This window comes from Leopardus geoffroyi, chromosome E1 (genome assembly GCF_018350155.1).
Source record: "Leopardus geoffroyi isolate Oge1 chromosome E1, O.geoffroyi_Oge1_pat1.0, whole genome shotgun sequence".
Taxonomy (NCBI): Eukaryota; Metazoa; Chordata; class Mammalia; order Carnivora; family Felidae; genus Leopardus; species Leopardus geoffroyi.
In genome coordinates this window covers 44,883,161-44,997,274 of record NC_059330.1, presented here as the reverse complement: position 1 = coordinate 44,997,274, position 114,114 = coordinate 44,883,161, and the positions used below count along the sequence as shown (strand labels likewise).

The 114,114-nt window shown below is 49.9% G+C and overlaps 3 protein-coding genes and 2 long non-coding RNA genes across 16 annotated transcripts; 3 read left to right on the top strand and 2 right to left on the bottom strand.

The window, feature by feature from the left end:
• Positions 1–741: 741 nt before the first annotated feature.
• LOC123603891 (RAD52 motif-containing protein 1-like) lies at positions 742–10,107 on the bottom strand. Its single transcript, XM_045489332.1, is given in 7 exon segments — positions 742–1,316; positions 3,388–3,486; positions 4,444–4,474; positions 4,477–4,617; positions 5,448–5,570; positions 9,120–9,299; positions 9,658–10,107. Coding segments are annotated over 7 exon segments (771 nt in total). The 5' UTR covers positions 9,754–10,107; the 3' UTR covers positions 742–1,215.
• A 1,617-nt stretch (positions 10,108–11,724) lies between these two features.
• On the bottom strand, positions 11,725–81,957 carry GOSR2 (golgi SNAP receptor complex member 2). 11 transcript variants are annotated; one of them, XR_006715096.1, is made up of 7 exons: positions 81,827–81,957; positions 75,250–75,314; positions 73,380–73,488; positions 72,429–72,561; positions 69,887–70,027; positions 66,234–66,445; positions 57,419–58,138 (listed from the first exon to the last, which is right to left on the bottom strand). XR_006715096.1 is itself a non-coding variant. In XM_045489333.1 (6 exons), exons 2-6 carry the CDS (start codon positions 72,539–72,541, stop codon positions 11,996–11,998), a joined length of 648 nt encoding a protein of 215 aa, XP_045345289.1. In that variant the 5' UTR covers positions 72,542–72,561; positions 73,380–73,485; the 3' UTR covers positions 11,725–11,995. The 11 variants fall into 11 exon arrangements, 10 of the variants coding, with proteins under 10 accessions (XP_045345289.1, XP_045345299.1, XP_045345292.1 ...); XM_045489333.1 differs by lacking the exons at positions 57,419–58,138; positions 66,234–66,445; positions 69,887–70,027; positions 75,250–75,314; positions 81,827–81,957 and adding exons at positions 11,725–12,065; positions 13,277–13,355; positions 14,249–14,407; positions 15,347–15,573 and having other exon boundaries at positions 73,380–73,485; XM_045489334.1 differs by lacking the exon at positions 57,419–58,138 and having other exon boundaries at positions 62,884–66,445.
• LOC123603895 lies at positions 19,983–20,487 on the top strand. Its single transcript, XR_006715100.1, has 2 exons — positions 19,983–20,060; positions 20,268–20,487. It is a non-coding gene; the product is annotated as an uncharacterized LOC123603895 (long non-coding RNA).
• On the top strand, positions 39,404–39,987 carry RPRML (reprimo like). Its single transcript, XM_045489344.1, is given in 2 exon segments — positions 39,404–39,731; positions 39,734–39,987. Coding segments are annotated over 2 exon segments (360 nt in total). The 5' UTR covers positions 39,404–39,613; the 3' UTR covers positions 39,976–39,987.
• On the top strand, positions 40,162–48,236 carry LOC123603894. 2 transcript variants are annotated; one of them, XR_006715098.1, is made up of 3 exons: positions 40,162–40,428; positions 41,929–42,394; positions 47,579–48,236. It is a non-coding gene; the product is annotated as an uncharacterized LOC123603894 (long non-coding RNA). The 2 variants fall into 2 exon arrangements; XR_006715099.1 differs by having other exon boundaries at positions 40,162–40,439.
• Positions 81,958–114,114: the final 32,157 nt, after the last annotated feature.

Below are 114,114 nucleotides of genomic sequence, written 5' to 3'. Positions count from 1 at the left end.
ACACTCAGATATCACCTCACGCCAGTCAGAGTGGCCAAAATGAACAAATCAGGAGACCACAGATGCTGGAGAGGATGTGGAGAAACGGGAACCCTCTTGCACTGTTGGTGGGAATGCAAATTGGTGCAGCCGCTCTGGAAAGCAGTGTGGAGGTTCCTCAGAAAATTAAAAATAGACCTACCCTATGACCCAGCAATAGCACTGCTAGGAATTTATCCAAGGGATACAGGAGTACTGATGCATAGGGGCACTTGTACCCCAATGTTTATAGCAGCACTCTCAACAATAGCCAAATTATGGAAAGAGCCTAAATGTCCATCAACTGATGAATGGATAAAGAAATTGTGGTTTATATACACAATGGAATACTACGTGTCGATGAGAAAAAATGAAATATGGCCATTTGTAGCAATGTGGATGGAACTGGAGAGTGTGATGCTAAGTGAAATAAGCCATACAGAGAAAGACAGATACCATATGGTTTCACTCTTATATGGATCCTGAGAAACTTAACAGAAACCCATGGGGGAGGGGAAGGAAAAAAAAAAAAAAAGAGGTTAGAGTGGGAGAGAGCAAAGCATAAGAGACTGTTAAAAACTGAGAACAAACTGAGGGTTGATGGGGGGTGGGAGGGAGGGGAGGGTGGGTGATGGGTATTGAGGAGGGCACCTTTTGGGATGAGCACTGGGTGTTGTATGGAAACCAATTTGACAATAAATTTCATATATTAAAAAAAAAAAAAGAAATTATTTTGGCAACTTAATCCCTAATTCAGGACATCCATGTGAGTGATTTACAGAAAAGTTCTTCAGCAAGATATTCATGCAAGATATATATGAGATGCCGACATCTGGGTGATACATCCTATCTGAATGGCATAATGGTTTCAAACGCTGTAGTATCATCACATTTAAGGCCATAGTTACTCTGTTCCCAAATCCTTGAGATTCTGTTTGAGGGGAGCTCTAAAAGGCTTGTGTCCTCTCCTATGTCCACAACTGTGGGAGTGCTCTGATGAAATTTGCTCTCCAAATTTCAAATAAGGGGTCAGAGCCGAGGGTCAGGACTTCAGGAAAAGCCCCAGAAATCCCCTGCAGTCAAAAGCAGTTTCTGAGTTTCACATTTCCCAAAGGATGATAGAGCTAATGCCAAAGTCTTCCAAATTCTGCTGGTTGCTTTACATTGTGGCTACAGTGGCTATGTCACCCCTGAACTTTAATCTCCACATACTTGAATGAAATCCTGTAGCTCGTCTTCAGTACTGGCATCTGGGATCTCTTCACAGGGTCTGTATTCCACAGCTATTTTACCACTTTCTGAAATAAAGTGAATAAGGATTGGAAAAAAAAAAAAGAGGGCGCCTGGATGGCTCAGTCAGTTAAGCGTCTGACTTCAGCTTAGGTCCATGATCTCATGGTTCATGAGTTCAAGCCCCATACCGGGGTCTCTGCTGTAAGCACCAGAGCACACTTCAGATCCTCTGTCCCCCTCTCTCTGCCTCTCCCCTGCTTACTCTCTCAAAAATAAACATTTAAAAAATATATAAAGTTAACAAGATCAATTCAGAATTTTCCTTGTTCTAAAACTAGCTGTATACAACGATAGCACCCAATAACTAGACATTCTTTTTATTTATAAAAGCAGAAAATAAAAGCATTTTCCTAGAAGTTTTCTCATCTCACACTTCAGTTTTTAATCATAACTATGTGTGAAAAAATACATGAAGTTAACAACTGTGTGGTTCAAAAACGCTATCATCTTAAGAGATAGGAACTAAGGAATAATGACACAGGAAGTCAAAACTATGGAAACAACAATGTTCAAAATCAGATGACTAGACAGTAAGGCATTAGGTAGAGGTCAGTGTGAGTTCTGGAATAGAGACCATGGACTATAGCTGATACTTCATATTAGAAACAAGGCCAGTGTCTACTCCCCGGAAACAAAATCCCACCAGATACAATGAACAATGCTTTGGAGAGAGGGGGAGGGGGAGGGGGAGGGAGAGAATGCGCTTGGACAGTTTATTGGCAGAAACTGGCCCATGTCCCTTATAGACAATACAATTCCCCTTAAGGCAAAGTACAGCTACAACATTTTGATCGTGTACAAGGGATACCATAGCATGTTAGGGAGAGGTCAGCAACCCAAAGGTTTAGTTTGGTTCTTAAAGGTTGTTACTCAGAATTGACAGCTAATGGAGATTCTACCTGATGACCAGGGAAGTCAACTTTCACTGCAAGAGCTGTCCAGGCTGGAAGCCTGAGACCAATCCAGGGTCAACTCTTATGGGCAAATAAGGCCTCTGAAACTTAGCTAGGCTTTCTTAGTCTCTAAGCCTGCAAGACTGTGAAGCGGCGAGGGCGGGGTGGGGGGGGCGATTGTTTGGGGACTCATTACTAATTATAAAATTCCCTTGGAGCACAGCCTGTAACATTCACACCATTGTAGAACTCAATAGAGAACACAATCGATGCTATTCAATAGCCTGACCACTTTCAAGGTTCACAAAAATATAGCTGACCCTAATATAAGAATCATATTCACCCAATAGGTCAGTGCCAAAAACAAAAACTGAAGCTGAATTGATTCCAAAAACATAATCTAATAAATTCTCCAACAGGAAGACGATGATAACAAGTTAACATATTTTCTCTGCTTCCATGTTTCAGGGATAGTTTTAAACTTTTCCATCATCTCATTTGCTCTTACAATTCATCCCCCATGAGGTAAGTTGAATTATTACCTTTACTTGGCAGATAGAGAAATTGCAGCTTAGAGAGATTAAATACTTCAAATCTGACTATAAAACCTAAAATTGCATAAGAAATCTAGGAGACAGAGCTAAGATTCAACACCAGACGTCCAAGGCTTCAAAGTTTTTTTTTTTATTATTTATTTTGAGAGAGAGAGCACATGGCATGTGAGAGTCAGGAAGAGGCAGAGAGAGAGGTAGGGAAAGAATCCCAAGCAAGCTCCACGCTGTCAGCACAGAGCCCGACATGGGGCTCAATCTCACAAATCGGGAGATCACGACCTGAGCTGAAATCAACAATTGGACGCTTAACTGATTGAGCCACACAGGTGCCCCCAAAGCTTATACTCACAATAGTATTCTGTGTTATGAGCAAACAATCAAGAAAGAAGACTGGGTCAAACACTTTCTGTGTGGACAGAGGTAAATCACTGTATATCTATATACTGGGGACAAAAATATTTGTGGTCATTTTTCTCACAAATGCCACAAAGAACAAATTTGAGACTACTGCTTTGAAAGCATTTGGTGAATAAAAGAATATGAAGTGTTTTCATCCAATTAACTTTTCAAAATGAGTTTATTTGCTCGTTGAAACTGATATACTGCAAGGACCATCAACTAAGTCTTACCTAAAATCACAATCAACAGTTTCTGGAATGCATCTGACACAGCCTTCTGAACAGCAAGCTTCTGGATTGTCCGCCTTTTCATAAGAAATGATAATGGCCCTGCATCCAACCAAAACAAATGGATTTAACATGCCTATCTGAATGATAACTGATTTGGGGGTTATATGTGTAAAAGTGAAAATACATCCATGATTCGTAGTTCATTATCTTAGCAAGTAAGGGCAGGCACAACACAAGGCTGAATGACTCTGCTGTAGGTATATCCTGGCAGGGCACATTTTTACTGCCCTGATCTACTCCAGAAGTTTTGGAAGTACCAAAAGGGAGACTCAAGCCAAGAAAGTGGCACAGATCTCACATCGCTCGTAGATTTCAAATGGACAAGCTGAAACTATAGTTTCAGACCCTACTGCAGACCCTACTCTCCTGTGCATCAAGGGCTGGAGTCACATGGGGAGAAAGGTTCGGTGGTAGTGCACATGACCGCCTGGTCTCTTCCTGGGCATCACCCAAGGGAGCCTTACTCCCTTAGCCTTGCTAACAGCCCTGCCCCTCCCTGAAAACCCTAAGCCTAAGTGCTGTAGGCACTGGGAAAAAACACAGTACCAATGGGAATACCTTTTCTAGGCATCTGTATTTGACTCTTTACACTCCAGCCCTTTTATAGGAGGCAAAGGACTCAACATTTACACAAGAGTTTATTTAAATCTTTAGATGATTACTTTGCTGGGATAACTGCAGGCTGCAAGAGATATGTATTTGAAAGACTATTTTAGCACAAGGCGAATTCTTAACCAAAAATGGGAAAAACATTACTTCCCTCCTCCTAAACTTCTTGGCAGAAAGTCAGCTTTAGAATTTTAAAGTTAAAGGTTCTTTCAGGTATTGCCTGAGATAAAAGCCTGTACCGTAGGCCAGAAAAACTCTGCCTAGGGCTTTAGGAGCTTAGCAAGGGGGAGGGCTGGATGATGTATCTGAAAAGATGAGTTTTTAGAGAGAAAGAGGGATTCTTCTGCCTCCCCTCCACCCCCACCCCCACCTCCACTGTAAACAGACCTTCCTCCAGGTTATCCAAAGGCTCCTCTCCTCGGCCATGCCAGCTCCGGGACTCCCGCACTCATAGGATGGCAACACCACCTCTAAAGCACAGAAGAATTTCAGGCTCTGCTTCTGAAGTGGTGGCACAGTATCTTCATTTGCCCTTTCTTCAAGGTCAGAAAGATCCCGAAGCTGTTAGGATTTTATTATTATTTTTTTTATGTTTATTTATTTTTGACACAGAGAGAGAGAGAGAGCGAGAGAGAGCGAGCATGAGCAGGGGAGGGGCAGAGAGAGAGGGAGACACAGAATCCGAAACAGGCTCCAGGCTCTGAGCAGCCGGCACAGAGCCCCACGCGGGGCTCGAACTCACAGACCGTGAGATCACGACCCTCGCCGAAGTCGGACGCTTAACCGACTGAGCCACCCAGGCGCCCCGAGCTGTTAGGACTTTAAATGGAAGGTCCTTCCTTGGATCTGAATGTAAGCTTCAAGATGTTTTGTTATTAAAAACAAAACCAGCGGCGCCTGGGTGGCTCAGTTGGTTAAATTTCCGACTTCGGCTCATGTCGTGATCTCACCGTTCATGGGTTTGGGACCCGCGTCGAGCTCTGTGCTGACAGCTCAGAGTTTGGAGCCTGCTTCCGATTCTGTCTCTCCTTCTCTTCCTGCCCCTCCCCCCACTTGCAATCTGCCTCTCTTTCTAAAAAAAAAAAAAAAAAAAAAAAATGCAAACTAAACTCCAGCAATCCCAGCCCACAATGGAGGTATCCTATAGCTTCAAAATCAAGTAAGACTTAAAAATGGATAAAGACAATTGGTTTTTATTATACACCATACAAATTACTGGAGAGGATTATGGACACCACCACCCAAGTTACTGAGATTATTATGAATTCTTGGTGGCAGGCTCAGGTACTTCCAGTTAGAGGCCTCTCACAACCCAGTTTTCTCCTCTCTGAAGTCCAGAATTTCAGTGTTGAAATGATTCTAATTAGTCAGAGAAAATCTATAAAGTTTACCTTGATGATCCTTTTTGACCATCCATTGAAACCAAAGTAATAATTTGCCAGTTCTTGGCACTGGGAGCTGTTTAGGGCAAGGGCCTGATGTTGAACCGCCTTATGTTTGGTGCCAAGACAAACCTAAAGACATAAGAAATAGACCTGAAAATATCATAACCTGACACAGAGGCTTCCTTTGGATACACCTGAAATTTATCAATACCTATTTCATAGAGAGGTTGTGAAGATCAAACTGGAAACATTTTAAGAAATCAGCTCCTAATAAGCCCTAAAAAAATGCTATGTACTATTTTTACGCTATAGACTTTTCTGCATCATTTCCAGGGCCCTTGATTAATCGGCTTTCGTGATCTCTGATATTGAAAGTGATGATGAAAGCAACTAAGGAAGCCCTCTGGAAGCAAATTATAGGGCTGTAGGTAAGCAAGGGAAGTAAATTTTTTGCTGTCTCATCCCATAGCTCCTGTTTGAGAATATGACCTCAAGAGCAGATAACATGGACCTGAGTAGGACCTGAATCAGCAGCACCCACCCCCCGCAAGTTACTAACCCCTGTTAGAAGAAGGAATATACATACTTCTGTAAATTTTATAAGCAAATAAAACAATAAGAGGTTCATTTGCCTTAATAAGCTTGAGAATGCAAATACCTCCAGTGTTAACTCTCTAAGTAACTTACACACTACAGTGTATTTCTTACATCCTCTAGTTCTTTTTTTAAATGTCTATTTCGAGGCGCCTGGGTGGCTCAGTCGGTTAAGCGGCCGACTTCGGCTCAGGTCACGATCTTGCCATCCGTGAGTTCGAGCCCCTAGTTGGGCTCTGGGCTGATGGCTCAGAGCCTGGAGCCTGCTTCCAATTCTGTGTCTCCCTCTCTCTCTGCCCCTCCCCCGTTCATGCTCTCTCTGTCTCAAAAATAAATAAAAAACGTTAAAGGAAAAAATAAATAAATAAATAAATAAATAAATAAATAAATGTCTATTTCAAGTGGGGTGTAGTATATTAGTATATTCATAAAAATTCAAATAATTCAAATAAAGTCAAAGTATTATTGACTCTTTATTGATTTGTTTGTGCAACTTCCTCTATCACTAGTTTACCAGTTCCTTAAGTGCTTGAAGGAACCATATTTTATTCTTTTCTCATTCCTAGAATCAAGCACAGGTCTATGGATTAAGTGAATGGATGAGGTAGATAAAAAAGTGAAATTACTTTCTCCAACTGAAGCTGCCTGCTAGGAAGGAGAAATGAAGATGAACTTTTAAATGTTGAGTGCTACAGCACAGGCTAATGGTAAGGCAGAGTGGAGCTGTTCTGGACAACCAGGAAGCTTCAGAAGGGCCTTGAGCCCCTGAGTGGTAGAGACAGTTGTCACCTTAGATAACCTTGCCACAGTTCTTGCTGGTAACCGTTTTCCTTCATGCTACTGAAAAAAAGCTCTCAGATGCCTTAGGCCTTTCCTTGATTTTACTGTAAGATGTTATTCTTGGGGCGTCTGGGTGGCTCAGTCTGTTGGGCATCCGACTGCAGCTCAGGTCATGATTCTCACAGTTTGTGAGTTCGAGCCCCGTGTCAGGCTCTGTGCTGACAGCTCACAGCCTGGAGTCTGCTTCCGATTAGGTGTCTCCCTCTCTCTCTGCCCCTCACCCGCTCATGCTCTGACTCTGTCTCTCAAAAATAAACATTAGGGCACCTGGGTGGCTTGGTCGGTTAAGCGTCCGACTTCGGCTCAGGTCATGATCTCACGGCCTGTGAGTTTGAGCCCCGCGTCGGGCTCTGTGCTGACAGCTCAGGGCCTGGAGCCTGTTTCAGATTCTGTGTCTCCCTCTCTCTCTGCCCCTCCCCTGTTCATGCTCTGTCTCTGTCTCAAAAATAAATAAACGTTAAAAAAAAATTTTTTTTTAAATAAACATTAAAAAAAATTTTTTAATATGTTCTTTTTAAATATGTATTTATAAAAGGTAAACAAACAAACAAAAAAACAACCAGAAACTATGTGTACTTGCCAAAGTATAAAGGAACACATAAGTAAATTGGGCAACAATTTCAGTAAGCAGCTGGGGGGGGGGGGGGAGGGTGGTAACCCAAGGCTCTGTGTTAAATAAATAAAGAAATTTAATATGAATGCTCTCTCCTGTCAACTATATATTGACTTTGGGCTTTATGCTGTGAAATCTCAAAATCCATTTGTGAAATGGTCTTAATGTCCAATGAGAGAAAAACACCTCATTACTCACAACTGATACAAAGTAATTATTTCATAATCTGTAATAGCTGAGTGGCTGGGTGACATTTTCACAGGCTAGAAGCTTGCAAACTAAGGAATGCCTGACAGGTGATCATTTCAATCATAGGGAGTGGAGCCAGGATTGAAGACAGTGTTGAACAAGTGGAGATAGTATACTCAGAGTCACATTTGAGAAGGATTCTTAGATTCGATCCAGATTAAATCAGTAAGGAAGGGCATATGGGTAAGAATAGGCAGTCAAATCCATAGAAGTAGCTAGATTAAGAAGCCAGTTAGAGAAAGCTGATGAAAACACACAATTATAAAGTGAAAGGTTTGGCAGTCTAAGCCTCACTCAACGTATTCAAAGGAGTTGACATGGCCCTTGATAAGGAAATGGTGATTGAATTGAGGCTCATAATGAAATATAATTTTGGGGCTCTGGGAAAGCAAAATGGACAGCATGTTGGTATGGAATAAAGTTTCTGTGGTGTATTAAAGAATGTTTTAACCATTTTCCCAGGAGTTGAAGGGAGTTCTGAATAGGCAGTTTGGGAGTGATGATGATGATAATGACGATGAAGCATCCTTTATAATACAACTGATGAAAGAGTTTGTCATTTTATATCCACATAATAGAGGGGGGCCTGGGTTGCTCAGTCGGTTAAGCGTCCGACTTCAGCTCAGGTCATGATCTCAGGATTCATGAGTTCGAGCCCCACATCGGCTTCTGAGCTGACAGCTCAAAGCCTAGAAGTTTGCTTTCTGGTTCTGTGTCTCCCTCTTTCTCTTCCCCTTCCCTGCTCATGCCCTGTTTCTCAAAACTGAATAAAAACGCTATTAAAAAAATTTTTTAATCCCCATAATGTAAATAGAAACAAGACTTCTTGTGAAGCTTTGTTAAATTAAGGGGCATCAAAAAATGACACGGGGTCGGGGCAACTGGGTGGCGCAGTCGGTTAAACGTCCGACTTCAGCCAGGTCACGATCTCGCGGTCCGTGAGTTGGAGCCCCGCGTCAGGCTCTGGGCTGAGGGCTCAGAGCCTGGAGCCTGTTTCCGATTCTGTGTCTCCCTCTCTCTCTGCCCTTCCCCCGTTCATGCTCTGTCTCTCTCTGTCCCAAAAATAAATAAACGTTGAAAAAAAAAATTAAAAAAAAAAATGACACGGGGTTGAACATCAGTAAGTTTGGGTCTGACCTCTACCTTCCAGTTACTGTCATGAACCTTAAGTAAGTCACTTAACTATCCTGAGTTCGAGTTTCTTCACCTGAAAACAAAACAAACATAACAAAACAACCAAAAACCCAGGGAAACCGGAGGATCAGTGTAGCAATGCATCTAAAAGCATTCTGTAAACCACAGTGGTATACCAACCCTGGTCTATTATTGCTGAATTCAACACTTAGTCCCAGTGGAGTTAGGAATTTCCTACTTGGACCCACCTTCACTGGAGAATTCTGAAAAAGCTGCTTCTGGTCGCATGCCTTTTGGGCTCTGTGAGCATCCCTTGCTGAGTGAAACTTGATGATGGCGTAGAAACCAGGACGGGCCACTGCAGCGTTTGGGAAGACTCGGACCGAATACAGAAGGCCAAACTGGGAGAATACTGCGAACAGAGAATGCTGTGGGGTGGTCCCACACCAAGTAAGGGCATGAAATTTCACGCCCAGGAAACAAAACTGCCTTCTATTCCCTAAGCCCTCCTGCACACGCAACCCAAAGCACTTCTCATTTCGTTGAAAAGATTTCCCTCTGAAATCCTAGGATTCGAGAAGCATTAGAAGGCAACATGTGCTGGCTGTTGAGAGTTACCTCTCAAAAATCTGTCGGGGCTGAGACTGCAAAGGTCCCTTCTAGAACTAAGATTCCTCTCGGCGGAGACTACAAGGCGCGCGAGGCGCTCAAAGCCAGACTCTGAGACTCCCAGTCACGGGGAGGTGGGGGTGTCTCCCTCCCTCCCTCCATCCCGGCCCGGCTCACATGCAAGGCCTCGGCCGTGGGTCCAGAACTCAGCTCCCACACCAGCAAGGTTTTGTCACTCTCCGTGGGAACCGTAAAAGAGACCAATTCCGCCATCCTACCACCAAAGCGCAGGCACGACTAAGGTTTAAGTGGCACCGCGCCTGCGCAAGGCGCGCCCGCGCGTTTTAAAAAGGGGCTCGTACGAGGGGCGGGGCCAGCTCGCCGCGGGGTGGGGCGGGGGCTGTCCCCCGGACCTCTCCTTCGCCCCTCCCGCTCTGGGGCGGGTCTCTGCCTCTACTTCCCCTCCCGCAGCTCCATTGTCTCAATGTCGTAGAATTTAGTGCTTCTAGTCAAGTGTATTTAAAAAAAAATTTTTTTTAATATTTATTTATTTTTGAGAGACAGAGTGCAAGCAGCGGAGAATCAGAGAGAGACACACACACACACACACACACACACACAATCCGAAGCAGGCTCCAGGCTGTCAGCACAGAGCCCCAAGCAGGGCTCAAAGTCACAAACTGTGAGATCACGACCTGGGCTGGAGTCGGACGCTTAACCGACTGAGCCACCCAGGCACCATTAGTCAAGTGTATATTTACAGTAGGGTCTAAAGGGTGAGCTTACAGGATCCCTGGGTGTGGACAATTTTATGGCAGCCTTCTTCCTCTTCACTCCGGGAGAAGATTTGGACTACTAGCAGTAAGTTACCTACTGAACTTAAAAAATTTGGATTTCTCTACGTTGTGTGGGAAATGACCACTAAAGATGCAATCCTTTGGCTTAAGAATGTTTTCATGAATGTTAAATATACAAATCAAACTATAACTCATTAAGCCATTAATGAAATCCTTAAAAAGCATTCCCCGATTTCCCTACGTGATTTTGATGAATTGGCGTACGTGGGTGCTTGTTGGGGTGAGATGATGTGGGAGTTTGGCAAGCAGGGTAAGAAGGAGAGATAAATTTGAAAAAATCAAAGAGTGAGGCCAGGTAGGGCACCAATATTGGAGCTCATGGTGCTTGTGCAGAAGGGCCGTTCTCGGCATCCAAATAGCTATTTTGAGGACTGACACACTGAGAGGGAAAGTAGGTCCTAATGATCCTTATTTTAATCCTAGAATGTCTGAGCCAGAAGGGGCCTTACAAAACAAGTCTCCTGAGGTTTCTAAACAGTGGCCTTCAGACTGCTGCTGGTCTGTGGTGAAGGGTTCACCAGTCCTTGCCAAAGCAAGAAAAGGTAATACAATCAGGGTTAAAAAAATATTTTCATAAAACAAAATCTATTCCATTATCCTATAAATCTGACCCTCATTTAAAAAATTATTTTAATATTATTTATTTTTGAGAGAGAGAGAGCATGCATGTGCGAATGGGGGAGGGGCAGAGAGAGAGAGGGAGACACGGACTCCGAAGCGGCCTCCAGGCTCGGAGCTGTCGGCACAGAGCCCCTCGCCGGCGCTCAAACCCACAAACCGCAAGATCATGACCTGAGCCGAAGTCCGACAGTCAACCAGCTGAGCCACCCGGGCACCCTGACCTTCATTTTTCATGCTAAAAACTGCTTTATGAGGAGATGCTGATAGAGGATAGTTGTTGTGATTAATACTCTTTCTTGGGCATTAAAATAAAAAGTTGGAAATTTTAACATGGCCTTAACTTTTTTGATGTTTTACTGGTCTGTGAAATCCAAAAGTCTGGGAACCACTCAAATGTCAAATCTCTCACTTCAGAGCTGAAGTAGTTAAGGCTCAGAAGTAGGGACAGCAGTGGCCCAGGTGGGACAGTTTATTCAGGCAGTTCCGATTGTAGCCATGGGTAGAACATTCCTCCAACTGCCCCTTTTCTGTCTTTGCATTGTCATTTTGCAGGTTCAACTCCACATCAGCACCATGTATTCATTGTATGTATCCACTCATTCGCTGTAGCCAGTATTCGTGTGTGTCTCTGCTTCTCCAGGCAGATGGTGAACACCTCAAGAACAATAGTTAGGATTTACCTTCCTTCTTCTAGTACCTACCACCCTCCTGCCATACTAGGTACTCGAAGATATCTGGAATTAAAAATGAATAAATCAACACATTCTTTGCACAAGGAATGCTTTCACAATTCCCCAAATATAACAACTTCTTCACTGTGGTCCTCTCTTGGTTTGCGAATGACAGTCAGGAACCAGGGGCCTGGGCCTGGATGGGTACAAGGAGAAAGCCCTAGAAAACCATTTATTCCTGGGGCTCCGGTCAGTCCTTTTTGAACACGGGAAGGAAAGAAAATAACGTGAAGTGGAGGCAAGAGGAAGAAGGCATGAAGAATCCCCAGGCAAGAAGAGGAACGCTGGAATGACTCCACGCCTGTCTCATTCCTTGTGACAGCCCGTCATCCAGTAGGAGAGTGGCCGGCCCGCACAGTGCAACCTCCATGCCACCCTGTGGAGAGAAGAAGGCTGGGTTCTTGCTTCCTACTTAGTAGCTCCTTCTCCACATCCATGACCCAGCACTTAGTGAACGCACAGCACAGCACAGCACGGCAATGCACAGAACCCCCTTCATTGCTTGCTCTCTGGTCTGTCCCCCTGTGGCCCCTCTGAGCCTTCCTTTAAATTTCTCTTATCTGTGGTGTTTGGCTCCTCCCCCCGTCCAGTATGCTCCCACGTTTTCAAATCCTCCTCTGGCCCCGAAGGGGGAGCGCACCATTTTACAAGGCTGAGAGTCACTAAACACACAGAAAGATAGATAAATAAATAAATAAATAAATAAATAACCAATCCGTCAATCTCAGGGGCAACTATCGACTCTCCCTCCAGAGCAGGTCATCCCTAATAGCCGTCAGCGTCTCTTCCGCATGGTGTTCTTAGAGTAGACAAGGCACTTAACCCCCTCCATCCTCACAGGCACCTGTAGAGGCAACTTATCTATCTATCTATCTATCATCTATCTCCAATCTGAAGCTCAGAAAAGTGAAGCAACCATTGCACTGTCTACCATTGGGAAGCTGACAGCTGCGAATTATGGAGAGGGCCAGCCCCACCCCCCACCCGTGGCCAGCATGATGGTACTGCTTAACTGCTCCCACACCTACAGCTCATTGAACCACGCGGGGATGATGGGTCCAAGCTGAGCCGATCAGATTCTCTATCCCAGCCCCTTGGACTCTGGGGCTGAGACTAGCCAGTCTCCGTGACTGCTCAGAACATTAGCCCGTTAGCTTGGGGGCAGCCACGATCTGTCCTCTGGAATGTGGAGCAGAATATACTGCTCTACAAAGAAAGTAGTGAAGGAAATGCACGAGGAGGCAGAAACTTGTCAGGAAAGCCACACTGACAGTTCCCAGCTCCGCCTCCGTTCTCTTCCCAAGAAGAGACCCCTTGGGTAAGCTCGGTGAGACACCTCGTCCCCTCTGAAGCCATCTCCCTCAGCTAACTCAAGTTGCTTTGCTACTGTGTCCAAAACGGTTTTAATACAACATCAGAGAAAGACCCCGATCCCAAGTCTTGTAAGTCCCAGTTCCGAGCCCCGCCGCTCTCCCACGTTTTTCTAGACGGTTAGAAGGGGTCGAGTCCTTGCCTCCTGTCCCCTCCTGTCACTACATCCTTCTTGGGGCTCTGCCTGCTAACTTAGTCCCACAGTGACCTCCTCACCAGTTCTTCATTCCCCCTGCTCCAGACACAATCTTTTTCACACAGTTGATGGTTGAGAGAAGATCGGGGCTGAGCAGTTCTGAAGGGGAGACGGAGAATACCCGTGAGAACACAGAGGACAGTCCCAGAGACTGAGGCAGACACTGGCTCTCCCTGCCCCCCAGGGGCTGAGTCCTTCCAGATTAGGCAAGGGCTCCCTCCCAGAGGCCCATTGAGATATCCCTACAATGGCTGCTAGAGGTCAAGGGTGGCTAGGGGTGGGGGCAGGAGGGGCAGGAGTAAATGTATGTTTACTACCACACATCCTAGCTAGGGTACATGCTGGTTCACGCCACGTTTGAGGGTTTCTAGGGAAAGGAAATGTCAAAACAGGCAGCACAGAGGCCAAGGTAAACCTTGCCTAATGAGAGAGGCTCTTCAGGTGAAGAGTGCAGGGATGTTGATCAGAGTACGAAAGAGGGAGTAAGGGGCAAAGTCATGGACCTGTGGAGCCTCCAGGAGTGGCTCTGAGGTGGGGAGTTTGCCCTTGGCCTCGAATCAACCAGGCCATTAACCAAACAAAGTCAGTACTTGATGGTTAGAGCTGAGCCTTCAGGGCCACCAGTCTGGCATTCGGCACTGGTTCTATGAGCCTCAGTTTGCTCGTCTGTAAAGCGGGGATCATAATAGTTTCCACCGCATGAGAAGCTGGCATGTGAAGTGCTTAGTATATAACACACTCTCGATAAATGTTGGCCGCTGCTGTCCTCTGCTACTGGGTGTGCAGAGCCTTTCTGGAGCCTGCACCCCGGAGAATCTCCTAACCGGAGGGGCATCGTAGCCACTAGTCAAATCCTCTGCTCAGCAAAGGCATTCCTGGACTCCTCCGGCCATCCCTCTGGGTGCATTCCCAGGCTTGGAGTGGGACGAGAAGTCCTGTGAGTAGACCCCACTCATCCTCTCACCTCTCCCACCCTGAGACCCCGGCCAGACCTTTGCAGTCCTCGTGGCAAATGTTTTCCGAGTGACTCTTGTAATCATTGCACCAGTAGTGGCTGTTGATCTGGAAGATGCCATAGTCGAAGCTGCCGTCTGCATTTTCATTTACCTTTGATAGGTTGAAGTTGCTCTCCACAAAAGCCAGGCACAGCCCTTAGAACAGGGAGAAGAAGGTTTTTAGAGGGCTCTGAACTGAGGGACAAAGGATACGGAGGAGAAAGGGAGATGGGCAAGCAGAAGAAAGGAACAAGGCCTAAGGGACTAGATGGGGCAAGCTGGCTGGAAACACCCATTAGCTTCTCCCCTCGCCCTTCGGTCCATCCACCTGCCCCTCAGTACAACCGTTCATCATCCCGCTGTCCATCCGCGTCTCCTGCACTTGATGATCGCCTACTGTGTGCCGTGACCCGTGCAAAACCCAGTGAGGGACATTTAGCTGGGTCAAAGGCAGCTGGTGCCTTCAGAGGGCCTATAGTACAAGAATGAAGACGCACATCTTAAAGGACCCTAAGACAAGATAAAACGAGAAGGACAGCACAAGACAGGTGTGTGCAAAATCTGGGCAGAAGGAAGCTGGCCCCACCATGGAGGACGAAGCCTTTGCACTGCCTGCTCCCTCTGCCTGGAATGCTCTTCCCCAGACATTTGGGTGACCCGGTCCTTTACCTCATTCAGTGCTGCTCAATGTCACCTCCTCAGAGAGGTATTCCTTGACTTCCCCTTCAAGGACAAGGTTACCTCTCACTCCCCTGGCTTTATTCTGCTGCATAACATTTATCACCACCAGGAAGTGCTTCATATGTTTGTGTGTGTGTTTGGGACTCGCCTCTCCCCCTAGAATGCGAACACTGTGAAGGAAGGGGCTTTGTTGATGTCTCTGTCCCCAGCCCCTAAAATAGTTCCCGGTACATAGTAAGTGCTCAGTTAAGAATTGTGGCAGGAATATAGAATGTTGGGAGGGGCTTCTCGGGGAGGGCTGCTTTTTGAACTTGGCTTCGAAAGATGAATGATGGAAAGATGGCCACAGAGGGGGTGACCAGGAGCAGAAGAGGAATGGGGGGAGGGGCGGGAGTGTGAGAAAGCGGCACTCACAGTCACTCAGGGAGTAGCCCTCAAACCCGTCCAGATCCTCCTTGTGCAGCACTCTGGCCAAGTCACAGCGATTGATGAGCTCGGCCTCATTTATGGCAACGAGGCAGCTGGCCAAGGACATGAGTAGCGTCCTCATCATCTTCGGAGGGGAGAAGGTGCAGCTGAGGGCCTGTGGTCCCGAGGATCTCCCAGACGTGCTGCTGGTCTCCTCTGAGCACCTGAGGAATCTGGAGAGAGCAGCCAAATGTCCTGGCTCACTCATGGCTCCCCGCCTGGCTATTTCTCTTTCCTCTCACCATTTTATACTTTTTTTTTTTACTACAGAAACTTTCAAACATTTACAAAATAAGAGAGAATAATATCATGAATCTCCATGTAGCCATTGCCCGGTGTCAACAGTGAAAAACTGAGGCTGATCTCCTTTCATCTATAGGTTTTCTCCTCTTTTAGCCATTCTCACTCTTGTAAAGGACACCTGGCTATGGGCAGCATTTGGGTACAGGGGTGGGGAGTGAGGCTGGCAAAGATTGATGAGAACTGGACTTTACTGGTACTTGTGTGTGTGGATTTGAACATGTGCTCTCGTAGGAAGGGCCAGGCCACTGGGTGTTGATCTGCCCTCAACCCCACGCTCCCAGATGCACGATATGTGACTTTTCCCAAGGGTATACCCTGCCTTGTGCAATTCCTGACAGGCTGTCTTATAAGCTCTACACCTTTGTTTCCACTCAAAACTGGTATCACTCAAGTAAAAGTGACCTTGCTGAAGAAATAAACTTCACTTTCACACTCTGTGTGTGTGTGTGTGTGTGTGTGTGTGTGTGTGTGTGTAGGGGGAGGTGCAAGGGGCGGGGACTCTGGATTCACATCGCCTGCTTTCAAAGGTTGGGCTGCTGTGTGACCTTGGGCAATATACTTTACCTCTCTGGGCCTCATTTGTAAAATGAAGATATGCCAATACCAACTTACTAGGGTTGTCGTGATGATTAAAGGAAATGATAAATGCCTAAATCTTGGTTTTGCATTCCCCCCAAAATAGGAAGCAAGACTTCTGGGACAAAGGTTGATTCCTAGGCTGGAGTAGGAAAGGGTATAAAATAAGTCTGAATTATCTTGTGCTAGAAAGTAAGAAAGTGCTCAAAATATGGATTGGGGCACGTCAAATAGACATGAGAGCCAGCTCAGAGGGGCACCCACTGGCCAAATCTGGAACACTTTCTTGGTAACAGCTTTATTGAGATAAAATTCCCAGTACATAATTCACATACCACACAATCACTTAATCTAAAGCATACAGCTCAATAGTGTGTTTGCAGAGCTGTGCGACTATGACCGCGGTCAATTTTAAAACATTTTCATCAACCCAACAGGAAACCCCATACCCATTAGCTGTCACTAATCCACCCCTCCTCCAACCCCTGCCCACCACAAGCCTACTTTCCATTTCTCTAGATTCACCTAACCTGGACACTGCACACAAATAGTCACACCATAGGTGGCCTTTGAGCCCAGCTTCTTTCGCTTAACAATGTTTTCAAGATTTATTCATGTTGTGGCAGCCACTGGGATCTCATTCCTTGTGATGAATCCTTCTTTTGTCTCTCTATTGATCGTTTTATAGACTTTTGGGCTACTTTGGGGCTATTATGAATGATGGTGCTGTGAACATTCACGCACAAGTGTTCGTGTGGACAAATGTTTTCATTCCTTCGGGCATATACGCCAAGGAATGGAACTGCTGAGCCATAGAGTAACTTCAAGTTTCAACTTTGGAGCAACTGCCTGACTTCAAAGTGGCTGTACCATTTTACATTGCCATCGGCTTTTCCACATCCTTACCAACACTGGTTACTTAAAAAAAAAAATTATAAAGTTTATTTAGTTATTTTGAGAGAGAGAGAGAGAGAGAGAGGGTGCACAAAAGCTAGGGAGGGGCAGAGAGAGAGGGAGAGAGGGAGAATCCCAAGCAGCCTCCTCACTGTCAACGCAGAGCCCAATGCGGGGCTTGAGCCCACAGACTGTGAGATCATGACCTGAGCTGATACCAAGAGGCTCAACTGACTGAGTCACCCAGGTGCCCCAACGCTTGTTTGTTTTTTTAATTCAATTTACTCTTTTTTTTTTTAAAGTAGGTTCTGCCCATGACCCTGATGTTGAGAGTCGCCATGCTCTATACCAACGGAGCCCACCGCCCCCCCCCCCCCACTAACACTTGTTATTAACTGTCTTTCTGATCAAAGCTCTCCTAATGGGTGCCAAGTCGTACACATGATGGTTTGGATCTGCATTTTCCTGGTGGCTAATGACGCTGAGCATCTTTCCATGTGCTCTTTGGCCATTTGCATATCTTTGGGGAAATTCAGTATTCAGATCTTTTGCCCATTTTCTAGTTGGGTTATTTGTCCTTCTTTATTGAGTTGTAAAAATTCTTTATCAGATGGGAATGCAAGCTGGTGCAGCCACTCTGGAAAACAGGATGGAGGTTCCTCAAAAAATTAAAAATAGAACTACCCTACGACCCAGCAATTGCACTACTCGGCATTTATCCACGGGATACAGGTGTGCTGTCTTGAAGGGACACATGCACCCCCATGTTTATAGCAGCACTATCAACGATAGCCGAAGTATGGAAAGAGCCCAAATGCCCATCAATGGATGAATGGCTAAAGAAGGGGTGGTATATATATACAATGAGGTATTACTCGGCAATCAAGAAGAATGAAATCTTGCCATTTGCAACTACATGGGTGGAACTGGAGGGTATTATGCTAAGTGAAATTAGTCAGAGAAAGACAAACATCATATGACTTCACTCATATGAGGACTTTAAGAGACAAAACAGATGAACATAAGGGAAGGGAAACAAAAATAATATAAAAACAGGGAGGGGGACAAAACAGAAGAGACTCATAAATATAGAGAGAAAACAGGGTTACTGGAGGGGGTGTGGGAGGGGGGATGGGCTAAATGGGTAAGGGGCACTAAGGAATCTACTCCTGAAATCATTGTTGCACTAGATGCTAACTAATTTGGATGTAACTCTTAACAAATAAAAAATAAAATTAAAAACAATAAATTAAAAAAATAAAAAATAAAAAAGTCTTTATCAGATACATGGCTTGCAAATATTTTCTCACATTCTGTGGGTTGCCTTTCACTTTCTTGATGGTATTCTTAGAAACAAAAGAATTCAATGATGATGAAGACTGTTTTCACTACCTTTTCTTTTGTTGCTTACGCTTTTGGTGTCATAGCTACAGAATTAATACAGAATGGTTTCTAAGGTAGTCTGGGACAGTTTGGCCATCAACACAAATAAAGATAGTGACAGGGGAGCTTGGCCGGCTCAGTTGGTGTAGCAAGCGACTCTTGATTTCAGGGTCATGAGTTAGCACCCCACCTTGGGCCTAGAGCGTCTTTGAAAAAAATTATGATAGTGACAGATTACAATCTAGTGAAAGAGATAGGAATCCCTGAGTCCTTAATAGTAATAAATAGACAAACAGATACATAACAGGGATGGGGTTGGAGCTCTTCCTGACAATAAGATGGTGAGTGATAAATGTGGAGGTGGTCATGAGGTTGGAAAATCATCACTCTGCAGCCATCATAGATTAGTTTGGGCAAGAATCATCAATGGATATTAAATCTAAGGTGGTGGGAAGCTTGGTGAAGAACTGGATGGGGCACCTGGGCTGGCTCAGTCGGTTAAGCATCGAACTTCGGCTCAGGTCATGATCTCGTGGTTCATGGGTTCAGGCCCAGCATCGGGCTCTGTGCTGACAGCTCGGAGACTGGAGCCTGCTTTGGGTTCTGTGTCTCCCTCTCTCTCTCTCCCCCTCTGCCGCTCACGCTCTGTCTCTCTCTCTCTCTCTCTCTCAAAAATAAATAAACATTGGGAAAAAAAAACTATCAACACCATGAAAACACAGAATGGGGCTATTTCTGTCACTGTGTGCGTGTGTATCTTTCCCCTGAAAGTAGGTGTATGTTCCTGAGAGCAAAGGCCTAGGTTCCTCCACCCACAGGCTGCAGAGTCAGGAAGCTTCTGCTTGGGCAAGATGGCTGCCCTAATGGCCTTGTTTCCTCACAGATGTCTTCTAAGCTCACTCCGTACCAGCCTGAGCTTGTGAACATTCTTTTGCTTCTCTCCCTCCCCCTGGTGTTGCCAGATTTAGTAAAGAAAATTTTACAGGATGCCCAACTACATTAGAATTTCAGACAAACAACAAATAATTTTTTAGTATGAGTGTGTCCCATGCAACCCTGCTCCACCCTGACTCAGGAGGTTCCTTCCGAGACTTGCCAGGGGTCACTGAGCCTTGGGAAGCAGGTGAGCTCTCTCTCTGCCCATGAAGTACCCCCTTGGGGTCTCCATGGGGAATACGGTGCCTCTGGTAGATGCATTCTCACCTCCCCTTCCGAAGCTTACCTCTCTCCTACCCCTCTCTGACCCCAGGTCCCAGACAGCCAGGGCTTTCCTCAAAAATCAGCACAACGAAGAGTCTCTTCCTCATGAACTATACTCTAGTCCCGCCTAGGTCGCAGCTCCCCATGTTCTAAGGAAGGTGGGAGCGCTGGGCCACCCTGCCTTCTGGAACCGCAGTTCTGTGACGTCATCATTCTCCTGGACATACTTGGGTCCAAACCATGCAAACGGAGGCCCAGGCAAGCTTCCCGCAGAAAGTACAGATGGGTCTGGAAGCACTGACTGGTGATCGCTGTCATGAAGGCCCCTGGGTGGGGCAGCACAGAGGGTCCTGGTTGTTCTGCCTCCTCACCTCCCTTCCCTTTGGTGGGTGGTACCACCTTTGGGGGAACTCCTTCCCCCATGGGGTTGTAGTGGAGAGTGCCAGTCACAGGACACTGTGCTCCGGGTGACAGGGTGTGCCTATGGCCCCCACCACTATATTTTGAATAGAAATTAAGTGGAACAGCTCAGCTTTACAGGGGAAGCCTTCAGGAGTGAGGCCAGAGGCCGACAGTTTGGAATCATGTGGACACAGCCCATCTGAGAGCATAAGCTTCCTTGAAGAGGGAGCAGAGTCCAGACAGGATTCCAATCCTAGAGTCCACCCAAACACAGTCTTGCCCTTACTGCAATCCTGCAATTCAATAAATGTCCCTTCCTGCGCCAATAAGTTCGAGGTGAGTTTCTGTCAATTGCAACCAAGAGAGGCCTGCATAGGAGGGAGCGTGGGGTTAACCACCTGTGAAGCGGTGACCCGACAATCTGTCACCTCCCCGTGAAGCTCACACATCCTAGTGTCATTAGTCACCCAAGAAGTCCGAAACATACTTCCACCTGCTGTAGCAGAAAGGAGGCAAAGGAAAGTTTTATTACCGGTGGCTACACTACCCTCTGAAACAGGATGGGAGGGGCTGGCGGAAAGAAGGTAGCAGGAAGAGCCTTTAAGTGGGCAGTGCTGCCCTGTACCTTCTGCCTCCAGACTTTTCTTCCCAAGGACGTTGCAGCTTGGGCTGACGATGTTGGGATGAGTAAGAAACGTATACCTCATTCATAAATGATGATGAATATCCCATGGAATTTTTCTTCTCTTCCTTTCAGCAAAATCGCTAATCATGTTATTTTTTTTAAGTTTATTTATTTATTTAGAGAGAGAGAGAGACAGAGAGAGCGAGTGGGAGAAGGGCAGAGAGAGAAGGAGAGAGAAAGAATCCCAAGCAGGTTCTTCACTGTCAGCACAGAGCCTGATGCGGGGCTTGAACTCAAGAACTGTGAGGTCATGACACGAGGGGAAACCAAGAGTCAGATGCTTCAACAACTGAGCCACCCAGGCGCCCCTAATTATGTTATGATAATCAAGATCTTAGGGGTGCCTGGGTGGTTCAGTCGGTTGAGCACCCAATTCTTGATTTCAGCTCAGGTCATGATCCCAGGGTCCTGGGATGGAGTCCTGCTTGGGGCTCAGCACTGAGCCTGGAGGCTGCTTAAGATTCTCTCTCTCTCTCTCTCTCTCTCTCTGCCCCCCTCCCCTCACACACTTACTCTTAAAAAAAAAAAAAGATTTTAAAATTCACTTAAGGAGTAAAAACAATTATATTCAAAGAACAAAAATGTAAATATATTCATTTTTTATTAATTTTTTTGCGACAATTTTTTATGAAAAAATTTTCCAGTGTTTTTCCAAAAAGTTAGGGTTTTTTTTTAAACATTGAGAAGTATCTAATAATGCAGAAGGCAAAATAAAGATTAGAATTACTGAATATCAAATTTTTATATCAAATATACGTAAGTCCAAATACTGTGTATCATTATACTCTCTAAAATCTTAATTAAATTTTATTAAATAACTTAATTTTAAAGTTTAACTTAAATTGTATTTAAATTATACATTTAATTTAAAATTTGATTTATAAATAAGTAACTTTTTATTACTTATTTATTTATATATTTATTTTTAGTAAATTTAACCACAACATGGGGCTCGAACTCGTGACCCTGCGATCAAGAGTCACATGTTCTTTTTCTTCTAATTTTTAAAAAATGTTTATTTTTCAAATGTTTAATGTTTACCAATTGAGCCAGTCAGGCACCCCCCCCCCCAAATAAGTAAGTTTTTATTTTTTTTATTTATTTTTTAAATTTGTTTAATGTTTATTTATTTTTGAGAGAGAGTGAGAGAGACAGAGCTCGAGAGGGGAAGGGCCAGAGAGAGAGGGAGACACAGAATCTGAAACAGGCTCCAGGCTCTGAGCTGTCAGCACAGAGCCCGATGCGGGGCCTGAACCCACAAACTGCAAGATCATGACCTGAGCCGAAGTCGGACGCTTAACCGACTGAGCCACCCAGGCGCCCCGAGTTTTTAAATAAAAATGTTAAAATTCATAATTCTAGCATTCAGTGTCCATCTCGCTGCCTGTGTAAAGAATCAGTATCGTTATGTCTAAAGCCTAGATATACATGCAAATTTGAATAATGTGTAACATGGCTTATGTAATGTCGCAAAAATGTCCTCAATTTCCATTTACAACGGATGCAAATGCCATCCTAATTCATGTGTAGTACCCCCAGAACCACGAATAAGAAGATGCAAACAAGAAACTATAGTCAGCACGACTAGAAAATGCCCTTTCATTGTGTTTAATCTGTTGCATTCTGGAGGAGAGGAAAGATCTGGCAAGTTAATTTGTCTTTTTTCTTACCTAAGTACTTCTCTGCTGAAAATCTCTCTGCCCTCTGAGATAGTACCTAGCAGGGGCCCATCAAGCTTTCGTTAAACTTTTCGAAGCTGATGCATTTTTCTCCCCATCAATATAGGGTCAGATGTGAAGCATCTCCCTGGGGCCTGAACATTGTTGAAGAGCACGGATGTTTAGGGTTAGGTCCTGCTGTGCGAGTGCTGAGCGCCAGAGGCATTGTGCGGTCCTTAATAAATTTGATTATTTTGTTGGGGGGTACTCTATTTTCTAAATTTTTTTAAGGTTTATTCATTTTTGAGAGAGAGACAGAGCACGAGCAGGGGAGAGGCAGAGAGAGAGAGGGAGACACAGAATCCGAAGCAGGCTCCAGGCTCCGAGATGTCAGCACAGAGCCGGATGCGGGGCTTGAACCCACGACCCGCGAGATCACGACCTGAGCCCAAGTCGGAGGCTTCACCAACTGAGCCTCCCGGACTCCCCCCTTGTGGGGAACTCTGAAGCACAGGGCCCACTTGGGGACTTCTCTTGCCAGTTCTCAGGGCAATGCTGGAAGAGGATGCTTCTGGAAATAAATTGCTCTAGAAAACAGGACACTGTAAGGATATGTCTGCTTTGAGTTCTCCATAAAATATGAGAAAGATGGATACAGCTTGCCGAAACGCAGAATGCAAGGAACCCAAACCCAGTGCCGGGAATGAGATCTGCATTGAAGGCGCAAAGAGCAGAATCCACAGCACAGAAAAGTTCCTCGAGGCTGGAGCCACACACTTGAAAAGCTCTCCAAGTGCAGAGCGGAAAGGCATGTGGAAAACAATGAGACCAAAGAGAATGAGTACAGACCACAGAGCTTATAGACTCAAACAGGGACGGAGACACCAGAGATGGTCCACCACTGTCTTTGGAATATATTCAAACCATATATTTAGAAGACTGAATTTTTGGCTTTATTATCGGGCTTGTACTTTATCCCACAGAATACACACCTTCTGAAATACTTCATGAATATTTACACAATTTGACCTAAACTAGGCTACAAATAATACGTCCAGCTCTCCACAAAGGAGGAATTCTATAGGCTCCACACTCAGGCTACAGTGTAAAAGAAACCACCCAATTTCTTATGACTTTCAAAGAAACACGCACATACTTTCCCCCCCTGCATAATTATTAGGTCAAAGGCAAATTAAAATCTGGAATAACAGGTTTCTAAAACTATGAGAATGAAGGAACATAGGCCGTTTCTGAAACTTAATCAAAATGTATTTAGAAGCAAATGTGTAGTCTTAACTGCTTTCCTTCAAACAAAGCAAAACAAACAGACTGATCATGCAACGAGAAGTTAGAAAAAAATAGAAGGAAAACATTTCCAAGGCAAACAACAAGAAGCAAAGAATAAGAATGGAAGCATTAAGATATTTAAGGGACTTCGGGGGCAGTGGGGGGGGGGAACGTGTGGGTGGCATATTAAAAACAGAATCAAGAAACAAAGACTAGAGGGGGTCTGGGTGGCTCAGTCAGTTAAGCGTCCAACCCTTGATTTCGGCTCAGGTCATGATCTCACGAACCGCGAAATCGAGCCCCGCATTGGGCTCCACGCTGGATGTGGAGATTGCTTAAGATTCTCTCTCCTTCTCTCTCTCTCTGCTCCTCCCCTACTCACATGCATGGGTGCATACATGCGCTCTCGCTCCCTCTCTTTCAAAAGAAGAAGAAGAAGAAGAAGAAGAAGAAGAAGAAGAAGGAGGAGAAGGAGAAGGAGAAAAGAAAAAGAAAAAGAAACAAAGACTAGAGACCTCGCATATTATATGTCCCACCATACTTGCTATGGACTTTGATACTTCTCTGTAGCATTAGAGCTGGTTAAAGGAAATTCTTCAGTTTCTGGAATGGGTTCCTTGCAAGAACAAGCCAGTCTGAAGTCAAGGGTTACCACCAAACAACAGACTCCTTTAATAATAACATGGTGGATAGATTGTCCAAGAAGGTAAGTGTAACTGAAGGCTTTATTTTTAGAAGTTTCTTTTTTTTTAAGTTTATTTATTTTGAGAGAGACAGAGTGAGCAGAGGAGGAGGAGGAGAGAGAGAGAGAGAGAGAGAGAGAGAATCCCAAGCAGGCTCCATGCTGCCAGCACAGAGCCCAACTCGGGGCTTGAACTCACGAAACCATGAGATCATGATGTGAGCCAGATGCTTAATTGACTGAGCCACCCAGGCGCCTCTGTAGTAGAAGTGTCTAAAGTCTTGTTGCCTCAAAAGCACCACTAAACACTTTCTTCCATAAAAGTATATTCCGTCCTGAGACAGGCTCCCAGCAGGATAGAGATGTGCCAATGCCTGCTACTGGCCTTTAGAGCAGAGGGCAGGAAATAAGTCTTAAGTCTCGGTTCAGAAAAGTGCCAACAGAAAGCCCCCGTATTGCGCTCGGAAATGCAAGGTAAGTAAAATACAAACACACCTCTGAGAAATCAAATATGGACCTTAGCGTATGAGACTGGCCATGCCTCCCTGATGGTCAGACCTGTGAGAAATCTTCCCACGGAGCTGACATCTGCCTGTGTCCACCTCTCCTGTTCAGTCTCGGGCCCCACGCGTCAGGCCACACAGCATCGTCCCCTCCTGTGTGGAGGGGTCAACCGCTGGCCTTTGGAGCCAAATCAAAGCCTCCGGCAAAGAAGCGGGTCCATGTAACTGTATGTATAGGTGAAGTATCTGACTACATCATTGTATGTTCCGGGGCGATCATGTCTGAGCATTTACATGGGATTTACCTATTGTTTTATTTCTTTCTTTCAGTTCCTATTATATTTAGGGCAGTAGACTGATTTTTAAAAGTACCAACATTCTGAATGGACAAATGGCAGTACGTTCATACAATGGAAATACTACCTAGTAATAAAAAGGAATATACTACTGGTCCATGCAATGGATAAATTTCAAAGTGATTATGCTGAGGGAAAGAAGCCGGACCGAAAAAAGAAGAAGAAAGAGAAGGAGAGGGAGGGAGAGGAGAGAAGGAGGAGAAGGAGGAGGACGAGGAAGAGGAGGAGAAAGAAAAGGAGATACTGCACGGTTCCATTGATAAGAAACTCTAGAAAATGTCAACCAATCTATAATGACAGGAAGTAGACCAGTAGTTGCTTGGGGATGGGGGAGCAGAAAGGGGTGGAGGGAGGGGTTACTGAAGGGCACAAGAAAACTTTGGGGAGCGAAGAGATATTAACTATCTTGCTTGTGATGGCGGTTTCGTGGGTATATACGTATGTCAAAGATTATCAAATCGTATTTTTAGAAATACGTCGTTCAGTGTAGGCCAATACCTGAATAAGGTATACTATAGTTACACACAATACATTTTATGAGAAGGGAGTTACAGGTCTGTCATGGTTGAGAACCACCCCCTTCCCCGGGGGAGGCGGGGGAGGTACTTCTCCCACATCGTTGTCCTCAGGCCAACTCGCTGTGCAATCTATCCAGTGGCCACTAGGGGGAAGCAGCGGCCCACGTACAGGAAGCGTGAGCCGCCCGGCACCCACAATTAAGAAGTCCCTCCAGTGTGCTCCCCTCCTGGGGAGGTGGGCGGGTAGCCATAGCTCCACGTGAGTTATCTGCAGGGCTGATACGGAGTAGTTGGAGATGGCCCCAGCAAGTTGCGATTGTCAAGGTGCCTCTGGAAGACCTAGGCCTGGAGTAGCCTCTCTATTGGCTTTCCGCCTTGCCTGAAACCCCACCAACTATAAAACACGACAAGATTCCATCAGCCAACTAAGCTAAAGAATGAAGCACCAAAAAGATTTTTTATAAGGGCGAGGGAAAGGAGACAAGGTGGAATTGGGGGTGGGGAGGAGATGGGGAGCACCCATGGGAGGCCACCACGGAGGATTCCCAGTAAGAACTGTTGCTAACACAGGCTGAGCCTTCCCAGCGTGTGGGGCATGATGCCAAACACCGTAAGCAGTGAACAATTTCACCTTCACAGCACTCTTGTGAAATCCGCTGCAGAGAGGTTAAGTGACTCGCCCGAAGTCACAGAGCTAGTGGGAGGCAGAGCAAGGATTTGAAACCGGGTTTGATACTAACATGGCGGGTGTAGCTGTTACTGCTCATTTTTTTACCAGTTTTTAATTTTTTTTTTTTTTAATGTTACAACTCAGGCAACAATAGATGTTGGCGAGGATGCGGAGAAAGAGGATCTCTTTCGCATTGTTGGTGGGAGTGCAAGCTGGGGCAACCACTCTGGGAAACAGTATGGAGGGTCCTCAAAAAATTAAAAATAGAACTACCCTATGACCCAGCAAGTGAACTACTAGGTATTTATCCAAGGGATACAGGTGTGCTGTTTCGCAGGGACACATGCACCTCAATCTTTACAGCAGCACTATCAACGATAGCCAAAGTATGGAAAGAGCCCAAATGTCCATGGATGGATGCATGGATAATGAAGATGGGGTAGACAATGGAGTATTACTTGGGTAATACAATGGAGTATTACTCGGCAATCAAAAAGAATGAAATCTTGCCATTTGCAACTATGTGGATGGAACTGGAGGGTATTATGCTAAGTGAAATTAGTCAGAGAAAGACAAAAATCATACGACTTCACTCATATGAGGACTTGAAGAGACAAAACAGATGAACATAAGGGAAGGGAAACAAAAAGAATCTAAAAACAGGGAGGGGGACAAAACAGAAGAGACTCACAAATATGGAGAACAAACTGAGGGTTACTGGAGGGGTTGTGGGAGGGGGGATGGGCTAAATGGATAAAAGGAATTAAGGAATCTACTCCTGAAATCATTGTTGCACCATGCTAACTAACTTGGATGTAAATTAAACAATAAATACATTCAAAAAAAGAAAGAAAGAAATGGTCCGGGGCACCCGGGTGGCTCACTCACTTAAGCATCTGACTCTTGGTTTCAGATCAGGTCACGATCTCACAGTTCGTGGGATTGAGTCCTGTGTCAGGCTCTGATGCGGATCCTGCTTAGGATTCTCCCTCTCTCCCTCTCTCTTTCTGCCCCTCCCCTGCTCTCTCTCTTTCTCTCTCTCTCAAAAATAAATAAACATTATTTATTAACATTAAACAAATAAATTTAATGTTTATTTATTTTTGAGAGAGAGAGAGAGAGTAGGGGAGGAGCAGAGAGAGGGAGACACAGAATCTGAAGCAGACTCTAGGCTCTGAGCTGTCAACACAGAGCTCGATGCGGGGCTTGAACCTATGAACCACGAGATGGTGACCCAAGCCGAAGTTGGAGGCTCAACCAACTGAGCCACCCAGGTGCCTGCTCTTACTGCTCATTATAACAGAATTGTCTTTCTTTCTCTTTGGGGCTGGGGTATTATTTAATTATTAATGTGTGAAACTGGTTGGTGTTGGTAGCAGGCGATGAGTATTTCAGCTTATCCTCCTGGAGATAAAGTTCCTGATGCTTCCAGAGAATTTTAAGCGTCTCTGATGGTCCAGGAAGGAAATCTTCCCTATTTATTTGCTAAGCACTTGCACTGCGTGAGGTTCCGTGTTAAGACTGATCCGTTCATAGTGATGAAAGTATGGCCTTTAACAGAGGCCAGCACGAGGAATCGAGGGGCACGTGACCTGTAGCAATGCGGTGGCGTCGTTCATGTGTGTCCATAGGAGTGTGTTAGAGGCAGCGGTACCCCACCTCAGCTGGAGTCCTGAGCAGCTTGACCAGATCAGGATGCAGGCCAAGAGAACTCACCAGAACGCCCAGTTATCAGAACAAGGCCAAAGCATCCCAGTGAGCAGGTAACTCGTGCCCATGGTTCGTGAGTCAGTCAAGTTCATCCTTTCCCTCGGGACTGGACCAGCCCACCTGGGATCCTGCAGCTTGATCCTTCAAGCGAGTTGCCCCAGGGCGGTGGCCTCTTCTAGGTTCTGCAGGAGCCAGCGGTTCTGGCCTTCCGGCCTTCCTGCTGCTTTTACGCTGCTGTGGCCACAGGGTGGGGTTGATGCGGCACCGAGTAAAGGCTCCAGGGCTGCCCACGTGAAGACAAAGCAAAAGGAGGCCAACGTTAAACACTGGGTCCACCTGCTTCATTCCCTAGATGGGGAAACCGAGGGCTGGGGAGAGGAAGGGACTCGAGTGAGCTGATGGCCGAGCTGGGGGTAAGACTCCCGGCAGTCTCTTCTCCCCTACTCCCCCGCCCTGTTTCATAATAGGCCCCTGCTGCTGGCTGCGTCTCTGCGCTTCGTCAATCACTAGTATCTTTCTTGAAACAACAGTTCTTTAACATCGTCACATATTCAGTCAGTGTTCAAATCTCCAATGGTGTCCAGTCAAAAAACACTTCGAACAGTTTGATCCAATCAAGATTGGAATCAGATGCGCTCAGATGTGACTGGTTGCTGTCTCTTGAATCTCTTTTAATCCCCAGGTTCCTCCTCCAGCTTTCTCTTTTTGCTTGCGATTTATCACCGGAGAAGGCGTGTCGTGTATCCTGCAGATTGTCCGCAGTCTGGGTTTTTGTGATTGCAAACCCATGACGTGGCTTCACACATTGCTCTGTTTTCTGTATTTCCTGTAGTTGAATCTAGGGGTTTGATCAGATCAAGATTTGGGTGCTTTGTTTTGTTTTGTTTTTGCAAGACTACCATAGGAGGACAGACCTGCACAGAGTCTTAAACATCATCCAGTTCAGCCATGTCGTGTTCAGGTAAGCTGAGGACCAGGCAGGTGTAGTGACTCATACGGGCTTGCACACACGGCCAAGGCCATGGACATATTCTTAAAGGAAACCACTGAAAATGCTTGTGATCAGTTCCAGTGCCTTGGATGGCTGTGTCTGCTATTCTCACTCTACAGCCTGTGCTTGTACCCACCATGCTAGGCCTGCCTCTCGACCTCATCTCACTTACCGTTGTGATCCCAGGGCCTATGATAGACACTCATCTGCTGAATGAATAAATGAATGACCTTACCATTGTTTTTATGTCTCAGAAACTGGCTGCTCCTGGACTGTCCACGGGGGAAGGTATTATAGGCACTGGCCCTGCTGTAGTTTTCCAGAAAGCGGCCAGCCTGTTAGGCACAGGAAGGATCCAAGGGTAAAAGAATGAGAGGGAAGCAGGGCTTACCCCAGAAAAGCAACTGGAATGATGGGCTCTAGTCCACCCAGGCAAGAGGCAAGCCCAGCAACACAAAATCCTGCAGGCAGCACGGATGGGGTGCAGTTGGCAGGGTCCAGCCGCCGAGATGGGGTGGAGGCAGCACTCCAGTCCACGGGGGGAGCAAGCCAGGACCCTGCTCCTCACGCTGGGCAGGAACTCAGGCCAAAGATCAAGTCAGAAGCCCTGAGTATTACTTAGGATTAAGTTGAGTTGACAGGAATGGAAAAACCCCAAGTGTCATTGGCCCGAATAGGGTAGAAGCTCATTTCTCCCTCGTGTTAAATGCCCTGAGGGAGTCAGCCCACAGCCAACAGGGTGCTCCAGGGGGCAAAGATGACAGCGAGGACCCAGCCTCCCCTGTCTTGTCGCTCTCTTATCCTCGAGCATGATTTGTTCCACGGCACAATATGGCTGCTGGAACGCAGCCCTTCCAGGCCATATCCCAAGTAACAGGAAAGAACAGAGGGAAAAGAGCACTCTCCTCCTTAGGGCAATTTCCAGAATTGTGCAGACTACTCCACGTACATTCTCTTGGCCAGAACTGAGTCGTGTGACGACACCTCGCTGCAGATGATGATGAGAAGTAGAGCCTTCATCTCCGACATCCATGGGCCCGACGGGTCTGTACGTGAAGACCAGAGAGCATGTGTCCAGGGACTCATTAGGATACAAGGCAGACGTGAGCAGAGGGCTCCCAGCTTAGACGCAGGTGCTTATGTCCCTGCTGTAGCTGCTTATGTCTCTGCTGCCCTAAGTCCTGGGACTTGGGCAGCGTGGGGTCCTCTCAGTCCAACTGTGGGAGGGAGACGCTGTGGAGCCAGCCATGGGGCCTGACCGTTGAGTACCTGTCACTGCACAACAGCGGGCAATTTGTAGCTAAGCCCGGCACCGGCCCAGGGAGAAGCAGCAGCGGTAAGAAAGCAGGTGTGTTCATTGTCAAGGACAGGCACACACTCAAAGGCCAACAACTGCTCAATGCTGTGAAAAAGCATCTTCAAGACGTTGAGTCTGGGGCCACAGACTGTCTTTTCTCAGGAGGCAGCGAAGAATAACCTACACAGAGAAAAGTATACAAATCCTAAGCGTATACCTCCACAATTTTCACAGAAGTGGACACACCCAAGTATCCAACACACAGATCAAAAAGTATGAGGCTTAGCTTAAGGTTAAGGTTAAGGTTAGGGTCAGGGTTAGGGTTGGGGTTGGGATTAGGGTTAGAGTCTAGTATGGTTACAATCTAGTGCTGAACATCTTGTCTCTTATGAAGATTATAAAATCAAGCGGAGGGGGCGCCTGGGCGGCTCAGTAGGTTAAGCGGCCGACTTCGGCTCAGGTGAGGATCCCACGGTTCGTGGGTTCAAGCCCCACGTTGGTCGGTGCTGACAGCTCGGAGCCTGGAGCCTGCTTCGGATTCTGTGTCTCCCTCTCTCTCTGCCCCTCCCCTGCTTGTGCTCTGTCTCTCTCTCTCTCTCAAAAATAAATAAACATTAAAAAAAAAATGTAGAACGTTACTACAACCCCAGAAAAGGCCCCGAGCGTCCCCTTCCTGTTACTACCCCCCACCCTGCTCCCAGCATCTAGAAAATCTTTCCAGGCGAGTCTATAGTCAATGCTGAGAATCGCTGCCTTTATAACAACGGTTATCAAACTTGGCTGCCCATCAAGTGGGCGAGTGTCTGCGTTTTGAGGTGGAAGGACAGGGACAGCTAAGAAGGCAGTGTGGTGCAGGGGAGAAGCCTGGGGGTCAGACAGGCCTGCCACGTCCCAGCTGTGTGACCTTGAACGAGTTCCTTCACCTCTCTGAGCCTCACCTGTGACATGCGAATACTATCACACACCCTGCAGAGTTGAGGCTGGGGGGGGGGGGGGGGGGCAGGGCGGGTGGGATGTAAGTTCAGGCACATGTAGGGTCAGTATATGGCAGGCGCTACTGTCCTTTTTATTAAAGGGGTACAGCCCCAGGAAGACGGAGAGCCCTTCTTTATGCTGATGGGACCCAATCTGGGATAGTGGATGCAGGGCATATTGATAGGAAGGTCAACAGGTAGTGATGATGAGAAGCCAGAGTCTTTCCGGGCAGCACGGGAAATTTCCAGGGCAGCCAGAGCTGATGAGCGGCGGCTGCTGGCTAGCACAGCTGCACGGGCACCGGGGACCGGCAGCTATGGATCCACTTTGGGCAAAGCCAATCCTTTTCCTTCTGCAAGAACAACTAAGGTGACTGCAGGCTCTCACTGTGAGCTGCTTGCGGAGAGAGAAGCAAACGTGGTTGAGCACCTACCTCGTGCCGGAAATTGCACGTCCGTGCCTCTGATTCTGTGATGTGGGCACACTCACCCCAGGAAACACTGGAGGAGGCTTAACTCAGCCTGCCTAACTCACGGAGCCCCGGTGTCTCCATGAGCCTGCCTCCCTGCTGGGCTGCAGTGGCAGGCGTCACAGATGATCTGGGAGCACCTTCTTTGGATGAGGTGCTTGTTCCTGTATTTTATTTCAAAACAAAAAGTATACTTAAAAAAAGGTGTTTTTTTTTCATGGTTATTTATTTTTGAGAGAGAAAGGCAGAGCACAAGCAGGGGAGGGGCTGAGAGAGAGAGAGGGAGACCAAGAATCCGAAGCAGGCTCCAGGCTCTGAGCAGTCAGCACAGAGCCCGACGCGGGGCTCAAACTCATGGACCTCGAGATCGTGACCTGAGCTGAAGCTGGACGCTTAACCGACTGAGCCGCCCAGACGCCCCTTGATCACCTCGTTCTTGACTCCAGAACTTTGGCAAAGAGGCTTATAGAATGTATCAGGTGAAGAAGATAGAACTTTTTTGGTGTAAGTGACCAAAAGTCAGCTTGAGGTAGCTTAACTCACAAAGAGGGACTGAAAGGCTTACCAAGCTGTGTTACCAAACTGTGGGACAGCTCAGGGTTCCAAGTGCTGGGACTTTCTTTGTCTCATACCTGTCAAGCTGTTGTTCCCCATTCTCTTCTCCTGTCAGCCCCTCGCAACCATCGGTCTGCATTCTGCCTCTGTGGACTTAACCCATTCTGGATATTTCATATAAACGAAGTCGTACCACATGTGACCTTTTGGGTCTGGCTCCTTGCACTTTGCAGAACATTTTCAAGGTTCGTCCACGTTGTAGCACGTGTCAGTACTTTGTATGAATCATGTCCCACTGTCTGGATAGATCACATTTTGTTTGCCCATTCATCTGTTGATGGATATTTGGTGCTTTGAGTCTACTTTCTGGCTATTGTGAATAGCACTGCTATGAACATTCATGAACGTGCATTTGTGCCAGTTTTCAACCCTTTTGGGTATATACCTGTGAGTGGAATTGGTCATCAATGCCTTTCGCCTGGTCAACTGCAGCGCCCCCCCCGCCCCCAGACTGGTCTCCGCATGGTCGCAAGGGTGATCATTTTCTTTTCTTTTTCAAAAATATGATTTTTTTCTTCTAATAAATGAACGTGCTTCTTATAGAAGCTATACATGTTCACGGTCAAAATTTTGAAAAATGTAGAAAAGGGTGAGTGAGTGAGTGTGTGTGTGTGTGTTTCCTACAGGGGAATGTACCTGACATTTACGGCCGACTTTAATAAAGTCTCTGGTGTCCTGGTCTTGTGTCTGGTGTCCTGGCCTGTGCACTCGTTAGCCTTCTCCCCTGACAGTCTTCTGCATTACCGCCACACCCCTGGGTCCCTGCCACTACAGCCCGGGCTCCCGTGAGCTTCTGAGCCACCGCAGATGCTGTTTCTCTGGGATTGCCTTTCCTTGCCTGAATTCTCCTACTTGCCGTTTCTGACTCAGCTCTCCCTGTCACTGTTCCCCTAGCATGTCACGCATACCTAAACGTGGCCAGGATCGCTGTGCCCAGGACAGTGGGAAAGGGAAGCTGATCCACGCAGGATGGGGTTGGGTTCCTCTGCTTGACTCTAAAGTGACACTGATCCCACCTCTCCCCAATGTGCCTTTCAAATACGCCCCACCGCATCTGAGCTGAGCAGGGATCCCCAGACTCCCCCCCCCCCCCACACCCAAGCCTTGTCGTTAGGGGTTGGCATCTTGCTACATTCCCCTGTTGTGACAACCGGCGGTGAGGCCGGTGCACAAATGGACAATCCAGAGGGATCTTTCTCTTCCTTTTTCCTTCCTCTGGGCTTGTTCTTTCTACAGGGGAGGCCAGATGCTTTGCAGTTTAATTACATGCTGCAGTTGGAAGAAAAGAATGCCAGAGCTGGAAAGGAAGAAACTTATTAGAAATAATAGCTACGAGCATTTATTGAACATTTATTCTGTGCCAGGCCTGTTTCCAGGCACTACCCCGTTCAGCCTTCCTGACACTTTAGGGGGCAGGCGCTGTCATCATCCCTGTTTTACCAGGAAGGAAGAAAACGGAGACTCCAGGGAGATGACAGGGCATTTCCCAAACTGTGCTGAAAGGTACATAATGCAAAAAGTATTAGTTTGTGTTAGTTAAATACTGCATCCTGCATCCCCTCCCCCACCCCACCCCACCCCCACCCCGGGAAATTCACAATGCACACCAACATATTAAAGGCTCTGAGAAGTCCTGTATTAAACAGACCTCTTTTGGTCAGTGTCACCTCTAAGGGGCAGTTCACGGGATGCAGGTATTAATCATGCTCCTTATTTCACAGCTGGGGTAATGGGGGCCCAGGCAGCGCTCTAGGTGCAGACCAGGCACAGATCTTGGGCGCCGTGCTCTCTGAACCCCTCAGGAAATGTAGAGCCGAGGAAGGCAGACCATGGCCCGCCTGACCCACTACCTGTTTTTCTAAATGCAGTTTTACTGAAGATGGTCTGATCCAGGTCCCTTGATGTACAGATGAGCCAATCGAGGCCCAGGGAGAATGACTAACTTGCTCAAGGTCACACAGTCAATTAGGGGCAGAAGCAGAAATAGATCCTCGGTCTTCCATATCCAGGTATTCTCCAAAACACAAATCGGACAGGTGGGGGGAGGGGAGGTGGGGGGAGGGGGTGTGAAGCTCCACGATCCCCCATGATCCGTGTCTCAGCTGTCTGCCGTGCCACTTACACAGGCGCTGCCCCCTTTCTACCACTGCACAGAAACCCCTGCCGTGTCTCTCCCTCCTGCTGCTTTGGGGGGGGGGGGGCTCCTCTGCTTTCCACTTTGCATGGGGGACAAAGGCTGAACCTGACAATTGTGTTTATTTTAATTCTGTGAGAGGTGCAGTAAAACATTATTAACTTCCCGTCTGCCAGGGTGAAACATGAGATCATTTGGACAGGAACCTGGCAGGAGGCAACCTTTACCGGCTCGGGGAGAGTTTGCCAAACAAATGAATAGCACACACGCAGGATCCTAGGGGGTGGTTTGAGACCACTTCAGAAAATAAATTATGTCCAAAGGTTCTCAGACTCCCTGAAGTACGTTATACAACAGTCATGTATTTGCAGTTTTCAAGTGTTTCTGTGTGTAGTCTGAAGACGCAAATAAAATCATTCGTATCGTTAAAATGGCCCCAGGGCGCCTGGGTGGCTCAGTGGGTTAAGTGTCCGACTTGGGCTCAGGTCACGATCTCACGGTGCGTGGGTTCGAACCCTGCGTAGGGCTCTGTGCTGACAGGAATCCAGGGGACGGAGGCGTCGTACTGACCTCGGTTGGCCAAGGCATGCCGGAGAGCTAAAGGTTCATCTAGAAACAGCTGCGGGAACAGCGGGGCATAAACGGTGGCCTCAGGGTGGAGGCTCTCCCTGGGACAGCCAGCCTACCCAGATGGCCTTTCCAGAGCGGGGAGATGCAGACTTGTCACTGAGGTGGAGGGTAAAAATAGTCCTGTGTGGGTGGCAGCTGGGCCCAGAGGCACCAGCTTCCTTGTCTCTAGAGCAGAGAAGGAAGCCCAGTTGACAGACAACTTCTCAGGCTCCTGAGGCCTCCCGGAGGCTCTGGGGGCTGGGGGAGGGGCGTCTTTCCCTAACAACGAAGCCCACCCCACCCCTCTGGAGGCACACCAAGGGCTGGAAAGAGCTAGGGTTAGGTTTTAAGGTTGAGAAGGGCTTAAATCCTGGCCATATCAGCTACAGGCTCTGTGTCCTCAGGCAAAATTTCTCTCCTTCCAGAGGCTCCGTTTTCTCATCTGTCAAATGGGGCTAATGGTTTCTCTCTATTAGGTTGCCATGAAGCTTACATAACAATGATAGCTAACCCACTGCCCTCTACAAGCTCACTCTTCCACCCCTCCCACGCGTGGTCCACCGCCAAGCACGTTCTTCAAGAGGGGCTCTGTGGAAAGGTCTACCTGGGCAGAAACTGAGGCCTCAAGACAAGAGCTGTGTCAGGCAGCCATCTTGGAAGCCAACCCTTCACCCCCAGGCGAGCTTTCAAGTGACTGTGGCCCCCACCAACCCCTGGGCTACAACCTCACAAGAGACCCTGAGCTAGAACCACCCAGCTACGCCGCTTCTGGTTTCCTGGCCCTCAGAAAACTGTGAAATCATCAATATTTGGTAAATTTGGGGATGAGCTATGATGCGGCAATGATAACGAATATCATTTCCCTTTGGGGGCTATTATGAGAATTGAGACGGTGCACAGTAAATAGCAAGGAGACCTACTGGGACCAGGGGCTCCAGAAAGGGCAGGAGGGAGCCCGAGGCAGGGAGCCTCTGGCCAGCACCAGGCCAGGAAGGCCCCTCCTCCAGGACTCTGGGGAGGAGTCTGAGAGACCAGATACACAGACAAACAGGGGCCACACCATACAGAAAAACAGAACTCTGATCACTACCTGTAGCAACAGCCAAGGAGGGAAACCACTCTCTGCTGCCATTAGTCTGGGAAGCCAAAGCATACCCGTGTAGTAATAGCCCAGACGCAGCCAAGACTGGACCAACAGCTGACAGCTTCCCTCATTTTGCCCCTGCTTCCAACGTAGGACAAACTGGGAAAAGCCAAACATGCTCCCCGAATCCAATCACATAGGGCACCCCCCTTTCTAGCGAGCACATCCACAGGTTCCATGCCAACAGCCTCTGAGCAGAACCTGAAGCCTTCCCTCTCTCCCATTATAAAGATTTCCTATTCCTTGGCCGGCCTTCAATTCTCTTCCAAACTCAAGTGATGGGGGCTGACTCCCTTGTGGTAGCGAGCTCTGAAAACACAGCCTTTGCTTGCTCTCACGTGGGTGGTCTTTGCTTACTTCCACAAGCCCATGTTCTCTCTCTCCCTTCCTGACCACAGGTCAAAAAGACAGCACCTTCCTCTTCCCCGCAGGTAGCTACAGAAACCAGCGCAGGGAATGATGGAAGAGAGGGACGTGGGAATAATTAAGAACATAGCTTTGGAACAGGACAGGGCTGGGCTCAAATTCTGGCTCTGATGCTTAACTAGCTGTGTGATCTTCAGTAAGCCAATTAACCACTCTGAGCCTCTGTTCTCTCATGTCAAGAGGACAGTCCAGTGGAACCAAGGGCTGGTGTAACAGTGAGGTAATATATTTAATGCACTGAGCGTATAGTAGGTGCTTAATAAAGGGAAGGTCAGCCATCAGTCTCCTCACAGCCTCCTGCTGGAGTAGGCAGGCCCCTAGACCCCACCTTTACTCCTCCTGCCCCTGCTTTCTGTGCCACAGGCAGCCTGACCTCAGCCGGATGGAGTCAAGAATATGGGCTCCACGTCCAGAGTGTATTATTCAAGATCGGGGGTTGGTCTCAGGAGAACGATGGACAAAGGACATAACCAAGCATTTCTCTAAAGAAATCCATCTGGTCAAAAGCAGGGAACAAAATATCTCATCAGGAACCTGCTGTCTCTCTGTTCTATCCTGGCTCTGGGGGGTAGTCAGGGCAGGGAGACTCCTGCCCAGAAAATTGTGAGTGCCCTTGTCCCAAGCGGCTTTTCCAGGACGGAGGAAGGTGAGCCAGGTCTATCCGTCGGTCTCTCCTGGGTGTCTCTGTGTGTGTATTTACGTGTGTCAGTTTCTTCATCTTTAAATGTTTTTAAAGTTTATTTATTTGGAGAGAGGCAGAGACTGTGAGTGGGGGCAGAGGCAGAGAGAGAAGGAGAAGAGAGAGCATCCCAAGAAGGTTCTGCACTGCCAGCACAGAGCCGGACGTGGGGCTCAGACTCAGCAAACCGCGAGACCGTGACCCGAGCCCAAACCGAGAGTCTGATGCGTAACCGACTGAGCTACTCAGGCACCCTTCCTCATGTTTAAAATGAGAAACTTAATAGCTTCCCAGGAGATACACACACACACACACACACACACACACACGTATTAGTTCTAATGGCGGAGCGGTAGCTTTGAGATACTCCATGCTGGGGACATCCTGGGTACCCTCACGCCCACTTGCCAAGCCCTTTCCATCCTCAGGTCTTTCCCTCCGCCACCACCAGCGGAATCCAAGCCTCCCACAGCATCTTCTGCCTGGACTCTGGAAAAGACTCCTAGATGCTTTCCTTCCTTCTCCACAGCTCAAAGAATGCAAATTATACAAGGATGAGAAACCATCCCACATCCCATAAACACAGGCAAAGATTATGAAAATAATGACAATAACCAGGATCGGGGGCAATGCCCCCCGCCTTCCCCATAGGGCTGCAGTGTAAACTGGTTCATTTCTGCAGAGCAATTTGGTAGGATGTAATCTTTGGGTTCTGTGGGTCCATTGTTCAAAAAGTCAAGGAAAAAAAAAAGTTTTTGCATACACTTTGATACAGGCTCTTTATGGTAATATTGGTTCTGATGCAAAAAAGGGGGGCCAACTAAAATATCCAAAAATAAACTTCTTCCCTAAATAAATGGTAGTAGTCTCTACCCTTGAAACACCATTCCTTCACTAAAAATTGTATTACAGATCAGTAGTTCTCAAAGCAGGACCCGGAAGCAGCATGAACATCACCTGTGAGGGTATTAGTAATGCACATTCTGGGGCCCCCAACCCCGACATAATAAGTCCTCCAGAATATTCAGAACCACTGTTGGAGATGAATATTTATCACTACGAAAAGATACACAATTAAATGACAAAACAGTAGGTACTAACAATGCACCTCTATTTGAATAAATGTATGGAGACTCGCAAAGAAAAAAAGCCCAGATTTTGTACCAAGGTGGTAACGTCGACACTCTGGGGGGTAGGATTTTGAGGTTTCCGAGTTTTTTTCATTTTGCTAATCCATACTTTCTAGTTTGCAACGGTGCGTTTTTTGCCAAAAGGAACGCGGGGGAGGGGGGGAAGACCTCAGTAACTTCTTTTTGAATTAAAAACAAAAAATCGAATGGGGCAGGATGGGGGTGGGGTGGGAAGGACGAAGACAGCACGCCCCGCAGCCACTACTTTCAGCCTGGGGACAGCAGCGAGGAGCGGGTAGGGGAGTGGTGGGACTGCTCGGCACCCAGCGCCACCGCCCCAATGGAGAAGGGAGAGAGGAGAGGGCAGCCAACGCCGGGGGTGAGAGCTACTTCTCTGAGGTCCAGGAAGGTTTACTGGGAGCCAAAGAGCGGAGCAGAAATTTAGAGCCGACTTCAGGAGGAGCTGAACCGCCAGGAGCACCGATTCCCGGGGTGGGCGCCTCGGGGAGATTTCCCAGCCCGAAACCCTCCGCCACTGCCCCCGGGGCGGGGCTGCCCGCTTCTCGGACCCAGAGGACTGGGGGGCGGGGGGGGGGAGCAGGAAGGAGGCGCGAGGGGACGGGGCCGTTGCTAGGGGAGGGGCGGCGGGGCCGGCGAGCTGCGCAGCAGGCAACTGCTACCTGCGCTCGGCTCTCCGGCTGCAGCTCCGGCGCAGCCTGTTGCTCGTTCCTCCGGGCCGCCGCTTCCCGCCCGGTGCCCAGGGCCAGGCGGCCCGAGGGGTGCCGGTGCGCGGGCGGCCTCCCGCCTTCCCCTCTCCCCGCCCGCGGCTGGACCCCAGCATCTCCGGGAGCGCGGGCGCCGGCCAGCCTCCCCGCGCGCCCCGGCCGGCGCGCCGAGACCCCGGGCGCCGAGCCGCGATGAACGCGACCTTCCTGAACCACAGCGGCCTGGAGGCGGCGGGCGGCTTGGGCGGCGGCGGCGGGGCCACCCTGGGGAACCGCAGCCACGGGCTGGGCACGTGGCTGGGCTGCTGCCCCGGGGCGCGCCGCTGGCCGCCACCGACGGGGTCCCCGCGGGGCTGGCGCCCGACGAGCGCAGCCTGTGGGTGTCGCGCGTGGCGCAGATCGCTGTGTTCTGCGTGCTGTCGCTCACCGTGGTCTTCGGCGTGTTCTTCCTGGGCTGCAACCTGCTCATCAAGTCGGAGAGTATGATCAACTTTCTGGTGGAGGAGCGCCGGCCCTCCAAGGACGTGGGCGCCGCCATCCTGGGGCTGTACTGAGGCCGCCTCGCCCGTCCCCGCCAGCCAGGCCGCAAGCGGACGAGAAGGGAGACCGGGACCCTGTGCCCCTCCCGGGCTCTGCCGCCGCCGCCCGGCGGCCCGCGCGAAGAACAGCAACGGGCCTCGGGACGCCCCGGCCCAGGGACACCGTGAGACTCGAGGCGGTGGGGCGGGAAGGGACTTCCACACCGGGCTCGGTCCAGGGTGCGCCTCAGCGTGGCGGGGTGGGAGAGGTCGTGGGAGGCTGCGTGGGGCTGAGGTCACGTGTGGGGGAGTTTTGTGCGTACGTAGACGCGTCCGTGTGCGGGTGAGTTGCGGGGTGGGGCAAGTTGATGAATCCGAATCCCTGAGCTCGTGGGCCGGATTTTGCATTTGAAAAGAACCGTGGTAATAAACCTGCTGCCGTCGGGCTTCCGGCGGCTTCCCGTTCGCAACTCTTCACCGAGTGTGTGTGTAAGTGTAAGGTGTGTTGGCTGGGGCGGGGTGGGTGCGCTGTGTACCTCACAGGCGGGTTGGCCGCCTGACTGCGGAGCCGTGGGGGGTAGGTGGGGGGCTCTTGAGACCCCACTTGGAGGAGGCCAGGAGGCCGTAGTCCTGGAGGGGAACGGGCAGGTCCCCCTCCTGGGGGAGATTATTTAAATCTTTGGGAAATTGGAATCTATTCCGTGAGGGGGAAAAAAAAAAAAAAGAAAAATCAGTGACTTACCTGCAAAAGGGAAGAAAAGCAAAATTAATATATCAGAACAGTGAATAAAAATTTAATCGGGGGGTTGGTGGGGCGCTAGATCTAGTTAAATTACAAGGCCAAAGCCCCATCTAAGGGCTTGCTTGGACACCATCCTTGTAGTGTGGAGCAGGAGTAGTGGGAAGAAATGCCCTTGCTGCCGGGGGGGGGGGGGGGGGGGGGGGTGCAAGGGTGGGAGAGGGCTTTGTGGCGCGGAGGACCCAGGACATTTAAAATGCAGAAAATGACCTCCATATGCAGCTGTATTCAGGGAATTTTCAGTCCCCCATTATGAGATACCCCGTTGCCCAGAACCCAGGCACCTCTTGGAGATGCAGAATTAAAGTAAAGCGGTGTTAACGGGCTAGAAAGATGCCACTCATTGGCCAAGGGCGAGTGCGTGGCTCCACTGTCTGCAAGCGTCTGATCTGGGGAAGGGCTAAAACTGGGCATTATTCAATTTCGTCCTCATAACAATCTTTTGAGGCAGATATTAGCATTATCCCTACTTTACCTTTCACTGGTGGTGAATCTGAGGCCCAAGGAGGTTAGGCAAGGGGCTCAAGGTCACACCTGTACCTAAAGGGTGGGGGAGGTGACATGCCAGCCCAGAGAGAGAGAATCTTAAGTAGGCTCCATGCTCAGCGCAGAGCTCAACGCGGGGCTTGATCCCATGACCCTGGGATCATGACCCGAGTGGAAATCCAGAGTTGGATGTTCAACCAGACTGAGCCCCCCTGCCCCCGCCGGGTGTCCCAAGGGATGCAATTTCTGGGGTCGGGTGCTCTCACTAGCAAGATGGCCCCTGCAATGGAGGACAGGAGGGAGGCTGCAGTGTCGCAGGCACTGGGTTCACTGGGGTCGGGTGCTCTCACTAGCAAGATGGCCCCTGGAATGGAGGACAGCTACTCACTTTCCCACTTGTTTGTTGGAGCCCACTTGGCACAGCCATGCTCGGCTGGCTGCTGGGAGTCACCCTCCCTGAACTTCCCCAGACCCCAACTCAGCAGCAGACCAAGGGCAGCCTTGAGCATTAAGGGGAGTTTCAGAGGGAAAGAAGGAAGCGTGATGGTTGTGGGTACCCACAAAAATAGCCCACATCCAGCATTCCAATTTGGGGAAAAAGGTATGTGTGCACGTGCACACACACATTTTATACAAAGGACTTTAGAAGGATTTCTGAATAGCATCCCTTGAGTGCAGCTCATGATTCTCTCTTGTTACTCAAGGTCACGAGGGATATGCGGGATGTCCAGATCCCTGAACTCCAGAGGCCAGGCAAGCATCTAGGCCTCTGGCATGACCACTGGGGAAGTGCCCTGAGGAAGCACCTGCTTACTCTTGCCACCATATGCCTCCAAACTCGGAGGAATCTGTAACTCCAGTGCATAGAAATGGAGAGTTTAATCCATGGGGAACACTCTGGAATGTTGAGGAAAAAACAAATAAGCAAGAGTCAGGAAACCAGCTCCTATAAGACGATCGTCTGGCTTTACGTGTGTCCTACCATCTTGGAGGAGTCAAAGACCACATCACCGGGGACTGTTACCCCTGGAGCTATCCACACCTAGTCTGGCCCTGCCGGGCAGGCCAATGGGCAGCTTCTGACACAGACACACCCTCGGACACCAGAGCCTTGAATCTTCCTTTGCACCCAAAAGGGCACTGTATTCCACAAACCAGATTACAACGATGGTAACCTACTTTATTTATGTATTTATTTATGTATTTATTTATTTAGTATGCATGCTACTCAACTTTAAGGGCATTATCTAAATTCATCCTCATACCAACCCTTTGGGGCAGATACTAGCATTATTCCCACTTTACCTTTTACTGATGATGACCTCTATTTTGGGGGGCGGGTACCAGCAAATCTATTTAGACGAAATCGATTTGGGGGTACAGGGTTCTGATGGGAGCTTGCGGGCTGGCTGTGAACCTGCGTTTCTCCTGGGGCCTGTCTGGCAGGGGAAAGCTTGGGCAGAAAGCCCAGGACATGGGACCCGGATGTTGACGCCACAGCCACCCAGGCAGGGGACAGCCTCCATCACTGCGGGTCATGCTGTGCAGACTGCTGGTTTCCTGCTGAGCTGGGCCAGGCTGACAGACATGCGCTCCAAAGGTGAAGTTCAGCAAGGCTTCCAGGGATCTTACCTGCAACCCTCACCTTCTTGCTGGGGTTCCTTTCCTGTTCCAGGTCCTGTTACCGTAGCAACATTGAGGGTGATTATGGCTGGGCTTCGAAGAAAAAGCAGTTACCAGCCTCGAGGGGGCTTCCTCCCCTCCCCACGTGGACTCTGCTGTCTGGTTTCCACCACACCAGGCCCAGGCCTCCCTGGAAGGGCGACCTTTCCTCAAAACCGGGCCCTGGGCTCTACCCCTCTCCCTGCTTTCCAAAGCTTCACCCCTACCGTGGAACGGGAGAGGGAGGGAGAGAAATGCCATCACTCCCTCCTGCTGAAACCAGCCAGTCTCCCTGCCTTGCTCTGTGTGGGCCCCACAGAGGGGAAAATGAGGGTGGTGCTCTGGCCAGGATCAAGGAGGGAAATGGGATCAATTTGGGGGTCTTGAGGCCTTTCCAGGAGGGCAGCCAGATTGGTCCCTCATGGGGAAGGGGAAGTTTGGGCCATAAGAAGGCTCTGGGGACCTGGGAAGGGCAATGAGGAGGAAAGACTTGGGACAGGAAGAGGGACCCAGAGCAGTGGAGGGCTGAGGACCCAGCCGTGGAGGCCTCCACCATGGCCCCGCTCCCTGCTGCAGGAGAGGCCCAGTACCGAGCCATTGGAGCAGGTCTGGAGAGCCACAGCAAGGGCCAGGCGTCAGCAGCAATGCTTTTGGTGCAAGGCCTCCCCTTGGACCCATGATTTCCAACTTGACAGCTCGTGAGAATTACCCGGCTGAGCTTTCAAAGCCCTGCTGCTCATATCACACCCCCCAGACCAATTGCAGCAGAACATCTGCGGGTGGAAACAGGCTTCAGAATCAGGAGGCCCTTCCTTGTTCAGTGACCCGTCAGGTGGTGCTGATCCCAAGAGAGAAGCCCTTGGTGTTTCGGTCTTATGTAGTCCCTGCTTGCCACCTGTGTCCTGAAGACCCGTGTGACCATCCGTGCAGGGGCGCTGGTGTCGGGGAGCAGGCGAAGGGAAGGGAATGAGTTTAGACTTTACAGAACCAGCAGCAAGTTAATGAAGTGTTCTGAGTCACACTGTTCATCTGTCAAATTGGGATCATAAAGCCTGCTTCCTGTGTTTGTTGAGAAGATTCCAGGAGACAACGATGGCTGAGCTGGGCGCGGCGCTCTGCCCACGGGAGGTGTTGGGTAACTGGCTGTGAGTATCATGCTGATGCTGGTTGACCTCGCAAGGGCTGTCCTAAACCTCTGTGCCAGCCCCTTTCACGGCATTTCTCTCTCGGCTCCGGTGATCTGGCCCCCAAGTCTCCACTCTGAAAATGCCACAGAGTTCACACTCCGTGGCTCCCGGTGCTCTGCTTCCCTCAAATGCTTTTCTTCCCCTCTGTTGTCTCTTATAACTGCTCATTCTCCAAGGTCAAGCTCAAGTGCAGCCTCATCCATGAAACAGAATTTTGTTCTCTTCTATCACATATCTTCATATATCTACATAATAGTAACGTTTACTGAGCCCTTCTATGTGTTCTGTTCATATATTAACTGTCCTAAGAGGTGGCTTCTAGTACCATCCTCATTTTACATTTGAGGAAACTGAGGCCCAGCCTCAGGGTAAGAGACTAGTCTGAGGTTGTACCGCCAGTTAAGTGGAGCTGGGATCCCGAATTCAGGCAGACTGGTTTCTGAGCTCCCCCTCCTAACCACCAGGCACACTGCCAAGGTGGATGGCATGGGCCTCTGTCTGCCTTGCGTTATGGACTCTGGTGTTCACGTCTGTCTCCCTCACTGCATTATCCCTGAGGACCAGAGCTTTTTTCCCTGTGTATGTATTTTCTACAGCACTCACCATGGTGCCTTATTTAGTTTAGGAATATCACAAACCTTTGTTGAACTGAGGACACAGCCCCCTGCTTTCAAGGGGCCGCACTCATCATAGGAATCAAGGATATGTAATCAAATCAAACACGAGGAGAAGGGTGGGCGTTCTCCTTAGTCAGAGACAAATAAAATTTTCATGGGAATGATTCCCCTTTTAGGTGCTAATAAGCATACTTGCCATTTAGAGAAGATCTTTCACATGCCAGAAATGGTGTGAAGCAGTTTTCCTGTTTTACCTCATAATCCTTTCTGATTTTTCTATAGCCCACATCTAATAATCTCTGCAAGGCAGATATTGCTGTCATCTTTGAGAAAGCAAGGCTCAGATTGCTTAGATCACTCATTTAAGACCACAGCTAATCATTGGTAGAATCAGATTCAGGTCTATCTGAGCTCAAAAGGTATTTGGAAGGTGAATAGCTGGTACATTTCATAATTTTCATCGAGCTTTGGAAATGAGACCATGCCTTGATTTTTCTGTTTTGTTGTTTGGGATGTTGCAGGAATATTTTTGTGAGCACTTCTCCCTTTTCTCCGCTGCACATGTGAGGGCAACGCCCCGTGCATGAAAGGGACTATTACTGATGAAGAAGAAGATGAGGGCGAGAGAAACAACCCAGCACCATCATTTGACAGGCCATACAGCAAAAACTGTTATTATAAAAAATAAAGTAGAGAGAGCAGGAGAGGGTTAGGTCGAAATGGTAGACAGAATACTCCAGCCGGCTCTACATCATTACGAACATCAGGACTGACAGTAAAGAAAATCCATAGCATTGCTGGAAAATAGGAAGGGTGCCCTCAGTGGACTAGAAATGATGGCGATTTCCTAGACAGTAGTTGGCCCATTAGGTCGTATTGAAGAAGGTGCCCACAGTCCGCAGTTCAGGCATGCAATGTGGTCTGTCACAAAAGGCGGAAACAGGGATGCCCTCAACTGAGATGTAGGGCCAAAGCAAGCAGGAGGAGGCCTTCCTGGGTCCTGCAGAGGTTGCGGTCAGAAGGATCAGCCTCCTTCCTGTCCCAGGCCACTCTGAGGTTGTGTCATGGGCAGGACACCAGGGAGGATACGGAAAAGGAGAACTTTTTTATACCCAGGGTGAGCTTAAGGTGCGCTGATCTGGAAAGATGAGGAAAGGTTCGCAATGGTAGTGAGAAGGCTGAGAGGCCCCCAAAGACTGCTCTGGGTCTTTGATGCCACAGGCCCTGTCTACCCTGGATCCTGCCTTGTTATGTTCCTGATTGCAGCCTGGGATAATGAGATATTGCACTTCTAAAAATGTGATCGTATATTAATTTTTCTGCAATGTACATATGGGCAATCACATGTGGACTTACCAGACGGGTGAAAAAAGTGAATTGCCATGGAGATGAAACCTGGGATGAGGTTGCCGTGGTAACTAGATTGTTTCTAAAAGGCCACATCACCTTAGGGAAGTAGGAAGCTCCTGTCCAGGACTTGAAGTTAGAGGCCAAATCACAGGCCTTCCCATCAGGGCCGGGTGCTCTTTCAGTTTCTTTTTACTTCTTTTTTTCTTTTCATTCCTTGCCATCCCCAAAGACAAGAGATGTAGATTTTGGAGACCTTGATTCAAGCTCTGGCTGTGCCACTAGTAAGTCATGTGGGCCCTGAAGAGGTGTGAGATGGGCTACTGGGCCTCCTCTCTAGCTTCGTAGTGACTTGCCGTGTGATCTTGGACTAATCATTTCCTGGGTTTCCTCCCGTGTGAAGTGAGGGAGGTGGACTAGATTCTCTCCAAAATCATTCCAATGATTTTCTCTTTCTCTCCCTTGACACTTCCTCGTAGGGCAAAGAGCTTCCCAAGTAAATAGGCTGGTTGAGCTGTCTATGGTGCTGAACATTTGGCTGCTGAGGTCTTGGGCTCAAAAGAGCTGGCTGTTCTCAGCACTCTTCCAGGCTTCTAGACTCAGGTCACCTCCATCAGGAGTCTAGGGCTTGCTTGCAGCTAGAGAGGAGACTCCAGAGGGTCTTGGGCTTCAGAGAGCACTGGAAAAGGAATCTGGAGATGTGGTCCTAGCCTGACCCTGCCACAGCCAGCTTTCAGTATGTTTTTGATGAAGCCACACCTCCTTTGTTTGGACCTTTGTTTTCTCATCTATGAACCTGAGGTGGGGACCAAGATAATCTCTAAAACCTGGAGGGCCCAGAGTGGTTCTGGAAGCTTGCCTGGGCTGTGGGGGAGAGGAGAGCCTATAAAGATGAGGTCATTCCTCACCTGTCTCAAAGCTCAGGCTTCTCTAGTGGTGACTGAGGGTGAGGAAGAAAATACACTCCCTTGTTAGGAACATGTGTTCTTTTGACTGGAAGAAAAGGCAGGCAGTGAGCAGATGTAGCGTTTACATTTTCTCAAATGACAACTGAACGCCGAGGATGATGATTAGTGCTTGTTATGAAATGTGTCAAAACTATAATAAAATCTCCAATTTATACCATCCGCCTACTTATTGATCATCTTTCCAGAATCTCCTTCACTTCTCAGTAGTCCAGGATGAAAAAGACAATGAGGGGAAAGCTTAAAAGGAGCTCACACTAGGGGCACCTGGGTGGCTCAGTCGGTTGAGCATCCAACTTTGGCTCAAGTCATGATCTCACAGCTCGTGGGTTTGAGCCCTGCATTGGACTCTGTGCTGACAGCTCAGAGCCTGGAGCCTGCTTCAGATTCTGTGTCTCCCTTTCTCTCTCTCTGCCCCTAACCCACTTGCATTCTGTCTCTGTCTCTCTCAAAAATAAATAAACATTAAAAAATTTTTTTTTAATAATTAAGTAAATAAATAAGTAAATAAATAAATAAAGAGCTCACACTAGGGGAGACATCGTGATTCACTCCGAAATGTTTTGTGTTTTTCAGGCTTCGACTTCCCCACTTGGCCATGTAATGTGATGGTTGGGAATGTCAAGTCCATATCAAGAAGGGCCCTGGATTCAGGCCCTGCTTCTGCTCATTCTTAGTCGTAAGACATTCTTTCCAAACTTCAGTTTCTTCATTTGTAAAATGGGGGTTAATGACACATATCTCTAAGTATTTGTTGAATGGATTAAATAACATCATTTATGAAAATGATTAAAAACACGATGTCTGGCACACCTCAGAAGTGATTGTTTTGGTTATCTATCTATAACTAGCTCCAAAAATTTGAGCTTTGAAACAATAACCACTTTATTATGTCTTCATCGTTCTGTGGGTTGACTGGGAGACTGTCAGCCAGCTGGGCAGATCTTCTGTCAGCAAGAACTGCAGCCATTTAGAGGTCGTCTGTCTAGTGCCCAGCTTTTGTCCCCAAAGCTCAGAAGCACAGTTGCCAAGCCTTCATAAGGCTTAGGCTCAGAACTGGGGTATTTTCTTCTTTGCCACATCCTATTTATTAATATGACTCACAGAGCCAGTCCAGATGCATTGTGGGAGGACAGACTATGCAAGGCCATGAATACTGGAGGCATGGTTCACTGGCAGGTGTCTTTGGAAACCAGCGGCTACATTGATCAATAAATGATTTTTACAATCAGAATTCCAAGTATTCTTCACTCCTATGTCTCTTCTTTAGAAGTACCAACTCTTTCTGGGTTTGCACAGAATTACTAAAAATTATTTGTTGCCCATATAATTTAGAGTCATGTGGACACCTCCCGAACTATAGTCCCCTGGAATGGGTGTCAAGTTTTTTTCTCCCATATCCCCCCAGAGGCCTCGGACAGGACTCTGCATACTAAGTATTAAATGAAAGCTGTACATTTTGTTGGGTATTAATATTTCTATACCAGCTTTATTTCGGTTAATATTTTCTTCGTGTATCTTTTTGAAAACCTTTTCCTTGCAAGTTTTCCCTGTCGATATGTGAGGCACATACAATACAGCTGGATTTTAAAAATAGAATATTTTTACTGGTATATTTTCATGTTTTTAAAATTCATTTATTAGAGAGAGAGAGAGAGAGAGAGAGAGAGAGCCAGCAGGGGAGGAGGGGAGAGAGAGGGCGGGACAGAAGGAGGGACAGAGGGAGAGACAGAGGAAGAGAGAGAATCCCAAGCAGGCTCCGTGCTGACAGCGCACAGCCTGACATGGGGCTTGAACTCACGAACCATGAGATCATGACCTGAGCCAAAGTCAAGAGTCAGAAGCTTAACTGACTGAGACACCCAGGAGCCCCTATAAATATGTTTACTTATTTATTATTATTATTTAAATTTTTATTTAGTTTTTAAATTTATTTTAAGTAATTTATTTTTAGGTAGACTTCATGCCCAGCATGGAGCCCAGTGCAGGGCTTGAACTCACGACCCTGAGATCAAGACCTGAGCTGAGATCAAGAATCCGAGGCTCAACCCAACTGAGCCACCCAGGTGCCCCTGTATGTTTATTTTTAAATTTACATTCAGTACAGTTCACTTTTTTTTGGGGGGGGGGGGATATGGACAGTAGTATGAGTCTTGAACAAATGTTCAGGGTTGTGTAATCAGCAACATAATCAAGATACAGTTCTACCAAACAAGCTTCTTCGTGCTCCCACTCTGTAGTCAAACCCCCTTCCTTCCCTTACTTAGCCTGTGACAAGCACTGATTTGTTCTTTGTCCGTGTGGTTTTTCTTTTCCAGAATATCAGATAAGTGGGATCATACAACATGTAGCCTTTTCAGTCTGGCTCCTTGCACTTAGCCTAATGCATCCAGGTTGCTGCAAGTGTCGACCGTTCATTCCTTTTTATTGCTGAGCGGCATTCCGTCATATGGATGTATCACTGTTCTTTTTTTTTTTTCATTTAATTTTTATTTTCGTCTGTCTTTGGTTGAAGGACATATGGGCTGAATCAGTTTTTGGTGACTACGAATAAAGCCAAAATGAATATTCACACACGGTTTTTGTGTGTACGTGCAAACAAGAGTCTTAATTTCTCTTTGGAAAATACCTTGGAGGAGCTTTGTTGAATCACACGGAAAGTGTATAATTAGCTCTATAAAAATACTGCCGAACTGTTTTCCACGGCAGCGATTACGTTTTGCATTTCCGTCAGCAATGTATGGGTGTTCTAGTGACTCCACACCCTCACTAGTAGTTGGTATTGTCAGTTGTGTGTGTGTGTGTGTGTGTGTGTGTGTGTGTGTGTGTGTTGTTTGTATATGTGCCTTTCCACGTGGGTAATGGTATCTCATTGTGGGTTAAATTTGTATTTCCTAGTGAATGATGATGTTGAACAGCTTTTCAGGAGTTTCTTTACCATCTGTATCTCTTCCCTGGTGAAGTGTCTTTTGCTCATTTTTAAAAAATAAATGTTTATTCCTATTTGAGAGACTGAGCATGAGTAGGGGAGGGTCAGAGAGAGAGAGAGAGAAGGACAGAGGATTTGAAGCGGACTCTGCACTGGCAGCGGAGAGCCCGATGTGGGGCTCGAACTCATGAACTGTGAGATCGTGACCTGAGCTGGAGTGGGACACTCAATTGAGCCATCCAAGTGCCCCTGCTCATTTTTTAAGTGGGGTTGTTTTCTCATTCCTGAGTTTTGAGAATCCATTACATACGATAGTTATAGTCCTTTGGCAGATACGTGATTTGCAAATATTTCCTCCCAATCTGTGGCTTGTCTCTGCATTCTCTTAACAGTGTCCCTCGCAGAGTTCCACATCTGCCTTTTTCCCTCCTGCTACTGTGTCTGCCGTCCCTAGGTAGGACCTGCATAGTAGATATGCCACAAATGTCTGCTGAATGAGTGAAGGAATGAATGAAAGGGAGAGCCAAGCTTTCTGGGCCACTGAGGAGGTGACTGCATACTGCACCCCTCAGGACTGCGGCCTCCTTGCTCTGGTTTCTGTCCTTCAAGTGACCTTCCCGTCTCCATGTTGGCTTCGTCGGTCTCCTGACACCCAGCCATGTGTCCCCAGAACAGTGAGCATGTGTAGCCTAAGTGACTGAACAGACATCCTTCATTCCTTCCGTTGCGAATTTAGGAAGCGGCTTTCTGGTGGTTCATCACTGAGTTTGGTCAGTCCTAAGAGGCTGGCCTCTTTCGAGTGTCCTGACCCAGCTGAGCTTCTGGACTCTTCCGAAGCCTGGACCATGGCGATCCCTCTGCATTCTGCCCTGGGGGCTCCTGCCTGAGGACGCAGCCAATCTTCTTGATGTGGCCTCACTCCTGTATCTCTCTCTTCCCTGCTCAGTCCAGAAGGGAGAGTGGAAAAGAATGGCTTCTGAGGACATCCAGGGCTGGGAGGACTTTCCATGGTTAGGGGGAGAAAAAGGGAAGGGAAAAGGTTTGGGGCGGAGGGTGGGATGGCACAGGGGGAGGCTGGAACAGGAAAAGTGCTCAAGAGATGCTCTAGCTTAATCCCTTCTCACCAAACTCACCGGAAGGGGTTTGCCACGCCCAGGAGTTGGTCACAAAGTTTCACTTCCAAATGCAGGTGAGACCCAGCAGTCTTTCCATTTGTTCTAAAGATAGACAAATTGCCTCTTTTCTAAAGGAGATGATGAAAAACCTCTCCTTTCTCTAGAGTTTTTCATGCAGCCTGAGCTACAGAGGCTGAAAAATAGTCAAGGACTCTGGAGCACGGGGAAAGAAATGTAGAAAAGAGGTGGGGGTTGGGGGGGGTGGATTCGGCTTTTTCTAAAAAGAGAGCAGAATACTTTTCCCTTTGAGCCAAACTTCTTTAAAAAAATTTTTTTTAATTGATTAAAAATTGAAAAGTTTAAACATTGGAGGTTGTATGCTCTGCTGTCTTCCTCTGAGTTTCCTCTGTCATTCAGTCTGTCCATCTGTCTACTGGTAGGAAGCAGACGATGCTTCTGCTAAGTCACTCCCCCACCTTCCCACCATCCTCCTTGTATCCCTCTCCGGCCACACTCTAGGTCCCTCCTTGCATTCTTGACACTGACTCACTTGTCCTGGGACCCGTCTCTGCCTGAGGAGGAGAGCCTTGAGTGCCACAGCTAATTGTGCCAGGCTGCCCTGCACGGCCCTACAGACCTGTCTTATCTTTGCGTTGGGCTTTACTTCGGTAAAGCAGTTCCCGTGTCACGCTACCTGCACAGCCTCGGAACAGCTCTTCAAAGTCGGCGGCACATTTCACTGTCAGGGGAGCTGAAGGGCCATACCGCAAGTCGGGGTAGGGGTCTGGCTGAGTGGCTAGAGCTGGGTTCTCCCAACCCATATCAAGCATGAGGTTTTTAAGGACTGGACTCAGTCTGGAGGCAAACTCAAACTCCCCAGAGCCTTTGGCTTCCCAGAAAGTTGGGTCCCTCCCGTGTCCCCATCCCAAGACCGCTGGAGGCGGGGAGAACTCCTGTCCCCCGGGAGTGGGTGGGGGAAGGGCAATGCCCTGGTGGCCCAGTCGCCAGCCCAGAGCCAGCACATCCTCCTGGAGTGGTTCACAGCCAGGCCTCAGAGTGGCTCATCTTGAAGGCTCCTTCCAGCTTCAGTTTCCAATTGTTCTTGGCTTAGTCAGGCTCTGAGATGCCTCGGTGCCTGCCCTCAGCACTTCCTTCAGTTTAAGAATAAAAGGAAGCCGTCCTCTGAGCCCCACGCATGCCTCCCACCCCCAGTCTTCTTGGCTAGCTCCCGCTGTTGCAACTGTCAGCGGTGGATTTTTGGGTAATTGTTGCCATGGAGACTCTGCCTCGAGTTATTGCGCAAATGTGTCCCGTCTCCCTCATTTGGTGTGTGATACGGATGCTTGCAAAATGGTGAGGTTAAAGGCTCTTCGCCTCTCTGCTTTGCCCTGTGAAGGAGGGGTTTGGTTTGCCTGGGCCAAAGCTTCTTCGCAGCCTGCTTCCCATTTCCATCCTCCCTGAGGCCCCCTGGGCAGTCACTGCCAATGGAAAGTCCTGGACACCTGAGGACAAGGAGACCTGCACTCTGTGGGCTGCATGGGGTGGGCCCAGATCCAGCGACATTTGGTGGCAGCTGATCTCCAAAGCCACCAGTCCCTGCACGGGGAACAGAGCCACAGCTCCCAGCACCTTCCTCCAGGAGACAAAGCCCGTCTACAAGTTGAGGGGTCGCTCACGCAGACCTCAACTCCATCCAGCTTCCGTAAATGTCACCATGCACACCGATCCCCGGTGTGGAACCCTGGCCTCGCACCTCGCCTCCGTTTCCGCTGAGCGCTCATCCTCCCACATGCAGATGATGGGATTATTAGCATTATTTTTATCATGTCTCTTTCCTAGCCAAGATCTGCCCTCGTCTCCCCATCGCCTCTTCTACCAAATACAGACTCAATTCGCATTCAGGGGCTCCTGTCAAATCCCTCCTCTCCCACCAAACCAACCGACCCTTAACGTCCTCTCTGCCCTCCCCCTCCCCACCTACGCCGTCAGCTCTCAGTGGTTCCTTGCAAGTAAGCTCGATGAGGGGAGCCTCACCCACCTCACTCCCACTGCCTTTCCCCAGGTTATCTGTCCTTCCACAATGAATGGCTCCCTGACTCCTTCATGTACATCTGCTCCTTACTGAGCTGGCTTGTTTAAAAGGCTTCAGCGTAGGGATGGGGGCGAGACAGTACAAGGACACTGCAGCACGTTGGAAGAGAGCAGGACGGTGCCATCCTGTTCCCGCGATACTATCAGCTATATAGCTGACTGCCACCCACGGGGGGCCATGAGACAGTCCACACATGGCCACCCCCTCAGCCCCTACTCGGATTTGACCAGCTTCCCAATAAAGGATCCATCATTACACAACAGTTAAGAAACGGGAAATAAGAAAGCTTGTAAGGCGGAATTCTGGCCTTCTGTGGGGAAAAGATTTCTGTTTATATTGCTGCACAGGAGGAGACAGGATCTGAATTAGAATACTGTAAGGGCTGCTGATCCAGGACAAATCTTAGGGGCTGTTCTTCAGATTTTCCCTGGAGGCGGAGACGCACCCTCAAGCTAACTGCAGTTCCCCCTCTTCCCTCCACTCTCCATCTCTGCAGGGTTGCGGTCCAGACCCTCTTTTCTTGTCTGAGCTCTGCTCAAATGATACATCTGACCGAGTACAGCTGGACCCAAGGGCTAATGAAAGGAAGTAATCAGAAAGGTAGGAAGGATGATGGAGTCAAGGGCTGGTTTGGAAGGCTTCCTGGAGGAGGTGAGTGCTGAAGGGACGCCACACCATGCAGTGCCTCCAAGGTGAGCTTGGGCGGAGCCGGCCATAAAAACTGCAGAGTCTGTTCCTGATATCATCTAGTTCAGATATTAAGTGCTTTCAAGCCCTTATTTGACTCTGGTTGAGAAAAGGATTTGAGGGGCTCAAAGTCTATTCGCGGTGGGCCAGCTCTGCACCTAACATCTCATACTGTGGGTAGCTGGGGAGGGGAGAGCAGAGACACAGATGTGGTGTGGGTCTTACGCAGAGTTTCCTTTGGGGCTCCTTCACCGACACAGACAGAAATTCAATGTGAATCTGCTTACGTAGAAATGGGATTATTGGCTCCCCAAATTAGGAAATTCTGAGGCTTCAGGCGTGGCTCAATCCGGGGCCCTAGCTGAAACTGTCTTCTTCTCTGTCCGCCCTCCAGCCCCCATCTCTTAGAGGGTTTCATTCTCAGGCAGCCTCTCCACACAGCAGGAAGAAAGGCCTCCAGCAGAAGACGTCTTCATCTCACAGAGACACTGATCCCTTAGGATTTCTGCTAAAGGCGGCCATACCAGCTTGGTCGGTTCCTTTTGAAATCCTTTTGCAGGAGATCCACCCAGCAACTTCTCCCCATATCTTATGGATGAGAACTGGGTGATATGACCACTTCTAGCAGAAAGAAAGTCTGGAGAGATATTTAAAAAAAATTTTTAATGGTTATTTTTGCGAGAGAGAGCGAGTGTGCGTGTGCAAGTGGGGGAGGGGCAGACAGAGAGGTAGACACAGAATCCCCAGGCTTTGAGCTGTTAGCCCAGGGCCTGACTCGGGGCTTGATCTCACAAACTGTGAGATCATGACCTGAGCCAAAGTCGGATGCTTAACCAACCGAGTCACTCGGGCGCCCTGAGAGAGGTCAAGTATTTTTAATTGGGCTTCCTGCTAGATTAACAAAATTATGCTTCTGTTAGTGAGAACGAAAGGGAGAATGGACAGTGGTCAGGGGACCAGCAGCGTCTATGAGAATACCATGGAAGATTCTGACTGGCTCTGCATGGTCATGTGGTCATCCCCGAACCAAGCACAAGGACAGAGTCCTGGGATTGACCAGGCCTGTTTCAGGTGCGTCCCCTGTTGGAGGAGGCAGCTCTGGCTGAAGCCCGTGAAACAGGTGTCACACAGGAAAGAGATTATGTTACCAGCAAAGGGGCTAAGGGCTTGTAGTCCAAAGGTGGGATGCTGAGCAGATAAACATGGTCCACCCACTACGAGAATTTTCCAGTACAGAAAATATACCAAAAAATAGCTTCATGAAGTTGGGGGGGGGGGAAGGTTCAGGAATCTCCCCCTGTCCCTGAAACAATATATTCAAAGTTATGTTGCAGAAACCAAATACAGGCATGCAGAGAGGATGCAGAGGAAAACGGTGTAGAAAGGAAGACTTCCTGGTGGGCGTGGGCTTGGAACTGGGTTGTCAAGGTGGTGGTGGTTAGAGGGGGAAGCACCCCGCCAAGGCCGAGAACAGGGCTGGCGGGTGGGGTGCGCGGACCACACACAGAGTGCTCTCTGGCCCTGGGGCCACGGAGGCGGGGTTTCCTCCCTGAGTGTACCTGGGTGGCACAGACTGGAGGCTCCCCTCTCCCCCGGGTTAGCGGCTGGCTTCGGAGCAGCCTCGATTAGCATTATCTTGCTCTGGAGGCTGGGCAGAAGGGAATGGAGAAGGTCTTCGATGCTAAGCTCCAGAGGAGAAGAGGGAGGTGACTGACGCAGAAGCAAGAGGGGGCCACTGGAAGCAAGTTCCTAACCCGGTTAAGAAGTGATTATGCGGTCATTTTCAAGGGCTATGCCGGTTACCAGGCACCTCCCAGGAGGTCTCGGCTGTCAGGCTGCCGATTCACCATTACACCTGGGATGCGGAGCTGGGCCCGGTGTGCAGCTGGGCAAGGAGCCCGGCCTCAGGCAGCTGGGGTGGATCTTTACAGATGAAAATGATGGGTAAGGACTCTGCTGTTGCCATAGAAACTGACTCTGGATGGATGAGATAATAGTTCAGTGGGTAATGGGGAGAATGACACCTACCGCCAGGCTTCGCTCTGGAACCCACCATTCCAGCCGTGGTCATGGGCTCTGTCCACCGCCGTCTGCGTCCCCTAAGGGACATCACAAGCCGGCAATGTGCGTGCCAGTTCATGTCAGTATCCGAGGGGCTCGGGAGAGGCCCTCAAATCCGAAAAGCCTTTGGTATGGCTCCTGCCACCCGAGTTAGCTGTGCCTGGCAAGAATATGGGACAGTGCCAGGCCAGGGGATTGTAGTTGGGCTGAGGGCCACAAACTAGCACCAGGCCAAGATGGCCAGGGGAGGTGGCCCACAGGCAGCAGGAATGGCGGGACACGGGCCCGGGAGTAGGTGACCTCCACTCTGATTCCAGACCGACCATTACCAACTGGCTGAATGATCCTTGGCAAGTCACTCTCCCTGACGTCAGCCGTGGTGGTCCCTAGGGACCCCTTCCAGCTCCACTTTCCCTCTGTTCTGGGCTTTGGAACCCGACGTTTTCATCTCAGCCCCAAGTGTCAGCCCACTGAACTGACCTGCCATGGCACAGGGTACCCGTCCCCCATCCCCACCCCCGCGCCCAGAGACAAGCCCAGGACTTTCCCAGGCTGCCGCACAGGGTCTGAGACAGGCAAGATGCCGGGGCGGCCCCCATCCTGCCAGCCTCTGCTGCTCAGGGCCATCCTGCCCCCGAGCTCAGGGGCGTCTGAGCACACAGAGGGACGTTCTCCTGTGCAGAGGGGTGGGGAACGGAGCAGGGCAGAGAGTAATGAACCTGCTTTCAGATACCCCGTACCTGGCCTTCAAGCCCAAGCCCGAGCCCTGCCCCCACTAGGGCACACCCCTTTGCTCACACTGTTCCCTCGGAGACCTTCCTCCCAAGCTGCACCTGGTCAAATCTGACTCATCCAGGGATTCGGTGCCATTGCTTCCCCCAGCGAGTAGATGCTACCTGGTACCTATGGTGACAGAGTTTGAGTATTTTACTGTTGTGAGCTAGATGGGCGCGTTGTTCAAGGGGAGTGTGGCCGACTGTGCTTCCCTGAGATGGCCACACCCATGGGTTTATCCCACCCCACCTGCTCTTTCGTCACACTGTGGCTGATGGATGACACACTGTGGGGGAGTGAGGGGGAGGCTTGAGACTGCAGAAAGATGTCCTGTGACTTCCAAGGCTTGGCCACAGAAAGGATGCGGCTCCCACCTGGCTCTCTCTCTCTTGGGCCACTCACTCTTGGAACATGAGGCTGCGAGGAAGCCTTGTGTAGACGTTCCAGTGGACAGCCCCAGCTAAGGAGCGCAGTGGACATCAAGCACCAGACGTGGGAGTGAATCTCCAGATGATTCTCCTCCCTGGCCGTGGAATCTTCCGGCTGAGGCTCTAGCATCATGGAGCAGAGGTGACCCATCCCAGCCATGCCCTGTCCTAAGTCCAGACCATTAGAAACCAGGAGGTGTAACAACAGAGTATTGTCGTTTTAAGCCCGTGTCCTGATGACTGTTTACACGACAATAGGTCACTAATGCAGGTGGGGCCTCCTTAACTCGTGTTGCACTCCAGGGCCCAGCCCATGATGGGTACACAGTGGGGGCTCAAGGAGCGTTTATTGAGCAAATAAATGAATGAACTGTAGCAGGCAGCAATCCCAGTCTGACCTCTCAACCATCCTTCTCCCCTCTCTTACATCCCTTCCCCAGAGTCCCACTGTCCTCAGGGAACCGAGACAGTCCCAAGCCTGCCCTTGATGCCCGAGGGCATGGAGCCCTGAATCAATCAACCTCGCAGCCTGTCCCAGCTCTGCAAGTTCTTACTGCTTGGCTGGTTGGAATTGGGGCTGCCAGTTCCCACGATCCGGAGCATCCTCGCTGGTGCACGTGCCTGGTCGTTTTGTCCTCGCTGCGATTCTGAGGAAGGTCATTATTATCATCCCCACTTCACACGTGAGGATACTGAGGCAGAGAAAGAGACGGCGGGGGGGGGGGGGTTGAGGGGGGGTGGCGGTGAGCACTAGTAAGTAATAAAGTGAGGATTTGAATTCAGGTCTTCTGATACCAAACTCAATATTATGTCCACAATGTTACACCTATTCACAAAACCAGGGCAACTGGAGGTACTTTCTTCAGGGGTGTCAGATCCCTGCCTCACCACCACATCACATCGAAGGAGGGCCCAGACTCAGCAAGGCTGATTAATGGCACCAAAGACAGCCACTGTCTTTCTATGTCCCAGCCTGTGCAGCGGGCACTTTATATACATTGCAGTGTTCACGGGCTCCCAGCCGGCCTGTGAGATGGGCACCATTTACCCCTGGAAGGTAAGAGAACAGAGGCTTTGGTTCATGTGACTTGTGCAGAGTCCCACCATTAGTAAGGGATGGGGCCCAGCTGCATACCCAGGACCATTTGATTTCATCACTTAAGCTCTTCTGCCTCCTTACAAATCACTTCCACTGGCCAGCAAGGTTTCAAGTGTGGGCATATGAACCACCATTAGGTATTATCATTATTCCCATCATACACACCCAGAGATGGGTGAGCACGACTAGGCCCTAGGTTACCCTTGCTAAGAGTGGAAAAGCCAAGATTGTCAGCCACGCCTGCCACCTGCACCCCACCCTCCCCACCACACCGTGTTGCCTCTCAGAAGATCGTGTCTGGGGTCCCTGCCCTCTCAGCAGAGATGGGCTTGTCCGTACCTTGCCCCAGACTGACAGCTTCTCCCCTGGGCCTCTTCTGCAGGTCAGCACCAAGCAATGAGCTGTGGGGGGGAGGGGGGAGGGGGGAGGCTCTTAGGGAACGCGGCAGCGCCAGCCCCCCTTACCCAAGTCCATCTGGTGGTTTCGCCAGGTCAAGGGGGAGCCCAGGTGGCTGGGGGCTCCTGAGACTGGCCACCCAGAGTCCCCAGCAGACTTACACCAGCCCCTCGTGGTGAGGCTGTCTTAGGAACACACACCCCTGTTCACTTAGGAGCGTGCACCCCTCTTCACTGGGCAGGGGCTCCTGGGTCCAGAGTCCAGGGCACGAGCAGGGCTCCTTCTGACATTTCTGGTCGCAGGACGACAGCTAGGGGTCCCTACATGGCGCTCACGCCAGTGCCTCCTGGCCTTCCTCCATCATCCCCTTTCCTGCTTCCCCCCAGTACCTCCCCACTCTTTCTACAGGACACCCAAACCCAGCCAGCTGAAAAGGGCGCTCCCCTCCCTGATTTCCCCCAGGAAGGCCAGTCAGTATCACAGCCCCAGAAAGTGCACACGCCCCTAACTCCCCATCTGGATGAACTCAGTCCTCTGAACTCGGTCTCTGGTGTCTACCCCACTTGCTTGGCACCTATCACTGCCCCATGACATCTCTTGTCATTATTAAATTGACTTCTCACATTAAGAGGGTATAATACTAGGATTGAACTCTTTCTTTTTTTCCCTTAAGTGAATGTCTTAGGTCTTCTACATCTTTAATTAAGTGCTGTTCCCTCCAATGTTCTGAGGGTGACCTCAGAACATTTATTCCAAGGTGTTTTTGCATCCAAGGAGGCGGCCGTGACTTCCGTTCTGGAATTCAGCTCTGGAGGCTGTTTTCCAAGAGTCCCCCAGAGCCCCTGGGCTGCGGTGAGAGAGGCTGCCCTCTGCCAAAGGAGTAGTGGGGGAAGGAAGAAATGGTTTCCTGGAAGAATCCTCATGGACACTGACTTTACACCCACCCTTTGCATACAGCAACAAGAACTTGGACAACCCTCGGGTGGGTTCAGGGTTTTGTCTTTTGGTATTCACACGGATATGGAGAGGTCTGAGGGGCGGAGGTGATTCTTCTTCCCGCCTACAGAGGCCCAGCCCCCGGATACCCCTTCTCCGTCCCCGCACCACGCCCTGGGCACAAGACACTCTTAGTGGGGCATGCATGCCAAGAACAGGGCCAGAGGGTGGGTGGGCCCTGCCCCCGCGGTCCTGGGGGCAAAGAACGAGGAATCCACAGTCCTGGCTGGACAGGGAAGGGAGGGAGCGGGTGGCCTCCCATCTGCACAGTGCACACCGTTCGTCTCTGATGACTTACTACCCACCAGCCATTCAGCCCCACCTCAGGCTTCCTGGGTCTGTGAGCAGCACTTTTGCTGGGAGCTGTGAGTCAAGCACACAAAGGCACATCAGCCCTGTCAGCCCTCTCGGCACCTGAATGCTGGTCAGAGTTCATTACCAGTGCCCTGCGTGGCCTCTCCAGCTCCTGAGGCCCCCACCTCACTCTCCCCGAAAGCAGCTCCTAGTTAGCCCACTGTGACAGGCTCTCTAGACTCTTGTCCCTTAACCTGGATTCTGCAGGTCACTTTGTCCTCTGGTTGCTTCCTGTGAGTTCCCGTCTTTCCGGTTAGATGGGAACAGCAACCAACCACACCTGGGAGGCGCTGGGAGCAGTGGTCTCAACCCTGGCAGCACAGGAGACTCGCATGGAAAATTCACACAGACACTGAGACCCAGGCCACGCCCCAGATCAAGCAGCTCAGAAGCTCTGGGGGCAAGATCCCCCAGACTGAGGAGCTGGGAGGGCCAGATCAGCTCTCCAGGAGGCATCCCAGGAGATGGGGAGGGGGAACGAGGAGCCCCCACTTGTGGAGTCGCTAGGTCAGAGGCCAGCCTCCAAGGTCCCAGTGCCCTATTCCTGGGTACTCTGTCTGCATTTGTCAGGACTGTCTTAGCCGCTGAGGGCACCCTTCGCTAGGATGGCCAACCATCCTCATTGACTCCAGCCTGAAGAGGAGTCAGAACTTCCAGCTTGTTTTAATTGCACGTGTGCGCGCGAGACAGAGCACGACTGTGCAAGCAGTGGAGGGGCAGAGAGAGAGGGAGAAAGAGAGAATCCCAAGCAGTCTCGCACTGCCAGCGCGAAGCCCAACACAAGGGTTTGATCCCACAAACTGTGAGATCATGACCTGAGCCGAAATCAAGAGTTGGAAGCTCTACTGACTGAGCCACCCAGGGGCCCCAGGACTTCGTTTTAAGGCCAGGATGAACTAGTCACCCTACTAATCTCTCCCCAAACGGTCCTCGTTGGTGCATTTTTCCTCAAGAAGTCCCATGTCTCTTCTGTTACTTCAGCCATAGCACACAGCTAGTGGCATCAGTGGCCTTGAACCTTCTGGCTTCCTCCTAGCCTGGCCACAAAAGCTTTGCTGAACAATTGTACCCATTTCTCAGAAGTCTGTTACCTGCACGGGCTGGGCTCATCAAGTGCCCTCCTGCAGGCCATCGACCCCAATAGCTACTGAACACCTGTTACGTGCACAGGATGCACGAAGTCCCTGTGTAGCGGAGACACACGTAAGCGACCACTGTTCCCCAGGGAACGCAACGCCAGAGGTATTGGGGGGGGAGGCAGGGTTCCTGGAGGTGACCTAGGTTATGGGGGTGTCTGTGGCACACCCCGGAGGAAACATCTTGTGCACAGGTGCAGATGTGTGCAAGAGTATGGGATGTTCTCAGGCCAGCAGTCCAAGGAGGATGAAGTGGGGAGGGGGACGGGGGGAGGGCTGAGCGGTGCACCAGAGGTGGCGATGAGGCTGGCCTGTCACACTACAGTGCTTTATTCAGCAGACACAGAGGCATCAGTCAGTGCGGGGGGGGGTGTCTGCGCGTGTAGACTGGCCAGGAAGGATGTGGCCCCTCCCCCACCCACATGGGAGAATTAAGCTTCCACCCTCCCCAAGCCCATCCCAGCTGGTCAGGGCAGTGGTTCCCCTGGTGTGGCAGGGGACTTCGGGGAAGTTCGTGGGGAACAGCCTCATCTTGTGTAGAACGTTCGAGTGTTAGAACAGTCTTTCTCACCCTTGTCTACACACGACCATCGCTGGGACAACCCTTAAAACTCCTCATGCTCAGGGTGCGCCCCAGGCCAATGAAATCAGAATAGATCAGGGTAAAACCCACACATGGGTATTTCTAAAAGCTCCGGAAGGAGTTCCAATGTAAAGCCAAGGTTGGAGGACCTGTTCAGAGGGGTCCTCCAGCAGGAAACTTACCAATTGCACTAGAGCCCCCCGCCCTGTCCACCTCCCTCCTCCTCCCCACTGTGCCATGTGAAATGAAAGGACACAAAAAGGGGAGTAGGAATGAACACACACTTTGAGAAACGTTTTCCATGCTTGTGTGCGACATGCCCACATGCAGAGGGAAAGACGAGGCAGAAGGGGAGTCTGAAAATCAGAACTAACAGGTTTGAGGTCAGGCTCAGTCTTCTCCTGAGAGCCTCAAGGAACAGCCCAGAGCCTGATTCACAAGCAATTTTGCATCTAAAAGGAACCGACCCAAGCCTGCAGCGGGTTCCTCCTCTTCCAAATCCGCCAGGCCTCAGGCACCGAGCGGTTTTCCGGCCGACCGGCCACAGATGGGGTTATGTCGCCCCCTAGTGGCAATGCTTGAGTCCAGCTCCCATCCTCCACCTCCAGAAGCTTCCCCCACAAATCTCTCTGGTCTTTCAATTAGGAAAATAGTTCAGGACAGAGAACCTGCTGGGTGAGGCACAAGTGCCCTACAGCCTATACTCAATCCAGGCATACCGCCCTCCATCTCCTGCCCCTCATCCCGGGCACGGGAGGCACCTCAGTGCTATGGTTATGAGCTTGGGCTATGAAGCTAGACAGCAGGCTCCTCCAGGACTCCCAGTGGGGCCTAGAGAAAGTCACTACAACTCGGCCACTTGTACCATGGGGATAACACAGAACCTGATTCAGAGGGTTTGTGAAGGGCAGAGGGACGGCCCAGGAGACTAATCATACCTGACGTCCATGAAGGGCCACAGACAAGCAAGAGGTATTAAGGGTTTTCCTCTGAGGAAAGGACACCCCCAATCCCCCAGTTAGACAGTAACAGACCATGTTTTTCTTTGCTTCAGCTGCTGGGGCTCAAAACTAAGCCCAGAACAGTTTTGAAAGGGTTTCATGACTTGCATTTGGGTTACTTTTTCTTGGTAATGACATTCTGCTCTGATTTGTTCTTGGTCCTTATTTCTCCCTATTTCACTGTTTTAGTTACTTCCTATAAGCCTCTTCAAATCTGTTCTGGAATCAGATAGGATATAAACAAGTAAGACTTTATTTTGGACTTGATAAGTTTTGCTCTTACACATATATGCCCAGCTAGTTAAGCATAGATTTTCAAATGATATCATCTTTAAGACAAAAGCCTTCTGTCTAAAAGACAAGAAAATACACACATCAGAATTACCTTAGATAAGGACTCAAAAAAACACTAATTTAAAAGGTTTGGGGACACCTGGGTGGCTCAGTCAGTTAAGCGCCTGACTTCGGCTCAGGTCATGATCTCACCGTTTGTGAGTTCGAGCCCCATGTTGGGCTCTGTGTTGACAGCTCGGAGCCTGCTTTAGATTCTGGGTCTCCCCTCTCTCTCTGCCCCCTGCACTCATGCTCTCAAAAATGAATAAACGTTAAAAAAAATAAAAAATAAAAAATTAGGTTTGGGATAGGCCCAGGAATCTAATTTTAAAAAAGTTTCCCAGCTGCTTCTAAGGCAGCCAGCCTAGCCCCTGGCTATGGAGCAGTGTTTGAGAATCTCTGGCCTGGACACAAAAAAAACATTTGTTTTAGTTACAAAATAGAATTTCCTAAATAAAATAACTCTCAACTTTATTTAACTGATGTGTTTCCAAAACAATGGGTGTAACTCCAAATCTGCAATTCACACCCACTTAAATTCATTAGGGCAAAAGACTGGTAAAAATCCAGCAGTGAAGCCTCCTATAAAATCAAGACTCCCCAACTTACTGGGGTCTTTTGAGTTTGGTCTTTCTTAAGGTGGTCATACCTGGAGGAAACTTCCATGGAATGAAGATATTCCCAAGTTCCTTGACAACCCACCTGTCTTCATCTGCAACAGGTGCACCCAAATCCTGCACAAGGTCACAGATGCTGTGCACCCACCGGAGATTCTTGCACCAGCATGACCTAAGACTTCACCCCAGGTCCACTAGATGGTGCTCTTTCCTTGGCCTGGAACCCTTCCCTACACTCTGGGGGGGAGGGGGGAGGGTGGGCGTTGGTGCTGTAGAAACCGTAGAACCCCCGTTAGGCCGAGGTATGTTTCTCACAGGACACTGACAGCCAGCTCAGGCCATCTCCAGACACACTGGCTGCTGTTCCCTAGCCCCAAGTGGTAAAGACCCACGAACCGCCTGCATAACTTTCATTACAAAGCAGGGAGAATGGCTCTGAAGGTACAGCAGGATAGAAAGCCTTCTCCTGGTTCATCACGACCAGCAATCGCTATAAAGACAAGTGTGGAAATACGCTGGTATATGCTACAAATAGATCACATCAGTCAATGGAGGGTGGGGTGCTAGTTTCTGCCCCCTAGAGTTCAGGTCCACATGGCTTAGTTGCTCCATATATATATATGATATACCTTCAGAGGAAGGTATATTATATATATACACACACACACACACACACACACACACGTATATATATACAGAAATATGTATGTATATGTATGTATATATATATACATATATATATACATACATATGTGTGTGTGTGTGTGTGTGTGTATATATATATATATATATATATATATATATATATATATATATATATACATACACACCTTCCTCTGAAATACGATCTCTGGCAGGATCCTCAGATGCCCAGGGATAGGACAACGGGTCTGCACAATTTAAAAATCCATGTTTTAGAACCCTTTTTATGGACTGCAGAGATCCCTGCGCTGACAGGGGTGCTGGGGGTGATGGAAATTTCACCTCCCCAAAGTCAGACCTAGGTCGGAAGACACCTTGACCCCTCTGTATACCCTTCAGTCCACCGTTCTCACTCTGGCAAGGCCCTCAATCCTTTCATGATGGAGTCATAGATTCCCCCTTCCTTGGAAAGCCACGGCCCCTGTTCAGCCCAGAGGGGAAGCAGAGACGGAAAGCCCACCAAGTGTGAAATTGGCACCCAGGAAACTCCCATTAAAAGATCTGCGACCATTAAGAAACGTTCACCAGAAGGTATGCCAGAAAAGACCAATATTGCTCCAGCAACAGGTGGGAAGTAACTAAGGGAGGTGGGATGGGACACACAGAAAAGGGAAAGAAAATCGAAGACAGTCCAAGTGACAAAAAATAAACACACGAAGTAGGCGGAGCACGACGATCACAGGTGGAGTTAATACTGACCACGTTTCCAGTTCTTCTGGGAAATTCTGAGATTGTTTTGTCTTGCCATAAGGCCACTGAGCCTACGGCTGTAGGGCCTGTGACAGATGAAAACACATGCTAACCAAGTCTTTCTAGGATTCGCAGCGCTCGATCGCAACAGAGAGGCTGGCTTTACGATAAATTCCACAACGCACCAGGTACTGGTACAGCCTTAATCTGGGGTTGGTCAGAGAAGGGAAAGTCCCTGGTCCCTGAGATCAGAGACTCTCAGGACACCCGGGACGTCTCCAGGGTGGTGTCAGCCCACACCGGCTGGGTGGAATGGGGGCTTGGCTGGCAGCTGCTAATGGATTTCAGGGGAGGAAAGAGAGCAGAGAATCAGACACCAAAAGGAGAGGAGATGCCGTAATGGACACATCATGGCAACGTTCTCAGGGCCAAAGGCCCACCAGAGCCCGGGCAGGATGCCAGGCCAGTTCTAGAACCACAGAAGCCAATCATTCTGTTCACCACTGGGAAAAAAATCAGTGATGGGGGTCTTCAGCCTCAAGACTGAACACTCTCAGGGAATAACACTGGCCTCGCTTTAGAAGGAGAAACACCCAACGGCCCTAATGTGGAAAATCTTACTCGCTGTCTGCAGTGGCATCGGTGCCTCTGCTTCCTCTAGGTAGTGGCTTCCAGGGAAGGGTGACGAGTACCAGCAATTAGTCATCTGCATGTCACTGGGGGGAGGGGGCACAAGAGCATGGAAATCCATCTGTTATAATGACGCAGGAAAGCAGGCCTCTTTCCCCTCCTTTTGGCTTCTGCGCTGGGTTATCCGCGAGGACCCAGAGAGGCCAAATGAGGCCAAAGTGAACGGTCCTATGTGCAAGGCTCGCTATTGAAAGCCTTCCCTGGGCGAGCATCAGCTACGTGGACAAGAACAGCAAAACCATTCTTTCCCTCCCTCTTCTTTCTTCACCCCTTACCCTTACATCACTTCCACCCCTAGTGAGGGCGAGAGAGGGCGAGACAGAGCGAGAGCGAGAGCGAGAGAGAGAGGAGATACTCTCATTTCCTTAGGACCATGCATCTTGGTAGCATTCGCTTCCCCTCCAAGGTGTTACAGGAAACAGAGCAGGTCTGAAACTCCCGCTACGTTACAGATCACGATGACTCCCAGTGGTCTTCACAGTTAAGAAGGGCATACATTTAAGAAGGCAGCCTCTGGGCCCCCCTCTCTTTCACGCACACACACTCACACAGACTCTCGCACGGTGGGAACGACGCTCAGCCGTGGGGCGGGGCTGGCTCATGTCAGGTACTGCACCACGAGGAACATGACCACACAGGTGAGAAGCATGCCACCGATCATGAAGTACTTATCCTGGAAAGCCCGCTTCTCGGTGAGCCGCATCACGGTGTTGGACAAGCCCAGCATGTTGGCAATGTCAAGGATCTTCTTCTGAGTCCCCTGGATTGGACGAGAAAAGAAGGAAACACAAAGGTCAGCTCCTTTTGCCAAGGAATGGGACTTCTCTTAGAGACAGTCTCTTGGTCATACCTAAAAGCATAAGCAGCATCAATACACTCTGTGGTCAAATGACTTTTGATCAAGGTACTGGAGCAAAGCAAGGAGGAAAGAAAAGCCTTTTCCACAAATGTGCAGGAATGATGGACCCTAGTACATATATATATCGTGGACATATATACATACATGTCTCATATGTACCATACACATGTCTGTAAGAAGATCCTCAGTTCATTTCATACACAAAAATTAACTTGAGATGGATCACAGAATTAAACATAAAGCTTCAAAAGGAAAACATAGGAGAATGAAACAACCCAGGTGTACATCCACCAGAGAATGGATAGACCACTTATAGTGTATCTGTACAATGGGATATACTACTTGGCAATAAAAAGGACCTAATTACCAACTTGGAACAGTATGAATGAGCCTGGAAAACATTCCTGAGAGGAAGAAGCCGCTCTTGGTAATACATTTATATGAAGTCCACTAACAGGCAAAGCTACTTTACAGTGAGATAAATCAGAACGGTGGTTGCCTGGAAGGAAGGCAGGCAGGCTGGCTGGGAAAGCATGAGGGATTGTCCGGGGGCAATGAGGATGGTCTACGTCTTGACAGCAGTGTGAGTCACAAAGGTATATGCATCTGTCCAAATTCAAGGACCCGCACGAATTAGATCCGTACGCCTACTGTATGTACGTTACACCTCAAGAGAAAATTTTAAAATGAGAATGTTTTACATATTTTTAAAAAAGGAAACCTCAAAAAACTTTTCCTCTGCTCCCTGACCCCAAAATCCTGGCTATCGGCCCGTTCACTGTGTGGAACACAGTGGGATTCTGCTGCGTCTAACGTGTGGGTCAACGTCCATGTTCGCGAGAGGGTCTGAAGCGGGTGACGTGGAATGACCGTCACCTAACACAATGACCCCTTGTATATGTGCCATCAAGACCAAAAGAGTATTTTACTCCTAAATCAACAGCCCACAGCACTCAGCCTGCCCTTCCTCTCTGCTTTCCAATTTTTGTTCTTAAGAACACTTGACTGCTCACGAAGTGGCAAGTATAAACAGATGCTGGGCAGACCCCAACTCGCTTCCACACACGTGGCCCATCAGGATGGACGGCATCTAACCTAATGCCCCACATTCAGTTTTTAAATGAACAACACATTAACGAGCAAGACAGAAGAGGCAGAAGTGAAAACAGCATGAGGCATCACGGACAGGCACTCGAACCCTGGGTTCAGCCCAGTGACGAACAAGCCTCCCCGGAAGAGATCTTTCGGGTCAAACTTTACCGTTGCCAGCGGAGGCCAGAGACATGTTTTTGCAACGACAGTGATGGTGAAATTTAGGCTCTTGCTAAAGATTCTGGTTAGCTCTGGGGCGCCTGGGTGGCTCAATCAGTTAAGCGTCCGCCTCGTGATCTCGGCTCAGGTCACGATCTCACGGTTTGTGAGATCGAGCCCCACACCGGGCTCTGCGCTGACACCTCGGGGCCTGCTTGGGAGTCTGTCTCTCTCTGCTCCTCCCCTACTTGCACGCACACCCTAAGTAAATTATAAGTAAACTCTAAAAAAAAAAAAAAAAAAGATTCTGCTTAGCTCTGAAGGCAGATTATTTCATCCCTGCATGTAATACAAGTACCCAGGGGCGCCTGGGTGGCGCAGTCGGTTAAGCGTCCGACTTCAGCCAGGTCATGATCTCGCGGTCCGTGGGTTCGAGCCCCGCGTCGGGCTCTGGGCTGATGGCTCCGAGCCTGGAGCCTGTTTCCAATTCTGTGTCTCCCTCTCTCTCTGCCCCTCCCCGTTCATGCTCTGTCTCTCTCTGTCCCAAAAATAAATAAACGTTGAAAAAAAAAATTAAAAAAAAAAAAAAAAACAAGTACCCAGCTTCTAAAATCACCTGAAAATTAACATAAATTTCAAAAAATGTATTCCTTTCCAGCCACAAATTTCCCCCAGCCACGGCCCAGCAACTTCACTCCTTTTAATGGTTTAGGCAGGAGTGGGGTGGGAGGAGGATGGAGAGAATCAAGACCAAAAGGCGGGTAGGTAGCAGCGGGTGTACAGAGGAAACTGAACTAGAAACCTCACGTTCCGACCCCAACCGCCTCACTGGGCTGCCCTGCGCGTCCTTCTGGGGACAGCACAGGGGCAGATGCCGCTGAGACTCCGCAGTGATATCAGACTTTGATAGGAAGCGAACATTCGCTTTCGCAATAAGCTCTAACCCCCCACCGGGTCGACGTCAGTGCGACACGGGGAGGCTTGTCCTAAAAGGGTTGTACTGTTTTCCCGAGATATGGGCAATTTTCTAAAGAAAGGGCAGATTAATCATCACGTATCAGTTCAGATTACAGCAGGTGGCCGTTCAGAAAGAGGGGCACCCGCGAAGCTGTTGGAGACACACTTCCAGACCACCAGAAGCACCACGGCCGGCAGCAGGGCGTGAGGGTCACTTGTGGGCTGCCTGACCTTCTCCCTGGTGACGACGGCAGGGGCTGTGCAGCAATGTACTGAAGTCCCGCGGGGCTGACGGGCTCAACGCGGTCCAACAAAAACTAAGATAAATCTCACACTTCCGAGTGACTGTTTCTCACAGCTCAGTGGCTGGGAGTGCTGCGTTCACAGGGGACCACACCCTGATAATAGGCACAGCCCACACCCCATTATCCATTAGAGCTGATACAGGAAAAGGGCTGAGGCTGAAACATCATGACTGACATCAGAATCTGTGTAATGTTTCTGTAAACCGCTCCCAGGGGGTTTGAGCCTCGGCCAGTGGGGCGGGGCTTCTAGGAATACCTGGGACTACAGAGAGGGCAGCTGCTACGGGCCAGCCCAGATGCTCTAGAAGCCCTTCTGTGCCTGCGGCTAGTCAACCCAGGCAGCCCTCCGGCCCCGCCCACAGGGGCTCAGTTACAAGAGCACAAAAGGTCTCGGCTATCAGGTGGTCGGCAGGAGGGGCTCTCCGGGAAACCACGTGAGGGCGAGGGGCCACATGTGGCCACGTGTGCCTTCTCAGAATCGTGCATTCTGTAATTTCGGCAGTTGTGGGATTTCTTGGTCTTAGTGGTGCCTATCGTAGCAGCCACTTTCATGGTAAGTTCAGTAAACGGAAAAAGACCCAGATACCAAGTGATGCCAAATTATGGTTCGTTGCAAGCACAAGTAGCAGCTGCGGGCGAAGGGAAGGTGGTCACTTGTGGACTCCTCATACTTCAGCTCCAAAAGAAAGGACCCCAGACTCAGGGCTCTGTCTCACCACCAAAGTAACAAAACGCGAGGATACGTAACCAAGACGTCAACGCGGGTACCCAACTGGTGGATGAGGCCAGAACGAAGGGCCTCCTCCCTGTCCCCCAGAAAAGCCCCCACCTTCAAGGTCAGTCTCTGGGCCCTCAGTCCGTCCAGAATACTGTGCCCGCCTCCGATGAGGTCGTCCATGCCATGGTGAATTTTCTGGAGGGAGGAGTTGAAATGCAGCGAGCTATCCATTGGGATGGTCGTGTCAGAGTCCTGTGAAAGAGACACAGGCACAGGATTAGCTCTGCTGCCTGGTCAGCTCCTGGGGTCCCAGCGGGTCTGACTGCTCCGCCTGTCGGCCAAGGCCAAGCCAGAGAGACAGCCAGATACACACGGCCTGTGAATTCCTGCCTCTCCACCATGACCACCACTTAAGAAGGAACATCAGTCCTGCAAGGTCTTGCTGGGCTTCTCCTGAAGGCTTTCTCTGACTACTCCCCTATTAACTTAGCTTGTTCCAAATGTTCCTTTCCTTGGCTTTCCCTTAACACAGTATTACAGGTTTGCTTTTGTTCTGCAGCTGTTTTATCTACAGCTGTCGCTGCACTTAGACGGAGTCTGACTAAGGACAAAGGAGACGAAGGCCTAATGGGTAGTCGGGATGGGACAATTCTCCTCAGCGGTCCAGAAAGGGCTGTAAAGAAATGAAGGAAGAAAAAAACTGACACCGATCAAGTACTTTCCACCCTGATGCCCATTACCCTAAGCTCACTTAATCCTTATCCTAACGTTATAACACAGTTACTGTACTATCCCCATTTTAGAGGTGAAGAAACTGAAGCTCAGAGAGGTCTAAGATCACACAGAGCTGTTCAGTCCAGCGGGGCCTGTATCTCACTACTGAGTGCAGAGCCGACCCTCTTAACCATCTTGTGGGAAGAAACACTGAGACTGGTCTCAGGGCTCTAAGTTTACACCAGAAGCGGACTGGATACAGAAGGCAGTCAGGACTGGCCATAGTTCCCTTCTTTCCCGCCTCCCGACAATCGCACATTCTTTTGCCATGCAGGGTCATTCTCCCCTCTTTCAATCACCATGAAGAGGTTCAACCACCTCTTCCTTGCTGCATACGTTCAGAATCACTTTTCATGCACCTGCTCCCAGTGCCCCCTGCTAACACAGGAGCGTTTCGAGAAGCAGGCGGGGACCACAGCTTTTCACTTTTTCACAAGCTTTACTCTCAGCATCTTAAACAATGTTCTGCATACAGCTAATGCTCAGTAGGTCACAAGACTCCAGTGTTTGAATGAATCAAATAGAGGCTTCTCTTCATTCGACAAGTGTTTATTGAGTGCCTTCTGTATACAAATCGTTCTTACCCTTCCGCCTGAAAGGGTAGACCTAATTGGGCATTATCACTCCGAAAAACATATCATAGTTCCAGCTCAGAGTGACCGGCAAGAAGTTCATTTGGCAAAGTCAACTTTGATTAAGGGGCACTGCGTGCAGAGCACCACACCGAGCTGATATGCAAACAAAAGAATCCTGAGCGATCATCCCTGACCTAAAAGAGGTTTGAGTACCCAATGCCATAGCGATCAAAAGCCCACACACCTTTTGGCGTGTTGTAGAGTTCATTACGCTTTTGAAAGGCAGCTATGAAAACTTGAAACTACCGAAAGGAAGGAAGGAAGGAAGGAAGGAAGGAAGGAAGGAAGGAAGGCAGACAGACAGCTGTGCCTACCACTATGCCTCCAACACGTCCTCATCACACTTCTGAATTGTTAATCAGTGTTACTTGACTGCTTACTCTAGAGAAGCACAAACTACACAGGCACATTCTGAAACACTCAGGGAAATTTGCTGCAAGTGTGGACACAGCAGAGAGACTTAAGCATCTGTGAAACGTGGGCTGATTTGAATTCTGATGGCAGGCTTAGAGAGCTAAGACCTCTTTAGAAAATGAACCTCTCTGTTAAAACAAAACAACCCAAAACCCACCTCACTTGGTGGAAATACATTATCAGGGACCTGAAAAAGGCCAGTGTGTCCTCTAGCCATCAACAGCCATGTGCAGGAATGGATCCTATTAAGACCGAGGGGCAGGGGCAAGGGTCTCCCAAAAACCGAACATGCAAACCAACCAGGCCACTTTCGAACAGGCTCAAGTCAAGCAATCCATCCAAAACAAAAGACCTGTTAACAAATTCCTCCAAATTGCTGCTCAGATTTGGGGCAAAAACATTTTAAGGCACCTGACACGGGAACCACACACATACACAGCACGATGGCAAGTGCCCGCAGGCAGCTTTGAAATGCTGCCCCTCATGACAAGTGGTTTCAGTTCTCATCACCTGTCTCCATCTGATCAGAAACCGTTTCCACCATGTGAACTTCCACCTCTCAGTCAAACCCAGGTCATTTTCACCCCTGCCAACTCCTTCAATTTAACTGCTTCCACTTCGGGTTTTCGTGTTAGAGAAGGAGGTTCCCTGTCTAGGTCTAGTGTCTGTGGCAAGGCACAAGGCCCACTGTTACTTCCAGTCGATCGGCTTCGGACACCCCCCACAAAGATGAAGCTCCAGGACCGAGTTTCAGTGGCGACGAGCTGCCGAGTGCCTGTAGACACTGCCCCCCCACCCCCTCCCGCCCCCCAACCAGGAGCCTGGCTTACGTTAGTGGTGAAGGTTCGAGACAGAAGTTCCTCTCGCTGTCTCTCCTGCTGCTCCCTTGCGTATCGCCGATGCTGGAAGTTTCTGAGAGCAGTCTGCAGGTGCTGGACATCATACTTTAACTGGTCAACACGACTGGAATTGATGGAGACAGAGATTACATTCCAGAAACCCAGGGCCGCACATTTTGAGCGGCCAGCCTTCGTATTCAAGAAAGATGCTTCCTTACTTCTCCCTACACCACTGCATGCTGTCCCCACCAAAATGATCTGATTTTGATCACTGATGTTGAAAATAAAGAAGCGGCCTGTGGTTAAAGTACGGTTGTAGCACAAGAGATCCCAACAGCTTTACTTAAGCATCTGCTGGTCTCTGATTCTGGATGCATGACAGGGAACAGGTGACAGGAAGCAGGCTCAAGGACCTCTCCCTGACCTGCCATGGATTATATCGCTTTTCAAGAAGGAGCCCAAGGGCACCTTTCGAGTAAAGCAACAACAAAGTTTCATAAGAACTTTTGGGAGCAGGGGCTGGGCTGGAGGTGGTGAGGGTTTTCATTTGAATTTCATGGCGGAGTATCAAATGTTAGATCAGTATTTCATTATAAATCGGCTGATTGAAGTGATTAAGGGCAAGATTTCATCTCAATCCAAGAATGCAGCAGGAACCAGAGGGCAGTGCACACCTCCCTGGCTGCTGGAGGCTTCAAGTAAGGCCACGGGTCTGGCCAGAAAAACGGTATTGGAGGCAAAATTTCAAAATGACCCAATGTAAGGAGACACAGGCTTCTGAGCCCCTAACCTCACAGGCTTTTTATTTTGAGGAAGTATCATTGAAACGAAACCGTGCCCTTTAGGGGGACTTCATCTTCACAGTCTCAGTTTTTCAACGTGTAAATGGATTTTCAGAATATCTGACAGCCTCCCCTGGACAAGAGGCGTCACAACACTCACAGTTTGGCATTCTGTCTTTTGTTCGGGGGCTCCTTGCTGGACAGAATCTCCAGACGTTCTAGATGGCTGAATATCTGGTCAATGCTTGCTTGGATTTCGTTTTCTACTACTGCACAAAAGAGAAAAAAGAGTAATTGCTGGAAAAGAGACAGTGAGCTTAAATTAGAATGATACAATAAACATGTCTTTTTCCATATCCAATAAATTCAAAGAAACCCATTCGAAAAGGAGAAAAACGCATATCGTACTGAATAATGGAAAAAAATTCAAGTGATACTGATTCTGTAAATGTTGTTCTAAACACACACACGCATATATACATGTAGCTGTTAATGTCACAGCAATGCCAATTGTTTAAAAAGCTACAGATAAATCTGTAGAAATAAATTTCCTGCCTTTAGAAAATAAAATGAATATTTGGGTTGTCCAAATAAAATATTTTAAGCAAAATGCAGTATCTTCTGAAACAGAATGAGGTCTCTTTTCCTTTGAGATTATTCTCAGATACGAGTTATAAATATCTAGTAAGAAGGCTGCCAATTGAATTCCCTACAGTAATGAGGTTAAAAGAAAAAAAAGCACAAAGGGGAAGATTAGTGTGTGAAACACAGAGAAGAGCTCCCTTGAGGCTTTCCATAAGGACGGGCAGGCTGATGCTGGAATCCCCAAAATAGACTGAATATCACTAGGAAAGGCCCAGGAAAGAATCCACAGAGGTAAAGATATGATAAATACAGTCATTTTCCTTATCCCTCTTGATAAACAGTCAACATGACCTCTTTTCCATTTCTAATCATGTGACAGTGAGACTGCTGGGAAGGCAAACAAAGCAGATGGATAGGAACTAAACCGTGTACAAAAAGGGCACCCAGGGGGGCGTCTGGGTGGCTCAGTCGGTTAAGCATCTGACTGTGCCCGACTGCTGATTTCAGCACAGGTTGCGGTCTCACGGTTCGTGGGATCGAGCCCCACACCAGGGTCTCTGACAGCTCAGAGCCTGTTTGGGATTCTCTCTCTCTCCCTCTCTCTGCCCCTCCCCTGCTTGTGTGCTCTCTCTCTCAAATAAATAAATAAATAAATAAACAAACAAACAAACAAACAAACATTAACAAAAAAAAAAGGTACCCAGATTGCTTCTTGCCCAATAAAGACACGACAGTAAAGAAGCAATGTGACCCTCCTAGGCCAACCTGCAGCAGCTAACATATGCACTGTAGATTAGAACAGGGTGGGGCACAGAATCCAGAAAAGAGATGCTTTTGACGCTCCGAAAAGGAGGCATGAGCAAACAGAAAAGGGCATGGCGACAGCCAGGTGGGGAGGTGAACGGGTGGCTTCAGCAACGTGTGGGTAACCAGTGGCATCTGTTGTGGCCAGCTCAGAGAAAGGACCTTTTCTGGCCAACAGAAAACTGTAAAACAAAAAGCAGCACTCTTCTCAAATGAAACCACAGTGTGGGAACTACACTAATTAATATTGCTATTCGTTTCTGAATAATCCTCCTAAAAAGCCACAGTTCTCAGCTCAGAAGAAATGACCAATTCCAGTTAAACATCTCTGAATTTGTACGGAGTACATTCCTCCCAGGGCTCGGTAATTAGATTAAGACAGAGGAGAGGAGGTCCATTCCCATAGGGCCCTGTCAGGGTGAGTTGAGGGGTAATGGGGGATAAGGCCTGTGGGATTCCACGGGGCGCAATGAGAGAAGTCAGAGGCTTTGCCAGAGGGTTTTTCTGTCCACCCCTAACAACAGAACTCCTTCGGCATGGAATCATTAAGCCCCTGAGGCAGCAAGGCGGTCAGGAAACCCAGCCCATTAGCATCGTGTCATCAGGAGAAAGGACTCTGGTCTCCATAGTTAATTACTCACAGTGCAGAGACTGCTTGTCCGCGGTCTCCAGGCGTCCCATGTGAGACTGGATCTCGTGGACCTGCCTATCAAAGGAAGAGAGAGGAAATGAGTGAGACAGGAGTCATCAACAGTGCTTCGGTCAGGAAAGACAAATTTTCTGATGCCAACGTGTAACTGATTTAAATCGACAGCATCACTGAACTGTAAACTTTGTTAAGTGGCACTTTAGGCCACATGTTTTGGCCTGGTTTCTAATATTTTACCATGAATATTAATAAGAACACTAACAGGCGGCGCTTACTAAGTGCCTGCCACATCAGAGACATTCCGCAAAGTCAATAACCCTTTGCGGAAAGGACCATTATCATCTTCGTTCTATAAATAAGACAACCGAAGCCCAGAAAGGTTATGTAACTTGTTCAAGGTCACACAGCAAGTGATAAACCTCAATCCGGACCCAGCCAATCCCACTCTCTGTTCTTTGACCCGATGGGCTGAGCGCTGGTCTGTACTAGGGAGAGTCAAAGGGCAAGAAAGATATAATCCTTGTCCTTGAGAAACAATGTAATTAGGAATGACAGGCCAGAGAGACATGACAAGTCCCAAGAAGATTTAGGGGAACATCACTACATGTAAGTGTAAACAAAAAGGAAGCTGAGGGGCTACGCGCAGTGGCGTGGTGCCAAGGAAACGTAAGAAAATAAGAGTAAAAGCTGGCGGAACCCGGTGGCGTCAAGTGAGTTCTAAAGAGCACTCTGAAGACGGAAACTTGACCTGATGAGGGAAGAGATGAAGAAAAGGATCGGCAAAAAGGCACGTGGATTACAAGCAGGTGGGCCTGCCCGGAAGCGAGTAGGGGTCGGAGGGGAGAAGGGATGAGGCGCTCAGTGCGAGAAAACTATCAGAGGAAGGTCCTGAAAGACGGGGATGTCCCGTCCGGTAAAGGCCTTTCCCTGGCAATCCCAGGCGAGTGCCACCTCATTGGGAAATGCGACACCGTACCCTGGCTCGCCAACGTGGTCTCAGATGGCGCGCCCTAGCGTGCTCTCCGGAGGCTCCTCGGGGCTTGACCAAGGTCACCCCCAGAGCCCTTCCTAGCAGTCGTCTGCGATCAGTTCTGGAATACTGCCTATGCTACCCCAACAACGGGCTCCTGGTGCTTCCGGTCTCTCACATCAGAGGCACAGGAAAGCAGTCTGCTGAGCAACTATATCACCTCCAACCCTTGAGGGAAAGGTCAGCAACCAGCCTCCACCATGAGCACCACAATCTGTGAACCCAAATTTACCAATGCAAGCCAGAAGCCCAAACTGGGTTTCAACTCTGTCTTGTCTTTTCCAGGGCTTTCCTGCGGACTCTAAACATGACCCATGGCACCAGAAGCAAGGCCAGCGCCCTACTGAGTCTGAGCGCACCTGGGTAAGACCCACGGCCCTGAAAGGAAACTAGAAATCACCACTAGAGATGGAGGGCCCAGACTGCTCCTCCGGTAAGATAGGTCCTGATAGTGTAGAATGAGGGCACGTGGAGGTACGGAGGTAGATGGAGGAACACAGCTTGAGTTAACCAACATCTGGGTCAGGGTAACCACAGAGACAGCAAGAGGACTGCACGGCGACGCCGATGGGAAGAGAATTAGGATTTTACCGAAGGCCTGCACGTAGGCCGTGAGGTAAGTTGTCAATGGCAGCTTCATAGAGCAAATGTGAAAATTAGCAGTATTGACAGGAACAGGAACAGAAGAAAAAAAGGGAGGGGGGCAGGGGGCAAAGAGTATCCAAGACAACTCTGAATCAAGTATGAGAGGGATGACCTGGTCCACCTGCTACGAGGACTTATGACAAAGCCATAATAACGACACAAAACCAAACAAAACAACATCATTGCAGTGCGGAGACAGACAAACCCTAACCCTGACCCAGGAGCAAAGAATAGAGTCCAGACACAAAAAGAAACGCGAGATGGTTTAAAGCCCAAATGTAAAAGGCAAGGCTTTAAAATTTTCTGGAGAAAATACAGGAATGCATACTATGACTTCAGGCTGAAGAAGAATTTCCTAAACAAGGCAAAAAACAATACTGTCCCCCAAACCACACAAACCACAAGACCCGTCAATTTGACTACATTAAAACAAAACACCTGTCTACACCAAAGACGCTCTAAAAAAATAAAATAAAAAGACATGCAGAGACTGGAAGATACCCGAGGCAGATAAGAAAGGACTAATGTCTAGAGTATATTAAAAAATGCTGCAAATCAACAGGAAAAGTCAAAGCACTTTTGTAAAATGGGCAAAGAGCAAATGACAGAAAAGAAAACCCAAACATATCTATATCTATATCTATATCCATATCTACATCTGTATCTATTATTCCACATGACTAGTAATCAGAAGAATGCAAAGTCAAAATAATGAGATAGTACATTTCTCCCATGGATTGACAAATACTTAAAACTTCAAGGACGAGGGCTTCATGGCAGGCTAAATAATGGTACCCAAGGGATGCTAGCAAAGATTTCCAGCATTCTACCACAGGACTGCCTTCAGCTCTACGTTTTGTTCAAGATTTTTTAACAAACCAACTTACGTTGATGACATTTGCACACGACTCTGTGCTATAATGAGCCTAGGTTAGGATGTTGTACCACAAAACAAATAGTAATATTTTCATTTAGGCTAAAATAGTAAGATGAAATTTGTCAGGGATGAAAAGCATTCCCACTTAAGACTTTTTTAAAAAGTCCCCAATGTACAATATCAAGAGGCATTCCATCCTGGGAGCTGTCTGTTAAAGGCCCCTATTAAAGACTTCCCCTGACGGAAGATGGATGAAGAGGATGACCGGGGAAGAGTCTAGAAGTCAAGTCATGAAGAGGAATGGTCAAAAGAGCTAGTGATAATAAGCCTCTGAGAAAAGAAAAGAAGAGAAAAGAGAAAAAAGAAAAAAGAAAAAAGAAAAAAACACCTCCATTAAAATGGGGCAGCTGGTGCTTGTCAAATACGTAGAGCTGACAGAGGCAGAGGAATGGGCTCATTCTCCACTGCGGCTCCTGAAGGGAGAGCCAGAACCAAGAGCCCCATTCAAGAGGGTAGCTTTCAGCTCAACATGCCCCTCCCCACAAAAACCCCAGAATAATTATGAACTCTCTCTCTTCAAGCAAAGGAAGAAGGGGGGCGCCTGGGGGGCTCAGTCAGTTGAGCGTCGACTCTTGGTAGGCTCAGCTCATGATCTCATGGTTCATGGGTTCGAGCCCCGTGTCGGGCGGGCTCTGCGCTGACAGCTGGGAGCCTGCTTGGGGTTCTCCCTCTCTCTGCGCACCCCCCCCCCCCAACTCGTGTTCTTTCTCTCTCTAAACTTAAAAAAAAAGAAAACAAGGAAGAAGAAAAAGAGCTCCTGCATGTTTAAACACAGGGTACATGAACTGCTTCGGGTTTTATAAAGGGTCTTCCTGACTACAGGGAGTTGGAATGGAAGATTTTGCCAGTCCCTTCCAATTTTTAAAGTCTATGAGGACAGGGTGAGAGATGATGGCAACACTCACCCTATAAACACCCTTCAGGGGGCTTATACTGTTTTCTAAGCCAAAATGGACAAACTTTAAAGTTGCAGGGAAACAATACTGACTTCTCCCACCTAAGCTCCAAATGTTTTGAATGAACTAGAAGAGATACGGCCAAGAAAATGATTCCAATCTCTACATTTCATGCCTGGGAGGAAATCAAATGCAAAACAACAAAGCAAGTAGGCATGGCATAGGGGGGACCACTATGTGGCAAGTCTGTTTTAAACCAAACTGGGAATTCAGACAACACACTTGAAGCCAATAAGGAACAGGTGATGCACAGGCAGGACTTGGGGCGGGCGGGGAGGTGGACACTAGAAACCAGAAGTCTTAGCCCTGTCCAACATGGGGTCCGTGGTGGGCTTAGGTAATAACATCACCAAGCAGAGAGACCTAATAGTAAGAAAACAAGGTCACTGTTCCTGACTAAAAACAAACAAACAAACAAACAAACAAATCCAGTCTGTAGAAATGAAATTGCTTTTTAAAAGTCCATGGAACTACTCTCATCCTTTCATATACACCTATTTTGTATCCATGCTGCCTCTGACCCCTACGAGCAGGGAAGAGTTTTAGAGTTAAAAGATACTGGTTGCAAGTTCTGGTCCCACTACGGACTGGCTGAGGAACCAGGAACAAGCCATTTAACTCCTTGGTGCCTCAGTCTCCGATAAAACAGGGTACACACATGAATAAATAATCACAATCATTTAAAGGCTCATAGATCCAAATGCAATATGAAATTGCTGTGTAACCTTTACGGCATCATACAAACATTTGTGGTTGTTTTTGCTTTACTTAAAAGTAGTGGGAACCATCTGGTCATTTTCACCTCACCCACCTTGCCGCTTCTACATTTAGCCTCTCACCAGAAGGCAAAATCAAAAAAAGGAAAAACTGGTCTTCAGATAAGGTAACAGTTTTCACACCCAGCTGCTCACCAAAATCACTTGGAGAGCTTGTTAAAAATAGAGCTTCTTGTGCTCCAGACCTACTGAATCGGAAGCTCTAGGGATAGAGGGACCTAGGTGGCTTAGTCGGCTAAGTGTCCGGCTTCAGCTCAGGTCATGATCCCACGATTCGTGGGTTCGAGCCCCGCTTTGGGCTCTGTGCTGACAGCTTGAAGCCTAGAGCCTGCTTCGGACTCTGTAGCTCCCTCTCTCTCTCCCCCCCCTCCCCCACTCACACTCTAATTCTCAAAAATAAATAAATATTTTTTAAAAAATTAAAAACAAAAAGAATCTCTAGAGATAATAAGGTCCAGGGCACTGAGTGATCCTAGACTATACAGGGGACAAATACAGACACCTCTACAACCACTTGAATATCAAAAATAGAAGCCTGGCCACTTATTCATCTATAAAGTTCATCCTAATGCAGTATTACTTAAGCATAAAATGTTTATTCTGATTTTCACCTCCCCTCCCTCCCCCACTCATTGCTCAGGCAGTTAAGAAGGAGTTTTCAAGATACAGAACTTTCAAGTACTGATTTCATTCCAATGTACTGGTCAGGGACATGGCCAGAGATAACCACAAAGTGGGTTCAAAGTTCCAGTAAAATTAATATGCTCAGTTACTGTTGTGTCAATTCAGCCTCAATCATTAATTTCTGCAACTGCAAAAGTTAATTGCTGACGCTCGCAGGATTGTGTGTTTCCTTTTTTTTTTTTTTTAATTTTTTTTTCAACGTTTATTTATTTTTGGGACAGAGAGAGACAGAGCATGAACGGGGGAGAGGCAGAGAGAGAGAGAGACACAGAATCGGAAACAGGCTCCAGGCTCTGAGCCATCAGCCCAGAGCCCGACGCGGGGCTCGAACTCACGGACCGCGAGATCGTGACCTGGCTGAAGTCGGACGCTTAACCGACTGCGCCACCCAGGCGCCCCTGTGTGTTTCCTTTTAAGACACTCAATCACCAGTATCATGAAGCTGAAAGGAGCCTCAAAGTTTATGAGCTCCAAACTAACATTTTATAGATCAGAAAAAGAAGTCTAGAACCAGAACTCCCAGGACTGGTTCAATACTTCAGGGGAAAGACAGACTAAAAGATCTGTCCTTTCTTAGTAACACAAAAATAATTCTATTCATTCCTTTTCCAATGGACTCACAGGTCTGATTATTTAAGTCCCATCATATATATAGATATAAAATTTTTTTTCTAAAGTAGTCTCCATGCCCAGCTTGAAGCTTAACGCAGGGCTTGAACTCACCACCCAGAGATCAAGCCGTGAGCTGAGATCAAGAGTCAGATGTCCAACCGACTGAGCCACACAGGCGACCCGTCCCTTCTTACAATTTTTATATGAGAATAGGGCTCCCAGGGTAAGAGCAAATTCTGTCGTTTTAATACTGTTACAAAGTAGGTTTTATATTTGCACTCAAACCAAACACTTCATCATTATGGTCTCTAGTATAAACCAAATCAAAAGAAAAGGGAAAAAAGTGTAGCAGCAACAACAGATTAGTGTCAATCAAGAGTAGGGGCTGACGTCATTTAGGAGCTGTGAGTTACAATGAAACTTATTCTGACGACCTTAGCTCAATGATGGATCTTTCTAAACTGCTAAAGACGATTCCGTTTGTATTGTTCATTTACACTCCATCCAATCCTGCCACACCTTAGATTTTTTTCGGACGTCCCTGGGCTCTCCAAGTGAATAGTAAACTATGTGTAGGGGCCCTGACTCCCACCATCTCTACCAACCCAGAGCAGTGAGTTGGCAGGTGCTGGACAAACAATTATAATCTGTAAGTGTGACTTTCCCTTCACCTAATCTACTTAGCAGGTAGTCGCGGCCTCGAAGATCCCATGAGCCGTCCGGCCGAACGTCCCCACGCATCAGGCCGGACCCTCCATCCGCCGCCGACTTGGGCATCCCGCCAGAGACAGAACTTCCGAGCCGCCCCCGGCAGCGCCCCGGCGGAAGGACTCGGCCTCCACACTGGCGGGCGCCCGAGGCCCCAGCCAGGGGAGCCGGCCTCGCCCAGCCTGGCTGCGCCCCCGCCCGTGCCCCGACGCGGCCCTCACTTGTGCGTTTGCTGGTACAGCGGCTCCATGTCGCCGGCCCCGCCGGGTCCGGCCCTGGCTTCCTTGGAACACGTCCTCACAGCCCCCCTTCCGGCTTCCGGCTACCGGCTTCCGGTCGCAGGACCCGCCCCCTCCTGCCGGCCAGGGCTGCCCCGGCGCGCGCCCTGCCGGTGGTGATGGAGACAGAAGAGGAGGGCGACGGGAGAAGAGGCCCGGACAAAAAGGCTAAGGGTAGTCAGAGGCACTGCCGCAGATCGGGGACGAGGAAGCATAGTTGTGGGTAGGGGGTCGGGCTTCGGCATCGAGTCAGGCGTTGACAAGGGCAGTCGGAGAAGTAGGGACGTGAGGTCCTCAGAGCAAAGCTGCAGGAGAGCTGGTGGACACCTGCCATTCCCCAGCGGAGGCAGGCCCGGGGGGCTGTTCTCGCTCTGCTTCCCAGTAAACTGCTCAGTTGTGGGTCTGGAGCTTGCGCTCCGCTGGGCTCTTGTGCGCAAGCATCTCCTATGTCAAATATGTCCGGTTATTACACCCCCCCCCCCATTTATCCTTCCAATAAACTCCCAATGAATGAGTGGTAACCGTGTCTTGTGTGCTGTGGGGAAACCGGGTTCCTCTTGCCCTCAAGAGAGGTCGCGGTCTAGGAAAGGAAGTGAGATAAGGGTACAAATAAACAGCTGCAAGGGAGAAAGTCCAAAGAGACAGCCGAGCTAGGGTCAGCCCCGTCGGAGATTCAGGAAAGACTTAATGTAGGAGGTGGCATTTGAGTTAAGACTTGAAGGATTTGGACGCTTCGGTCTCTCCACGTGGACCTAACCCATGTCCACCCTCCAGGCTTATCTGCAGTTCCTCCCAAGGGAGGAGATGTTCCTCTTCCTTTGACAAGTTGATGCTTTTATTTTCCTGTATCCTGGAGCCCACCCAGTCTTGTGTCCTAAGAGACCGTCCACCCATGTACATTCTTTCCCTAACATTTTCCCGTTTATTCTAATATTTATTAATGAGCACCTGCTATTGCCAGGCACGGATATTGGGGGAGGAATACAAGTAATATAACCCTCAAATCTCTCATCTCTCATAGCCTGTTGAGAGGGTTAGTCACGCCCTCAAGCAACATTATCAGGTCGAGTAAGTACTACAATTGATATTCTGGAGAAAAGCAAGAAGGGTTCATGGACTAAACAGCCTAAGAATGGGGTCTTCAAGAATCAATAGAGTTTTGGGGCGCCTGGGTGGCACAGTCGGTTAAGCGTCCGACTTCAGCCAGGTCACGATCTCGCGGTCCGTGAGTTCGAGCCCCGCGTCGGGCTCTGGGCTGATGGCTCAGAGCCTGGAGCCTGTTTCCGATTCTGTGTCTCTCTCTCTCTCTGCCTCTCCCCCGTTCATGCTCTGTCTCTCTCTGTCCCAAAAATAAATAAACGTTGAAAAAAAAAAAAAGAATCAATAGAGTTTTAACAGTATCTTACACAAGCTCACTACTCTGTAAATGTTGATCTTGTTGGCCTAATGGAGATGAAGGGAAGGGCATTTGAAGCTGAGGGGATAGCTTGAGAAAAGGAAAAAAGCGGGAAAGAACATAGACCTTCTGTGGCTGGGTTTAGGGGGCTTGGGGGCAGTAATAGTGTTAGAAGGAGAGCTGGAGCCAGGTCATGGGGGATCTTAAATGTCATGCTTAGATTTTTATTTATAGGTTTCTTTTTTAATTCTATAAGTGGTTAGAAGCCTTTAGAGGTTGGATAGAAATTTTAAATTTTCTCAAAGAATTTTTATGCCAATATTTTGCTCTTCTTTGGACCTCACAGCATCCTGGTGAGGTGGGTTAGGCAGATAAGGATACTGAGGTCCAGAAGACCTCCCCTCTGCTTCTCAGTCTCTAAGGTGTTTATATGGACATGGCCTTTCTCTAAAGAGAAGAAAACTCCATCTCCCCATCTTGCTGCACTTGAAACTTCTCATTTCTTTTATGACTAAACCACATAGACAACAGATCTACCCTGTCAACATCTCTGTGGGTAGCTTGCCTTCCAACCTCTCCTTTGTTCTACTAGAACTATTTTTCTAGGCTCACCAGAGTCTACCTGACTTAGTCCAGTGGTGTCTTTCCATGACTCTCCGTACAGGTATTCATTGAGTTCATACTACGTATCAGGCACAGTGCAAGGACTGGGGCACAAAGATGAGTAAAACATACATCAGCTTGCCATAGAAGTTCTTTAATATGCACATCTACACAGGAGGGAACCATCTACAGAAATAATTAGAATACTATGTAGCTAGTGTGGGATAGAGGTAATTAGGAACTGTGTGATGACAGAGAAGTGACACTTAGCCTAGTTTGGGGATTCAAGAGGGCTTCAAAGAGGAGATGATACCTGAACCGAGTCTTGATTTATTTATTTAATGCTAGTTACATTATTACTCGTGATGCTGCGTCATCCTTCACACTGAACGTGAATGCTGACTTCCAATGACCCAAAGTTTGTCACTGTGCTTCATTGATGATGACACTAATGGCACGTTTTCCCTAGAGTATGCAGGAAAATATGAATAATAATTCACTGTTCAGAATTACTCAGTATAAATTTACAATAATATATCTTCCAACTCTGTTTTTTTTTTTTTCTTGAAATTTGTTAGGCCTTAATCACAGCTTTCCTAGAATATGATCTCTTTCAGTGTTGACTGCAACACTGCTTTCCACATACTGAAACCATTTGGCAGAGGGCAAAGGGTAGTTAGGCTACAGGTACATGGGTGAAACAAAAAGAGAAGCCCCACTCATGTAAGGGATACATGGTCCTCACCTCGCCCTGCTTAAGACTGACCCAGAGGCTCATGGCGTCAGTACAGTGATCAAAAGAAGGGAAAGACATTGATTGTAAAAGCCAGTTGGCAGAGTAATGGTCTCCAGCAGAAGATAGGCATGGCCACCTCTGGAGCACTGCCTGACATGCAGTGCAAAGCCTGTGGTGAGTGTGGGATGACCACCCTTACCAGGTGGAGGTGGGGAGCCCCACTATTCTGGTGTGTTGTAGAGTGGAGGCAGCCTTGTGGTCAGAACACAGGCTGGCAAGTGCCATGGCACAGACCCAAACAGGTGGCTTAACTCCAAGCGTCAATGGTCGACTGTCAGTACCCCAGAATCCTGAACTCATCTTGTATCCAATGTGAATGGGAATCACCCCAAATCAGCAAGTCACTACCACGCAGGCAGCCTGATCTTATGCAATGCCACAAAAGAAATACTGTGCTGGTGGATAGAAGCAATATGCTCGCCAGGTTTCCCTGGACAACCCACAGGCATGGGCCCTGAAGCTTTTCAGGGCACTTGGTCAGTCCCATGCATGGGACGGGAGTTTGGAGAGTACCCTGAAGAGGAGAAACAGACTAGAATGATTGCCTCCACTGAAGGGGGGTTTGGAAAGATTCAAAAATAGCACTCCAAAGTGTGGGGCCCATTGAGGCCTGGGTCCTTGGCCAGGGACTTTACTTGCCTGGGTCTTAGGACTATACTGTGTAGTTGAATAAAGGTGGTTTCATATTTTTTGCTCCCATTAAAAGATGGAGTCGAATTCCATTTCCTTTTAAATCTGAGCTGGATTTAGTGACTTGTTTAATGAATATAATGTGACAGAAGAGAAACTCTGGGTTTTCCAAGGCCAGGTCATAAGAAGCCTTGCAGTTTCCACCCAGCTCTTTGGAAGGCTTATGCTGGTAACCCCAAATCACCTTGGAAGAAGTCCAATTACCCTAAGGCCATCATTCTGGAAAGTCTATATGTGTAGGTGCTTCACTCAACATGCCCCAACTGAGCCAACTCTTCCAGCCAAGGCCCCAGACATGTAGGTGAAGCCAGCTCGTAACCTTTATACCAGTCCATCCACCAGCTGAACCCCTCAAGTGACCTCTCCAGGAAGAAGAATGGAAAAGAAGAATCGCCCAGCTGAGCCTATGCATGAATTCCTGTCCCAGGACATCAAAAGATATAGCAAAATGGGTGGTATTTTAAGCCACTGAGTTTGGAGGTCGTTTGTTATGCAGCAATAGCCCCCTGACCTCAAAAAGTTTATCATCTAAAAAAAAAAAACAGTCTATCATCTAGATGGAGAGACAGGGTACAGGGCTTATGAAAAGGCAACGACGCAGAGAAGACAATTAAGTTCTGTCACAATGCAGAGAAGAAAGAGATCTCTTTGAAAGTGGATGATGAAAGAAGGCTTTCCAGAAGAGACGAGATTTCAGCTGGACCTTGAAATACACGAAAGATAAGACGCATGGAGAAGCGGGCCCCGGGCATTCCTGGCAAGCAGGGAAGTGATCTGTCCAACTTGATGGAACTTAATTCTTATCTCTGAAACCCAATGAATCTGTTGTGTGTCTCTGGCCCCCTAATTGAGATTGAATACAGCAATTCTGTTAGCCCTTCTCCCAAACGGTCAGTGCTCCCTATGCTCCCCCACCCTGGTCTCTGCCCCTCCCTCCCAGTGCACCTTCTGGTCCTGTTTCCTCCTGAGCCCCCTTTGCCCCTACTGTCCATCCCACCTGTGCTGATGTTCACACACCCCTGTGTCAGCTGGGACTATGTCTCACTTCCCCTACCAGCCTATAAGAGCCCATCGAGACACCCTATCACTCCTCAACCACTCCCTCCCCGTTTCCATCATCTTCTTGAATGATGCCCAAGAGATCCTTAAAACACAGAGATGTGCTGTCATACATACGCTGGAACCTTTGCCTGCCGTTTCAGAGGCCCAGAATTATTTGAGGTTGACTTTTAGGTGATTATAAGCTGTCTGCATCAGAGGAGCCACTCTTGCTGAAAGGCTTGTCACTTGAAATCGAGGCGGAGTGCTGAACACAATGCCTCCTCCTTAAGGACTTTCTCGGCAGGTTCTCATTCTGTGCTCCTAACTACCTGGGAGAGGCAGGACCCTGGTTTTCTAGACAAGTGTGCTGAGCTTCGAGAAGTGAACATGCCTGGCCAAGCTGACGGTGGGACAGGGGAGCCAAGGTCCAGGCTACATAGTACTATCCTGCCTTTTGACCCAAAAAGGGTCTTGCCACAGATAAGTTAAGATGCCTCTGATGGCTTCTGCTTTGGACAGCAACAAAACCCTAGTCACTCTCCAAAGCCAGAGAAACATAATCTCATTGCCTCTGGGTTTGCTCCCAAACTCCCTCGATTAAAGCTGAGCAGACAGAAAGGATGGCATTTCTGAATTCAGGGGCTGCAACAAAGCTAAAAAAAAAAAAAAAAAAAGAAACCACCAAGCATGTGTGGCTCCTTCCAGGACCCACCAGGTGGAGGGGATGTTGCCCCGGGGGCTGCAGGAGGTGGGGAGGGGTCTCCAAGGAAGCTGCCCTTCGTGGACAGTCCATCAGCAAATTGTCTCATGTAGCCATAACAGCCAGGAGCGAGGTGGGGGGAGCAGGGTTTTGTCCAAGGAGAGCCAATGTATTGTAAACAGGATAAAAGGGGCTGGAAAGCCCCACTTATCACTGACTAATGTGTCCCCAGGTCATCAGGGAGCTAGACCCTCACCGACAGCCCTGAGCAAAGGGAAAGAGAATTCCCGATTAACCCCATCACCTGTGAGCAGAGCCAGGGCAAAGGTCTGGCTTTTCCTCTTGCTAAGTGATTCCCATGGGGATCAGCACGGTTTCTAGGAGGCCCTCTGCCAGACTGGAGAAATGCCTTCTGAGTCCTCAGCTCTTTGGGCCCCCACGGAACAAGGTGTATGTGCGGGTATGCTTGGGAGGAGGGGAGGTCAGAGGAAGACAGAGGTGGCATAAGGTTTGGGAGAAGTTGCAGGGGGAGGGCGGTGGTCTCTTGGTTCATCGTGGGGGACAAGGAGGCCTGTGTGCCAGCACGTGGAGGAACCGATTGGCCTAACTTAGACTTGAGGGACCGACTGAGAGATTGCTGTCTGGACCCTAATGATCTCGTTCCTTCTTTCCAAGCCCCTTGTGTGCAGGTATGTTAATTTACAGACGAGAAAACAGAGGCTCCGAGAGGTTAAGTGCCCAAAGTTACCCAGTGGGTGGCCTCACTTACTAGCAGCCAGGGCACCTCAGCACCAGTGGGAGCAGGTGTGTACCAGGTCGGTACTTGAGTGTGACAACTTTTGAGGGATGCTTGGCTCCTCGGGGTTTTACTTCCCTCTGAACATACCTCCCCCACCCCAAGAGCTTTCCTTGGTCATCTCCGGTCTCTTCCTTTCGGTCTCCCATTTTCCCGGACCATCGAGGCAAAGGGTAGTAGGCAGAGTTCAGGATTTGATAAAGACAGCCTGAGTTTGATTTGCTAACTTGACCCTTTGGACAAATCAATTCATCCCTCTGAGCTTCAGCTTCTTTATCTGTTAGATGGGGACACTCTGTGTCCTTCTACTGAATTGACAGAGGATTCAAGAGAAGGGGAATGAAGGGCTTCGCACAAGATTTGAGTGTTAATGACTTTCACAGTGACTGTCGTGGGACCTTCTGAGTCCATTTCTTGCCTCCGGTTTTCTCCCTGCAGCCTGCCCACCTCTCTAGACATATTGCTTTCAGATCCACCTGCCTAAAACGCCTCCTTATGCATGTCTCCTGCTCAGGAACCATCAGTGGCTCCCTGCTACTGCTTCCTTGGCCTGGAACTCACCTTTCCTGGTCTGATCCATCACGAGCGCCCAAACCTAGAGCTTCTGCCTCCTTGCCTGACCATGGGCTTGAGTCACAGCTCTCACTTGGGCCGGGGTGGGGTGGGAGGGGGGTCCAAACACATTGTGTGTTCACATCCTCTCCTATCTGCGGGCCTGTGGCTCCTTGGGCCGATCCATCACCTCTTCCAAGCTGGCTCAGATCCCAGCCCGTCCTGCAGCGGACTTCCTGACCACCCATCCTGCAGGAGCCTCTCTACCCTCTTGTCTTTATCTTCCTCTGTGCCTTAGCATTCACCTCGTGGAAGTCTTGGCTCTCCATGGATAATCAGTGTCCGGGTTAGATCATAAGCTTCTTGGGGACAAAGACCTGCTTGTATCTCTCAATGAATCTGCTCAACCAATCTAGGCTAGAGAGGCAGTGGGCTTAAGGGGATGTCCTCAGGAATCAATCCAGCTGAATATCAGGAGACAGTGCCTTACCTCAACACCTCAGCCCCTTGAACGGTAGTACTTTGAGGATCCGGCTTATGGGAGGACTCAATATACACCCACGAGTTAACCAAAGCTGTGGCAGTGTGTGTGTGTGTGGGGGGGGGGGCAGGGATTGTGTTTAGCAGGTGGCAACTTAGTGGGCCTTGGCAAAGGGTGCCAATCTAAAGGCCTCTATTCTATGGCCCCGTGGGCTTGCCCTAAGCATGCAGGAGCCCCTGTATCATCCCTTCATTTCTGCCATTCAATGAATCCGCTGGGATTTAGGTGTGGCATGGGCAGTGAGAGGCATGGAGAAATCTCCTTCAATGACCTTCATAAACAGTGAACTGATAACCAATCCACCCACTCATTTCCCATCAGAGAAACTGAGGCCCAAAGAGGGGATATGACCTACCCACATCAGAGAGTTCAAAGCGTAGCTGGGGTGGGAAGCTACATGTCTCGATTCCTGTCTGGGGCTTAACTCCCCTACCTCACGCTGCCTGTTGAACGTGATGAGGCCCTGTAAACGGGGGTTCTAGAAGCGCAGGTCTGGGAATCGGAGCTCAGGACCCAGATTGTGTTCAACGTGCCAAGAGGCGAGACAGGCCAATCCAGACTGAAAAGTATCCAAGAAGGAGTCCCTAGGCCCCTCTCCAAGGCCCCCAAATTCGCCACACCTTGGTGCGTTCCATCTGGTTGTTTTCTCCCCTTGAAAGGAAGGTGCCGTCCCCACAGCCCTAGCTACACGGCGGTCACTAGCCACCAGCCACCTGCGGCTATTGAGGACTCAAAGTGTGGCTAACACACACTGATACGCGCTGCAAATGTAAGAGACACAATGGCTTTCACAAAATTTAGCGCAAAAATACGTAGACTGTTGTGGATACCTTTTAACGTTAATTCGTGTTGAAATGATAACGTTATTAAAATGAATTTCACCTGTTTCTTTTTCCTTGTTTAATATGACGTCTGGAAATTTAAAATTAAATCCGTGGCTCACATTTGTAGCTTCCGCGGTGCTTCTGTCAGGACGGCACTGGTCCAAGGTACTTGGCCTTGGCTTCCCTCTGAGATTGCAGGCTCTGGAGGGCAGAGAGCTGCCTTGAATAGTACTTGTCCACTCAAGTGGTCCCTCTAAGCCCGGCATCCCAGGACCTGCACGTGCTGATGCACAAACTGGGTTCTTATTTCTCCAGACTGCATAGCCTGTCCATATGGGCTCCTCTGGGGTGCCTTGGATCCAGAGTCTCAGAACTGGGTATGGGAGCAATCAAGGCAGGCTTTCCGTTGGAGATGAATGGGGCTTTGGGTTCGGGTCCAGGATAAGGCAAGCCGGGTGCCAAGGGCACAAAATTTGAGTCACTCATTCTCAGGATGGGGCTAGAAACCTTACTTGCCACTTGGCTGTTCGCAGCCTTGCCAGCCTCCGGTATGGTTCCTTCAGAGGGCCCCGGGCGGGCGGGAACCACATCTCCACAGGGGTCCACAGCTAAACTCACCGCAGTCCCGGGGTGATCCTAACAGCCACCTACCAGGGCAAAACCCCCCACTCAACACCCCCCCAAGTCAACCCCGCATATAATCCAGATTCAGCCCCGATTCCTCCACATCCCAGGCCCCTTCGCTGTACTTTGAGTGCCTCCAGGAGACAAGCGGCATTAATGGCGATAATTTTGCAGCTTTGAAAGGGAAGCGCCCAAAACCCTGAGGCGTGGGGGCTACAGGAGCTCTCTGAGGAGAGGGCCAGACAGCAGGCATCCCTCAGAGGCCTCCGTCCCGCTGCAGGCCATGGGGCCAACGTGTCCCAACATTGACAGGCTTCCTTGCACAAGCCAGACCTCACAGAGTGAGGGGGGCGCGTGAGGAGGGGGGACAAGGAGGCTCGACAAGAGGGTCGGGGGCTCATCCATCAAGAACCGTCAAACAGCAGGGCCGCAAGCCTGCCTGAACGTTAGGCTTTTTAAAGGGGACTTCTGCAGCTCCCCCACCCCAAAACCTTAGCCTCCTGAAATCAAGCACATTCCACCGGAGAGGGATTAGGGGGTTGGCAACCCAGGCCGGGCTGGCCCCTGCCTGCTCACCCACGGTGATGGGACTGAACCCCCCCTCCACCGCCCCCCAACTGGAGCTGCGGTTATGGGGCCCAGGGCAAGGCAGAAATTGGTGGGGCCTTTTTGTCTGCCCCTGCTTTTAAGAAAATAGCACACAGTTTGAGAGGCGATATTTACTATCTTTTCTTTTTTTAAATCGGGAGAGGTGGGTGGCAGCGGGGGTCTCCAAAGCCTTGTTAGAGCCAAGGGCTGGGGCTGGAGAGTGGAAAGGGCCCCTTAGGTAAGAGCAGAGGACCAGTGCGGTCCTCCCCACTGAAACCAACACCTGCACTGGCTGACTGTCCACAACCACTGGGGATCAGCCAGCCTCAGGGGGCCTGAGTGCTCATGGACATGGTTAGGTCTCTCTGCCAGGGGGTCAAGGGCACAGGCTCCCTTGTCTCCTTCCCTCCACACTGGGACCCAGAGGACAGCGGGCCAGGAAGAACCCCAAACCTTGACAGTTGCTCATCAAGGCATCAGAAAGACCTATGTTCAGATCCTGGCTCAGCCCCCTGCCACCTGTTGACCTTGGCCGGCTACTTGAATTCTCCAAGCCCCGTTTCCTTAATTGGCAAGTAGTCCTAGTACGCTCTGGTATACTGGAAAGCCATCAGGTCTGGCTATCAGAGAGGCCTGAGTGGGGCCAGTGGCATGCTGTGCATCCTTGGGTAAGTTACTTGACGGCTCTGACCTTCATTTTCCTTATGAGGTTTTTACAAGGATTAAGTGAAATCACATGTTTGAAAGTACCTGGCACAACGCACGGTGGGTGGCGCCACCAGATGCAATTCATCCCCTTGTCTCCTGCCCTCCCCCCACTTCACGGTATAACTGCCCTTGGTGCCTTCACAATATAGCTCTGATCACCCTAATCACCCTAGCTGCAATGTAGCTGTGGCAGTTTTATGCTGGTCTCTCAGGTGGTGGGTTCCAGGCAGGACACTGTGATAGCACCTAGTATACATATGGCGCTCAAGCAGTGCTCTTATTTTTGTACCTTTGGGAGGTAGGGTTGCATATGAGTTAAGAGCGTCGACTCTGCAGCCTGAGTTCAAAAGCCGGCTCTGCCCCTTACTGGATGGGCAATCTTAGGCCAGTCACTTAACTTCTCTGTGCTTCAACTTGCACATTTGTAAAATGAGCAGGATGTTAGCACCATCCTCACAGAGTTGGGGGGGGGGTGTTAAATAAAGTAATAATTATAAAGGGCACATACTACATGCTGCAAGCGTGTTTTGTTAAATTTATGGAGGGGCACCTGGGTGGCTCAGTCAGTTGGGCGGTGGACTTTGGCTCAGGTCACGATCTCATGGATCCTGACTTCGAGCCCTGCGCTGGGCTCTGTGCTGATGGCTCGGAGCCCGGAGCCTGCTTCGGATTCTGTGTCTTTCCCTCTGCCCCTCCCTTGCTCACGCTCTGACTCTCTCTCTTTCAAAAACAAGTAAACATGAACACAATTTTTTAAAAATAAAATAAATCAATCAAATTTATTGACCACCTTCCTTGCCCAGAGATGCTCACCATCCATCTGCTGGCCCCAGTTCAGGCCTTTGGCTGGGCTCTGTCCTATTAGTTCAGGGAAGTCCTTTCTGACCCCGTGTCTATTTTCTTATGGGAGAGGGGAGGGAGCCGAGCTCCCAGAGAGGTGGGGGGAAGGCCTTGGCTTGGCCTCCGGGTCCTCGCCTCCCACCCATCAGCACTGGTCAGGATCCAGGGCTTTTGCTGCTCCTTTCCTGGGCTGGCTTTCTCCAGGGTGGGGGCTGGGCCGGGCTGGGTGGGCTGCCCCTCACTCTCAGGAAGAGATCCGACAGGCAGGGAATGCATTTGTAACCGCCCAGTGGTCAGCACAAAGGTGGCTACAGGAGGAGCTTCCTCTCCAGGAGGAAGGGAGAAGGTCAGCGGCCCACATCCGGCCCTGCCTGTTCCTCCCAGATGCTATGGAAAGATGTCCTAGTCACTTCGTCATTGCTGGGCAGGGTCTTTCCTTCACGCTGGGGCTGGTCCCTTGGAGGACTCTGGCCTGCAGGGCTGGGCACACACTCAGAGGCACAAAATCTCTCCGCCTTGCACTCCCTGGCCCCCCATACACACAGTCCAGAGCCTGCGGGACGAAGCAACCAGTTTCTGACTTGGCCATCTGCTTGACATTCCACTGGGTTGTCCCAGGCTGTAAGTAAGGCCCACTGCCTGGATGCACAGTGGACTTCTGGGAGTGATGGCTTAGCTGTCTGTGTTCATTGCCCAAGAAGTCAAGGTCACGGGTCAGTCCTTAGATAGGGCCAGAGATTTCCTTCTCTTCCATAGCCACAGGTGCCACCCCGCACCGGGGCTTCCTCTCTCACCCATGTGCAACATGTACAAAAGGGATCAGCGATGACTCAGCAGAAGGAGAAAACTGCATCTTCTCGCTGCTGCCCACCCCGGCTGGGGGTGGGTTATTCTAAGCATCATCTTCATGGGGGACCTTTGGATTCTGTGATGTAGATGAAGATCATCTCACTAGGGCTGCCGTGCAAAAAAATAGAAACTTTAAGACACATGGAGACCTGCTCCAAACTCCCAGAGCTGGTTTTTTTGTGGTGTGAGTGGGCATCTCCTGCTCTGTGTTTGGGGAGGTAGAGCCCCAGGGAGGGGGCCCAGGAGATGGGAGCACTTCATCTCCAAGGGAGAGGCAGAGTTCTGCAGGAAACCCTGGGCAAGGGGGCTCATGGTCATGGACTCAATGGCACCACTGAGAATTAAGATTTTTTTTCTATCTTTCTGCCTGACTACTCCCCACGTGCTTGCCAGCTCACCTCATGGTGCCAAAGTGGCTGCCACACACCCGGGGACTGCCGACCAATACGGTAAATGCCTGAAGCATAAGAGAAACAGTTTCTTCTTATGTCCCTTTTTAAGAGAGAGGGAGCCATTCTTACAAGCCCAGCAGAACCTGCCTTCAAGTCTCTTTGGCTAGCATTGAGTCACCTGCCCGTGTTCAAATTAATCTCTGAAAACAGAAAAGGGATGATCACACCTGGATTTACTCCTGAGCTGGGGGTGGAGATCCCTTCTCCAGAGGGAATGGGTGTCTCACCAGAACCAGTGTTCTTTTGCCAAGAAGACGGGGGAGCTGGCTACTCACAGTCTCTGTTGGCAATCAGAAGAAAGATCTAGGAGTTTGTGTTTCTTCCCCCCACCCCAGGATGGTAAACCCATCCCTGGCTTTCTCAGCTCCCTGCTTTGTTTGTTTTTCCCTCTAGAAGGACTGCTTGGCCACAAACTTCTCCTTGTTTGTTGTTAAAACTTGGCCAAGTGAAAACTTCCTGCCATAGTGTTCTCTCTCTCTTTCGCTCTGTCTTAAACACACACACACACACACACACACACACACACACACACTCTAGTGTCCATTGAACAACTCTGAATCCCACATAGGTAGGAGCAAAATGCCTGTTCCGGCGTGTTGCCCAGTCCCCAGCACAGACACCACCCCCATCTGTTTCTGACAAGGTTGGCACAAGTAGGCATCTCCATTTTTTCATAAACAACTCACAGCCAAATACTGGGCTTGATTTAAAGCAAAGGCAAAATGACACCTAACCTCACATGCTCCACGTGGCCCGACTGGAAGGAGGATGCTTACGAGGCAACGTTCAGGGAGGGGCCGCAGCTTAGCTAGCTGTGTCCATAGCAGGCACCAGAAGGAATCTCAGTGGTAAAAATCTTGCTCCAGACAGCCCCGAGGCGGTGCCTGGTAGCTGGACATTGCGGAGGGAACCAAAAGATTCGTGGCAAATGACCCAGTCCCACTCCATTGCTATGAGCATAGGGAGATGCTATACTAGGTATGTGGGTTGGGGTTCTGCTGTTCCCTTCCTGTCCGCCCCCTACAAGAAGTCTGGAGAAACTCCCCATGCAGCTGACGGCACTAAATACAAAAATCAAGTTCCTGATGCAGACCTGTTTCCTCTGTGTAATAGGACCCCCACCTACCTCGGGGTCTCCCCTTGCTGCCCTCTCAGCTCCAGCCACACCATGGCCTTCTTGCCGCTCCTGAAACGTGCCAGGCTTGTTCCTGCCTCAATTCCCTCTACCTCAAATGCCCGCATCCTATCTTAGCCCACAAGCCAATTTTTCAGAGAAAACTTCAGTGAACACCTGTATAAGGCAGCCCCTCTTACCTTCATTTTATTTCTTTCAGTTGCAGTATAGCTGGACAGAAAACAAGCTATTTATAGGTTTACTTCTCTCCCCCCCCCCCCACCCTCAGAATAGAAGCCCTATGAGGACCAGACTCTGGACAGGCTTGGTCCCCACTCTATCCCAGAACACAGAGCTTGGCCTGTGGATGGTGCTCAGTAATGAACGAATTCACGATATCTCCAGACCAGACCACTTCTCTGGGATAAAATGAAAAACAAACAAATAAGCAAACATCAATCTGCTGGGAAAGTGCCTGATATTTTGGGGTGCCTGGCTGGCTCAGTCGGTGGAGCGGGCAACTCTTGATCTTGGGGTTGTGAGTTCAAGCCCCACTCTGGGCGTAGAGCTTACTTAAAAAAATTGTTGTGAGGGGCGCCTGGGTGGCTCAGTCAGTTAAGTGTCCGACTTCAGCTCAGGTCATGATCTTGGCTTGGTGAGTTCGAGCCCCACATCGGGCTCTGTGCTGAGAGTTCAGAGCCTGGAGCCTGCTTCGGATTCTGTGTCTCCTTCTCTCTCTGCCCCTCCCCCACTTGTGCTCTCTCTCTCTCTCTCTCTCAAAAATAAATAAACATTAAAAAAATGAAAAAAGTGAAATCAGAAGTGCCAGGTAGAGATTAGCTACAATTACAGTCTTCCCACTCTGCTTGTCCCGCAGTGCAGAACACGCGGGAGCGAATTGACCGAAAGTAGCAAGTGTAAGACCCCCCATTACTGCTTCTCCTCCTTATTCTTCATCTTATCCTCTAAGAGCGATTGCACTTTGGGGGGCTTGTGAAGTAGAAACGAAGGGGAGACGGTTGTATACGGTCTGTAACAGCAATGATGCCCACGCATGCCAGGCACTGTGCTGTGCGTTTGGCATTCGGATCGCGGTGCCCATTTTGCAGATGACGACTCTGAATCTCATGAAGGCGGAGGGATTTGTTCAAGGTCCCTGGACTAGGAGAGGGGGAAGCTGGGGTTAGACTCTCAACAGTTGGCCTGGAAGTTCTGCACTCTGAACTACTCCGCTAGCCACTTCCCCACCTCTGATGTGGGTCACCGTAAGATTTAAGTGAGGTAACAATCAGCTTACCGGACCCAGTTGCCTAGCATTTTTTTTTTTAATTTTTTTTTCAACGTTTATTTATTTTTGGGACAGAGAGAGACAGAGCATGAACGGGGGAGGGGCAGAGAGAGAGGGAGACACAGAATCGGAAACAGGCTCCAGGCTCTGAGCCATCAGCCCAGAGCCCGACGCGGGGCTCGAACTCACGGACCGCGAGATCGTGACCTGGCTGAAGTCGGACGCCTAACCGACTGCGCCACCCAGGCGCCCCGCCTAGCATTTTCTAGATAACAGCTGTACTGGGAGAATTCACATGAATAAAGTTCACCCTTTTTCAAGTGAACGAGTCAGTGGTTTTTAGTATGTTCATGGAGTTATGCAGCCATCATCAGCCACTCCCCTACTCTCAGAGAATGTTCACCACCTTCCCCCCAAAACCCATGCCAATTGGCAACCATGACCGTTCCTCCCTCCCCCCTCATCCTAGGCAACCGCTGCTCTATTTTCTGTCTCTGTGGCTTTTTCTATTGGGGACATTTCTTGTAGACGGCATTGTGCAGTGTGCCTATGCAGCGTTTTGTGACTGGCTTCGTTCACTGGGCTGAACGCTTTCAAGGCTCACCCACGTAGCAGTGCGCATCGGCACGTCGTTCCCTTTGATGGCCGTATACTATTCCGTCGTGTGGATGGACCACGTTTGTTTATCCGTTCGCCAGCTGGCGGGCCTTGGCTTGTTTCCATCTTCGCACGATGGGGGATCGTGCTGCTGAGAGCATTCCCGTACAAGTGTTTGTACAGATGCGTGTTTTGCCTTTCTTGGGTAGATATCTAGGTATGCTATGGCTGAGTCATATGGTAACTCATGCTTAACGTTTTGAGGAATTGCCCAAGTGTTTTCCAAAGCAGCTGCACCTGTTATGTTCCTACCAGCAGGTGATGAGGGTTATCATGCACGAGGGATTCGAGATGCTGCTATCATTACTGTTGAAAAAGACAGTTGTCTGACTTTCTGTTGAGGCTGGCTCCCTTATGCGAGGATCCTCCCTGAATTTAGAGGTTCCACAAGGCAAGAACCCTCAGCATGACCTTTATTTTTGTTCTGTTGTTTTTCCTCTTCACCTGCCTCCTTATTTTCCTCCTTGTCCTGAGTCCTAACTCTTCCCCTGGCTCTTTCGTCCCTGCACCTGTTCCCCGCCCCCTCCCCCCCCCCACACACACACAGTGGGGCAGCTGGAGGCCCCAGTGGGCCAGAGATGAGGCCAGGTCTCATGACAACAGCCATGGGCACAGGCCATGGCCAGAGAAGAGCAGAGCAGCCAAGTAGCTTACTTCCTGGGGGACCCTTGAACTTGGCGGTGGAAACTCTTGCAGTAGCAGGCCAAGGATCCCAGGGGAATTATTGAAAAATGTATACTTTTTTTAAAAATTGAAATTACTAAGATGTCAGGTGTTAAAAGCTTGGAACTTTCTCTGGGTACATCTGTGATATTCTGAAGCTGTGTATTTGTTGGCTAGGACAGGATGGGGAAGTAGAAAGAGAACAGTCTTCTTCGGCATCTTCCCTGGGGTATCTCAACAAGGTCACTGTGGTGTCCAAGGCTGAAAAGTGTGGAGAAATGTTAGCCCTTGAGTGGGCGGGTTGGAGAGCATGTGATTTCGCGAGCCCCCGTCCCTGGTAATGGTCTGCTCTGTTTCTGGAAAACTAATGCTGCCTCTTCCAGGAAGTCCCTTGATCCGACTCCCCAAAATACCTTCTGCAAAAAGAGGAGACTATATTAAAAGGCCATATGCTCCTTGTATACACTATCTCTTGTTTTCCTCTTTGAAAAGTTCACAGTGAGAACCCAGGACCCAGGTGGGCAGGAAGCCTTTTGGTTCAGGAGGTGGAAAAAGCAGTCCAGAAGACTCTGTGATATTTTATTGCCGTACCGAGTCAATAAAGGAAAATACACCCAGAGCCCATGCGAGGAAAGCCATGCATAAGTGCCAGCGTGACCTTACTACAAAGTTCCTCAATCCAATACAAGTCCAAGGATGGGGGGCAGGAGGGGGTGGCGCGCCTGAGTGGCTTAGTCTGTTAAGCGTCTGACTTCTGCTCAGGTCATCATCCCACGGTTCGCGAGTTCGAGCCCCGCATTGGGCTCTCTGCTGTCAGCATGGAGCCCACTTTGGATCCTCGGCCCTCCTCTCTCTCTGCCCCTCCTCCGCTTGCACTCTCTCTCTCTCTCTCTCATAAATAAATAAATAAATAAATAAAACTTTTAAAAATAAATGAACAAAAGTCCAAGGACGGACTAGACACCAGTAACTCTGTGGTTACTGGCTCGTGGTGATACCAGAGTTCTAGTTTATGGCGGCCCTGGCTGGGCTCTGCTGGGTTTTAGGGGCCTGTGTCCTGTGGGCCTAGGTGGTTCTAGACGTCAACAACAGCAGGTGAAGGCAGCCCTGGGTTTTTAGATGAAGGTAGCCCTGATCTATGGTAACCTCTGATTCTAGGGGTCAGTGACTCTATTTACGACCCTTGAAGGCAGCAGCTCTAGACGTTGGTGGCCAATCTGGGTGTTTCTGACCCTGTGGCATTAGTGATGGAGGCCCCATGGTTCTAGGCGCTGGCAGCCTCTGGTACTAGGTGACCAACGAGTCTGTGAGCGTTGGCTGGAGCTGGTCAGAGGAGAAGCGAAGAGGAACGAAGCCAGAATTGTCCCCACCCCACCCTCCGCCGCCGCGCTCCTGAGGGGCAGCTTCTGAGCCTGCATGGTTAAGCCCTGGACTGCGGCGACCTCTGAGCTAAGCTATCTGGAGGGACTTTGAAAGGGACAGGCACTGTGTACAAGTTAGTTATTACAAGTCACTGACGGGGCGGGACTGGGGGGATCCCAGCCAGCAGCCTCCACACTGACCGATGGCTGAACCCAGGCTGGGCTCCCTGCCCTGAAGCAAGGCGATGCCTGGGGACGGATGGCCTCGTGTCCTCTCCGCCTGGCCCCATGGGAGCCTAAGGCCACCTTCCCGTGGGCTCTACTGAGGTGCAGGAAGGGGCCACCGCTGAGGACGGTGGGGTCCAGCAGGTCTGGGCAGGTCTGCTCTGCCGAGGCCGGGCCCTCTCCTGGGTGGCTGGGGCACCCCAGAGCGGGCAGGCAGGCACGTCCCAAGCGCAGGCCCCTGCCCGGGAGGCCCGGCTAATGACCCCGTGCATTCCGGCCTGCATGGGCCAGGGAATTGGCTGAGGGCAGACCCATTAGCTGGAATTCTCCCAATGCTCACACATCAGAGTGGAGGGGGGAGAAGTGAAAAGTTGAAAAAGAGCTAATTATCGCTTTTATCAGAGCGGGTGGGTTGATGGGTCCTGCCCGAGGGCAGTTGGGGCTGCATTAAAGATTAAACGCCAGGTAGGGGGGAGCAGGGCTGTCATTCCACAGGAGGGAGGCCGGCAGGCCGCCCTACAGAGACCTGGTGGCAGGCGGCAGCCTTAGATCTGTCAGCCGAGGCCTCTGTCCCAGCGCCCACCATGGCCACATTCCACCAGGGGACCCCCGCAGCGCCCGACACTTCCGCCAGCCACCGCGGGGAGGGCGGCTGAGGTCCACATCTGCTCCCTCAAGGGATGAGGGGTCGGGGCAAGCCTAATTACCCAATTGGTAGTTTTCCTGGGACCTGTCTTTGGGGGACTGAAATGATCCCTGCACATCACTCAGTGACCTTGTATGTAGAACCTACTTTGGAATCATATGAGGCCTGGCAAGGACTCAAGGTCAGGGCGTCTGATCCTCCTCGTTATTACAAAGCAGGAGCCGAAGGCCCAGAGAAGGAAAGGGACTCACTCAATCACATTAACTGTGTGCTTCATCCCAGGAGGTTGTAAGTCCCTTGAGAATGTGCGCTCCGTCTTCAATTCTCCTCTTTATACCTAAAGGAACTGGAGGGATTTGCTTTGAATAATCAAGGGCAGGGCAACTTCATTACGTCATTGCCACCCAATGGTGTTTTAAAGACCCTGGGTGCTCAGTGAATGTGTGTTTGTCGTGTGGATGATAAAAAAGAAGCACCTAAGCAGCGTCATGGCCATTTGGAGCATTCTCCAAATCTTGGGAGCGAATCCACTGGTCGCGAAGAAGAGATGTAGATGGCTCTTACGGTCTTGAGTTACTAGAACAAACCAAAGCAGGGGTTGGGGGGGGAGGGCTGCTGAGTGCCGCGGCAGACCGGCTGCAGGCAGATGGCGTTAAGGCGGCCACCCGTGCTAGTACCTGTTGTGCGTCTTGACAAAGACGTCCACGCAGACGTCTCCACCCCCACAGAGACCCTGGAAGCATGGTGTCCACTCTCTGGCCCCTCTAGGGACCCAGAGCCCTATGTGGCCAGCTTGGCTCTTCTGAGCATCTGCCCCTGGCCCAGAAGGATGAATTAGGCTCCTTGCGTCTTTCTCTCCTCCTAGCCTCTAGAAGCCAGAGCCTTTCCGGTTTGGTTCTTTTTTTCATTTTTTATTGATTTTTTTAATGCTTATTTTTGAGAAAGAGAGAGAGAATCAGAGCATGGGGGGGGGGCAGAGAGAGGGGGACACAGAATCTGAAGGAGGCTCCAGGCTCTGAGCTGTCAGCGCAGAGGCTGATGCGGGGCTCGAACTCGCAAACCGCAAGATCATGACCTGAGCCGAAGTCGGACGCTTAATCGACCGAGCCACCCAGGCGCCCCCCGTTTGGTTTCTTCAGGCTTCCAACCTCAACTCGAAATTTGGTGCTGTTCTCACCTCTCCCCAGGGTGAATAATAATTCATTTATGATTCAGATCTCCTGAAGCTTCTGCCAGCTGGGCAGGCCTTGACCCTCCTGGAATAAACATTTGTTGAAGGAGGGAGGAATGGATGAAGGGAAGAAGGAAGGAAGAAAGGGAAGAGCTTTTGCAGGAATCGAGGTGGATGAGAGCTAGGCCTCGCTCCCAGGAGCTCAACAGTCCAGTCAGGGAGAGAGACGGCCGCACTGTTGCCCACAGCGCAGGGCGGTTAGTGCGAACACGACGGGAAAAAATAGTCTGATGGTGGAACTCCCAGGAAGGCATGATTCACTTTGGAGAGCAGTGGGAACCTTCTAGAGCCGAGTCTTGAAGGTGGGGCAGGAATGACTGAGGTGGACAAAGGCAGGAAAGGCATTCTCGGCAGGACAGGCGTGAGCAGACGCGCAGAGGTGGGAAAATGTGGCCACGTTCAGGGAGAGTGGAAGCACTCGGCTGCTTGGGGCCTGGAGATGTGGGCTGGGACGGTGGGGAAAGGCTGAGGGGCCACGCCTGGGGGTAACAGCCAAGATTTTCAGCAGGGCTGTGACACATCCAGCCCATAGGAAGTGTAAGGAAGGGCTTTGAAACTCTGAGGACTGGCATTAACCTTCACTAGAAACAGAGACTATTCTATTTGGAGCCAAGAAAGCTCTGGGGTCGCTGAGGCTCTACAGAGAGTGATCCTCTCACCCTCTTGAGCAGAGCTCAAAGAGGACCAGGACTGGGGTGTCTGGGTGGCTCAGCCAGTTAAGCATCCAGCTCTTGGTTTCGGCTCAGGTCACGATCCCCCAGTTTGTGAGATCGAGCCCTGCATCGGGCTCCGTGCGGACAGTGAAGAGCCTGCTTGGGGTTCTCTCTCTCCCCATCTCTCAGTCCTTCTGCAACTTGTTCTCTCTCTGTCTCAAAATAAATAAATAAACGTAAAAACAAACAAACAAAAAAAAAAGGAGCAGAACCTGGTGTCAGGGCCAGACCGGGCTGTGGGTGAGGACATCACAGCTGGAAGGCTGTTGGCCAGGTAGTATGGGAAGCATTTCGTTTGCTCCCTGACATCCTCTACAAACTGACATCTTCCTGACTGAACGGGTGGACTGGGGCTGGGGAAGGTTGGGGGGCGGGGCAGATGAACCCCTGCCACTTGGGTACCCCCCAGAGCCCTCTCAGCTCTTAGGGCAGCATGGCTGGGGACGCCACGGAGGGTTAGCTGAAGAATGACTCTCCCATTCTAGACACCAGAGTGCGGTGCCCCTGCGGACCTCGCTCTGCGTTCTGGCTTGCCATCTTCCACCTGCAAGGGGCTTCACCTCTCCGAGCCTCAGTTTCCTCATCTGCCAAAAGGGCTGTTGAGTCCCGGCCTCCCCTGGGAGCTACTGGCGGACTCAACAGATGAACGATAGCCATGGAAGACGCTTTGAAAATGGGAAAGTCCCACACAAAAGTTACACGTGATTCGTAAGACGTAATACCCGAGTCACAGAGCAGGTGTGTCAGGATTCTGTACCCAGAACCCTGCCAGGGGCTGGGAATAGTCAGGGAGAGCCCCCAAGGCCTGCAGGGGGCCCTCCTCTGTCACCCTTCACTAGATGCTCTGCAAGGGAGACAGACTGACCTGAATCCAGATCCTGATTTTCCCCCTTCTTAGCTGTGTGACTGGAGATCCCACCTCAGGGGGCTGTTGTAGGAATTAAGGAAGTCGAGGCCTGCCGAGTCCCGGCACACCCACTGCTGGGCCGTGGGGAGCATGTGCCACAGTGACCTTGCATACAGCCCCCTCCCAGCCCCCTGCTCAGGCTCTTCTCTCTTCCTGAGGAAGCCCGTGGCTGGTGACCCCTGGAGGCGAGGGGCAGCAGGGCTGAGGAGAGAGGCAGCATCTGGGACTGGGGCACTGGACCCCAGCCCCAGGGCCTGACCCAGTGGTTTTGCCAGGAGTCTCCCAGTTGCAGAATTCCATGACTCTGGGACTCCTCTTGGATTGAGTGCCCAAGACGCCCACAGTCCCCAGAGGGCTCTGTCTGTCACAGGACGCTGGGCTGAGAGTCTACCCCGGGGCTATAAAGGCCAAGATTCCAAGACCCCCAGCTCCCCGGTCTCCTGCTCACAGCCCACGGAGGGGCCGCGCCTCCTGGCCCCCAACCCCCGCTGCAGCCCCACATGAGGCAGGAACCCACCTGGGGAATTCACAGACCCGCATTCCTTCTCCGGAAGCTTCCTCCAGCTGGGCAGCCCTTGCCCCTTGTGGAGCACATTAGGCAGAGCTGGGAAACCACAAAAATTTTAAGCTGAGATGAAGGAACGTAATGGGCTCTAATCTGAACTGACAGCAGCATTATTAGCTGGCCAAGGGCCTTAGGAGCAGTGGGTTTATAGGGAGGGAAGGGGACACAGGGGGAGGGGGGACTAGGGACAGAGACATAGAGCAGACAGGGAATGAGGCAGGGCCCTGGGGCTGGAGGCTCAGGTAGGGCCAAAGTGGTGGTATGAGGGGGGCAGCCCAGGAACCTTGGGGGCAGAGTCTTCTGGTAATAACAGTGATGATAATAATAATAATACTAGCAGCTAATGCTGGCTTAGAGCTGATAGTGTGCCAGGCCCTGTTCTAAGCTCCCATATTAGTGAGCATTATCCTCACCATGTAGGTGTTAGTATCACTTTCTTCATTTCACAGATGATGTAGAAATTACGGCACAGAGAGGTCTATCGATAGAGATCGCTGACCCTGTTCTGCAAGGCCGGGGTCTGCTGCTTTAAGAGGCCTTCTTCTGCTCTCTAAAGGTCAAAAGTCAAAGGCCCCACTCAGGATCAGTGAGATGTAACTACCACAGGGAGGAGTGTGTGGGGCTCCTCCCTCCAGGGTCCGGAAGGGAAGAAAAGATGTTCTCATAACTACCACCCAGGCACAGATCTCGGGGGGTCGGGTGAGTGCCAGGGAGGAGGGGGGCCAGGATCGCAGAGGTCAGAGGTCTGAATGAGGCTTTAGGAGCCAGAGATCAGAGGTGCACTCAGCCAACCCAGGTGCTGGAGGCCATGACCACTGACAGTTGGCTGGATCCTGCCAAGGCCCTGATGAAGCCATGTGCTCACGTGACTCCTGCTTTCTTCCGAGAAGTAGGCGAGGGGCCATGGTCACCAGCGTCACCAGCTCACAGCTTGCCTGGGGTCAGGGCTCTTCCCCTCGGGCCCCCAGCCAACGGGAGACATGCTGAGTCCCCTCCCGAGGGAAGCACTTCCTGTCAGGCGAAGGCTGTCACACCCCAGAGGTCCTGACTCCAAAGGGAACAGTGAGCTGTGCACCCCCACCCCATCCTCCGTCTAGATGTCCTCAACCCCTGACCATCCGGCCTCCCTGGAAATCAGACTTCCAAAACTGCATTTGCTGTGACCAGGGGCTCTAAGTCTAGAACACAAATAAGGTTTGAGTTGTGCTTAGTGGGCTTTCCCGAGTCGGAGGAAATCGTTGTCTTCCTCTCGGAGGGGAGGGCAGAGCAGACAAGCAGAGAGAATCTGAGACACCGGAGCTCTCCTCGAGGGCCAGTGAGTGGCCAAGAGGCCTCCTGGGGCCAAAGTCTGACCGTGTGACCTCACGGAGGTGACTTAACCTTTGCATGCCCAGCTTCCCCATCTGCAAAGTGGGGGTAGTGACCATAGCCCCTCGCTCCTGATGGGGGTCATGGGGCTGAGGGGCTAGTGCGTCATCGCTGCTTACCACACGGGTCCTCGTGGCCACATCCCGTCTTGGGCCCGTGGCTAGGAGGGGATTCTGTGCCTCCCCGGCACGGGGAGGTTTCTCGGTCTGTGGCGTGAAAGCACCCAGGCAGGTGTCCTCTGCATCACAGGTCCGCGGTGCTTCGGGTCCCGTGTCCGAGGGGCAACTGACGCCAGGGGAGCCAAGCTCCCGCTCCCGGAACAGGGCACCCTCAGCTCAGCGCTGCTCCCTGTCTGCCTGCACTCGGGGCTGGGTCCGTGTGAACGATAAGATGCTGCGGCAGCCAGCGCCCGGACTGCCTGTCACCAAGGGACGCCCAGAGGCTCCGGGCAGAGTCCGCGGCAGCATGGGGGCCCCCTCTCCCTCGCCCCTGGCCGTGGCAGCAGCCATCGCTGGACAGCAATGGCAGTAGAGGCCGCTGTACATTAAGCATATCCTGTGTGCCAGGCACTTTCGAGAAATGCCCTCTGATCCTCCCAGCGGCACCTCCAGTATCCTGCCCCTCAAAGTCCTCATCTGGAGGAGCTGCAGGCTGGAGCTGGGCTACGGCTCCTCCGGGGGGCCTTCCCTCACTTCCCCAGGCCAGGTCTGCGCCCCGCTCACCCCCACAGTCTCCCCTGGAGCACCCCGTACTGACCCCGTGTCAACACCCTTCGCACTTTAGTTTTTCTTCTCCTTTTTATTGTGTTTGCTTTGAGGGGTAAGTGATGCATTCACGTGGCTCACAATCCAAAAGCAACAGCAAGGAATACAGTGGAAAGCCTCCCTGCTCTCCCCGCCCTGTTCCCCAGCCACCGAGTTCAGCTGCCTGGGGCGACCAGGGTTGTCGGTTTCATCCTGCTGCATAGCGGTCACTTGTTTATCTGTCTTCTGTCCTTTAGGACCTGGGACTGTGCCTGCCCTGTTAACTGCTTCATCCCCAGGGCCCAGCACAGTGCCTGGTACATAAAGGAGTAACTATGTATGCAATCTGCCTATCTGTCTATCTACCTATCATCTATCTATCTATCTATCTATCTATCATCTATCTGTCTATCATCTATCTATCTGTCATCTATCTATCTGTCATCTATCATCTATCTACCTATCTATCTATCTATCATCTATCTGTCTATCATCTATCTATATGTGTGTCTATCATCTATCTATCTATATGTGTATTTATCATCTATATACCTATCATCCATCTATCTGTCTATCTATCTGTCGGTCTACCTAGGGATACCTACATAGAGGTTTTTGTCCTGTTTGTTTTAGTGAGTGAGGCTCCGAGAAGAAAGGTACCATGGACTCTGTTTATCTGCCTTTCAGAGACTACCTACCCCTTGGGACGCCTGGGTGGCTCAGTCAGTTAAGCATCCAGCTCTTGGTTTTGGCTCAGGTCACAATCTCACGGTTTATGGGTTCGAGCCTTGTGTCGGGCTCTGCACCAGCAGTGGGGAGCCTGCCTGGGATTCTCTCTGCCTCTCTCTCAAAATATATTAATGCATTTTTTTTTTTTAAAGCCTACCTATCCCTTCTTCTTGGACATTTGATCATCCTCTGTGAAATTGATCCTGATTTCATTTTTCTAAACCCTAATGTGTAATTGAACATGAATAGTATCCCTCAATAAATGATCGCAAGAGAAGAGCCATGTGTCAAGAAATGGAATGTCTCCCCACTTCAGAAGGCCCTCTGGTACCCGCCCGCCCCTGACGCCACTGTTGCGTTCAGAATGTTACCGCCGCTGCTCGCCTGGGGGCTCAGTTTCCTCATCTGTAAAGTGGGAGAAGCCCGTTTAGGTCTGAAGTTCTGTGGGTCTTTGATGTATTTCCTGTTTTTACCCCGTCCGGCTGGTACTGCTTTATGCCAGCACTCAGATGAAATGGGAGCCATGAAGGCTTTTTGGCTAAAGCGAACGCTCGATACTATTGCAAGAACTGTGTGAGGTGGGTCAGGACCGTTTTCTGTCTGTCCTGGGCTCAACACCAGTCAATCCGGCCAGGTCCTAGCGCTGACCCAGGCCGAGGATCGAGTACACACAGCCGTGGGTCCTCTGAAGAGCGGGGGGGAGGGGAGAGGCAAGAGGGAGAAGCTCACCCTGGGGGAGCAGGTGGAGGTGAGGGGTGGGGACCTCCTTCAGGAGGGCGGGTTGGCCCAAGTGCCATCTTTATAAGGAGACCAGCAGGCTTGGGCTTCTGCATGGCCTTGTTACTGATGGTTGGGCAGCCAGGGATCCTGGGAGTTGGGAAGGTGAGTCAAGAGAGAGTGAGGGGAAGGAAAGGGAGGAGAGCAAAGGACAGGGAATTTGACAGATGATGAACCAGGGTGTCAGGGAGGGCCATGGCGCCAGCTGAAACAGGAAGCCTGCTCTGGAGGTCGCTGGAGGACGCCTCTAGGGAGGGAACTGGGGATAGGGATCAGTATGGAGGGCAAGACTCATAAACTCATTTCTCATTCATCTTTTCATGCATTCATCCAATAAAGCAAAGGATGCCAAGATTGAGAGATATTTGCTAATCGAGGTATATGCAGAATGCCAAGTCAATGTAAACGAGGGGGCAAGCTACTATTTGATGGGGGCACCTGGGTGGCTCAGTCGGTTAAGCGACCAATGCTCGGTTTCGGCTCAGGTCACGATCTCACGATTCACGAAATCAAGCCCCGCGTCAGGCTCTGTGTTGACAGCTCGGAGCCTGCTTTGGATTCTCTTTCTCTCCCTCTCTCTCTGCCCCCACCCCTCTCTCAAAATAAGTAAATAAACTTAAAAAAAAAACCTACTATTTGGTGGGTTGCAGGAATGGGGGCGTTAAGGGGGCAGGCAAATTTCACTGAAGATACTGAGGCCAAGCCATGAAGCAGGCATAGAAACCAGCCCCCGAGTGCTCCCCCGCTCTGTGGCCCGTCTCTTCCCAAGCCTCCACACCCCAGTCTAGCTGTTGCACCCTCACTGGGTCTGAGTCCTAGGTCCGCCACATACTTGCTGTGTGACCTCGTGGAACAGGCTCCAAACAATGTACTGTTGATATCCTCGGGATATCGGCTGCCACAGCAGCCCCTTCATTTACCCAACTCTGGGCCTCTGTCCTCGGGCAGGAGAGGACAGCCGAGGCAGTTCCCGGCATCTTCCATCCCGCCCGCCCCCCTTGGGGGAAACATGAGAAGCAGAGCTCGAGGATCTAATGTGCGCCCCCCACGCCCCTTAATCCTTCCTGAACTTGGGGTGGGGGATGGGGGGGGTGGGGGCGGCACCGCTGTAACACCTGCGCGGCTCTGACATCTCCCGCCTCTGGGCAGAGAAAGCAATTTCAGAAATGACACGTTGCCAACAAGCAGAAATCAGCTTCTGAATTAAACTGTGTTGGCGTCAGGTGACCCCAGGCGTGGAGGGCTGGCTGCATGAAGACAGCTGAGATTAGGGCCTGTCAGCCACTGGAGGGGCTGTGCGGGAAGGGGTGCGGGGACCCGGGGGCCACCGCTGGCCGCCCTGGACTTGTTCAGACGGGGGCAGGAATTCGGACTCTGGGTCAGGATCTCCTGCGACTCCGACCGGCCTCGACTTTCTCACCTGTCCTCTCTCCATTGGTGGGGGCAGGGTGGGGAGAGTCCGGCCTGGCTCCCCTGGGCCCGCTCCAGCGTAAACACATTAATGGGACCGAGAGATCCAGGGAGGAATGTGGGCCTCACAGCCCCTGGGGAGTAGAGGAGGGACGGGGTTGGCGGGGGGGGGGGGGGGGGGGCGGGTAGAGGGGATCAGACACCCAAGAGGCAGCTTCAGCTGCTGCAGGTATGCGGGGAGGAGAGACAGGGAGAGGGAAGAAGGAAGACAAGGAGGAGGAGGACCTAGGAAGAGGGAGGGGACACCACCGGCCACACTGAATCCTCGATTTCCTGTTGTCGCCTTCCCCCGCCTCCCTGGTGCCCTGGCCTTTGCACAAGCTGTGCCCTGCACTTGGGAGAAGAGTCGTGAAAGGGCTGTTTAATGGCCAGCCCTGTCACTTACTGTAGGGCTTTGGGCTTGGCAGGGAACCCTCTGAACTTTTGTTTCCTGCGGTTGCCGTGGAAGCTAAGGGAGATGGTCCCGGCTAAGGGAGATGGGAAGCCCGTGCTTCCCATGCAGTCCAGCGTCCCTCACCAAGCTTAACACCTAGCGACCTCTCTCTTTGCCTGTCTCTTCGTCCTGCCTCCTTGGCACCCCAGCAAAGCCTAGCATGCAAATGTGCTGAGGGAGCAGTTACATGAAGGGACACCAGGTGAGAGGACGATGCCAAGTAAAAGTGGAGAATGAATGGGAAGGGCAGGAGGTAGAGACAGAGGGCCCACCCGGCAGCTCTCACTCCTGAAGGTCCCCCCCACCCCCCAAAATCACAGGCCATCCCTCTGGTCCTTTACAGCTTTTCTTCCGGAGTAGGGCTTAGGCAGGCTATGATTGCTGGGTAGACAGTGGGATGTGGGATCATTCCGTGTGTCTTTAGGAGTCAGTGGGGGCCACGCCTGGGTGGCTCAGCTGGTTAAGCGTCCGATTTCGGCTCAGGTCATGATCTCATGGTTCGTGAGTTCGAGCCCCGCGTTGGGCTCTGTGCTGACAGCTCAGAGCCTGGAGCCTGCTCGGATTCTCTCTCTCTGTCTCTCTCTCTCTCTCAAAAATAAATACACAAAAAAGATTTCAATAAAATGCAATTCTCAAAAAAAAACAAAAAAGGAGTCAGTGGAGCAGAGTCATTGACCTTGGGCCCTTCTCGGGGGCTCTAGGACTTGGGGTCACCACAGTCATGCTCCACAGAGCTAGGAACCCAGTGAAGACCCTAGCATGGCCCGCAGGGGGTGGGGCTCCTTGGGAGCAGCAAAGAGAGAGGTGTCAGCACTGCAGAGCCTCTAAGGTGGGAGGCGGGTCCGGGAGGCAGGAACAAGGCCATCTCATGATTTCCAAGAGGCCATCTCATGATTTCCAAGAGAGGAAATCTCTGCCCACCACCTCCTACCCCACCCCTGCTGCTCTAAAGGCCTCTCCCACCTGCTACAGGAATTCTGCGGAAGAAGGCACTGCTCCTCACCCCTGCTCAGAGTCCAGTCATCAGAGAGGAAACCCAGAAATGCGAGAAGATTTCAGAGGGCAGCGGGTGAGAGCTCAGACACGAGAAAGGCCTGAATTTGAATCCTGGCTCTGCCACTCACTCAGCCAATGCCTGAAGCCCCCTGAACCTCAGTTTCCTCATCTGCAAGATGGGGGTAACAATTCTTACCCTGCGAGGTGATTGTGAAGATTCAAAGGAATACCAGAGGGGTAAGGGAGAAGGGAAAACTCTACAGAAGAAGACTAACTATGGGGCGCCCGGGTGGCTCAGTCAGTTAGGCATCTGACTTCGGCTCGGGCCATGACGTCATGGTTCATGGGTTCGAGCCCTGAGTTGGGCTCTGCGCTGACAGTGCAGAGCCTGCTTGGGATTCTCTCTCTGTCCCTCTCTCTCTGCTCCTCCCCCACTTGTGCTTCCTCTCTCTCAAGATAAAAAAAAAAAAAAAAAAAAAAGAAGGCAAACTACAAAATAGGCAAGGAATGATGGAATTCGAAAATCACCATTTGCGATCAATTTAGACAAGGACCCCAGTGGATGCTGGAAGTTTTTGGTAAAATGTTTGTTAAGCAACAAGATATTCGCGTCATGTCAAAACGTGATCACCCCGCAGGTGAATCACACATCACAAGGGGAAGATGGGCACGTTGCATCAGACAGATCTGGTGGAAACCACCTGAGCCAAGTGATGAACTTCAACCTCACCAGTAATGCTTTTTTTAAAAAAAATTTTAAGGTTTATTTATTTTTGAGAGAGAGAGAGAGAGAGAGCATGAGTGGGGAAAGGGCAGAGAGAGAGGAAGACACAGAATCAGAATCCTAGGCAGGCTCCAGGCTCTGAGCTGTCAGCACAGAGCCCGATGCGGGGCTCGAACTCATGAACCGTGAGATCATGACCTGAGCCGAAGTCGGACACTTAACCGACTGAGCCACACAGGCGCCCCAGATCACTGGTAATTTGACAAACAGACATCCCCCGGCTCCTGACAGCCGGCGCAGAGAAAGACACACTTCACCCCAGGAGAATTCTTGCCAAAATGTTTAACCAGAATCTAGTCAGAAGGAAACAATCAGAAAAATCTCAACGGAGAGGTATTCTACAAGACATCTGGTCTGAACTCTTTAAAATATCAATGGCATGAAAACAAAGAAGGCAAGGAGACTATTCTAGACTACTGGAGAAACCGGACAACAGAATGCAGTGCAAGATTGTCTTAGTGGATCCCAGATCATGAAAAAAAAGTTAAAAAGATGTTTTGAGGGACACCTGCAGAAGTTTGAATAGGGAGCGTGTGGTAGATAATATTGTGTCTTGGGGGTGATGTGGCCTTGTGGTTCTTTTTTTAAAATTTATTTTTCATGTTTCTTTATTTTTGAGAGAGAAAGAGACAGAGTGTGAGCAGGGGAGGGGCCGAGAGAGAGGGAGACACAGAATCCAAAACGGGCTCCAGGCTCCGAGCTGCCAGCACAGAGCCCGATGCGGGGCTCGAACTCGTGGACCATGAGATCGTGACCTGAGCTGAAGTCAGAATGCTTAACCGACTGAGCCTCCCAGGCGCCCTGGCCGGCCTTGTGGTTCTTTTGGAGAATGTTCTTGTTCTTAGGGGACATGTAATAACGTATCTTAAGTATCCTGGTGTCTGCAGTGTTCTCACAAATGTTCGACAAAATAAATATGTAGGTATAGAGAGAAAGAAAGAAACAGCAAATGAACCTGGGTTTGAGCCCGGCGTCGGGCTCTGTGCTGACAGCTCGGAGCCTGGAGCCTGCTTGGGATTCTCTGTCTCCGTCTCTCTCTCTCTCTCTGCTCCTCCCCCGCTAGCACTCTGTCTCTCTCACTCTCTCAAAAATAAATAAACATTAAAAAAAATTGTCTTAAGGGGAGATACCATAGGTCAAGTACCACCCAGTGATTGTCTAGCAAGCACTGATCCCCAGGAAGAGATCCCCTCACCGAGCAGCTGAGCGGGGAGAGGCCTGAGGGGCTGTTTGGGAACAGGTTTATGGGCAGGTGCAGAGCGGGGTTGGGGAGGCTGAAGGCAGTAAAGAGTGGACACAATGTAGGGTTTGGAGGCAAAGACACAGGTTATGTGCCATGTGGCCTTCAGTGGCTCTCTTAACCATGTTGTGCCTCAGTTTCCCTATCTGTAGAAAGGGAAGAAAGTTGCCTGCCTCGTGAGGCTTAAGTAAGAAAACATGTAAGGGACGCCTGGGTGGCTCAGTTGGCTAAGGGTCCGACTCTTGATTTCAGCTCAGGTCATGATCTCACGGTTTGTGGTTTCAAGCCCCGTGTCCGGCTCTGTGTTAACAGCACGGAGCCTGCTTGGGATTCTGTCTCCCTCTCTCTCTGCCCCTCCCCCGCTTGCTCATTATCTCTCTCTCTCGAAAGTAAATAAAAATAAACTTGAAAAACAAAGAAAAAAAAACAGGTAAGAAGTCCGTGGGGACACTGGACCGTGTGGCCGTGCGTGGATGCTTGTGTCACTGCTCGGAACCAGCCGGTCTCCAGGCCTGAGGAGCACTGGTTGGAAGAAGGAACGTGCTCAGACAGGCCTGCAGGTGGAAGTGTAGGTGCCTCTGTCTCCCTCTCCGGGGGCCTGGTGTGGAACCCAGCAGGGCTGGGAGGGCTGGGGCAGGTGCCAAGCCCTCTCTTATGCCCTCTGCTCAGAAAGGGGCCTCCTCCCTCATCAGACCCCTGGGACCAGTGCTGGTTAAGGACACGAACTTCCCAAAGCATGCTGGGAAGGCAGGATGGCCAGAGAGGAACCCTAGGGTTGATTAAGAGGACCCAAACCATTGCACAGCTGTGCCTCCCATTTCTTCTACTGGGCCGTAAAGCCCTGAAAGTTCCCGCTTTGCACGATCTCACCCCCACCCCAGCCTGCATTGCTGGCCACGGGATGAAGGCATTAGAAATACTTATCAACTCCAGGAGGGCACCCAGGCTCTGGAGTGGTCTGACTTAGCATGTGACCTTGGGTGGAACCTTCTAGGCTTCGGCTTGCCCAGAAGCCATAAAAGGGGGTGATCCATTCCTGCCCTACCTGTCTCTGAGGGGAGGCAGCAGTCCAGAGACGAAACACGCCATAGTTTGAAGACCAGCAGATTTGTGCTCAAATCCTGACATCCCTGCTTCCTAAGTGGCATCCGAGGGCCTTCACTGGTTGTGTCCAGTACGCAGGGTTTTTGCAATAAGTCAAGACAAAGCAGGTGCAAATAGCTGACATGGACTTTATTGGTTTATTGTCTCTACCCACCCACTAGAGTGTCAGCCCCACGAGGCAGGGATTGGTTTTACTCGCCGCTGCAACCTAGCACCCAGGCAGGTGACTCCCTAAGCAATCGCTGATTGAACGGATGGACGTAACAGGTGCTCGATGTATGATAACTCCCATTGCGACTCTAAAACGTGCTGAGACTAAAAGCGCTTGAACTTCATGGTTGTCGACAAAGGAAACGCTGGAAAGCAAGAAATAACCTTCAAGGCTGGCGTGGGTCTGTCTGTGGACCCGTCTGCCGGGTTCTGAAAGACACAGGGACTCTGGGCTTATCTGGACAGGAGGATGGACACGATGCGCCCACAAGCGCCAAGCAGGAACGTCCATGAGTGAGGCCGACTGAGTGGGGGTACTTGGCCAAGTGGGGAACCCCCACGCAGCCCAGTAGGGCTCCCTGTGTGTAGCTGACGGTGGCCGGGTGAGAGTGCGGGCCCCGTTTGCGAGCACAACGGATTTTGCCAGGCAAGCCAGAAATCCAATGGAAAACGATTCCTTTTGAAGAGAAAAACACTACATGAGAGCAAACGACATCCATCTGTGGGCTGGGAGGGGCCCCGTGATGGAGCCCAAGCCTCTCAGGCTGTCCCTGGAGTGGCTCCCGCGAGGTCCCTTTCTCTCCAGGCCTCTCGGGCAGTCCCAGCCCCTGAGACACAGGACTCCACTTGGAGAAATGCCGACGTGCCGTCCAGGTCCAAAAGGTCGGGGTCAGACACAGCCAGGGAAGCGGCCACTTCCCTGGGCTCCTGGGCTCAGGGAAAGCCAGCTCCCATGGTGCCTGGCCTGTGCGGAATTTCCGTAAATACTCCGTGGACGATCCCCCTTAGTGTGACTTTGGGCACAGCCCTCCACCTCTGGGCCGCATCCACAAACCCAGCACAGCTTACAGGGATAACAGGGGTATCCAGCAGGATTAAAGGGACAAGAGGGTTTCTGAAGACCGCAAGTGCTCTTTACAAATGCAAAGCGTGGGCATCTTTGTTGTCATTATCATTGCGAGCAAGACAGTTTTGCCAGGGCAGAAGATGGGCCTGGGACCCAGAAA

What these genes read in the sequence shown, in the direction of transcription:
- GOSR2 (XM_045489333.1), bottom strand. Translation starts at nt 72,541, where the DNA reads ATGATGTCCAGCACCTGCAGACTGCTCTCAGAAACTTCCAGCATCGGC. An exon ending in CTCGAACCTTCACCACTAAC is followed by an intron (nt 15,574 to 72,428) that starts GTAAGCCAGGCT and finishes TGCTCTCTCCAG; the next exon opens with ATTCCTCAGGTGCTCAGAGG. An exon ending in GGGCTACTCCCTGAGTGACT is followed by an intron (nt 14,408 to 15,346) that starts GTGAGTGCCGCT and finishes CCCTGTTCTAAG; the next exon opens with GGCTGTGCCTGGCTTTTGTG.